Genomic DNA, 131,931 nt, shown 5'->3' with positions numbered 1-131,931 from the left:
GTGTTCTCAGGCAACAGGAAGCACCCCTCCCACTGACCCCCACCAAGCCCTGTGGCCACACCTCCGGAGGTGCCAAACAACCACTCACACGGGATACACACGTGCCTGCCACCCTGACCTGTGCAGGCTGCACTGTGGCGACATTCAAAGGCGCTGCCACGCTGAGAGCTCCACACCCCACCCTCGCCCACCTCTGAGGCTGGTGGAAGCCCCTGCCCGGTGTGTGCCTGAGGCCCAAGCTGAGGTCTGCACCTGGGAGGGGGTGCCTTGTCCTGGTGGGCACTGAGAGGCTGTTTGGGGTAGCAGTACCCCCAGCCCCCTGGTCCAGGGAGCAGCCAGCTGTGACAGACTTCCTGGCCTCACCTGAGCCCAGAGGGCAAGGAATGCCTCAGCCATCAGAATCCCCTGGCAGCCTCCCGAGGCCTGAGCCTCAGCCTCCATCCCTCTCAGTGCGGGGCCAGCTGGGCAGGACCAGGAAGCCATGCGCCCCCACCGGCCCCTGGTGTCCACCCTCAGGTTTCCCGAGAGCCTTTAGGAAATCGTTCCCTTTCTGAGGTGCTGGTGGATGGGCTGTCCTGGTGCTCCAGGGTCCCCCTTCCCCTCCCCCAGTTGGCCCCTCTGGTGCTCCAAGGGGAAGGACCCCAACCCCCCCATGCCTAGACCACTGATCCTGGATGCTTGAGCCCAGCCTGGGCTCCTGCTGGCACGCTGTCTGCTGCCATGGTGACCGGCACGTGCTCCAGGCTGGATGCCCTGCAACACTGATGCTGGTGGTGTGAGCTGGCACAGGCCTGCGTGTGTGCAGCTGGGGTAGAGGTGGCTCCTCGCCCTGCTGGACTGGAGCCCTGAAAACTGGGAAATGGAGCCCTGGGGCCACCCCGCGGCTGAGGACCACGCCTTTCACAGGCCAGCAGCGCCTGCAGCCCTCCCTGCAGGCATCGGAGGAGCCCCCACCTCAGTGCCAGGCCCTGACCGCTGCCACTCCTGTTGGCATCCCTGTCTCCAGTGATTCCCAGGTACTCCACCCTCCCCCTTGTCCCCGTGCCAAGCCCCTGCCCAGGCTCTGTTGTCCCCTTGGCCCTGCAGCCAGGTGAGGGCCACCCTGCTGGGCATACCGGGCCTTGATGTCCTCACTCCTGGCCCAGCACCTACTCCCAGGGGCCCAGCCCCGGGTGTTATTCCTGAGCACAGACCTGCAGCCTGGCGACCTCATGATTTTTTCATGGCTGAGCTATCGGCTCCGCTGCAGTTCCACTTACACGGGCGAGGGGGCCGCACTTCTCTTTCTCTGGCCTGGGTTGGTTTACTGAGGCCAGGTTTAGGGTGACAGGCTCCATCGGCAAGGCAGGGGGCAGGGCAGGGTTGGAATGAAGAGCTTGGGGAGGGGCTCTCCAGCGTGGCTGCCTGCCTGCTCCGAGAATCCCCCTCCCCTCCCTGCCCCTCCCCGAAAGCAGCTTCCCGAACTGCAGTTGGGGTTCACGGCTGGCTGCTCTGGAGCCTCGCCTTGGAACTCTCAGGGCAGACAGCCCACACAGTCTGCTGGCTTTTGTCTTCTGTGAAATCATAAGGTGCTCGTGGGGGGCTGTGCCTGGAAGGGGAGGGGAGGAAGAGCACCTGGCAGAGGGCTCTAGGCCTTGCCAGAAAAGTCTGGACTCCAGCAAGGACAAAAGTCCCCAAAGGGACCCCGAGGGCAGAAGCGAAGGTGTCTGGACAAGCCCAGATGCCTCACAACCACTGGGGCGATGGAGCCTCCAACCCCTGAGCCCCAGGACCTTTGCACATGCAGGGGACAGGAGGAGAGTGTTCATGAAAATCCCATGAGCCCCTGGCTGCTTGGGGCTTAGAGTGACGAACAGATCAACTTTCAGAGAAGAGATGGCTGTCTACAGCCCAGCTGGACTTACACACAGGTGCACACCACAGACATGGACACCTGGCGTGAACGAGCCCACAGCTCTGCAGGTGGCGGCCTCTGCCCAGCCCCTGTGCACCTGCATCTACACACACACACAGGTGTACATATGTAATGCCACGTCCACCCGCAAGTTCAGTCACGTAAGAACCAACCATCACAGGCACTTAGGGAGTGCCAGGTGTGCCAGGAACCGTGCTGGGGAAAGGAAAGGAATTAACTCTACCTCTGACTTCTGGGACAAAACAGAAACGGACCATTTATCACTCTACAGTGAGAAGGGCTCTGCACATGGTCACCATCGTGGTGTCACCCAGCTCCCTTGGGGACAACGCCACGCCACTCAGCTCCATGCATTCAAGTTGGTCTGCTTTCTAAAAAAGTCTCATTGCCTATAGTTAATGAAATGGTGCAGAGAACAAGAGAGGCCTTGGGAATTAAAAGTATGATAGTTTGGCCGGGCTGTAATTCAAGCACTTTTGGAGGCCGAGGCAGGCGGATCACGAGGTCAGGAGTTCGAGACCAGCCTGACCAACATGGTGAAACCCCATTTCTACTAAAAATACAACAAATAGCTGGGTGTGGTGGTCCACGCCTGTAATCCCAGCTACTCAGGAGACTGAGGCAGGAGAATTGCTTGAACCCAGGAGACGGAGGTTGCAGTGAGCCGAGATCGTGCCACTCTACTCCAGCCTGCGCAACAGAGTGCAGAGTGAGACTCTGTTTCAAAAAAAAAGTTTACGACAACAAAATGTTATAACGTGATTTTGGATTAGATGAGGAAAACACACTACGGAGGACATTTCTGGGACAAGTGTCATTACCGAAGTTGTATGATCCAAGCCATCATTGCCTGTCAATTGGATAAACAGTGATACTGATGTTGCCTGATTTTGATCACTGTTCTGTGGTTATAGAAGAAAACATCCTTGTTCTTAGGAAACACACCCTAAAATAGTAAGGGCATCGTGCCTGAAACCTGCTTCCAAAGGGCTCAGAAATAGAAGGAGAATGATAAGCAAATGTGTCAAGATGTTTAAAACTAGGTAAGTTTGAAATTTCAAAACAAAGGCTGGGTGTGGTGGCTCACACTTGTAATCCCAGCATTTTGGGAGGCCAAGTCCGGTGGACTGCTGGAGCCCAGGAGTTCGAGACCAGCTTGGGTAACATGGCAAAACCCTATTTCTACTACAAATACAAACATTAGCCAGGCATGGTGGCATACACCTGTAGTCCTGGCTGCTGGGGGATGGAGAGGGCTGAGGTGGGAAGTTTGCTTGAGCCTGGGAGGTTGAGGTTAACAGTGAACTGAGATGGCACCAATGCACTCTAACCTGGATGACAGAATAAGACCTTGTCTCAAAAATAAATAAATAAATAAATAAAGCTGGGCTTGACTTATGCCTGTAATCCCAGGACTCTGGGAGGCCAAGGTGGGTGGATCACCTGAGGTCAGGAGTTTGAGACCAGCCTGACCAACATGGAGAAACCCCGTCTCTACTAAAGATACAAAAATTAGCCAGGCGTGGTGGCACATGCCTGTAATCCCAGCTACTAGGGAGGCTGAGGCAGGAGAATCGCTTGAACCTGGGAGGCAGAGGTTGCGGTGGGCCAAGATCGCACCATTGCACTCCAGCCTGGGCAACAAGAGTGAAACTCTGTCTCAAAAAAAAGAAAAAAAAATTTCAAAACCAAAAGGTTAAAAACTATAATAAATAAAATGAAAAACTCCGCTGAAGGGTTAGAAGTCAAGGAAATATCCCAGAAGGTTTAAAAAAGTAGACAGAAGAAAAAAACTGGAATATTAGAGAATAAATCCAGAAGGTATAATGCCCAATTAACAGGAATCCCAAAACAGAAGAACAGAAAACAAAAGAAAGAAATTGTAAAAGAAATAATACAAGCAAATTAGCAAGAACAGGGCCTAGGAAGTAGTCAAGATAATGAATGCAAAAGCATCACCAGGGACATGAAGCAGTTTTAGATCAGCAAGGAAAAGCCTGAAGGCTCTTAGAGAAACACAACACCTGGACTCTGGATCAGGAATCCAGTGACGTTCATTTCTCATCAGCAGCAGTGCCAGCAAGACACAGGGACTAAGCGTTCAAAATCCCAGGCCAGTTCTCAACTTGAAATTCCATCTCTCACCAAACTGCCAGTTCCAGGGGTGTGAGCTCAAGGCACTTGCCGATACGCAAACTCAACACTGACTCGGGGACTCACCTTCCCAGCTTGGCGACGCCCCCAAAGGATGCCTTGTCCTAAGGACTGGAGGAAATGGGGCTTGTCAAGGTGCTGGGCACAGTTAACCTTCAAGAGAGCCCAAGGTGTGTGTGGGTGGGGGCCAGGCATAGGGGGCTCCCCAGGGTGATTCCCTCCCACAGACCAAGTGGACACATGGGTTGGGCCAACCACGGTCCTTCCCTGGGCATGGTGTGACCCCAGCTCGGGCCTCTCCACCTTCAGGGTCACCTCCTGAGTCTGTTCTCCCCCCACCCCTCCCCTAGGCCTTCCTGTGTCCCCACGGCCCCAGGAGGAAGTGTCACTGCCCTGGTGTGGCACTGGACATCCCCTGTCCGGCAGTGCCCCCTCTGACTTTCCCGGAGCCAGCCCAGCAGCAAACAACCTGGCCCCTTGGGACACAGGTCTGGGGCGGCCCCTGCCACGGCCTGGCCCAGCCCTGGGAAAGCCGGAGAAGCCTCTGTCCCCAGCAGGTGTATGTAGTGAGAGCTCTGAGTCCCACCCCTCCAGCCCTGGAGCCACCTTTTCCTGCTGTGTTGCCTCCATCCAGCCTCTCAGCCCCTTCCTTTCTTCTGGGAACTGGTGCTTAGCAGGGGCCATCTGCTAGGGGAGCAGAGTGCGGGAAAAACGCCCCGCACTCAGGGCCAGGGTCCTCGTGTTGGGGTCCTCTGTGGGTGCCTCCTGTCCTCGGTCGCAGGAGAGACCCCGGACATCTAGCGTGGGCAGTGAGTGGAGGCCCGGGCCACCCCCTCATCCACTGCCATGGGTGACCCCATCCCACTTTTCCGCGTCAGCCCTGGCTGAGGTCACCGGCCCCTCCCCAGGCAGCCCTGCCTCTGTCACCGTCCGGTGTGCGGCCGTGACTCAGCGACCGGCCCCGCCCAGTGGCGGAGGGAGGAGCGGGGGTCCCTCCTGGCGCTCCTGGGCAGGCGCGGGCTCCGGCAGCGCGACAGGTGCGGCCTCGCGGCGATAGCGGCACCCACCTGGCGGCCCAGGTGGGAACGACAGCGGCCCGCCATTCCCGGCCTTCTCGCGGGACCCACTCCACGGGCGCCATCTCCCGGCCCCAGGCCTCCGAGCTCGTGGTCCTGGGGGTGCGTCCCCGCTGCCAGACAGTGCTCGGCGGGGGAAGTGCGTGCTGAGTGCGGGTCCTGGGCCCACCCGAAGCCCCGGTGCCGCGTCCCCGGGGGAGTGCGCGGAGCTGAGGCCCAGGCCCGCGCCCTGCGTGCACCTGGGGGTCAGGAGAGGCCGACTGCGTGGGGCGGGGGCGCAGGAGCGCGGGGTGGCCGGCTGGGAGCTGCAAGGAGCGCGCGACGACGTGCAGCCGGGCTGGACCGCCGCGACCCCGCACCAAGTTAGGGCGTGCAGCCCTGGGCCCTGCCTGAGAGACATCCCGGGGCTCACCTTGCCCGAATGCAGACCAGCTCAAGTCCCAGCTTCCCGGCCTGGGACGGGCGGGGCGGCGAGGCACAGCCGGTCTCCCAGCCACGCCCGCCCTGCTGTGCCCGCCCCCGCGGCGCGCTGGGGAAGGATGGCGTGGCTAAGACTCGGGTACCCAGACGGAGTCCGGGCTTGACCCCCAGCACCCTCCATTCTCCGCAGACAAGAGGCAGCCCTTAGGACACAGCGCCCAGAGCAGTAACCTCTTGCCCTTGTCCCGCCCTGACCCGCTTCCCCTTTTCCGCGTGGCGCCAGCCGTCCCTCGAGTGGAGACACCTGGAGAGGCCCTGACCTAGTCGCTCTGCAGAGCTGCTTGGGCGAGCTGCAGGCCAGAGCAGGAGGGGCTGGACGGGTTAAACAGGCTTTCCCTACCTCGGTGCCCCGCGCACACTGGACAAGACATCCGCTCCCTGGCCTGCTGCCGCGGGGAGAGCTGGAGGAGCTGACCAGCTAGCGGGCAGGAGAGGGTCCGTGCGGAGAGTCAGCAAAAACGACTCCCCTCCCTCCCAGCCCTAGAGTTATAGCCCCTTCCACGTTTTTGAGATAGGAGGCAGCTGCGAGCCTTCCTCTCCGCTCCCTCCTCCAGGGCTGGGAACTCCTCCCTCTCTATTCCACCCCTACTTGGGCTTCCTGCACGAGCAGCTGCTGGGCAGGTGCTATGCCAGGTACAGGGGCTATGCCAGGTACAGGGGCACCAGCTTCACTGTGGAGGACAAGGATGCTGTGCCCCAAGAACCAATGCTCTAGGGCAGAGAGTGGGTGAAAAAGCTAATAATCAATAGGAGTTGATGGGAGGTCGTGGGTGGCATGGGGGCGTGCCAGGAGGAGGCAGCCAGTGGGAGAGCTTTGGGGGCAAAGGAACAGCCAGGCGGTGGTCAGGGCGCTGAAGGAGTGGAGGGACAGGCAGCGCCCACCCTGTGGGCCTCCAGCACCAGGGGAAGGAGCTTAGATTCTACCCCAAGGCAGCAGGCAGCCTTGGGAGCAGCGGGGATTTGAAACATGGGGATTCATTGCAGAAGCCGAGGCCCTGGGGTGGGAAGGGTTGCAGGACGCGCACTGCCAGGGAGCAGGCATGGCCACATGAGGCAGGCTGTGGCCTGGGACGGTGGTTTCTGGCTTTAGCCCTGTGAAGAGGGTGGGGGCTCCTCGGTTTCATCTCCGTTTCTGGCTCCTCCCCTGCAATCTGTGACCGCAGCTAAGAACCACCCTGAGGGGAAACACAAACTTCAGGCCTCGCGGCCTCTGGGGAGGAAGGAGTGGGACTGGGTGGGGGGGGGGGGGCGGCAGGAGCTCCTGGGGTGGGGCCCACAATGGCCAGGTGGAGAGCAGACCCTCCCCACTCCGTGCGGCTCTGGGAGGCCACAGGGGAATGAGGCCTGGGGAAAGGAGCCTTCTTCTCGGGCCCAGTGGAGGGTCACAGACGGGCCTGGGGCTATGCCCTTGGGAACAGAGGGAGGAGCAGGCACCCTGGTCTCAGGTCTCACACACGACACACAGAGGCACTGAGCACGTCTTACTCATCACCGAAAACTGAACCCCTGGGTGTCAGGCAAGACGCCTGGGGGGTTTGCTGGGCCACCTGACGGCCTCCTGTCCCCAGACTTCCTGTCCACACAGGAGGGCAAGCAGCCTCAGAGCCCCTGATGGGCCACACATCTCACATCGCAGACCCCTCTCCTCTTTTTTGATAGGAAATGGGGTACAGAGAGGTCACGTGGCAGGCACAGGGCTGAGCCGGGCCCAGAACCCAGGTGTCCGACTCCCAACTCAGGGCTCTTCCAGGGGCCTCCTTGGTTCCTGCTCACAGTGGGGATGGGGAGCCTCAGGTAAACTGCAACAGGGATCCTGTCTCCAGAAGGCCTGGAGCAGCGGGGGTGGGGCGGGGCAGGGGAGTGGGGTTGAGGGACTCTCGACCTGAGTGTCTGTGTGCATTCAAGCCCCTAACCCTCGTGTGGAGTGCCCACACCGCCCTCCAGAACCTTCTGACCTCCCAGAATGTGACCTTGTTTCTGGCTAATTACCCTGACCCAGGAGACTGCCTCAGTTTCCCTCCCTGTGAAACTGCACGGTCTGGGACTCTCCTCCAGTGGTGAGAATTGGACAAAACATGCAGAGACCTGGTCTGGGGACCAGGTGAGAATTGGACAACACATGCAGAGACCTGGTCCTGGGACCAAACAAGCAGCACCTGGCCACTCATAGCCAGCTGCCCAGTGACTCCGCAGGGGTGGGGTGGGGGGCAGCCAGCTGAGCCTTCTGAGCTTCAGTCTGCGCAGTGGGGCAGGAGAACCAAGCCCCAAGCTGGGCACCAGCCAGGAGACAGAAGTGTGGGACCCTGGCCTTGTCCCTTGAGCCAAAACTCAGAGGCAGCCAGGCCGAGTTGCAGGAAACCAGCCTTGCCCACCGGGACCAGCCTTGGGACCACTGTTCCTGAAGAGGCAGAGCCCACTCCAGACCTGCCCAAGGGAGCCAGCCAGGCCCTGGAAAGAGCTTCAGGAAACAGGGCCATCACCTTGCATTTCATCTGTCCAAAAGGGTGTGGGAGAAGAGGGAGGTGGGCTGAGAGTAGGGAAGCTTTGCTTGCCTTGGATTCAAGTTAGCTTTTTATTATGGGAGAACTTTAAACTTACAGAAAAGTTGCAAAGACAGTGGGAAGGTTTCCCAATGCTCTATTCCCAGTGTCCCCTAACCTGGCATCTTACACGGTCATGGGACAACTGCCATAACTGAGAGATTAACCTTGATACGACCAAACTCAAGGCTGCAGGCTTTGCTAGTTCTTCCACCACTGTTCCTTTTTCTGTTCAGGGTCCATCGTTTCATTTAGTGGTGGAAGATGAGACACTCCAGGCTGGGTGCGGTGGCTCACGCCTGTAATCCCAGCACTTTGGAAGGCCTAGGCGAGTGGATCACTTAAGGTCAGGAGTTCAGGCCAGCCTGGCCAACATGGTGAAACCCTGTCTCCACCAAAAATGCAAAAATTAGCCAGGCATGGTGGTGCATGCCTGTAGTCTCAGCTACTCGGGAGGCTAAGGCCCGAGAATCGCTTGAACCCCAGAGACAGAGGTTGCAGCGAGCCAAGATCGCGCCACTGCGCTCCAGCCTGGGCGACAGTGAGACTGTCTCAAAAATACAATAAAATAAAATATAAAGAAAAAGTAGACATTCCAGGCAGGTAGACTGACAGAGGCAAAGGCTAGGGGTGGGGACCCATGCCCAAGCTCCCATGTCTGTCTGACAAGTAGCCGGCCAGGTGGTTGGCGGTGGGGACTGGGGGGCCCTGTCAACAGGTGTGGAGGTGACCCAGAGTCCGGGGGCTGATCCGGTGCAGAGGGAGGAACAGGGCAAGGAGCTGGAGGTGGGGCAGTGCAGGCCGTGGAGGGCGCAGGCCGTGGAGGGCGCAGGCCCTGGGTTAAGTCTCAGCTCTGCCATACTTCCCTGGGCCACTGTTGTCGTATCCACTAAATGGGCCGAAACTAAAATAAGACATAACAAGGTCATAATAAAAAGCCATCAAAGCCATCAAAGCCAGCACTGAAGTAGAAAAGAAAAATCACATCGCTTCTCTATGCCCCAAGTCTCCCTTCCTGAAATGTGAAGGACACACCCACCTCTGGCGGAAGTGCAGCTGCCGACTCTCCCGGCTCCGGAGGCCGCCCAGCTACCCCCAGCTCCATCCATGCGGTCCCCTCCCCAGGCCCAGCTGCCCGGCCCTCTCCGGCACTGGTTCCAGAAGGGTGGCGGCTGTCCTGCGCCACTGGCTTCCCGGAGCATATCCAGGACAGGCCCCGCGCGACCTTGGGCGAGGCCCCGCTGCAAAACAGAAAAATCACAGCGCGCGGTCCAGCCCCCCTGCGCCCCGCGGGCTCCAGGCCTCGCCCTGCCCGCCCGCCCGCATCCCAGGGACAGGCAGACCCGCATCCCCGCCGCCGTCGGTCCCGGGACTCCCCAGGCTCCGAGGCCCCCCACGCCCGGCTCCCGCCCCGACCCCTCGGAGGCGCCGGGCCACTCCTACGCCCCGAGGCTGCCCGGCCGCCGCCCCTTTGTCCCGCGCGCCAATCGGCGGCCTCCTTGACTAAATAAGGCCAGGAGCGCCGGGCGGGCGCCCCCCGTCCGTTACTTCCGCCCCCCGCCCGCCGTGACTCAGGCCCGGCGGCGGGCGGGGATGGCGCTGCCCCGGGCCGGGCTTCCCGGCGGAGGCGGGCAGGGCTCCGGCGGCGCCGAAATCGCCAAATATGGCCGCGCCACCGCCCCCCGCCGCGTACTGGGCCGCACCTTGACCCCTGCCGCGTGACGCGGCCGCGGAGGAGGAAGTCGCTCTCCACCCCCGGCCCGCGGCGGCGTCCCCTCCCCGCCCCTCCCCGCGGCTCAGGCCCTGCGGGTGGCGGGGAACCCGGGGGTCTCGAGGCGCCAGCCTCGCCCCCGCCCCCACGACCCTGGCGACCTCGGGTCCGCAACGTGGGGAAGAAAGGTGGGGGACGGGGACGCGCGCCCGGGGCCGGCACCTCCCCGCACTTCCCAGACAAAGAAGCTTCGGAGGAGACCAGAGACCCGGAGGGGCAGGGTCCCCAGCCGGCCCGGAGCAGAACGTAGTGTGGGGTGGACGCAGGATGGAGGGGCTTGTGGCTATTGTCCACCCGCCTCGTGTCCCTCGGTGTGTGACGTCGCATCTTGGGACCCCCCAAGTGGAAGTCCTCACCCGGGGGTCGAGCAGGCTGTGTGGTTCTGCCCAGGGACGCGAGTCCGGGTGGGTCTGTTGGAGGCCCAGCCCCGGCTTCGCCACGGGAGGGAACACACCTGACAGCCTTGCCCGGGCCCCCGGAGATTCTGGGCCTGGGGGGGCTCAGCACCCCTGGGAGGCCTGGGGCACGGGGGCCTTAGGCACGGGTCTCGGCGTCCGGGCTGACTGCAGCCCGCAGGTGAGCTGGGCCGGCCGCCTTGCCCTGACTCGCTGTTCTCACTCCCAAACACGGGGTCGCGAGCTAACGTTGCAGGGCTCCGGACTCCGCGTGGGGACCCCGGCCCCGCCCCCCAGCCTGTCGAGTCAATCTGAACGCCCTGCGACCTCGGGCGAGTCCGTCCCCTCACTGCGCGGCCTCACTGCCACCCCTCCGAGGCCGGCGCTCCAACCCTGAAAATTCCAGCAGCGCACAAGGAAACCGTAGTGCCGGGCGCCTCTCGGGGTGTAACCAAAGCACCGGCGCCGCTCCTGGCGAGGAGTGAGCGCCCTGGACAAGCCTGTGGCTAAACCCACGCCAGCCCTGATCGCTGCTCTTAACTAGTATCGTAAATAGAAGAGGGTATCCCCCCGAGCGCCCGAGGCTGGGGAGCCGACCTTCAAAAAAGTCAGGGTTCCCGTTGTCTACCTCAGTTTCCCTATAATGTCTCCAGGTGACCAGAATGAAACAAAGGCCTCACTCCACACCACCTTCTCAGCACATAAGGGGGCGGGGTAGCCCCAACCCGGAGCGCGCGCCTGGGGACAATCATGCCTGTGATTTGAGGGGCAGGGATGTGTCGGGTCGGGTAGAAAGGGGCCTCGGTCTTCAAACGAACGGAGATCCGGGGCAGGGCGCCCCGTGGAGGGACCTGCATGGTGGTGGCTGCGCTTGGGGACGGGCGGGCTGTTTCCTATAGTCACCGGGGCGAGGTGAGGGCTCCTGAGAGCTCCCCCGCGCCCAGGGACGCAGAGCGTCGCGGACCCCCGCCGCGCCCCTTCCTCAGCCCGGCACTGGCGCCCGGGATCCCCGTGGAGCCCGAGGGGAAAGACTGCAAGGGACGTCCCAGGGAGCAAAGCCCCGCAGCGTGGCCGGGGACTCGGGGACCCACCCCAGCTCCGGCGCGGCCCCGCCCCGGGTCAGGCAGTTTCGGGGCGCAGCAGGGCCCTCCCCACGGCGCGGCAGTCCCGGGAAGGGGCCAGGCCCGTCAGCCCTTCGGCCCTCCCGGCGACCCTCGGAGGGCGCCCCAACCCAGACCCGCCCGCCGGCCCGCGCAGGGTCGCGAGCGCGCGGGGGTGGCGCGAGCGGGGCCTGTGGGAGGCGGTGCGGGCTGGGGGCGGGGCGGGCCGGGGCCCCACGTGTCCCTGCCGGGCGGGCCAATGGGTGCCCGGCTTTCGGAAAGATCGCCATATATGGACATGTTCTGGGGCCGCGCGCGCCGCCGGGCCGCGCGGGCGCGCCGCTTCCGCTTAAATAACGGCGGGGGAGGCCGCGGTCGGTCTCAGTCGCCGCTGCCAGCTCTCACGCTTTGTTCTCCCGCCGCTCCGCTGTCGCATTTCTCTGCCGGTAAGCGCCCCGCCCCGGGGCCTGAGCTGGACGTCTCAGGCCTGCGCCCCCCGACCCCGGCTGGCCCCGCTTCCAGCTGCCGCGGCCTCGTCGCGCCTTACCCGGGAACAAAAGGCGGGGTGGGCCGGGTCAGACGGACGGGGCTGGGGGGGCGCCGGGGGTCCAGGGCGGGGCCCGGCCGAAGTGCAGAGTTCTGAGCCGTGGACGTTACGTAAAAGGCCCGGCCTTCGGTTCTAGGCGGTTGCGATCTTGGAGGCCACGGCCGCTGGGGTTGGGGCAGGGCTGATGCGACCCCGCGGGAGGGCATTAGTTGGCTGTGGGGAGGGGACTGTGTTACAGACGCGCCCGCCTGAGTCTATCCTTTTCTGAGCAGGTCGCAATGGAAGAAGAGATCGCCGCGCTGGTCATTGACAATGGCTCCGGCATGTGCAAAGCTGGTTTTGCTGGGGACGACGCTCCCCGAGCCGTGTTTCCTTCCATCGTCGGGCGCCCCAGACACCAGGTGAGTGGATGGCGCCGCGGGGCTCCTGGGTTCTGCGTTGCGGGGTGGGTTCGGTGTCGCCGGCGAGGCTGACGGGTCGTCCCCTGCAGGGCGTGATGGTGGGCATGGGCCAGAAGGACTCCTACGTGGGCGACGAGGCCCAGAGCAAGCGTGGCATCCTGACCCTGAAGTACCCCATTGAGCATGGCATCGTCACCAACTGGGACGACATGGAGAAGATCTGGCACCACACCTTCTACAACGAGCTGCGCGTGGCCCCGGAGGAGCACCCAGTGCTGCTGACCGAGGCCCCCCTGAACCCCAAGGCCAACAGAGAGAAGATGACTCAGGTGAGGCTCGGCCGACGCCCGTGCTCCTCCCGTCCTTTCCCCAGTCATTTTCTGCCCGGCTTGATTTCTGACATTTAAGTGTTTCTTTCGCTGTTCCAGGCTCTGTTCCTCTCCCGGCATTTCCTCCCTGAAGCCTCCAGGTTTCTCATTTGGTTTCTGCCTGCGTTCTTTTCTTTTCTCCACACATCACACTGGCATGCGGCATGTTGTGGCGTGTGAGCATGGGGTGGCCGTGGGTCTCTGTCCCTGACTAAGCCGCCCCTTGTCCCTTCTCAGATTATGTTTGAGACCTTCAACACCCCGGCCATGTACGTGGCCATCCAGGCCGTGCTGTCCCTCTACGCCTCTGGGCGCACCACTGGCATTGTCATGGACTCTGGAGACGGGGTCACCCACACGGTGCCCATCTACGAGGGCTACGCCCTCCCCCACGCCATCCTGCGTCTGGACCTGGCTGGCCGGGACCTGACCGACTACCTCATGAAGATCCTCACCGAGCGAGGCTACAGCTTCACCACCACGGCCGAGCGGGAAATCGTGCGCGACATCAAGGAGAAGCTGTGCTACGTCGCCCTGGACTTCGAGCAGGAGATGGCCACCGCCGCATCTTCCTCTTCTCTGGAGAAGAGCTACGAGCTGCCTGATGGCCAGGTCATCACCATCGGCAATGAGCGGTTCCGGTGTCCGGAGGCGCTGTTCCAGCCTTCCTTCCTGGGTAGGTGCTGTGAGCTAAAGGTTTCTGCTCTTTCATCCTGGGCGACACGGCATCACTAAGGGAGGGCTCTGTCCCCTAGGCATGGAATCTTGCGGCATCCACGAGACCACCTTCAACTCCATCATGAAGTGTGACGTGGACATCCGCAAAGACCTGTATGCCAACACGGTGCTGTCGGGCGGCACCACCATGTACCCAGGCATCGCCGACAGGATGCAGAAGGAGATCACCGCCCTGGCGCCCAGCACCATGAAGATCAAGGTGAGTCGAGGGGTTGGTGGCCCTGTGCCTGGCTCGGGAGAGCTGACTGGGGGGCGCTCTGCGAGCTGAAGCCATGCCTGGCTGTCTTTGCAGATCATCGCACCCCCAGAGCGCAAGTACTCGGTGTGGATCGGCGGCTCCATCCTGGCCTCGCTGTCCACCTTCCAGCAGATGTGGATTAGCAAGCAGGAGTACGACGAGTCGGGCCCCTCCATCGTCCACCGCAAATGCTTCTAAACGGACTCAGCAGATGCGTAGCATTTGCTGCATGGGTTAATTGAAAATAGAAATTTGCCCCTGGCAAATGCACACACCTCATGCTAGCCTCACGAAACTGGAATAAGCCTTCGAAAAGAAATTGTCCTTGAAGCTCGTATCTGATATCAGCACTGGATTGTAGAACTTGTTGCTGATTTTGACCTTGTATTCAAGTTAACTGTTCCCCTTGGTATTTGTTTAATACCCTGTACATATCTTTGAGTTCAACCTTTAGTACGTGTGGCTTGGTCACTTCGTGGCTGAGGTAAGAACGTGCTTGTGGAAGACAAGTCTGTGGCTTGGTGAGTCTGTGTGGCCAGCAGCCTCTGATCTGTGCAGGGTATTAACGTGTCAGGGCTGAGTGTTCTGGGATTTCTCTAGAGGCTGGCAAGAACCAGTTGTTCGTCTTGTGGGTCTGTCAGGGTTGGAAAGTCCAAGCCGTAGGACCCAGTTTCCTTTCTTAGCTGGTCTTTGGCCAGAACACCGTGGGCTGTTACTTGCCTTGAGTTGGAAGCGGTTTGCATTTACACCTGTAAATGTATTCGTTCTTAATTTATGTAAGGTTTTTTTTGTACGCAATTCTCGATTCTTTAAAGAGATGACAACAAATTTTGGTTTTCTACTGTTATGTGAGAACATTAGGCCCCAGCAACACGTCATTGTGTAAGGAAAAATAAAAGTGCTGCCGTAACCGATGAATGGCTCCTGTTTGGGGAAGTAGCAAGTGGGCTGGGAAAAACAGACCAACCTGGAAGTATTGGGTAGTCTTGGGGGTGGGGGTGGTGGGTGCTGCTCAGCTTGGCTTCGTGGGCTGGTGAGAAAACGGCTTAACAATAAACTGAGCAGTTTGATTTCTTCCAAACCGAAAGTGCAAGAATAAGGCAGCCTAGTGGGTTTGGGTGTTGGAAATAACTGAAGCAACATCATAAGCAGGCTGGGAGGGAAGTCCTGAGACGGCTTTTTCCGTTATTTAGGAAAAACTAGATGTCTTGACATCTTGGGTAAATATTTGGCATAAAATAACCACCTGAATCAGCAGGGGCCTGCCTTAGTCTCCCCCCAGCCCTCAGGTGGACATGGGATATGAGATAGTTTTACTTTGTGTAAAGAGCGCAGCAGTCATGGAGTTGGCTAGTTACTGAATCCTGGAACTCAGTATCTACCAATAACGAGGGCCTCACCTGGTGTAAGAGGCTCAGCCAGTGCCCTTTGTACTTCAGCTTTTCTCCCCGCAGGTGCCAGGGGAGATCCTCTGTAGATGGGATTGGGAGTCCAATGCATAGCTCCTATGAACTGCTTACAGCTGCAGAAGTCATTTGGAGGTTGGGACAGGGAAGGAAGATCTCTTACCAGTTGAAAAGAGATTTGGAAGAACTATTTCATGTTAAGTCGGGTCAAGGGATCGTTCTGCTGTTGGAAGAGATTTTACTCAAGCAGAAGTGGTGGTGCTTCCTAGCTCCCCCTCCCATATGGGGATGGGGGAGAGGAGGCTCAAGCTTGGTGGGGGTCGGGGTGGAGGCAGACATGATAAATTGCAGAGAGCTTACTGAGCTCCAGGCTCCCACCCTACCTTGTTCTGTGACCTCACATCACAGCATGACTCTTCTCAGCGACTCTGATACCTGCAAAAGATAGAAATTCTCTTTGTCCTGTGAAGCATTGCACTTACAGGACAAACTGTGAGATGCTCATGGACACTGGGCATCAGCAAATGCACATTAAAACAAATTAGATGCCAGTTTGTGTCTATCAGATGAGCAGAAATCAGGAGATGGGTAGTTCTGAGCACTGGCCAGGGCATGGGGACCAGGGACAGTCACGCACTCTCCAAGCGTTGAAAGCTGCAGCTCTTCTGGAACTGCCCAGTGCAGGTTCCCTGGGCAACTTGGCAAGACCTTGTCTCTACAAATTTTTTTGTTTTTTTGAAACGGAGTTTCCCTCTGTTGCCCAAGCTCGAGTCCAATGGCGTGATCTTGGCTCACACCACAACCTCCGCCTCCTGGGTTCAAGTGATTCTCTTGCCTCAGCCTCCCGAGTAGCTGGGATTACAGGCATGCGCCACCACACCCAGCTAATTTTGTATTTTTAGTAGAGGCGGGGTTTCTCCATGTTGCTCAGGCTGATCTTGAACTCCCAACCTCAGGTGATTTGCCTGCCTTGGCCTCCCAAAGTGCTGGGATTACAGACGTGAGCCACCGCACCCAGCCAATTTTTTTTTTGTTTTTTTTGAGATGGGGTCTTGCTCTGTCACCTAGGCTGGAGTGCAGTGGTGTGATCTCGGCTCACTGCAAGCTCCACCTCCCGGGTTCATGCCATTCTCCTGCCTCAGCCTCCCCAGCAGCTGGGACTACAAGTGCCCGCCACCACACCTAGCTAATCTTTTTGTATTTTTTAGTAGAAACGGGGTTTCACCGTGATAGCCAGGATGGTCTCGATTTCCTGACCTCGTGATCTGCCCGCCTCAGCCTCTCAAGGTGCTGGGATTACATGTGTGAGCCACCATGCCTGGCCCCAATTTTTTTTTTATTAGCTGAGCATGGTGGTGCCTGTCTGTGGTCCCAGCTACTCAGGAGGCTGAGGAGAAAGGATCTCTTGATATAGGAGTTTGAGGTTTGAGACTGCAGTGAGCTGTGATTGAGCCACTGCACTCTAGTCTGGGTGACACAGTGAGACCCTATCTCAAAAACAAAAAACCCCAAACCCCCACAAAATTATGTTTGATAAGGATCTAGCATCCACAATATGTAAAGAATGCCTACAAATCAACAACAAAAAAGAACCCAATTTAAAAATGAGCAAAGGACTTTAAGTTATTTTCTCCCAAGCAGATATACACATGGCCAACCGGGAGATGAAAAAGATACTCAACATCAGGGGATCATTAGGGAAGTGCAAATCAAAATAACAGTGAGATATCACTTCACATCCAGTAGGATGGCCACAAAAAATAAAAAAAAAAGGAAAATAGTGACAGTGAGGGCATGATGGCTCACACCTGTAATCCCAACACTTTGGGAGGCTTAGGCAGGCAGATCGCTTGAGCCCAGGAGTCCAAGACCAGCCTGGACAACATGGCAAAATCCCACTACAAAAGATACAAAAAATTAGCCTGTCTTGGTGGCACACGCTTGTAGTAACCCAGCTACTCAGAAGGGTGAGGTGGGAGGATCACTTGAACCTGGGGAGATTGAGGTTGCAGTCAGCTGTGATTGAGCCACTGCACTCCAGCCTGGATGACAGAGCAAGACCCTGTCTCAAAAAAAAAAAAAAAAAAAAAAAAAAAATGCTGGGAGCAGTGGCTCACACCTGTAAATCCCAGCACTTTGGGAGGCTGAGGCTGGCAGATCACGAGGTCAGGAGAACGAGACCATCCTGGCTCTGTCATCCAGGCTGGAGTGCAGTGGTGCAATCTCAGCTCACTGCAGCTTCTGCCTCCTGGGTTCAAGCGATTCTCCTGCCTCAGCTTCTCAAGTAGCTGGGATTAGAGGTGTGTGCCACCACACCCAGCTGATTTTTGTATTTTTAATACAAACAGAATTTCGATACGTTGGCCAGGCTGTTCTTGAACTCCTGACCTCAGGTGATCCACCCTCCTTGGCCTCCTAAAGTGCTGGGATTACAGGCGTGAGCCACCGCACCCAGCCAATTGTACACTTTTTTTTGAGACAGAGTCTTGCTCTGTTGCCAGGCTGGAGTGCAGTGGTGTGATCTCGGCTCACTGCAACCTCTGGCCCCTGGGTTCAAGCGATTCTCCTGCCTCAGCCTCCCGAGTAGCTGGGACTACAGGCGTGTGCCTGTGTACCTGGTTAATTTTTGTATTTTTAGTAGAGACGGGGTTTCACCATGTTGGCCGGAATGGTCTTGATCTCCTGACCTCAGGTGATCTGCCTGCCTCGGCCTCCCAAAGTGCTGGGATCACAGGTGTGAGCCACTGCGCCTGGCCTGTACACTTTTAAATGATTAAAATGGTAACTTTTATGTTCCATATTTTCTTTTTCTTTTTTTTTTCTTTTTTGAGATGGAGTGTCGCTCTTGTTGCCCAATTGGAGTGCAATGGCGCAATCTCGGCTCACCACAACCTCCACCTCCTGGGTTCAAGCGATTCTCCTGCCTCAGCCTCCCGAGTAACTGGGATTACAGGCATGCACCACCACACCTGGCTAATTTTGTATTTTTAGTAGAGACGGGGTTTCTCCATGTTGGTCAGACTGGTCTCGAACTCCCGACCTCAGGTGATCTGCCCGCCTTGGCCTCTCAAAGTGCTGGGATTACAGGCGTGAGCCACCGTACCCAGCCTACATATTTCCTTTTATCACAATAAATATTTTAGGTTATATGCATGTCTGAGGACATGTAGCAAGCACACGATTTGTGTCTACGGGGAGAGAATAGGATGGGAGGGAGAATGAAGTGTGTGTTGGGGAGAAATAAAATGAGAAAACCAAGGAGGATTGTGCAGAAGCAGCTGGTGGGTGAGCTGTGAGCTTCAGCACACAACTTTCCAAGCCGACATCTAACAGCAAAGCCAATCAGATCAAATTGGTTCCAGGCTTGGAGTGCTCCCCAGCCTTGGCGGGGTCCCCTGCCCACTCCACCGCAGCCAGCCCTGTTGCAGGCTTTTGATTGGTGAGGACCAGGTCATGCCTTCAGCTCCAGACCAGACAAGGCTCCATGCCAGCCCTCAGGGGAGCTCTGTGGAGTGCAGCAGCCACTGGAGCACGGGCGCAACCCCCAGCCCAGCACATACCTGGCGCAAAGTCAGCCCCGTGTGTGTTTCCAGATCACAAGACATGCTAATGGGAAGGCTTTCATTCAGTTTTGTTTAGCAAGAGCCATATATATATATATATTTTTTTTTTGAGACGGAGTTTCGCTCTTGTTGCCCAGGCTGGAGTGCAATGATGCGATCTCAGCTCAGTGCAACCTCTGCCACGTGGGTTTAAGCAATTCTCCTGCCTCAGCCTCCCAAAGTGCTGGGATTACAGGCATGAGCCACCGCGCCCGGCTGCAACAGCAATATATTGACTCAGAGGAGGACAGGTGCTGCTGAAAGGGGCTGAGAGAATCTGATCCTGGCTCAGCACAGCTGGGGATTGGCCTCCTCCATGGCCTTTTGTTTGTTTGCTTTTGTGTTTTTTTTGGAGACAGCATCTCACTATGTTGCCCAGGCTGAACTCCTGGACTCAATGGTCCTCCTGCTTAGGCCTCCCAAAGTGCTGGGATTACAGGCATGAGCCACTGCACCCAGCCTAGGACTCTTTCTGAAAAAACAACCACAAGCTGGGCGCGGTGGCTCATTCCTGTAATCCCACCACTTTGGGAAGCCAAGACGGGCGGATCACGAGGTCAGGAGTTCAAGACCAGCCTGGCCAACATGGTGAAACCCATCTCTACTAAAAATACAAAAATTAGCCAGGCATGGTGGCGTGCGCCTGTAATCCCAGCTACTCCAGAGGCTGAGGCAGGAGAATTGCTTGAACCCACATGGCAGAGGTTGCAGTGAGCCGAGATTGAGCCACTGCACTCCAGCCTGGGTGACAGAGCAAGACTCTATCTCAAAAAAAAAAAAAAAATCACAGTATCATGCCCCCACCCACCAATTATTGATCGATACTTAGTATCATCTAATGTCCAAATTTCCTTGGTTGTCTTAAATTTTTTGTTGTTGTTTTGTTTGTCTGTTTTTTTGGGGGGACAGGGTCTTGCTGTGTTGCCCAGGCTAGAGTGCAGTGGCACAATCACAGCTCACTGCAGCCTCGACTTCCTAGGCTCAAGCAATCCTCCCACCTCAGCCGCTTGAGTAGCTGGGACTACAGGCGTGCACCACCATGCCCAGATAATTTTTAAACTTTCTGTAGAGATGGGGTCTCCCTATGTTGCTTAGGCTGGTCTCAAGCTCCTGGTCTCAAGAGATCCTCCCACCTCAGCCTCCTAAAATGTGGCGATTACAGGTGTGAGCCACCATGCCCAGCCTTAAATTTCTTTCTTTCTTTTTTTTTTTTTTTTTTTGAGACGGAGTCTCACTCTGTCACCCAGGCTGGAGTGCAGTGGTGTGATCTCGGCTCGCTGCAAGCTCCGCCTCCTGGGTTCATGCCATTCTCCTGCCTCAGCCTCCCGAGTAGCTGGGACTACAGGCACCCACCACCACGCCCGGCTAATTTTTTTTTGTATTTTTAGTAGAGACGGGGTTTCACCGTGTTGGCCAGGATGGTCTCGATCTCCTGACCTTGTGATCCACCCGCCTCGGCCCCCCAAAGTGCTGGGATTACAGGCGTGAGCCACCGCGACCGGCCTAAATTTCTTTTAATGGTTGGTTTGTTTCCAATCATTGCACTTGGCCACTATGTCTCTTAAATCTCTTTTAACCGCGGGATTTACCCTCTTTCATTTTTCTCCTTTCAGGTTATTTGTGGAAGAAGGCAGGTCTTTTGTTCCAAAGGGTTCCACCTGTCTGGATCTTGCTGATTTCATCCTTGTGGTTGATGTGGCACGTTCCTCAACCCTTATATTTCCTATAGTCAGTTAGCTCTAGGTGTAAATGTCCAAACTGGTCTGTTTAATCTCATTCAGGTTGATTTTTTTAGCAAGAAGATGACCACAGGGTGGGTGCAACTTCATGGAGAGGGAAAGAGTCCCACAGAGCCTGATGTTGTGATATTAGCAGCCATTGGAAATCCCTGCCAGGACCTGCTATTTCATTAGTGGTTACAAATGATTCTCCCCCTCCACTCCCCTCCCCTCCCTCTTTTCTCCTCTCCTCCTCTCCCTCCCTCCCTCCTTCTCTCCTTCCCTCCTTCCCTCCCTCCCTTTCTTTTTCGATGGAGTCTCACTCTCTCACCGCTGGAGTGCGGCCTCCGCCTCCAGTTTCCAGCAATTCTCCTGCCTCAGCCTCCTGAGTAGCTGGGACTACAGGCGCCCACCACCACGCCTGGCTAATTTTTTTTTTTGTATTTTTAGTAGAGATGGGATTTCACCGTGTTAGCCAGGATGGTCTTGATCTCCCGACCTCGTGATCTGCCTGTCTCGGCCTCCCAGAGTGCTGGGATTACAGGCGTGAGCCACTGCGCCTGGCCTATTTCTTTCTTTTTTTTTAATGGAGTTTTGCTCTTGTTGCCCAGACTGGAGTCCAGTGGTGTGATCTCGGCTCACTGTAACCTCCACCTTCTGGGTTCAAGTGATTCTCCTGCCTCAGCTTCCCAAGTAGCTGGGATTATAGGTGCCCGCCACCATGCCCCGCTAATTTTTGTATTTTCTGTAGAGCCAGGGTTTCACCATGTTGGTTGGCCAGGCTGGTCTTGAACTTCTGACCTCAGGTGATCTGCCCACCTTGGCCTTCCAAAGTGCTGGGATTACGGGCATGAGGCGCCGCACCTGGCCTTTTCTTTTCTTTTTTTCTTTTCTTTCCCTTTCTCCCTCCCTTTCTTCTCCCTCCCTTCCTTCCTTCCTTCCTTCCTTCCTTCCTTCCTTCCCTTCTTTCTTTCCCTCCCTCCCTCCTTTCTTTTTCTTTTTTCTTTCTTTCCTTTTTTCTCTCTTTCTTTCTTTTCTTTCTCCTCTTTCTTTCTTGCTTGCTTTCTTGCTTGCTTGCTTTCCTTCTTTCTTTCCTCTTTCCTTTCTTTCTTTCTTTTCTTCTTTCCAGGGTCTTGCTCTGTCACCCTGGCTGGAGTGCAGTGGCAATAGGGGCTCACTGTAGCCTTGACCTCAGGGGCTCAAGCAATCCTCCCACCTCAGTCTCCCTAGTAGCTAGGACCAGCACGCCTGGTTAATGGTTTTCTAATTCTATCCTTCCTTTTTTTTCTTTTTGAGATGGAGTCTCGCTCTGTTGCCCAGGCTGGGGTGCAGGGGCGCGATCTCGGCTCACTGCAAGTTCCGCCTCCTGGGTTCACACCATTCTCTGCCTCAGCCTCCCGAGTAGCTGGGACCACAGGCGCCCGCCACCACGCCTGGCTAATTTTTTGTATTTTTACTAGAGATGGGGTTTCACAGTGTTAGCCAGGATGGTCTCGATCTCCTGACCTCGTGATCTGCCTGTCTCGGCCTCCCAGAGTGCTGGGATTACAGATGTGAGCCACCGCGCCCAGCCTGTTTTCAATATCTTAAATGCCATTCAGCTTAGTTAACAGAAACTTCTGGAAGGGATGCCTGCTCTGAGAAGTGTCACACATGCTGGGGGACTTCAGGGCACTCCTGAAAGGGGTCCCCTTCCCCAGGATCCCTGGGTCCTGATGGTAGGCAGAGGTGGAGGATGTTCTCCAAGCCGAGCCTTCCTGCAGCTTTCAGAGCCTGTCCACACCACCGGCATCCCTCTACCCAGACCAATTTTCCCCGGCAGGAGATGGACATTGTGTTTATTGGATGCAATTTCAAACCCCTTTCATGTTTTCATAGAGGATGGAGACCAAGGGGGAAGTTCAATGGTTTATGTGGGCAAATCCTGGCTCCGATGACTGAGAGATTTTCTGACTTGCAGGACCCTTGCTTGGTTGGAGGTGGGTCCTAAACATCAGAGCCAGAGACAGCTGTGGGCAGGTGTTTTCCTCTGTGCAGCACGTGGGCTGCCAAGTGCTGGGGCTGCCTGCTGTACACAGAGCACCTCGTGGCCTCCCATGACTCCCTTCAGCTATGCTTGGCCTGCCCGCCTGCTGGTGGTCGTTTGGAATCCTTTCCTGCTGGAAAGGATGTGTCCCCGTGCTGTCCAGCTCCCTGCTGGCGGCCCTTCTCAGGGTGCCCTCCAGAGAGGACTGCCGTGGTGCATACTTCCCACATGATGCAGCATCATGGTCTATGTGAATGGCATCCCCTGCAGTTGTGCAGTGCACCACCTGTGCAGCCGTCCACACCATCCCCACACAGCCCAGTCCTCTCCCGGGAAGCACGCCTTCCTCCACTTCCACCCTCTGTTACTCGTCCATCTCTCTCCCCGATATGCAAGATTAAAAAAAAAATTCTTTCTTTCTTTTTTTTTTTTTTGAGACAGAGTTTTTGCTCTGTTGCCCAGGCTGGAATGCAATAGTGCAGTCTCAGCTCACTGCAACCTCTGCCTCCTGGGTTCAAGCGATTCTCCTGCCTCAGCCTCCCAAGTGGCTGGGATTACAGGCATCCACCACCACACCCAGCTAATTTTTATATTTTAGTAGAGATGGGGTTTCACCATGTTGGCCAGGCTGGTCTTGAACTCGTGACCTCAGCTGATCCACCCTCCTTGGCCTCCCAAAGTGCTAGGATTACAGGTGTGAGCCACCACGCCCAGGCCCCCAAAAAATTTGTTTTAGATTATGGTAAAACATGCATAACACAAAATTTATCATTTTAATGGTGTTGAAGTGTACAGTCATTACATCACAAAGGTGTGCCTTTATTACCACATCTTCAGAATTGTTTCATCTTCCCAAACTGAAACTCTACATCTATTTTCTTTTATTTTTTTGAGACGGAGTCTTGCTCTGTCACTAGGCTGCAGTGCAGTGGCACGATCTCGGCTCACTGCAACCTCCGCCTCCCGGGTTCAAGGGATTCTCCTGCCTCAGCCTCCCAAGTAGCTGGGACTACAGGCATGCACCAACACATCTGGCTACTTTTTGTATTTTTAGTAGAGACAGGGTTTCACCATGTTGGCCAGGCTGGTCTCAAACTCCTGACCTCAGGCAATCCTCCCACCTCGGCCTCCCAAAGTACTGGAATTACAGGCATGAGCCACCATGCCGGCTGAAACTCTATATCTATTAAACAACAATTTTCTTCCTTTTTTTTTTTTTCTTTTTTTGGACAGGGTCTTGCAGTGTAACATAAGCCATAGTGAACTGGCATAATCACAGCTGACCACAGCCTCAACCTCCCTGACTCCAGCAATCTGCCCATCTCAGCCTCTGGAGTAGCTGGGACCACAGGCGTGTGCCACCACGCCTGGCTAATTTAATTTTATTTATTTACTTTTATTTATTTATTTTTTAGAGACAGGGTCTCACTTTGTTGCCCATGCTGAAGTGCAGTGGTGCAATCTCAGTCACTGGCTGGGCTCAGGTGATCTTCCCACCTTGGCCTCCTGAGTAGCTGGGAATACAGGTGCATGCCACCAAGCCCGGCTAATTTTTTGGTATTTTTAGGAAAGACGAGGTTTCACCGTATCACTCAGGCTGGTCTCTAGCTCCTGAACTCAAGCAATCTGCCTGCCTGGGACTCCCAAAGTGCTGAGACTACAGGCATGAGCCACTGCGCCCGGCCAATTTTATTTATTTATTTATTTTATAGAGATGGGGTCTTCCCATGTTGCCCAGGCTGGTCTCCAACTCTTGGGCTCAACCAGTCCTTCTGCCTCTGCCTTCCAAAGTGTTGGTGTTGGGATTACAGAGGTGAGCCACCACACCTTCCTTCCTTTTTTTTTTTTTTTTTTTTGAGACAGATTCTCCATCATCCAGGCTGGAGTGCAGTGGCGTGATCTCAGGCTCACTGCAACCTCTGTCTCTCATGTTTTTTTTTTTTTTTTTTTTTTTGAGATGGAGTGTCACTCTGTTGCCAAGGCTGGAGTGCAGTGGCACGATCTCGGCTCACTGCAACCTCCGCCTCCTGGATTCAAGTGATTCTCCTGCCTCAGCCTCCTGAGTAGCGGGGACTACAGGTGCCCACCACCACATCTGGATAATTTTTGTATTTTTAGAAGAGCCGGGGTTTCACCATGTTGGCCAGGCTGGTCTCCAACTCCTGACCTCAAGTGATCCACCTGCCTCAGCCTCTGGGTTGGCATTACAGGCGTGAGCCACCGTGCCTGGCCCTTCCTTTTTAAAGCTGAGAAATACTGCAGTATATGTCTATACTACATTCTGCTTGTGAAGTATGTGTTCCAGGGCCTGCCTGCAGTTCTCTGGGGTCTGTGGCTGGCGTGGGCTGCTGGTCATAGGGTCATTCTGTGCACCTTTCTGAGGAACCAACAGTTCTCCACAGCAGCTGCCTCATCTTGCATTCCCATCGGCAGTGGACAAGAGTTCCAGTTGCTTCACATCCTCAGTGGCACTTGTTTTCTATATTTTGGATAATTGCCACCCTGGCGGGTGTGCTGCAAGCCCCTGAGGACAGGGCTGACCTGCTCACTGGGCCACCCACCCCTCATCCGGGACCTGCCAGGCTCAGATGGAGCCTCCCAGGAAATAGCTGAGATTCCTCTGAACGAACAAACAGACTCCGTCCAGCCTTTCAGGCTCTTAAGACCCAGCTGCCCAGGGACACACTTAGCTTGGAGTTTAGGGAGGGAGCAGAACGGAAACAGGAAGGGACAGGAGGCCTGTCTGCCCCCTGGCAGGACGGGTGGTCCAGAGGAGCCCGGGACCTTCAGGCATGGAGGCCTACCTAGGATAAACGGATACCTGGGCTCAACCCACTTGGAGAACTTCAGCCTAGAGGGTCCCCGGCTCCAGAACCTGCAGCCAGGGTGGCAGGGCTGTTGGCAGCCTGGCTTCCCTACCAGTGCCCGAGGGGCTCTGCTCCTCCCACGGCGGTTCCCCAGACAGATGCTCAGAGGAAAGCCAATGCATGCCCCAGCTGTGGCTCAGCAGTGGGGTCTCCACCTCCGAGGCCCAACAGAGGCCCTCCCTGTCCTCTCGCCACGGCCCCCTGCTGCTCCTCACTGCCTAGGGTGGCCTGGACCTGGTCGCCCAGGCAAGCGTCCAGCTTCTCTCCTGCGGCGGAGGGTCGGGGGACTGAGGAGTGATGTCTGTCCGAGCTGGGCTCCCACACTGGGGCTCATCCCGTGGGACCCCCACTTTGCATGGCCGAGGGCTGGACGGGCTACGAGGCCCGCGGGATCAGAGTCGGCCTGGGTCCCAGCCAAGGCCCATTTCCCGACTCTCCTGGCCGGGGTCGGCACCCGGATTTGTGGCGTCCCCTCCTCTCGTGGCTGCAGGACCGCAGGGCTGCCTGGGGAGGCCTGGCCAGGCCCTGCCCTCTCTGGGCTGTTCCCTCCCCAGATCCTGGACACGTCCAGCTCAGCTCCGTGGCGCTAATAAGCCCCTAGCCGGGGTGCGGCAGGCGGGGGTCACAGAGAAGCTGCGGGGCTGGGCGTGGGCAGAGCGCGGCGCGGGCGCGAAGCAAGAGGAGCCGCAGATGGCCGGGGCGCGGGGCCGTAGAGCGGGGAGCAGGGCCGGGGCGCTCTCCCGGGCGAGGCGGGGCCGGCAGCGAGGACGTTGGCGCCACGCCCGCGCGTGCCCGTGCCTTGGTTTCCCCAGAGCGAGGACGACGTCAGGCTGCGAGCTGGTCGCAGGGGAAAGCCCCGATCTCAACCCCCTCTGTCGCTGCGGCACCGCCTGGTCCATCGGCTGACCGCCTCCGCCCTGGAATGCGCACGGGCTCTGACCCCCGAGGGCTCCAGCCCCCTGCCCTGGGCTCCCATCCGTGGCCCGTGAGGCCCACGCCTCCCGTGCCCAGAGGTGGGCCCTGACCCCGCCACCCCGGCAGGATGCGTGAGGCTGGTGAGGAAGCTCCAGGGACGCCTCAGCGGTGCCAGGGGCCTCAGAACTGCGGGCCACTGGCTGTGACTGTGGCACCTGGGCCGGCCCTGGTCAGAGGCTCATCCTCCGGGAGGCTGGAGCAGGCCGAGCCGCGAGGAAGATTCTGCTTGTATGCAACAGGCATAGCTTCCTTTCCTTCTTTGAAATTGTTTCAAATTTTGAGACAGGATCTTGCTCTGTCGCCCAGCCTGGAGTGCAGTGGCAAGATCACAGCTCACTGCAGCCTCAACCTCCCAAGCTCAAGTGATCCTCCCACCTCAGCCTCCTGAATAGCTGGAACTACAGGCACATGCCACCATACCCGGTTCTTTTTTTTTTTTTTTTTTTGACAGAATCTCGCTCTGTCGCCCAGGCTGGGGTGCAGTGGCATGATCTCGGCTAACCGCAACCTCCACCTCTCAGGTTCAAGCGATTCTCCTGCCTCAGCCTCCCAAGTAGCTGGGATTACAGGCACACACCACCACGCCCGGCTAATTTTGTACTTTTAGTAGAGACAGTGTTTCACCATGTTGGCCAGGCTGGTCTCGAACTCCTGACCTCAGGTGATCTGCCCACTTCCGCCTCCCAAAGTGCTGGGACTGCAGGAGTGAGCCCCCGCTCCCAGCCATCCACTTTTGAGCATACAGTTGGGCACTGAGCATCGGCACTGTTGTTCAGCCAAAATCTCTGGAACTTTCATCTTGCAAAACCGAAAAGCTGTACCCATCAAACAACTCCTTCTCCTCCACCCAGCCCCCGGCAGCCACCATTTCACTTTCTGTCTGTATGAATTTAGCTGCTCTAGGTCCCTCCTACATGTGGAACTGTACAGGATTTGTCTTTTGTGACTGGCCTATTTCACTTAACGCACAGTCCTCAAGGCGGACCTGTGGTGCAGAGTGTGTTGGAATTTGAATTTCCGTGCTCTTTTTTTTTTTTTTGAGATGGAGTTTCACTTGTCAGCCAGGCTGGAGTGCAGTGGCATGATCTCGGCTCACTGCAACCTCCGCCTCCTGGGTTCAAGCAATTCTCCTGCCTCAACCTCCCAAGTAGCTGGGACTACAGGTGTGCACCATCACGCCCGGCTACTTTTTGTGTTTTTTAAAATTAGAGATGGGGTTTCACCATATTGGCCAGGCTGGTCTCAAACTCTTGACCTCAAGCGATCCACCCGCCTCGGCCTCCCAAAGTGCTGGGAATATAGATGTGAGCCACTGTGCCCAGCCCAAGTTTTAAATTTTAATAATATCAATTCAGTTTTTTCTTTAATAGATAATGATTTTGGTGCTGTATGTAAAAACTCACGACCTGGTCAGGTGCAGTGGCTCATGCCTGTAATCCCAGCACTTTGGGAGGCCGAGATGGGTAGATCACTTGAGGTCAGGAGTTCAAGACAAGCCTGGCCAACACGGTGAAACCCCGTCTCCACTAAAAATACAAAAATTAGCCGAGTATGGTGATGAGCGCCTGTGATACTAGCTACTTGGGAGGCTGAGGCAGGAGAATTGCTTGAACCCAGGAGGCGGTGGTTTCAGTGAGCTGAGATCATGCCATTGCACTCCAGCCTGGGACACAGATTGAGACTCCATCTCAAAAACAAAAACAAAAACAAAAAACAAACAAAAAAACTCATGACCTAATTTAAGGTCATGTAGATTTTCTCCTATGTTTTGTTCTAGAACTTTTATAATTTTGCATTTTACATTTATGTCCATGGTTCATTTTTTTTTCTTTTCTTTTTTTTGAGATGGAGTCTCACTCTGTTGCCCAGGCTGGAGTGCAGTGTCACGATCTTGGCTCACTGACATAGCTGCCTCCCAGCTTCAAGCGATTCTCCTGCCTCAGCCTCCTGAGTATCTGGGATTACAGGCATGTAGCACCACAACTGGCTAATTTTTATTGTATTTTTAGCAGAAATGGGGCTTCACCATTTTGGCCAGGCTGGTCTCCAACTCTTGATCTCAAGTGATTCGCCCACCTTGGCCTTCCAAAGTGCTGGGATTACAGGCATGAGCCACTATGCCCGGCCTCCATTTTTTTTTTTTCTTTTTGATATAGGGTCTCACTCTGTCACCCAGTCTGTAGTGCAGTGGCATGATCATAGCTTACTGCAGCCTTGACCTCCTGGGCTCAAGCCTCCCCATGTAGCTGGGGCTAAAGGTGTGAGCCACCATGCTCGGTGAATTTTTAATTTTTTTGTAGAGATGGGGTCTCACCATATTGCCCAGGCTGGCCTCGAACTCTTGGTCTCAAGCAGTCCTCCCACATCAGTCTTCCAAAGTGCTGGGATTACAGGCATAAACCATTGAGCCGGGCTGCAAGCATTCTTATTTATGGCATCATTATGAACTTGTCTGGGAATGTCCACATTTTCAAACCTCTCAGCCAACCATCTTTAGGTTTCTCCCAGGTATTTTCATTTTAAGGCTTTTCCTAATTTTCAAGGGGAAGTTTTTTTAAATATGAGGAATTTTCCAAACATTCCTGCCAAGTAATTTCAAATCAGGCAGGTTTGCACAACTGGCTTGTTGCTTTCAATAAATAATACCTTGTAAGACTTTGCCAAGACAACTACAGGTATATCCTAATCTTTCCATTTGCCATTAGAACTGAAGCTTTTTTCCCCGGGTTATTAAATATTCATTGTAGGATGGCTGGGCTGAGATTCACTTACTCTCCTCATTGGACAAGTCAGTTGCTGCCACATGATTGGGTTATAATCAACTCTGTCATGATGACATGAGTGTTAAAGGGTTCCCACCACTCCAGCCACTACCTTTTTTTTTTTTTTTTTAAGAGATGGGGGTCTCAGTGTGTTGCCCAGGCTGGAGTGCAGTGGTGCAATCATAGCTCACTGCAGCTTTGACCTCCAGGGTTGAAGCCACCCTCCCACCTCAGCCTCCCAAGTAGCTGGGACTGCAGGCATGATCCACACTGCCTGGCTAATTTTTAAACTTTTTGTAGAAACAGGGTTTCACCCTGTTTCCCAGGCTGGTCTTGAACACCTGGGTTCAAGTGATCCACTGGCCTCGGCCTCCCAAAATGCTGGGATTACAGGCGTCCACCACGCCTAGCCCCTACCACCATCTTTTTTTTTTTTTTTTTTTTTTTTGAGATGGAGTTTCGCTCTTTTTCCCCAGGCTGGAGTGCAATGGTGCCATCTCGGCTTACTGCAACCTCCGCCTCCCAGGTTCAAGCGATTCTCCTGCCTCAGTCTCCCGAGTAGCTGGGATTACCGGCATGTGCCACCATGCCTGGCTAATTTTGTATTTTTTAGTAGAGACAGGGTTTCTCCATGGTGGCCAGGCTGGTCTCGAACTCCCAACCTCAGGTGATCGGCCTGCCTCAGGCTCCCAATGTGCTGGGATTACAGGAGTGAACCACCTTGCCCGGCAGCCCCTACTACGATTTTAAGAGATTATCTAAAATGAAATTACTGGGTGACAGGCTATAGCCTTTTTTAGGCTGCTCATATGTATTGCCACATTACTTTCCAAAAAGTTGTGCCAGCTTATGCTCCCTGCATGTGTAAAGAATCTCCTTCTCACCTAAAGTTAATCTCCAGTTTGCAAAGCAGGACTCATCTTTCTGTATAAATTGAAAAACGGTAGATACTAACTTTCCCAGCATCCCTTGCTGTCAGGACTCAGTCACATGGCCCAGGCTCCACCAGTCAGGTGCATCCACCTCCAACCTTCAGTTGGAAGCCTGTGGTGTCTTCACACCATAAGCAGGAGCAGCATAGAACTGGTTCTGGCAGTGAGGCCAGTGGACATCTGGTGGCTAGCATCTGTGACATCCATGCTGTTGCTGAGGGGGCTGGAGCAGCAGCAGCAGCAGGGCTCTTCCCTCATCCAGCTGTGCAGCAGGATCTCAGGTTTTGTACCCGGCCAGGCAGCCCTTCATCTGATCCCCACTCCCCTGGGTAATCTGTGAACCTCCCCATGTCTTGTCTTCCCACCTGTGGCAGGCAGACCTGCCGCCCACCAAAATCTGTTCCCCTTCTTTCCTGCCTATGGAACTTTGCTTTTTGGAGGGCTACCAAGACCCTGGCAATGAAGCATGCTTGGCCATTGCTGTCATGACAACCTGGCTCTCTGCCGTCTCCGAATCCCTCATAGCATGCCCGATCATGGGTGGCCGTTGAGGCCTGGGGGGAATCCACTGCAGGGGCTTCTAGGGCAGGTTTGTCTTTCCCTATAAAAGGGCACAGATGTGACTGGCCCTGTCTCTTCATCCTTTCTTTGTGCCTTGACTGTAGAGGTGTGTGTGGTATATGGAGTTCCAGCAGCTGCCCTACAAACAACATACAAAAGCCCACCTGCCAAGGATGTTGGAGCAGAAAGACTGAAAGAGTCTGGGTCGCGATGGGGATAACTCCCACCTCCAGATTTCTAGTTACATGAAAAAGAAGAAAAGCCTCCACACATTGAACCGCCTGTCAGTTGGGTATTCTGCTGCTTGCATCTGAATTTTTTCCTCACTAGCACCACGTTCTTACCTATACCCCGTGGGCCTGCCTCTGCAGATCAATGCATGTATTTGCACGAAGCTCTATGGCAAACAGAGGTTCTCACTTCTCCTTTATTTTTTTTTTTGAGACGGAGTCTCGCTCTGTCACCCAGGCTGGAGTGCAGTGGCACGATCTCGGCTCACTGCAACCTCTGCCTCCCGGGTTCAGGTGATTCTCCTGCCTCAGCCTCCCAAGTAGCTGGGATTACAGGCATACGCCACCACGCCCGGCTAAGTTTTGTATTTTTAGTAGAGACGAGGTTTCACCATATTGACCAGGCTGGTCTCGAACTCCTGACCTCGTGATCCGCCCGCCTAGGCCTCCCAAAGCATTGGGATTACAGGCGTGAGCCACCTACTGTAATCCCAGCTACTTGGGAGGCTGAAGCAGGATAACCATTTGAACCCGGGACGCAGAGATTGCAGTGAGCTGAGATTGCCCCACTGCACTCCAGCCTAGGCAACAGTGAGTGAGACATCTCCAGGCCACCATGCTGGGAAAGTGCAGAAGTCAGGCACTCCAGGGGAGCTGGACCAGAGCTTTGTTCTGATTGGCTGAGGCCTGGATTGCCTGAACCAATCATGATGGAGGGGAGGCCGCACTGACCTGGTTGGCTGGCGGGCGTGGGGCAGCTCCAGGCCCACCATGCACATGGCTGATGTCCTGGTCCAGGCGCTGATGGAGGGAGGCACCCGACAAGCAGGTGGTTTTGTTCCAGGAAAACAGCAAGTGCAGTGGTTGAGTGTAGATGCAGAGCCAGCCTACCTGGATTGTGTCCTGGCTCTGCCACTTAATAGTTGTGCAATCTGAGTCGAGTTATACAACCTCCTTGTGCCTCAGTTTCTTAATCAGTGTGGTGGAAGTTTCCTACCTCATTGGCAGGTTGTTAACCTGTGTAAATAAGTCCTGTTATCACCATACCCCCCACTTTCTGGTTCATAACAGAGACCAGAGAGTTGGCCTGCATGCCCTGAGTCAGCAAACATTTACTAAGTGCCGTGGTATATGCCAGGCGTGTGCGTGGGTCTGCAGACAGCCCCTCTGGTGAAGGGCAGCTCCCTGAAGGCTGGAGTACTGCCTGCTGCAGGGGATGGCCCTCCTTCCATGTTGGAGGAAATGCTTGTGTGGGCAGAAGTGCCCTGGAAGGTGAGCATGTGGCTTCTGATACATGGGAGGACCAACAATTTTCTGGGCAGAAGGAACACCAGGTGCAATGGATGAAGGGAGGACCAGACAGCTCGGGCCTGCAGCCCCCAGGGAATGGAGACATGCAGAGGAGGGTGTTTGGGCTCCATCCATCCCAGGGCTCTGGCCACAAATGCGGGGCTTCCCCTGCTGTCCTGGGTCAGAAAAGGAAAGCCACGCAACTCTGAGGTCTCCTCTCTCCCTCCTCTTCCCTGTGTTTTACTTTTTTTTTTTTTTTGAGACAGTCTCTCTCTGTCCCCAGGCTGGAGTGCAGTGGGGCAATCTCAGCTTACTGCAACCTCCGCCTCCCGACTTCAAGTGATTCTCTTCAAGCCTGGCTAATTTTTTGTATTTTTAGTAGAGGGGGTTTCACCATGTTGACCAGGATGGTCTCAATCTCTTGACCTCGTGATTCGCCCCCCTAGGCCTCCCAAAGTGTTGGGATTACAGGTGTGAACCACCGCGCCTGGCCCCTCCCCACTTTTGTTTTCTTTTTTCTTTTTTTTTGAGACAGGGTCTTTCTCTATTGCCCAGGCTGGAGTGCAGTGGTGTGATCATAGCTCACTGCAGCCTGGAACTCCACCGTCCAAGTGATCCTCCTGCATCAAGCCTCTGGAATAGCGGAGACTACAGGCGCGCACCACCCTCAGTAAGCAGATGCTCAACCCTTGGTAACGAAGTGAAAAAAGGCGGTCTCGGGGATGAGCTCAGGTCCCACTGAAGCCACAGGTCGACAGAAGCCTTCTCAGAAGGCGAGAAGGAACCCAGGGAACCGTCGCCCGCGCTCAGAGTGGCTCAGTGGGGGAGGGGGAGCAGCCCAGCGCGAGGACCTCAGCTCTCAGTGCAGCTGCTGTTGATCCTGAGTCTCTGATGTCTTCTCTGTCCCTGCCTGGAGATTCAAAGTCCTTACGGAAGCATCGGATCCATGCCTGGCTAATCTTTTATTTTTTTAATTTTCTGTAGAGAAGGGGTTTCACTATGTTGTCCAGGCCGGCTCCATCCTTGGCCCCAAAGCGCTGGGATTACAGGCTGAGCCACCCCCTGGCGTTTATAAGCAGCTCCTCTTAGGTGCCTGGCTACACCTGCTCCTGCTGCTGCTTTAGCAGTGCGTTGGCCCTCTACAGCTGTGTAACAAATTACTCCAAAACACAGGGGCTTACAGCAAGCATCTATCATCTCTCACAGCAGCTGAGGCACAGGAAGCAACTCACCTGGTGGTCTTCCAGGAGGCTGCGTGCTGGGCTGGAAAATCCACTTCCAAGCTTGTTCCCCTGGCTGTTGGCAGGGAGTGAGTTCCTCCCCATGTAGAGGAAGGGAAACGAGAGAGGGAGGGAGAGAGGGAAGAGGGAAGGGGGGAGGGGGGAGACAGACAGAGAGAGAGGAGGAGGGGATGAGAGAGGGAGGGGGAGGGAGGAAGAGGGAGTGAGAGGGAGAGGGGAACAGAAAGAGAGGGAGAGAGGGAGAGAGTGGAGGTGGAGAGAGGGAGGGGGGAAAGAGGGAGAGAGGGAGGGAGAGAGGCAGGGAAGGAGAGAGGGAGAGAGAGGGAGAGAGAGGGAAGGGGGAGAAGGGGGGAGGGAGAGAGGGAGGGGGAGAGGGAGAGAGAGAGGGAGGGGGAGAGAGGGAGGGGGAGAGGGAGGGAGGGAGAGAGGCACGGAGAGAGGGAGAGAGGCAGGGAGAGAGGGAGAGAGGCAGAGGGAGAGAGGCAGAGAGAGAGAGAGAAAGAGGGAGAGAGACACAGAGAGACAGAGAACCAGGATGGAAGCTGCTGTGTGCTGTCTCTCTAAACTGGCCTGCTGCCGCCTCTGCCCTGCTCTACTGATTACACAGACCCTCCCTTGGTGGGGCGTGGCCGACAGGAGGGCAGGGGTGCGGGCCTGTGGGGCCATCTGGGAGGCTGCCCACCCTGGATGGCTGCTGCCCTGCTGTGTGTTCGGGGTGCACACGTGCTCCTGTCTGTGTTTGTTTTAGTACCTAGTCAGTGTTGTTATTGGGATGTCTCAAGTCCACTTGGAGCAGACTGAGGGTCACACCTAGAAAGTGGAATGTGGCTCCTCTGAATCCCTTCTTGGGCGGTCCCGAGCTCAGGTGGCCTCTGCCTGTCCAGAGTAGACAGAATTCTCGTGGAAACTGACTTCAGATTTCTTTTTGAACACACTCATATTTGCTGCGAATAACTCCCTTTTTTGTGATGCTCCCAGATCCTGCCTGTCCTGGCGATGTAGACAAACGAATGAGCAGCATCCAAACTGTCCCCATGAGCCGAGGTCACAGCCTCGTCAGGCCCCAGGAAGGGCCAGTGCCCCCACCCCCACCTGGCCCCCAGCCCCCTCTAAGGCATGGAAGAGAGACCCAGGGGGCAAGGTCATGCGGTCCTGAAACAGGTCCCAGACAGATGGGCATCCCGGGCTTCAGGCAAATGGGTCACCTGTCAAGGACAGCACTAGTGACATCCCAGTACCAGGGAGTGGCCCCAAGCCAAACCGAGGAGTGTCTGGGAGCCGGGGACACACGGGCTTTCAGTGTGGGGGACTCATTACATCAGCTACTCGAGGGTCAAGAAATAATTTGTCACTCTCTGCCCCACATGGCCTCTGTGGAAATCAAACAAGCAGTGTTGCCCATTTTTAAAGATAAATTAATGCATCAATATAAAAAACGTCAGGCGGCGATGTGGAGGGGGTAGGCAGAGGGGGCTTGTGATTTATTGGCTCTTCAAGGAGTGTTTCTGGGGCCACTCTGGCTTCCTCCTGCCACCAGCAGGGTGCCCAGGGGCCCCTCCACCGAGGTCATGAGCCAAGCCACCCACCCCAACTGGGGGGCCCCTGACCAGGCTGAAGGGCCACACTCCCTCCAGCTGGTGACTCAGAAACATCCAGTATTAACTGCACTGGGACAGAGAGACAGGGAAGGAGCTAGGGGCAGGAAGGAACAGTCCTGGCCCTGGAACAGGTTGTGGGTCTGCCTGGGGCTGAGTGCTCCTGTGTCCTCACACTGAGGGGCTTCTCCGGGCCTGGCCACAGCGAGGCTAATGGGGTCCCCAGGGGGCCGTGGCTCCTGATTCCTTAGCATGAACAGGTGCCCCACAAGCTCAGATGGCCCCCCAGGGCTGTGCCCTCCCTCCCTGAGAGCACCTTGCCAGCATCCCCACCAACACCCAGGACCACCTTGGTCCACGTTTGCCAGTTCGGAAGGTGAGAAATGACACTTCCTGGCTGTGTGAATTTGCATTTCTTTGGTTTTTGGAGGGCGTGAGCTTCTTTCCATTTGTTTGGGGCCATTGTGAATGTCTGTTCAGTCTTTGCCTGTTTTCTATGGAAGGGTCCCCATTTTCCTTGCCGACGGATGCGGCACTCTGGCAGCTGGGAGTGGTGGCGTTCAGCGGTGCCCTTGTGTGCTTTAGCTGTGGTGCGTGCGGGAGAGGAGGGCTGATGCTAGCCTGGAATCTTACCAGGGATCTGCAGCCCCGGCTTTGTTGTCAGAAAATGCTGAGAGAGGCCTCCTGGGAGCCAGGCAGGATGCAGCAGGAAACAGAGGGGCAGAAAGAGCTCAGGTCCGCAGCAGGAGGGAAGGGGGCACCAGCTACCAGAACCCAAGCAAGAATTGGGCTTGAGGGGGCCGAGGAGCGGGGGAGGGGGACTGAACATTTAGACAGGGGTGTGGGGGCTGTCTGAGAAGACACGTGAGCAAAGATTTGTGGGAGGAGATGGAGGCGCCTAGAGCAAGAAGAAGAGCAGTCCTCAGAGGGATGGGCACGCAGAGGCCCCGGGGCCAGCACAGCCTGGGTGCATTCCGGGAGCTGCAGGGAGGCCAGGCCAGGGCCGTGGGGGGCTGGGGCAGGGGGTCAGGCTAGCTGGGGGCCTGTGGGTTCCAGGAATGCTTTAGCTTCTGCTGCCAGTGCTGGGCGGGTACGCTGTCAGTTCTCCAGGTGCAGGGCAGACAGGTGGTATGAGGCCCAGTTTGCAGAGAGCATGGAGCGCCAAGCCTTGTGAACCACAGAGGTTTACATGCCGGTGAGAGCCCTGGGTCCGCAGGCCAGAGTTTGCTCCTCTGCAGAGCTCCTGGTCGGCCGGCCTCCGCCCTTCTCTCCAGGACTTGGGGGTTCTGCTCTACAGCCAGGCGGCCCTTGGGGAGCAAAGTTCCGGGCCAGTGAGAATCCAACATATCCCCAAGCCCCACAGCAACAAGGGTTGAGGGAGCAAAGGATGGTCGGGATGGTGGGAGGTGGCGGTGGCCTTGGTGGGTGGGTGGGGGTGCTGCTGACTTCAGTGCGCTCCGGTTACTCCGTTACCGCACAGGGGTGAAGTGCTGCCAGCCCCCATCCGTGTCCCTCTGCAAAGTGCTCCTGGCATCGAGCTGGGCTCTCCGGAGGCTCAGCCTCCATTTTCTCCTCTGGGCAAGGGGAGTCCTGGGCCAGCGCCCGCTGTCCAGCCTCGCTGCGCCCCGCAGCCCATTTCCTTTCCTGGAGGCTCTGACAGGCCTGGAGGGCCCGGGCGTCAGGGTCGGGTCAGTAGGCTGCCCGGGTCGGGTCAGTAGGCTGCCCGGGTCAGCTGAGGCCCGCTCAGTGCGAGGGGCTTTCTCGGAACCGAGGCCGCGGCTACCTGAGGCCTTTGTGCAGAGCCCCGCTCTGGCCACCCGGGGGGGCCGAGGCCAGGAGATCCGGGGGGCCCCCTAGGAGCGCCCTCCGCCCCCTTAGCGACCCCTCCCAGACCAAGGCAGGGCCAGAGGGGACGGTGCCTGAGGGCAGCGGCGCCTGAAACGGCAACAAGCACAACTCGGCCCCGGAGGCCCCGGGGCCTTTAGAGCCCGCGAGGGGCTGTCTCCTCGGGCGCGGCGGGGCCTGGGCTCTCTCAGCCTCGCCGCCGACCTCGGGAAAAGCCCCCCAGCCTCTCCACCCGGCAGCTGGAGGAGGCTGGTCCGGGGCTGGGGACAGCGGGATCTACCCGCCTGGGGCTAGGCCGACGGCTGGGGATCGCGGACCGCGGGGGGCGCAAGTGCGAGACCCTTTTCCCGGCCCGCAGGGAGGCAGGACGGAGCCCCAACTTCAGATGCCGACGCCGCGTCCCGCCCGGAGGCCGCCGGGGAGGGCCGAGTGCGCACGCGCCTGACTCTGTCCCCACGGCGCGCCCGGGGGCGCCGGGGCCGCCCTGTGATTGGCCGGGGCGACCGCGCTCTCGGCCAATGGATGCGCGGCTCCTGGCTCGGCGCGGGCCTCCGCGGCCAGGCATGGGGAGGGTGCGTCTCCCGCCGGGTCTCGGGGCCTGGGGAGGGATGCGCCGGCCCACGGGGTCGCTCCTTCAAGCTGCCCGCCTCCGCTCCGGAGACGAGGCCAGCGAGTCCGTGATTCCGGCCGCCCCCAGTAGTGAGCCCGTGCGCAGAAGCGCCGGCTGAGACGCGGAGCCGCGCCCCGCCTGGCCGGGGCCTGCCCTTCGCAGGGCCTCCCCGTGGACCCCCGGCCAGCCACGCTCTCCCTGCTCCCATCCTGCGGGTCAGAAAAACAATGCTTGGCTGGAGGGGGCCCGCGCCTGTGGTCCCAGCCACTTGGGAGGCCGAGGCGGGAGGATCGCTTGAGCTTGGGAGGTGGAGGCTACAGTGAGCCGTGATTGCACCGCTGCGCTCCAGCCTGGGCCACAGAGCGAAGACCCTGTCTCTAAACAAAACAACAGTGCTTAGAAAGCAGACAAGCCTGTTGCCAAATACCATCAATAAAAATGAGCAGTGGTCATCTCTAGGTGGTGGGGTTGGAGGTAAATAAAAAATATTTTGACTGGGCACAGTGGCTCACGGCTGTAATCCCAGCACCCCAGGCAGGAGTTCGAGACCAGCCTGGCCAACACGGTGAAACCTCGTCTCTACTGAAATTACAAAAAAAAAAGAAAAAAAAAATTAGCCGGGCGGGCGTGCTGGTGCACGCCTGTAATCTCAGCTACTCGGGAGGCTGAAGCAGGAGAATCACTTGAGCCTGGGCAAGACAGAGGTTTCAGTGAGCCGAGGTGGTGCCACTGCACTCCAGCCTGGGCGACAGAGTGAGACCCTGTCTCAAAAAAAGAAAAAAAAAATTTTTTTTAATCTCTGTAATTTGTTAATTATTTCAGTTAGCGTTAGTATATTGTTTGTACGAAAATACTGCTTTTGGGCCGGGGGCTGTGGCTCACGCCTGTAATCCCAGCACTTTAGGAGTCTGAAGTGAGCGGATCACGAGGTCAGGGGATTGAGACCATGCTGGCTAACACGGTGAAACCCCACCTCTACTAAAAATACAAAAAATTAGCCAGGCGTGGTTGCGGGTGCCTGTGATCCCAGTTACTTGGGAGGCTGAGGCAGGAGAATCGCTTTCACCTGGGAGGCGGAGATTGCAGTGAGCCGAGATCGTGCCACTGCACTCCAGCCTGGGTGACAGTGTGAGACTCCGTCTCAAAAGAAAAATTGCTTTTTATAAAAATGAAAGCTGTATAACAAGAACAATAATAAAAACAGTAAGTGTTGGTGAGGATGTGGAGAAATTGGAGCTCTCATACAATGCATGCGCCGTGAAAAACACATTAGCGGTTCTCAAAGAGCGAAGGGTAGAATTACCCAGCAGTTCCGCGCAGCCACACACCCAGAGAACTAGGGGCAGGAACACGAACAGTGTGCTCAACACGAGTTATTCCAAATGTTGACCACAACCGATACTCACCACAGAGAAAAGGTGGAAACAACCCACGTGTCCATCCATAAATGAATAGAGAAACAAATGTGGTCCCTCCATACAATGGACTATGATTTAACGTTAAAAAGGAAGGAAATTCTGACGCACACCACGCACAGATGGCCTGAAAACATTATGCTAAGTGACATGAGCCAGTCACAAAGGACAACGTCTGTCTGATTCCACTTATAAAACATCTAGAATAGGCAAGTACAGAAACAGAAAGTAGGTAAGAGGTTGCCAGGGGTTCGGGGGAGAGGGCAAGGCCAGGGGCTGGGGAGAGAGGGAAAAGGAAGTTGGTGCTTAATGGATAGTCTCTGGAATGACAAAAAAGTTCTGCAAACGGATAGTGTTGAGAGTCTCACAACATGGTAAATGTACTCAATGCCTTTGAAGTGTACACTTAAAAATGGTTAAAATGGCAAAAGGTATCACAGTTTAAAAAATTATGGGCCAGGCATGGTGGCTCATGCCCCTAATCCCAGCACTTTGGGAGGCCGAGGTGGGCCGATCACTTGAGGTCAGGAGTTCGAGACCAGCCTGGCCAACATGGTGAAACCCTGTCTCTACTAAAAATATAAGAAAATTAGCCAGGTGTGATAGTGGGTGCCTGTAATCCCAGCTACTTGGGAGGCTGAGGCAGGAGAATCCTTTGAACTCGAGAGGTGGAGGTTGCAGTGAGCCAAGATCACACCACTGCACTCTAGCCTGGGCAACAGAGCAAGACTCAGTCTCAAAAAAGAAAAAAAAAAAAAATGTAACTTACCCAAACTAGGCCGGGCGTGGTGGCTCACGCCTGTAATCCCAGCACTTTGGGAGGCCGAGGCGGGTGGATCATGAGGTCAGGAGATCGAGACCATCCTGGCCAACACGGTGAAACCCCATCTCTACTAAAAATACGAAAATTAGCTGGGCGTGGTGGCGGGCACCTGTAGTCCAATCTATTCGGGAGGCTGAGACAGGAGCATGGCGTGAACCTGGGAGGCGGAGCTTGCAGTGAGCAGAGTTTGCGCCACTGCACTCCAGCCTGGGTGACAGAGTGAGACTCTGTCTCAAAAAAAAAAAAAAAAAAAAAAAAAAAAAAAAAAAAATTAGCCAGGTGTGGTGGCATGTGTCTGTAGTCCCAGCCACTTGGGAGGCTGAGGTGGGAGCGTGGCTTGAGCCAGGGAGGTTGAGTCTGCCATGAGCCATGGTGGTGCCACTGCACTCCAGCCTGGGCCACAGAGCAAGACCCTGCCTTGAAAAAAAATTTTTTTTAAAATTTATAGCTGTAATTTCGGAAGCAGTGTGTGCACTGATGCCTGCTCCAAGCATGCTCTTCGTCTGGATGCGGCAGGATTTCAGTTCCAGGAAGCAGCTATTCTCTGAGCTAGAAGGCCGCTTCTCTCCAACAGAAAGGGCAGCAATGCTTCACCGGGTGTATGCCTAACAGTTCTTAATCCCACTGGGAGAGCTGCGAGGGAAGTATGGCTCATTCGGAATGGACACACACAGGCGGCTCCAGTACAGAGAGGGGCTCTAGGCCCTGAAATGCTGTGCTCCTCGCAGGACACACAACTCCACGTGACGGGGATAACACGCGACACAGCTCCTGCCTCGATGCTCCCCAGTTCCTGCCTGGCTGCTCCCCCAGCTCCTGCCTAGGTTCTCCCCTATCTCCTGGCCTTATGCTCCCCAGTTCCTGCCTTTGTGCTCCCCCAGCACCCCCAACCCAGAGTGCTCCTTCCCTCTGGCCAGGCCCCCTTCCCAGCCCCGCCCCTTCGGGGCTCAGGCGGGAACCGAGCTGGCTTTTTCCTCCCAACCAGAGCAGCTCCCTCTGGTTCCCAGGTTGCCTGCCCTTCCAGCTGGGAACACCGGCCTTGCAGGGAGGGGCGGGGGTGCTCACCACGAGGCGGCCACACAGGGCGCGAAGGGGTCCCAAGGCCCACCCAGGAGGAGCGCCTGTCTTTCCGCTGCGGGCTGCGCGCGCTGCCCACGCGGCCACGCTTGGAGCCTGGCAGGAGGCCGCCATCCCGGCCACGGCCGCTGGAGGGCGCCCCCGCACCGCTCCTGCCTGCCGGTTCCCGCGGGAGGGCGCCTGTGGCGGGCGCCGGAGGTTGATCTGCTGGTTCACGCCAGGATTGCGAACCGGCGGCCGGAGCGGGAGGCCGCAGAGCCGAGTTCAGGTCGCAGTCCTGACCCACCTGGCGGCGACTTCCTGTCCCGCGGCTGTGCTGCAGCTCTCCAGGTTGGGGTGAAAATGCAGAAACGGTCCCGTGGACTAAGTCACGGACGTTCGTTTCTCACAGCGCCGCGTGCCTGCCTGCAGGCAACCGAGCCACGCACGCCGAGGCCGCCCCACCGCCCGGGGCCTGAACGCGCCGGCCCAGACCGGCAGCCCCCTCGGATCCTAAGACCTCTGCACCGCAGCGCAGGTGTGGGGGTCCTCAGCCGGCGCCATCCAAGCAAGAGCCGAGAGCGCGAGCGCCACGCCTTCCCCCACGCTCTGCCCTGCGCCCCTGGCTGGCGGTCCCTCCTGCAGCAGCTGGCCTGGAATTCGGGCAGCGGAAGGGGCTGCACCCACGCGGGGCTCACGCCATGGATGTGGGCGCTGGGAGGGTCTCCGGCTGTTTCCTGGTGCTGCCCAAGAAGCAGGTCCCTCGGCCAAACCAGCCCCTGTTCTGGTGCCGGCCGGTGCCCTCAGCCTGCGGGCCTAGAGGCCAGAGTGCTGGCGGATGGGCAGGCCCTGACCACGCCGTCCTCCCTGGGAGCTTACTGGTGAGACGCTCGTCTGCCTCAGGGGGCCCAATAATGGTCACTTGACATGAAGGGACAGAGATGGTCTGTCCAGGGTGACGGTGACCACTGTCCTGGCATGTGACGGAGCCCAGGCCCTGGGCAAGCGCCATGCTGAGAGGGGCTGGCCGCCCGCTGCCGGTGGCCTGACTCAGGAAACCTCGCTCCCCTGAGCGGCAGCTGGAGGAGAGGCGGCGGCAGTGGACCTCCGGGGACGGATTGGAGGGGTGGCCCTGCGGCCCTTGCTTGGGCAGGAGGGACGCTGCAGCAGCTGCTGGAGTTCCCAGGCAGGGGCTGTCCCTCGGTCAGCTGGGTCACAGAGCAGCCGGCGCCTGCGTCATTCTCAGCCTGCCCGAGGGGGAGGCTTCCGCTCCAGGTGGGTGACCCGGGGCCCTTGCTATTACCCCCACAATGTTTCCTCTTTCCTCTCTGCCTCCTCCAGCCTCCCTAGGCAGCCTCCTCTCTTTCTCTGCTGGAGCCTCCCAGCTTCCGGAGGCCTCCTTGTGAGAGCAATAAAATGCCTTTGAAAGGAGGCTGGGATGTCCAAAGGGTCATCACAGGGCTGGGGGCTGAGAAGCCCAGAGGTGGCTGGGTAGGAGACACAGGCCTTGGCGTGCTTTCAGGGGACACATAACAGGGACAGTCCCCACTGACTTTCCTCCCACTCCACCTCCACTAACTCACCTCCCTCTTGTCAACATGGGGGGTCTCCTGCCCTGGAACATTCAGGGAAAGAGGTGCGTCTGAACCCCGCCTGGGGAGACAGACGCCCTCAGGCTGTCCTCTTGGCTCCGCTCCCCTCTTTCCTCCTGTTCACCGCTCCCAGCCACCCCGATGGGGCCTGTTTAATTGATTCAATTTGTTCAACAGTAAAAACACTCCACAGATGTCAGCCTCCCAGCACCCCACCCCTTGGGAGCCGCAGACACCTGCCAAGCCTCTGGGGCTGGGAGTCCTTCCATGGGCCACTAACACCAGGATCTGGGGGAGGCCTCTGGGCCTGGGAGCTCGCGCGGGTGCCCCCGCTCACCAGACCAGAGCAGCCACTTCAGCCCAGGGACTGCTCCGTCAATGGCACCAGTGGCGTTCTGAACAGTGATCTGATGCAAATGTGTCCTTCTGAAGGATTTAATGTTTTTAGACTCCCAGGTCTGGGAGGATGACCTTGGAGATGAGGTCAAGCTACCATCCCAGGCCCAGGCCACTCACTGTCAGGGCCCCACCTTCTTCATCAACCTGGGCTTCGGGGGTTTTCCAGGTAATCAGTGCTGGGAGGGGGACTGAGGGCTCCCAGGGTCCTGATCCTGTCCCCTGCAGGGAAGAGGCCCCTCGCCTACAGATTGGGAGCCCTGCGTCCACAGCTTCAGCGCGGTGGCCCGTCCTACTCCCAGGGATGTGTGTGGCCACAGCCACGCTGGGAGATGCGCTCAGGTGTTGTCTAAGGGAAGACGTGGGCCTGGAGGTCAGGAGACCCAGGCTGAACCCCTGACGCCCCTGCGCGGACCACAGCCCTCTCTCCCTGTGAAGGTCCCTGGTCCCTGGGGCCACCACTTTCCACCCCAGAGGGAGGCCCCTGCGATTGATTGATTGGTTGGTTGAGTGACTGAAGCGGGGGACGGTTTAGGGGAGCATTTGCACAGCTGGCCAGGCTGTGACTGTGGGGGCCTCTGCCCACCCCCATCCAGCCCCACCTTGGACGAAGACGCCCCAGCCGTGATTAGGAGAAGGCTCACCCTGAAAACGGTCTCAGGTTAGAGTTACCAGGACACCTGCCTCTCCAGCTTGGGGGTCTCTCACGTGCCCCTCTCAGGCAAGATCGGGCCTATCATTGGCTTAGGTTTTAGGAAGGTCCCAAGCTCATTTGCCAAGGGCTGAGCTTCTCCATAACTCCCAGGACACGGAGAAGACAAGGGGAGGGAAACTGAGGGACGGAGATAAAAGCGCTCGTCCCAGCGAAGGACCCGCGCTTCAGGCGCTGGGCCCGGGCGCCAGTGAACAAGCTGGGGGTGGGGCGTCGGGCCGTGCCCCCGCCCTCCGGACCCCCAGCGCGGACCCCTGCTCCGGGGCGGGGGCGCTCACAGTCGCGCGAACCCGGAGGTGCGGAGAGAACAAAAGGGGTCCCGCCCCCTCCCCCGGGCCGGCCCGCCACAGCCAATCGGCGCGGCCGCTATCGCCTCCGCTCTCTGATTGGCTGTGCGGCGGCCAATCGGGTGAGGGGGCCGCCAGCCCGTGCGGCCCCACGTGGGGCGGCGCGAGCTGCTGTTAGAGGACCGCAGCGGGCGGGGCGCGCGGTTCGATCGCGCGCTGCGCGCCGCGGGGACGCGGTCCGCGCCACCCCCAGCCGTCCCTGCCGTCCCGAGGCCCCCAGCGAGCGGCGCCGTGGCTTCGGGCGCGCGGGGCTCGGGGCCATCGCCGGGTGCTGTGCGGTTCCCGGCTCGGAGGCGCTGGGCCGGCGTCGCGGCTGCCCCCTGCCCACGCGGGAGGGAAGCGAGCGGCGCTCAGGGACCAGGAGCGAAGGCCTTGCCACCTGGCGAGGCGGGGAGGCCAAGGTGGGCTGTGGAAGGAAGAGGCGGGCCTGCCGCTGGTGGTGGTGGGATCAATTCATTCATTCATTGAGTCCGTCATTGACACCTCCTACTCCAGGGCCCTCGGGACACAGACAGCGGTGGCCTCAGCGGAGGCTTGGGGGCTAGCCTCCCCCTAGTTTCCATTAGTCTCCCCTCCAAACTACTTCAAGTGGAACGTACAAGCATGTTTTTTGATATGGGCAATTGACACAGTCTTACATTTTTATGGCACCCTCAGACAGGGTATTTGAGGAGAGTTGAATAAATGGAAAATACGTGAATTAAAGGAGAGCTGTGCAGTACCCAGGGCCAGCAACAAAGGGGAGCTGTTACCCCCTGAGACCTGGAGGGCAGCTGGAGCCACAGGAGAGGCCGTCTCCAGGAGCCCTGACCTTGGAGAGGGACACAGCGACCCGGCAGGGAGGAGCTGCTGCTGTACACTGACCTCACCCCTCCTGACTGCTTGGCTTGTCTACTGGCTACGCATTGGCTGAACTAGGTGGAGGCCAGGGAGCAAGGAGGCCCCATGGATCCTGTACCTACGGTCAGCTTCCCGGGGCACAGAGCAGGGGCTGGCATGGGGCAATGGGAAGATGTCCAGCACCTGTTTTGAAGTGTGAATAAAAGCATCGTAGAAAACGTTGCTGTTTTGCTTTGTTTTGTGGATGTGTAGCCCACGCAGAGGCAGCCTAAGATGGGGCACGACCAGGCTGGGCCCCGCCTCTTGCAGATCCACTAGGAGCCACCCCAGAGCCAAGGGGACCTTCCTTGGAGGGTTTCCCATCCTGAAAGTGATGAGTCACAAAACGAGGCAGGACTGAGGACGAGGAATGCCCCGTGTCAGCGCACGTGCACGGTGTTGTTCAGGCCCTCTTCCTAGGGGTCCTCCTGGATGCTCCAATGCTTGCCCATCTTGGCAGCTGTCACAAGCCACTGCTGGGACTGTAATTCCCCGGGGCAGGGACTGATCCTGTTTGCTGTTGCCCCTTCATGGGGCCTGTATCTGGAAGGAGGATGAATCTGCCTGTGTGAGGCCTGAGATGGGGGCTTCCCTCTGAGGCAGGGGACATGTATTCACTCATCAAACCTTCTCAGGGGAGCCTTTGTCTGCCAGGTTGGGCTTAGCCCCAGGAGCCCAAGGAAGAAAGGATATAGTTCAGACTTGGAGACATGTGTGACCCAACAGTGCAGCCATGCACAAGTTCCTGATAAGGTGGCTTGGGCCCAGGTCCCCTGAGAGGCTCAGGAGGGGGAGGACTCTTGGATAATGAGGAGAGAGGGGGTGGCACTTGAGGTGGCTTTGAAGGGCAAGGAGGAGTAGGAGTGGTGGAGAAGCTGAAGAAAAGCAGGGGGCAAGGAGGTGCCACCATGGGGATCAGGGACGTGGCGTCCGGGAGAGTGTGGCTGTGCACAGCTGGGCCTCTGCCGCAGGCATCAGGAGGCTGGGGCGAGGCACCCCTGTCCCTGGCTTCTCCGCCTGTGGTATGGCGATGATGATAGGGTTGTTGGGCAGGGTGAGGGGATGTAGGTGACGTGCAGCACAGTGTCTTGGTAATTACAGGCTCGATAAATATACATGAGCTGTCATTATAAGCATTTGTTGCAGTTGAGGAGGTGGTGGTGGGCTTGGCTGGAGTGAGCTGCCTGTGGGGGGCTGTGAGGTTAGTGCGAGGATGGCCGTCTTTCAGGGACATGGAGGCTGCCTCTCCTTCCTGCAGCGCATGTGGCAGACATCACTAATCCATCAGCCACTCTCTCCCACGGAGCCCAGCGGTGGCCTCGGGCCCTCAGCTCATTCTCCAGGCAGCCCCTGCTAATCAATCACAGCTGGCACACAGATGGCCCTGCCTGCCATCTCCAATTCCACCGACATCAAAAACTGGGATCCGGGCTGGGGGTGGTGGATCATGCCTGTAATCCCAACACTTTGGGAGGCCAAGGTGGGCGGACTGCTTGAGCCCAAGGAGGAAGAAGCTGCAGTAAGCCATGACTGCGCCACTGCATTCCACCCTGGGGAATAGAGGGAGTCCGTCTCAAAAAATAAAATAAAAGGCCGGGCGCGGTGGCTCACGCCTGTAATCCCAGCACTTTGGGAGGCTGAGGCAGGTGGATCACGAGGTCAGGAGATCGAGACCATCCTGTCTAACACGGTGAAACCCTGTCTCTATTAAAAATATAAAAGATTAGCTGGGCGTGGTGGCGGGTGCCTGTAGTCCCTGCTACTTGGGAGGCTGTGGTGGGAGAATGGCGTGAACCCAGGAGGTGGAGCTTGCAGTGAGCTGAGATCGCGCCACTGCAGAACGGCCTGGGCGAAAGAGCCAGACTCCGTCTCGAGAAAAAATAAATAAATAAATAAATAAATAAATAACATAAAATGAAAAAGTTGGGAATTAATGGCTGGGAACCAGAACTGCCCCCCAACCCTGGGCCTGTTTCCCATGTGGAAGGGCGTCCTGGGCTGGTGGATGGGATTTTATTATTTTTTTGAGACAGGGTCTTACTCTGTTAGGCTGGAGTGCAGTGGCGTGATCTTGGCTTACCGCAACCTCCGCCGCCCAGGCTCAAGTGATCCTCCCACCTTAGCCTACCGAGTAGCTGGGACTACAGACGCGCCACCATGCCCGGCTAATTTCTGTATTCTATTTTATTTTGGAGACAGAGTCTTGCTCTGTCGCCCAGGATGGAGTCCAATGGCACGATCTCGGATCACTGCAACCTCTGCATCCCAGGTTCAAGCGATTCTTCTGTCTCAGCCTCCCAAGTAGCTGGGACTACAGGTGCTGCCACCACACCTGGCTAATTTTTGTAGTTTTAGTAGAGACAGGGTCTCATCATGTTGGCCAGGCTGGTCGAGAACTCCCGACCTCAGGTAATCCGCCCTCCTCGGCCTCCCAAAGTGCTGGGATTACAAGCGTGAGCCACCGCGCCCAGCCTAATTTCTGTATTTTTTGTAGAGGTGGGGTTTTGCTCTGTTACCCAGGCTAGTCTCAAACTCCTGAGTTCCAGCAATCTGCCTGCCTCGGCCTCCAAATGTGCTGGGATTACAGGTGCAAGCCACCACGCCCAGCCTGGGATCTTGTTTAGGAGCAGAGAGCCTGGAGGGTTCAGAAGCCTGTCTCTAGAAGAGTGTCTGGCTTGAGTTTCAGGATGTGCAGGTGCCATTGGTGCTGTCGGAACAGCCCAGACCCAAAGCCAGGGAGGGAAACAGGATGGCACCTGTCAGGGTCACGAGAGAATGGACCAGAAGGAGGTGCTGGAGTACAGGAGCACTGGGCTGGGCCTGGGGACAGTGCAGAGCCCTGAGCCTCAGGGAGGGAAGCCCAGGCTGCCCTGAACAGGGGACAGAGGAGGAGGAACAAGGGCTGCATTGTTGGGCAGGTGACAGTCGGGGGTTACAGGGATGACAGCGTCCTGCAGTCACACTCTGCAGTCTCACACCATGCCTCCTCCATCTTTATATTCTTATTAAAAATGTGGGGCAGGCGCGGTGGCTCATGCCTGTAATCCCAGCATTTTGGGGGGCCGAGGCAGGCAGATCACTGGAGGCCAGGAGTTCGAGACCAGCTTGGCCAACATGGCGAAACCCCGTCTCTACTAAAAATACAAAAAATTAGCCAGGCGTGGTGGTGGGTGCCTGTAGTTCCAGCTACTCGGGAGGCTGAGGCAGGAGAATGGCGTGAACCCAGAAGGCAGAGCTTGCAGTGAGCCAAGATCGTGCCACTGCACTCCAGCCTGGGCAACAGAGTGAGACTCTGTTGCCAAAAAAATAAAAAAATAAAAAAAAAGTGAAGTACGTGCACCAATCTTTTTTTTTTTTTGAGACAGAGTTTTGCTCTGTCGCCCAGGCTAGAGTGCAGTGGCACGATCTCGGCTCACTGCAAGCTCTGCCTCCCGGGTTCACCCTATTCTCCCGCCTCAGCCTCCCGAGTAGCTGGGACCACAGGCACCCGCCACCGCGCCCAGCTAATCTTTTGTTGTATTTTTAGTAGAGACGGGGTTTCACCGTGTTAGCCAGGATGGTCTCGATCTCCTGACCTTGTGATCTGCCTGCCTCGGCCTCCCAAAGTGCTGGGATTACAGGCGTGAGCCACCGCGCCTGGCCAGGTGCACCAATCTTAAGCTGCAGATCACTGGACTTTCACATTCGTGCACATCCGTGCAACCGCCAGCCTGGTCCAGAGAACTCCCAGCCCTCAGAGGCTCCCTCGTGCCCCCTCCCATGCAAGCCCAGGAGCGCTCTGCCACCCATCCCGGAGACTGCTCTGCCTGATCCTTAGTCCGCGCCAGCAGAGCTGTACAGCCGTCCTCTCCGAGGCTGGCGCCTTCACGCCACACAATGCTGCCCCGTGCTCACTGCATTGCTGCGTCCTGCGTGTGTCTGTGGTTGTTCTCTTGCGTTGCTGTGTCGTAGTCCATTGTATGGATGTAACACTTTATCTACCAAGTCTCTTATTGACAGACATTTAGGTTATCTCCAAAGTCTGTGAATAGTGTTGCTACAAACATTCTAGTGTGTGTCTCCTTGTGCCCGACAGTGGGGGTTTCTGGTGGATGTTAGCAGACACTGCCAGCTCTGCAAGCCACTGTCCTGACTGCTGCTCCCACCCGCAGTGTGGGTGGGTTCTGACTGCCCCACATGGTGCCAGCACTGGGGACTGTCTGTCCTTTCCTATAGGCCAATCGGGGGGTGGGGGAGACACTCCACCTCTCCATCCTTCTGATGCCCCTGTGGATGGGAGACTTACTGGGGGGCCTGTGCCCCCACACAGCCACCAGCAAGTGCTGGGGCCGCTCCTGGAACGCCAGCCTCAGTTCCTTCCTCATGTTTGAAACCCGAGTTCAGAAAATGAAACGTGGCTGGGTGTGGGTCACTGGAAGGCCCCGAAGCCTGCAGCCTCAACGCAAGGTCAGGAAGGGGGCAGAGAAGACAATGGGGTGGAAGAAAAGGGCTGGGAGGGGGACTCTGGGCATTGGGGGAGGGTAGAGAGAGGGACAGGAGTGGCTGGGGCCGGGGTAGCCGAGGAAGGGGTGGGGAGGGCGGTGGGTTACGGAGTCAGCACTCACCAGGACGAGGTTCACCTGCCCAGGGTTCACTGGGTACCTGCTTGAGCCCAGACCCCCAGCCGGGAGCTGAGGATATAATGTGAATACCAGGCAGGGGCCCTGCCCTCACATTAGTGACAGTCCCGGGGAGGCAGCAATCAAATAAACCCACAATAAATACATAATTACAGGCTGTGCCGAGAGCTCTGTGCTGTGAGAGGGGCTGGCTTGGCAGCAACATCAAGCTGAGAGTGGACCTCAACCTCAGAGACCACAGGGCCCTGGGAGTCTCAAAGGGGGGTCCCAGCAGAACGGAGGTGGGGAGAAGAAGTGGAGAGTGGGACCCTCCAAGGGGGGGTCCCAGCAGAACGAGAGCAGGGAGAAGTGGAGAGTGGATGTTGGGTGTGGGCCAGCAGGGCTGGTCACAGAGAAGAGCCAAAGAGACTGAGGGTAGACTGATGGGTAACCAACATAGACATCAGGATTAGATTCAGGCTCCACAGAAACAGCACAGAAGTCGTACTGACTTAAGGAAGGGGGATGTTTCTTATTCTTTTACTTAAGGCCTCCAGGGCCACTCTGACGCCTCTGGGATCATCAGGAACCCTGGCTCCTCTAGCTTGTTGCTCTGCCATCCTTCACTGTGGCTTCTTTCTCATGACCCAAAATAGCTGCTTAGGATCCAGCCATCACACCTACATTCCAACTAGCAGGAAGGAAGAGCACAGCCTTATGTTTAAGGATACTTTCTGCTGCACGTGACATTGCTGTTCACCCTCGTTGCCCAGAACTCAGACACATGGCTGCATCTAGTTGCAAGGCACGCTGGGAAATGTAATTTTCACTCTTAATGGCCAGGTGCCCAGTTACGAGTTGGGGCTCTGTTACTGAGGAAAAAGTGGGGACAGGTACTGGGCAATATAGCTCCCCCCCACCCCCAGTAACTGGAAAGGAAGAGCTGATGCTGGAGAAGAGGCGCCAGCAGGCCCAGTGCTCAGCCACGTATCCCATGAGCCATCCTGCTGCTGTCACCTTCCATGTCATTTTCATGGACAAGGAAATCAGGTCTCAGGAAGGCCAGTGGCCTGCCTGAGGGCCCACAGCAAGAGGCAGGCCAAGAGAAGCAGAACCGGCTAGGAACATTCCAGAACTTCCATCTATCTGGTGGGGAGAGGGCTCCAGACCATGAGGCCCCCACTGCTCTCTTCCCCGAGACACTCCTTCTTTCCGGGTCCCTGGATGAAAAAGGCTGTGACGTCACCACCTTAAGCAGCACACAGGTGTGGCCACAGACCCCTTCCCATCTTCCTGGAGCATAGCAGGCACAGCAGGGACCCACCACAGGGTGGCCACGCTCTGGATGGCCAGGTGTGCCCTCAACACTGGCAGCCCCCTGCCTCACACAGAAGCCCAGGCCGAGGAGAGAAGAGGCTGGACCTGCCACTGCCCTCTATCCTGGCCTCAGCCCCATTTGGGCCCAAGGATAGCGTCCTCCCCAGCACCAGAGTTGGGTGTGATCCTCCCACCTTGGCCTCCCAAAGTGTTGGGATTATGGGTATGAACGACTGCACCCGACCCAGAGCGTTTTCTATGCACGCACAAGGGCTGCATTCACTCACACACATATGGAACAGGACGGAATGTGGGTTTTGTGCTGCTATTGGCCTGCTCACCTCCCTGGCTGAGTGGCTGGGCCGTCATTCATACTGGATCAGTGAGGTAGACCCTGCTGATGGAGGAGTGTCCAGTCCAGTCTTTTGAGGAGGTCTTTGTGTTGGGTACTTGTGGGTACTCAGGAGGGAGGGCTCCCGTCCCCCTTCGTCAGGCCTCAGTCGTTCCCACCTGCCACCACAGTGTTTGTGGGGCCCCGGGAACCCGGAGACACTCAGAGCACACACTGTCACCAGGGGCAGTGGATCCATCGCTACTCTGTGCAGGGCAGGGGCGGAGAGCACCAAGACCCTTAGGATTCTAACTGAAGGAATCAGCTCAAACGCCGTCAGCACAAAAGGAAGCTATGGCCGGAAAGGCCTGGGCGGCGTGGGCCTCTGGGCCTCTGGGCCTCTGAGCCTCCCAGGACCCAGCTGTCGTCAGGGTTCTGTCTGTCTTTCCACTTGTCTCTGTGTTTCTGTCCCTTGCTCTTTCTCTCTGTGTGTGTTGGCCTCTGCTTCTCCACTGCAAACACGTGTTTCCCTATTCTTCAAGGGGAATAGGGGAGGAGAATGGGGGCATGACTCAGACAGGGCCAGGCCGGCTCGCTTCCAGTGTGGCTACCGAGTAGGAGTGCAGGGTCCTTCCTCATTCCAGGAAAGGGCTTGCTCCCCTGGGCCAGGGGACACGGCCGTGTGATCGTCCAGGCCCGGGGGTCGGGTAACAACTCTACTAGAACCACGTGGGTCAGGTGAGGGCAGTTCCAGCACGAAACAGGGGCATCTGTTACCAGGAGAAGGTGGCAGGAAGGCCTTGGGGCAGACACGGCAGCGGGGGCCACACTCGGCCCCCGTGGGAGCCACACATTTCCCCCGACCCACTCCCACGACTCCAGGGCACCGTGCAGCCATCTGATGATCAATAAAAACACTCCCTTTCCCCCCAGGAGATGAGCCGGGCGGCTCAGCTGTGCCTGCTGTCTGGGATGTCCACCTCCCTGAGTTCGGGTGAGGGTCTGCCGGGCGTCTGCAGCTGTGGAGTGGACGCTGGAACTACCCACTGCCAACCTACCTGACACCCAACAGCAGGGGAAGAAGAGGAAAGAAAATAAAATAGAAAGCACATAGCCCCAGGCAAGAAAGTCGAGGAGCCCTCCTTTTCCTCTGGGGGCCCCAAGCTGCCACTGGTATCGGCAGTGCCTTCACTCCTGACCTTACCACCGCTGCCCTCGTCTCCAGCCGGAGCCTCGCACAGGTGGCTTCTTTCCCTGGTGGGATGACCGAACTTTAAAAAAAAATTTTTTTTTTAGATGGAGTCTCGCTCTGTCGCCCAGGCTGGAGTGCAGTGGCATGATCTCGGCTCATTGCAAGCTCCGTCTCCCGGGTTCACGCCATTCTCCTGCCTCAGCCTCCCGAGTAGCTGGCACTACAGGCGCCAGCCACCAGGCCCGGCTAATTTTTTTCTATTTTTTAGTAGAGATGGGGTTTCACCATGTCAGCCAGGATGGTCTCAATCTCCTGACCTCGTGATCCGCCCACCTTGGCCTCCCAAAGTGCTGGGATTACAGGCGGGAGCCACTGTGCCTGGTCCCAGTTTTATTCCTGGGGTGTCTGAGCCCCTGTGGCTCTTGCCCTCTTGGGGTTGCAGAGGTCTCCCGCCAGTGCATCAGCATGTCGTAGGTGTACGTTCTGAGGTCCCCAGCTCCACTCGTCTCCTTGCCCAACTGCAGGCCGGAATGGCAACCACACACCCTCTTTCTCCTACTCACCTTGTGGCCCATGGAACATGAAATGGCTCCAGATCCCTGGGCTGTAACGATGTCTTCCCGTGGGTGCTGCACGGCAGACCAGTGCAGCTCTGAGTCGGGACGGGAGGCAGAGCTTAAGGGCACTAGTGTGACAGTGAGAGGCTGAAACTCCTCCTCCAACTCCTGCCTCCTGAAGCCAGGACTGGAGCTTTTCCTGGCTTGTGGAGCGCCCTGCCTCAGACCAACCAGGTTGCATGGCTCCTGGGCTGCAGATGCCAGGGACAGAGGGTGAGATGGGGAATGGCTGTGACTTAGCTCCTGGCTGTGCTTGTGCCTGGAAATGAGTTCCTTGGTTGCAGGGGCAGGGTGGGGTTCCCTGAGCAGGTCTAGAGGTTCTCTAGGCCCATGGCACGACCTCATCCAGAGCAGAGCTTATTCCTGATGAGGACAAGTTGCTGCCCATGCCATAACGGAAGGGACCAAAGTCATCAATGTGCCCCACAGCACTGCCAGGTGCCCGTGAAGCATGGCACCCTGCTGGGATTTCAGGTCCGTTGTGGCTTCTACAATTGAGCCTTCCTCAGTGGGAATCCAGACCAGCCACAGCGAGGGCCGTTTCAAGAGGGAGTGCCTGTGCTTGACCTTCCTCTCTGCACACTGCGAGCCCGTGGGGTGAGCTGCAGATTGGCTGGGGGGAGGGAGGTGATGGGCACCCCCGGGTGGGTCATGTGCCCACCTGACTCTGAAAAACTCTTCTGCAGTGGGGCTTCTGGTGGGCTCACACGGGCCTGCACATGCTCAGCCTCCAGCCACAGCCCAAATGCCTGCTGACCCTCCTCTTCCTCGAACTCCTCCAACTCCTGTCCCCGACTGATTTGCCCTGTGTTTTTTCCAAGTCCCTCACGTTTGGCCAGATGCCCAGGACTCTGTAGGCCTCGGCCTTGAACATGGAGACGTCCACTCAATGTGCTGCACTCTGGGAGGGTTGTCCTGCAAGGTGGGGCTGTGAGGGTGCAGCCATCCACTCGGGGCTGGGGCTGGCTCTGTAAAGGAGGCTGCTGCCTCCTTGGTCAACAGGTGATGAGGCTTCACAGAGGCCATGGGTTTGAGGTGAGGGAGGGTCAGTGTAGCAGGAGTGGCCTCCAGCAGCTTCCTGAGCCTTAAGGGCCTGCATGGGCTCTTTCTGCCCCGTGATGGATGACTGGGTGCAGCTGTGTGCAGCCAGGTGGGCTGGGGAGACCCACTTTATGTTGGACAGCTGGCTTTCAAGGTCAACCGCCGTTGTGAAGGCGGGCTGCCAGACTTAATGAATAAAATACAAAGCTGGGTGCGGGGCTCATGCCTGTAATACCAGCACTCTGGGAGGCTGAATCCAGGGTTCGAGGCTAGCCTGGGCAAAATAGCGAGACCCTCCCCCGCCAAACTCTACAAAAAAATAAAAAATTAGCTGGGCTTGGCACGTGCCTGTAATCCCAGCGACTTGGGAGGCTGAGGTGGGAGGATGGCTTGAGCCCAGGAGGTGGAGGCTGCAGTGAGCCAAGATCCCACCACTGCACCCCATCCTGGGCGACAGAGTGAAACCCTCTCTGTCTCTAAACAAATAAAACAGGACGTCAGGTTAATTTAAATTTCAGATAAAGAATGAATAATTTTTAGTATAAGCATACCCCTGATATTGCATGGAACATGCTTTTGTTACAAATTACTTGTTCTTCACCAGCAATGTGAATGACACCTCAGGCTCTACAACCCCATCCTGGACTCCGAAGTTCTGCCGCGGTGAGAGCCCAGCGCTGGGAGAAGAGAACGTGGCGGGTTAGCTGCAGGAGGCCGCAGGAAAAGCTGTGCGCTCATTGGGTCCCAGTGGTGAACTCTGATTGGCTCAGCTTAGGTCACATGCCTGGCCCAAAGCCAGTCACGGTGGCAGAGGAAGCAGAGGTGTTGTGATTGGCCTGGCGTGGGTCATGTGACTGGAGAGTGGCATGGCTGTCCTCGGATCCACGTGCGTGCATGGCGTGTCTCTGCCCCAGAGGAGGCTCTTCCTGCAGCTTCCGGGGCCCTGGGACAGTGGCCTCGGACACCCTCTGAGGGCTTTGGCTTTTTGGAGCCCTGCATGTCTGGGGGCAGCACTGTTTGCCTGCTGATCCTTCAGAATCCCCGGCTGCTCCACAGTGCCCACAGCCCAGAGCAGAGGCTGCCTGGGCTCTGGTTGCGCAGCAGTGGGCGCTCGTCCCCTTCCTGTCCGGGCCCCCCGACATCACCTCTGGCCTTCTGCACCCTCGCTGTAGATTGGCTTTCCAACTCCACCCCCCAAAAAGACGGGCCGTAGTGGGGGCTTCCAGGAGCACCAGGCCAGGGGTGCTTTGCCCAGGACCAGAGTGGGGACTAACCGGGCCAGTGGTGAAAAATATAATTAGCCTGTCAGTGTGGAGTCTTCCCTCACTGCTCTGCTCACCGCCGGCCCCTGAGCCAGCCTGTTTCTTGTAAGTGAAAACAGATTTCCTGACAAGGGGCAAGATCATAAACTTGTTCAAAGGCTCCCAAATAAAAAGGGTGGTTTTAACTTTTCCCTCTCAGCAAACCAAATTGTGAGTAGGCTTCTAGACCATTCCGTCACCGCAGGAAGGGTTTGAGAGCCTGAGGCTCCTGACTGCTGGGAACCTTAGGGGAGAGGGGCTCTGGGAGGCGTCTGGTTTAGCCCACCCCACTGCCATCTGGAACACTTTTTCTCAGTGAAGTCCCGGCCCCTAGCCCCAGCCTCAGTGAGACCAGAGTTCCCACTGGCCTGCTAGCCAGTCTGCCCTGGGGCTGAGGGCCCAGGCCTAGAGGCTGTTCTCTGAGTCACTGTTTTCTGAGGTGACACCAGTGGAAGACGAGTCCTACCTAGCAAGCCCCTCGTCCTTCCTTTCTCTGCAAGCTGCCTTAGCTCAACTTTTGTCTTCGGATTAAACTAGTTAAAAGTAAGCAACTGTGGATGCCCCCCAGAAGTGCATTCTACTAGGGGCTGAGCTTCCTGGAAGGGCAGCAGGACTGCTCCTCTCCCTGGGGGCCTGGAGCCAGCTTCTTTGGCTTGCAGCTGCTCTGTACTGAGGAAGGGCCCTGTCCTGTACCCTTCGTGTGGCTTCTCGGAGTTCCTGGTGTGCTGGATGCCAGGGCTTCTGTGTGCTGGCCTTCTTCCCTACTGGGCTCTGAGTTTCTTGGGGGTGTGGGCTTTGTGTAATCTTCTCAACACTGCATCCTGGTGCCTGGCACACAGTAGGTCTTGAGTTTGTATTAATACTTGTTGAAATGACGGACAGATGGATGGGCAGATGGACACAGGAATGGTTGTCTGAGAAGGAAACAAGATGTGGCCTTGCCAAGAACAGATCACGTCATCAGGGGTTGAGAACCAGCATGCACCGTCCCCTGCTTTGATGGGACAGGGACATCACAGGCCTATTCTGGCAGGATGACAGATTCTAGGATATCTGGGATAGGCTGGAGGTGTTGAGTTTCCCCACCAGCCCCTGGTATCGTGAGGGACCCTGCTGTCCTCTCTGTCCAGGGAGACAGGACTGGAGATTTTCCCTGAACAGTAGGTGTTGGCCCAGGAAGCCTAGGGTGCTGTGTCAATCCCCTGCCTTTCCTTTCTGTAAATGGGTGCAGTCAGTCTCAGGAACCTCCAAAAAACAGACAGGAAACGCCCATCAGAGTGGGCCCCGCTGACTCTAAAGCACAGGATAGAGCCTGCCTGAGAACTCAGTCTCAGCAAAGGAAAGGAGCAAAAGACACCAGAGGGATGTGGAATGTAAGAAAACAGATGCTTTTCCCAGTTCCGCAGCGACATCAGGCCCGAGACCATGTGGCATACTCATGGCAAACCCTGCTCTGGGCTCCGAGTGGCGGCTGTCCATGTCTGGTCTTTTTTTTTTTTTTTTTTCTGAGACAGAGTTTCACTCTTACTGCCCAGGCTGGAGTGCAATGGCGAGATCTCAGCTCACTGCAAACTCTGCCTCCCGGGTTCAGGCGATTCTCCTGCCTCAGCCTCCCAAGTAGCTGGGATTACAGGCATGCACCACCACGCCTGGCTAATTTTGTATTTTAAGTAGAGACGGGGTTTCACCATGTTAGCCAGGATGGTCTCGATCTGACCTTGTGATCCACCCGCCTCGGCCTCCCATGCTGGGATAACAGGCGTGAGCCACCGTGCCCAGCCTTAGTGTCTGCTCTTGGTCTGCTGCTTCTTCCTGCTTTGGGAGGCCTTTGCTCAGGCCCTCAGGAGTCCAGGGGGCTGAATGGAAGCGGAAGTGTGTCTGGCCTTCGGAAGTGATGTAAGTGGCCCAAAAGCGTTGACTGCGGACCTGATCTCTGTGACGAGGCACTGACAGAGCGGAGGCTTGGAGGCCAGCCCTGCTCCTCTTTCTGCCTGACCTGGGCCTCTCAAGCCTCCCTTGGGTGTGGGTGGGGACACAAGTCCTGGGGCTTGAGGTTGTAGGCCAAGGGAAAGGGGCTGAGACCCCCATGCTGACTGGGCTCTGCCTGTGCATCCATCCAGAAATCCCTTGGGCCACCTGTGAGCCTCATCCTGGTCTTATGGGTGGGGAAAGAGACTCAAGGTCTGTATTTCACAGACACGGACACTGAGGTCCGAGCCACTGCAAAGTCAGGCTGCACCTGCAGGCCTGGCCCTGGGGCCGCACCTCTACCCCACTGACCCGTTGCCCGGCCCAGCTCCCCACCCGAGACAGGGGCAGGCCTGGTCCCCCTGGCAGCTGTGCTGTGGTCCCAGGTGGGCACTGAGTGGTGGTTGGGCCTTGAACAACCCATCCGCCCGTCCCTGGGAAGCTCACTCCCCTAGACGCGTCCTCGTCACCATTATGGCTCCAGGTAGCCTAAGGCGGGTTACAGAGGCTGCACCGATAGGGAGGGCACGGGAAGCTCAAGGCTGGGTCCTCTGGCTCTTAAAGGAGGGAGGTGCTGGCTTCTCACTGGGACTTCTGGGGAGCGGGAAAGGGTGGCTGTTGGGGCAAGAGTGAAGGCCGAGGGGCCCAGGTTCCTGGTAGGGGCTTGGCGAGAGATGGGGCCGTTCAAAGTTATTCCCCTGGGGTGCTGCCTCTGCTTGTTTTCTTAGCCCACACCCAGGGGCCAGAGGCGGTTCCCTCCTCACCCTGCCTGGTACAGACTCAGGAGACCATCGAGGGGCCCACCCAGGATGGGCGTCCGGCCAGCTCCAGTGCCCGGTGACCCCGCGACGGCTGAGCGGTGCGGCTGCCTCTCCCCCACTCCCCGCCAACCCCCAGCAACCTCGCCAGGCCGGGGACGAACAATTAAAGCCCCCTGGTCCCCAATTGGTTTGTGGTATTAAAAACGAATTGCGATCAGCCAGGTTGTCATTTCTACCTGATAAAACATCACTTTTATTGATCTCACTCACCCAGCGCCAGCATTCATCTTGCTCCAGCATTTCACATAATGGCCCGTTTGTCTTGATCAAAGTGTAGTCTTGCATGTTTAACCCTTGGGGCTCCGCAGCTGTGCATGCCCAGCCCCACTGACTGTCCTTCCCACAACGCCCTGCCCTTTGCCCAGGGCCTGTTCTGGGGGCATGCAGTTCTGGAAGGCAAGGATGGCCCTGTCTGAGATAAGGTGGGAGGACGAGGGGCAGAGAGGTGATGGAGGGGGAGAGTAGGACGGCGGTGTTGCGGGGCCAGAGCCAGGCGTGAGTCCTGCCCTTAGATTCAGCAGTGTGCCCTGCAGGGCTCCTGGGGAGGTCAGACCCTCGAGGTCGGGGGCCCACCTAAGCCTGCCGTCAACCCCACTCGCTGAGCCCGGGTCACCTGCCTCCTGGGCTCACCCAGACCATTCCTGGGCCCACTGGTGGCACCCCCTTCAGCCAGGCCCCCTCCCCTCTGGCCGTTTCCGGCCCTCAGCCCCACCTGGACCCCTAGTCTGGCCCTGTGCCACCCTTAAAGCCTTTCTCTTGGTGCCAGCCCCTCCCCCCAGGTACCTGTGCCGGCCTGGGCCCTCAGGTGTCTAGTTGACCTGGCCCCTCTAACCCTGACCCCCTCTAACCCTGACCCCCAGGTGCCTGGCTGGCCTGGCCCCTCTAACCCTGACCCCCAGGTGCCTGGCTGGCCTGGGACCTTCAACCCTGACTCCCAGGCTGCAGAACCAGCGCCTCAATTTGACTGCAGACTCTGCTTCGAGCCCTTGGGGCACCCATTGTCAGAGAGAGAGAAGACAGGCTCCACGCTGCTCTCAGGGGCTTGAGATTTGGCCTCTGCCACCCTCTAGCTCTAACATCAGTCCCCTACCTCCCCCCGCCCCCATTAACCACCTGCTGGCCACCCCAGCTGTTCCTTGACTACCCTCTGTCTGCCCTGCCCTGCCCTGGGCTCTTCCAAGACAGCCCAGGTGTTACTTCTTCCAGGGAGCCCACCTGGACCACCCCAGGGACAGTCAGTTCTTTGTCTGCTTTGCCAGGTGCGGAAGTCCCCGCTGATCCTGCTGCCACATGCAGTGGGGGGCGGGGAGCCGCAGTGCTGCCCCACCAGGCCTGGCTCAGCCCCGATACCACACTCTTGGCTGAGATGGGGGTGGCCGACCTTGGGGTTCCATGGGTGAGGTTATCTCAGCTGCGTGGCCCCGGGTGCAGCTGCTGGGCCCCACTGTTCTCGTCTCTCCCATCTGCCTGTCATGAAGGTGGGGCCATGGGCCGCTCACTTCCACTGTGGCTCACTGCTTGGTACACTGCTGGCACCAGGCAGTGCTGGGTGAATGGAGGATTTGAACCTGAGACCTGCTGGCAGAGGTTTCCTGTGGGCTTCCCAGGCAGGTGTCACCTCTCCGGCCTGGGCCTCATCCGGCTCTCTTGCCCCAGAGTCCCTGTCGGCTGCCTGCGGCCTCTCCGTGCGACCTGCTCCATCAGGCAAGCTCCTGGAGTGGGCAGGAGGCGGCAGCAAGTCCTGGCTCAGGGCTCCAGGAACCGGGGCAACAGCCGGAGGCCTTCCTCCCTGTTCCGGGCTGGATTCTGCCCGAAAAAAGTCACTGAGATCACTGAAGTCAGGGTCTCCTGAGCCCACAGGGAGTGTCTGGCCTCACCCGTCTTTCCTTTCTTGCCACAGAGGACCCCTGACCCAGAAACCTGGTCCAGCAGCCCCCCCTTACTCAGCACTCGGTCCAGCAGCCCCCCTTACTCAGCACTCGGTCCGGCAGCGCCCCCTTACTCAGCGCTCGGCCCGGCAGCCCCCCTTACTCAGCACTCGGTCCAGCAGCCCCCCTTACTCAGCACTCGGTCCGGCAGCGCCCCCTTACTCAGCGCTCGGCCCGGCCAGGGCCTCATCTGCTCCCTGCCCTCGCAGCAGCCCGAGGCACGGCTGGTCCCTGAGCACCTCTCTCCGCACTCACCGGCCCAGGAAGGCACTGCTGACTCAGGGACTCCGTCCTCCAAGGACCATGTTTCCTGGCCTTGGACGCAGCTGTGACCAGGCACTCAGGGCCCACTGGGACAGATGTGCACCAACTTCATGCAGCTTCCCAAGATCCCGGCGGCAGAGGGGGAACAAGGAGGGTCCCCTACCCCCTGCAAGCATCCGGCTTCCTCTGGGTCTGCAGCCTCATGAACAGGGCTCTCTCCAGCTGGGGGTGCACTCATCTGTGTTCCCACACCCGGGCCGTGGGCCGCCCCTCCCAGGATGGTCATTCACGTCGGAGACCCTGCCCAGCGTGGCGGCTCGGAGACTGCTCTTGCCCTTCGTCCTCTCCAGTGGAACCTACTCTGGCCCTGGACTGGTTCAGGCTGGACAGGGACTGTGAGAGCAACCAGGAAAGGGACCCTCCTCCTGGAGGGACCCCACCCCTAAGACCACTCTGAACCCATTCCGGTCACATGACCCTTTCCTGGCCTGAGGGGCTTCACTTGGGCCAACACAGGGGGCGGTGGGGAGGCCTGGTCCAGAAGCCCCAGCTCTGGGAACGAGAGGCTTCTGCTGAGCCCCCGGAGCCCTGGGGGCCCCCCAGGAGTACCGTGGGACACAGGACCCTGGACCACCGAAAACCTGTACAATAGTCCATATATTTATTCTTAAGCAAGTTATCAATAAAAAATTTGATACTAAAATGCCTTTACATAGAGTCTGCTGTTCATAAAACCTTTGTGTGTTTTTTTGTCCATTTTGTTTTTAGTGTTTACATTGAAAAAAAAATCCAACCATCCCCTTAGTTTACACATTTACAGGAATCGTGCCTTCGTCACGTTAACCACGGTGAGAGGGGAGGGGCCACACCATTCACAGGCACACAGAAAGAAAAAAAAGGAAAAAACCAGGGACAAAGCGGAACCCAGCAGAAGCGGGACGAGGACGAGGCGGCGGAGCAGAGGATCCAGCCTCCGTGGCTGCACCCTCCTCGGCCCTCTCTGGAACTCCAGTGGCTCAGCATGCCCCCGTGCATTATTCTTCACTTGACATCGTTCTGATCCCCGAGCCTCAAGCAGGACCTCGGCCAACCACCTCCCCAGACAACCACCGGGAATGAAATATTGCACTCATGCGAGACAAAGGGTAGGCTCGGGGGTGGGAGCGGGGGGCTGGAGGCGGGGACCCCTGACCACAACATAAGCCCCCAGCCTTGAGCCTCCTGGGGAGCCTCTGGGAACGGCCCTTCAGGGGGTCCAGCCAGCAGGTGAGAAACAGGCCCCAATGGGCCCGAGAAAAATAGGGGGCCAAGGGGACCTGGGATTGGGGTACAGGGCACCCGCCAGCACCCTGCTTCGAGGCCTGTGGTGTGGGGGACACAGAGCTCGTCCTAGAGCAGTGGCTAACTTGGGGGGCTTTCCTGAAGCTCCCGTGGGGCCAGAGGAACCTTAGTGTGGGAGGACATAAGGAGTGTGTGGCCCCCCATGCGTTTCTGAGGCTGAAGGCTGTTGGGCTCAGGTCCAGGCAGCCTGTCTGTCCTTGGCTGTGGGAGAAGGGGAGGGGTGTGAATTCTCTGGGGATACTGGGGCAGAGCCCTCGAGGGGTGCTGCTTGCACCTGGGGCCAGGATTTGGGCTCAGGTGGTCAGGGGGACCCTCATTCTATGCCCCAAGCACTAGCCCATCAGGCCATCTGCCCCACCAAGTGGCACAGAAAAGGCCGAGAAACCTTCAAAGGGGTTGGGGCAGGCAGAGGGGTCCGAGGGCCAGGCAGATTTGGCTGGTGGAAAAGGGGGCCCAGGAAGGGGCCTTCCCCTGCTTGGGGTGGGCCGTGGGGCAGGGCCTGCGTTTTATTTTCTTCTCCCCTGGCCACAGCACTGCTGGCCTGGCCTCACCACCATCTACCCAGCAGGCCAGGGGTTTGGGGGCACCAATAAGGTGGGTGGGAAAAGGGGTGTCTTTTGCATGCACTCTGCTTGGGGGTGAGGAGAGAATCTGGTGGGACTGTGAACCTGCCCTCATAGGCCCCGAGCCCTGCCCAGTTCAGGAACCTGGCCAAACTGCCCCTTCTCACGGCACCTACTACTTTCAGGAAAGTTAGGACCCCAGGGGTGAGGAGGGGCTCAGAGCTGGGCCCTGCTTCCCGAGTGTGCCAGGGCGGCGAGGGTGAGGGGGGCGAGGGGCCAGCCCCTCCCTGCTCTGGGTGGAGGCCAGACTCCTTGGCCTCAGACCAACTGGCCCCGGAAACAGAAATCAGATATAAGTTGGAATATGATTCAGGAGATACAATCCAAACATTGCTTTTTCTTATCAAACTTTAAAATATTTGTTCGTCTTTGTCTTGTTTTGAACACAGGTGAGATGCTCACGGCTGTTGTCACACTCCCTGGTCTGGGCTTTGCCTCTTGAATCCTTTCCCCACGGGCCCCTCACCACCACCCCCTGCGCCAACACTTCTTTTCTAGGAGATGCACTGAAAGCAAATAAACTTGACCGACTTTCATCTTACACGGTCGTCCCCCCAAGAGATCAGAGGGTGCCGCCAAGGGTCCCACCTGACCCTCCCGTGGCCTCTGCCCCCTGCCCCGAGCTGCCTCTGTCGTCCCAGGTCCCCCCGTTGGAACCCAGCTGGGCTGAGAACAGTGCATTTCCAAAGGAAACCCCAGGACAAAAATCGCCACACACGCGCGCACACATACACGCTCACACACACCTTGTCACGCGGATGGGGAAAAACCCTTTTCCACTTTTTTCCATAAAACTTCCCCGCAGAAATACAATATTTACATAGAGAAATAAATAGACAACACACCTGATTTCTGCTTTCCCTGGTGGGAGACAGTCGGAGGTACTAGGGAATATGGCTTGGATTCAAATCTCCCGTGAACTGCCGGTGCGGGAAACGGAGGGCGCTGTGGGTGGGGCGGGCCGGGGACCCATGAGGGCCACAGCCCGACCCTCCGCAGAGGATGGGACGGGACTGGATTCCGACACCTGGAGCGCTCTTTCCAGGGAAAACCGTAAGAAAGCCTGGGTCTTGCCCTGTGGGCTTTTGCATATTTGCTCAGACGCGCCCTTGGGAGGCCGGGGCCGCCTCCCGCCCGGTGGCTTGGCCGACGCCAGGCTCCGCACACAGGGTCCCTGGCGCAGGTGGGAGGCATCTGCGGTGGGCGGCTCAGCATAGGATGGGCACGCCGTCGGCCGTCACCAGGCGCCCGGTGGTGGGGTCGTAGGTGCCCGCCAGGTAGTAGAGGTCCTGCCGGTCCTGGCACTTGCGGCTGCGGGCCATCTGCTCGTACTGCTCGCGCGCCACGACCTGGCACTTGTGGGAGATGGTCTGCACGTCGTTCTCATCCTCGTGGCAGGACTGGTACAGCGCATTCTGGGGGCGAGGCGCGTGGGGCATCAGTGGCCGGCCTTGGCCGGTGCGCCCCTGCCCAGCCAGGAAAGACCACCCGCCCACCCATGCTCTGTAAGGGTCACCGGATGGACTTCTGTGTGGCCGGAAGACGGGGCCGAGGAACCTGCCAGGGACCAGGTCCAGGCAGCCCTGTCTGTCCAGAGGCCGAGGAACCTGCCGGGGACCCTCTGGGGGCTGTCGGAGTCAGAGAAATACTAATTTCCCTGAAAGATGGACGTGTCATATGGTCTGGAAAATGGCTTCTTCTCAGAGAGGAGCAGAGGGTGTGCTGAGTGCAATTTCTGTCTCAGGCTGGCACTGGAGGCAGGGAGGGCCCACGGGGTGGGGGCCGCCACACATCCCAGGAGTGAACTAGACCTGCTGGATGCTGAGCACTGCTGTGGGCCACAGCCCCCCACTGTGGGGAGGGACCTGGGAGCCCTGCTCTAGGGCATGCCCATGGGCTGTGCGGCTCCCTGCAGGGCCGTGGTACCTGCTGAGCGGGGGCTGTGTGGTGGGGCCAGGTGCTCCGTGTTGGGGCACAGTGCTGGCTGCTGTCGTGTCCCCTCCCTGGGGCCCCGAGGGGGGGCTGGGCCCCGCACCTGCCCGGGCCTCACCTTGCCGTCACACTGCCTCTTGCCCAGCTTGGTCTCCTCGGGGTGGTAGAACCACTTGACCTTGACCACCATGTTGCTGCCCCACGACTCCCACATGCTCTCGATGCGGCCGATGTAGGGGAGGTTGGGCCGCCCAGCTGACAGGAAGACGGCACAGTCCCCGACACGCAGGGTCTCCTCGCCCCGCACGATGGCCTTGTAGAACAGCTTCCGGGCCTTCCCCTTCATGCCACGCCGCTGTGGGGGACATGGGCAGGGTGGCTCTGAGAGGCCGGGGGGCTGTGGGGACAGGTGGCGGCCAGGAGGCATGGAGGGTGTGGCGTGGGTGTGAGTGTGAGTCTGAGTGTGAGTGTGCAGGGCGCCCACAAGGGCAGGAAGCCGCAGCACCGCAGCTTAAGGCCATGGCAGCCATGGATCTGGAGCAGGGGCCGCGCCTCCACAGAGCCTGCACATGGAATCATGACGTCTGGACACTGGATCTGGGACAGGGACATGTGGACAAGACGTTCACCACAGTGTTATTTATGAAGGCAAAAGACCCACGAGTGGCCCCACATGCGCCCCCGAGCAGTGCCCTGGTGAGGACAGACGCAGGCATCTGAGTGCGGGGATACACAGCTCTCCAGCTGGCCACGCCACTTATCGACGTGGAAAAGTGAGGCCACACCATGTGGAGTGCAGCTCGGGCCCGGCCCGACATGAAGCCATTTCTACTGTCACACAGGCCACGGGCTCCAGCGAGGGGCCAGCGGAAGCGGCTGCCTCACTGGGTCATGGATGGGTCTTTGTTCTTCCCTTAAGTTTTCCACATTTTTTAACTTGAAATCAAGTAGGAAGATGAAAAAGGAGAGGGAAGGGCAGCAGGGGCGCATGAGCCCGCCTGGTTTCCTTGGGAACCAGGAGCTCCTCCCGCCTCCCGCTGGACCTACCTGTGTGGGATTCCCCGACCACTTCCAGAGCTGCCGGGCGGGCAGGAAGGCTGAGATCTTTGGCCGGTTTTCCACGGAGGGCGGCCGCTGCCTCCGGGAGAGCTCTTTGGCTTTGGAGAAGCTCAGGGCCTCTTTGCGCTTGAGCTTGGATTTGCTGCTGCTGCTGGGGCCTGAGCCCGCACCGGTGCCAGCCACCGTGGCCCTGGACAGGAAGCAGCGCTGGGCATGCGCGTGAGGGCCGCTGCCCTTGGAGCGCAGGGCCTCGGGCTGGGCCAGGAGGGTGGGCACGGGGTGGGTGAGGCAGGTCTGCAGCAGCAGAGCCGGGTCCTCGTCGTCTGAGCTGTAGGACGAGTCCTCGTTGTCGGAGGAGCAGAGGCTGGAGGTGGACACGGAGCCTGAGGAGGAGGAGGTGGACGAGCCGGAGGAGGAGGAGGACACGGACAGGCGGGCGAGGAAGCGGGAGGGCACGCCGGCCGCCAGCCCCGGCCCGTCCTCGTCCTCGTCCGAGAAGGAGCTGTGGCAGTCGCTGTCGTAGGGCAGTGGGAACTCTGCCTGGCCCGCGTACTTGCGCAGCGCCAGCCCCATGGGCAGCGGGGGGATGGGTGCCCGCCCCTTCTTGTCCTTGCCCACAAGGGCCGGGTGCACATAGCTGGGGCTGGGCAGGGGCCGCCCGAGCTTGGGGCTGAAGTCCTTGTCCCCCATGAGCAACGCCTTGCAGGTCTTGTTCTTGGGGGAGGTCACACCCTCGTGGTCCAGCTTGACCAGGAACTCACCGCCCGCCCGCCGCCGCCCACCCTTCTCGGCCTCCACCCTCTCGGCCTTCTTAGCCCGCAGCAGCTTGTGGGCTCCCCCGGGGAGGCCCGGCCCGGTCCCCCCGACGAAGGGCGCGTAGGAGCTGGCCAGGCTGCTGAAGGAGTCGGCGCGGAAGCCGTTGCCAAATATGGGTGTGGCCACGCTGTGCACGGGGAACAGGGCCTCGCGGGCCCGCAGCTTCTTGCTGCTGCCGTTGAGCTGGAAGAGGTTCTGCAGCACCCCCGGCCCCTTGCTGGCCGCTGCCACCGCCTTCCGCTTGGTCTGCGCCACCGCGGACCAGCTCAGCAAGGGGCTGCCACGGCGGCCCAGGAAGTGGTCGGAGGCCCCCGTGGGGGATTTGGCACCTGAGGTTAGGAGTTCGGCTTTACCTGAGGGCAAAAGCCCAGCAGAGTCAGCCCCAGCTGGGCCCACAAAGCTGCCTCCACCTGCCCCTCCCTGGACCCTGCCTACCCCACGGGCCTCCTGGCTCCCCCAGCCCTCCTGGCTCCCCCAGCCCCCAGAGGGTGCCTTCCCCGATCCGGATTCTCGGAAGTCCAGTAAAATACCAGCTTTGTCTTTGCTAATGGATTTTTTCCCAGGTGTCTTCAAAGCTTCGGGGCCGTCCTGTGCTTTGGGGGACAGGCTGGGGGTGGTGGCTTCACTAGGCGGGGGTGCCTCACTGGATGCCTTCTTGGTCCTCCGGCAGCTGCTAGACACTAGCAGGGCTGGAGAGGGCTCTGTGCCTGTGGATAGCATGGGCCAAGGGCTTCAGTGCCATGGCTGTGGGGTGACTGCCACCCCAACCCTTCCTTGGGAGCCCGTCTGGACACAGTGGAGCCCAGGCAGGGCCCTGCCCCGTGCAGCTCCCAGGCTCACACTGGATCTTGAAATCAGGGGGCAGCAGCCTGACGTTGGAGACGGCGATGTGGCCGGTATCACCATCGTCAAATTCCACCACTACTGAGTCCAGGTCCTCATCTTCGTCACCGGAGGCCCCTGTGGACGGCACACCTGAGCTTGCAGCTGGAACCCCCAGTAGGCGCCCGAAACAGGGAGGCGGGGCTGCCAAAGCCGGTGGGGAGGGTGAGGGGAGGGCTCTGGGGTTCTGCTCCCTGACCACACAGACAGTGGAGCCGCCCTGCAGCCCAGGAGCAGGGGCCTCCTCTCCACCTCCTGCAGTGCCTCCCATGTGATGCCACCGTCACCCCACCCAGCCCAGAACCAGACCTCCCCACACGTGCTGACGCCCACGTGCCCACGTGTCCACCTCCCAGCCGAGTCCCGCCTGGAGGCGCCTCCCGCCCACCTGGCCACTTGCCTGTGGGACCCTTGAGCCTTTCGCCCTAGGGACCTACATGCCCCTGCCTGTAGTCAGGAGGTTTTGCCCAGGGGAGCTGGTGCCCCCTGACGTACTCTGTGACCCCCAGCAGCAGTGCTCAGGGTCCCTTCCTGCTGGGCCCTCTCTGCTTGGCTGGAGGCCGGAGCCCCCACCCTCCCTCCCCACACACCCTGTGCTTTTTCATGACGCCTGGGGAGCTCATTTTATTGTCTGTCTAAGCGGAGAGCTGGTTCTGCCCTCGCCAGCCTCGGAAGCCAGGCTGTTGGGGGCAGATATGATTCCTGTGGGTCTCAGAGGGGCCTGCCCCAGCCCCTGCTTTGGGTGCAACTTACCCCGGACCACGTTGCCCGGGTACAGACATCGAGACTTCTGACTCCAGTAGGCGCAGACCCGCGTGCCGGGCGGGAGGTACCGGCTGGACTGTGGCCGCACATCGAGAACCTGCAGGAACGCGGGCGACGACCCATGAGCAGGTGGGGCCCGGCCCAGGGCTGCCTGAGAGTCTGGTCCCTGGGCCTGGGAGTGGCTGCGGCCCAGGCCAAGGCCTTCCTTTGTCCTGGGACAAGCCAGCCAGGCCCCTCCCCGGGGCGGGCCGGCCCTGTCCTCACCGCTTCCTGCAGCAGCTGCTCCAGTGAGTAGATCCTCTGCCGGTTGCCCCTCTCGCCCTCGATGACGATGCTATAGCTGGGGGCATTGGGGAATGTGAGGTGCCACAGGTCTCGGTTGCCCTCCAGGCCCCTGCCCTGCCCCACCATGCCCAGGCCTCACATGTCGGGTGGCTGCAGGGTCCTGACGCTGCCCGCGTACAGCAGGCTATCCTCCTTGGAGATGAGCACGGGCAGCCCGTCCCGCAGGTCCTCCTTGTGGATGGCACACGAGCGCGCTGTGGGCACAAGGTGTCAGCGGCCGGCACGGCCTACCCACCGCCCCTCCCCAGGCGGCTGGCACCCTTCCTGGCCCTGCTCACCCAGGGCGGCGCTCTGCTCTGCGCTCAGGGGGCCGCTGTCCTCCTCCTCTTCCTCCTCGTCCTCCTCCTCTTCCGAGAAGCTGCTGTTGTCGTCGAACTCAAAGTCTTCCTCCACGGCGAAGCTTTCCAGCAGGCGGCTCACGGCCCGGCCCTTGCCCTGGGGGCCAGAGGAGTCAGGCTTGGGTGGGGTGCAGGCGGGGTGCAGGTGGGTGCACAGTGGGCTCCCAGAGTGGGGGGCTGCTACCTGCTTGCCGGCCTTGTGCTTCACCTTGCTCAGCTTCCGGCCCTTCCCCAGGATGGCCTTGGCGTTGCGTGTGGCCAGTGTGATGGACAGGGCCCCGTTCTTCCGCTGTGCGTGGGTGGGCAGAGAAGGGGCTGAGTCAAGGGTGGGACAGCCTCAGGCTGACCCAGAGCTCAGGGGCCGGCGTGCGGGGGAGGGCGGGGAAGGCCTTTCCTCACAGGCACCCACCCTCTCCGCCCAGCACCCCAGAGCCCAGCCTCACCCGCAGCACTGGCTGCAGCACCGTGCCCTTGCGCGTGGCCCTCTTGAGGCGCTCACTGGCCAGCCGGCTGCCCTCCTCACGGCAGGCGAAGGCCCGAGAGGGGCTGAAGAGGGCGTCCCTGCTGGGGGCGGCCCCCGGCGCTGCCCGCAGGCTGCCTTTGGCCTTGCCCTTGGCTTTCTTCTTGCCCGGCGCACCTGGGGGCCTCTGCCCTGGGGCCCGCTCCAGCGTGGTGCCGACCTTGGCCTTCACCGACCGCCTCTTGATCTTGACCTCACTCTCAGGGCTGGACAGGCGGCAGGCCCCTGCGGGAAGGAGGGGAGGCTGTCACAGGGGTCCCCATCCTGGAGACCCGGCTGGTTGGGCTGACTGTGCCGGTCCTCCCTCCTGGTTACCTAGCAACCCCTGCCCGCCCCCGGGTTACCCAGCAACCCCTGCCCTCCCTCCTGGTTACCCAGCAACCCCTGCCCTCCCTCCTGGTTACCCAGCAACCCCTGCCCTCCCCCCGGTTACCCAGCAACCTCTGCCCTCCCCCTCCTGGTTACCCAGCAACCCCTGCCCTCCCTCCTGGTTACCCAGCAACCCCTGCCCTCCCTCCTGGTTACCCAGCAACCCCTACCCTCCCTCCTGGTTACCTAGCAACCCCTGCCCTCCCCCCGGTTACCCAGCAACCCCTGCCCTCCCCCTCCTGGTTACCCAGCAACCCCTGCCCTCCCTCCTGGTTACCCAGCAACCCCTGCCCTCCCTCCTGGTTACCCAGCAACCCCTGCCCTCCCTCCTGGTTACCCAGCAACCCCTGCCCTCCCTCCTGGTTACCCAGCAACCCCTGCCCTCCTTCCTGGTTATCTAGCAATCCCTGCCCTCCCTCCTGGTTACCTAGCAACCCGTCCTCCCTCCTGGTTACCTAGCAACCCCTGCCTCTCCTTCTTCTTCTTGGCCTTCTGGTTGGCCTCCATCTTGACCACAGAGGAGGGTGAGGGCCCCAGCATGGCCACACTGGCCCCGGCGTGCAGCAGCAGCCCTGCTTCCCTGGGTGGTGCCTCTGTCCCCAGGAGACCCTCGCAGTCCTCACTGTCATAGCCACTGCCTGGGAGAGAAGCAGAGGGGTCCTGATGACTTGATGGTAAGCTGTGCCATTGAGAGGTGGGGGAGGTGACCCTCTGGGCATGCGGTTATGGCGGGGCTGTGAGTGGAGCTGGTCACCGTCACCCTCTGGGCCGCTCTGTGGGGCTGCTTTGGGGGCAGGCACCTGAGGTCCTGGCCTCCAGCCTGAAGGGATTTGTATGGGTGTGGGGAGGGGTGTTTTTTTCTTATACCCTGGGCAATAGGGCACCCACCTGGCAGGGCTAGGGCCCCCTCCCCAGAAAGTCCCTTCCCCTTTTTCTGCTGTCCTCCGCCCAGATGGCCCTCTGCCCCTCCCCCAGCCCCAAGCGGCCCTCCCTTTGTTCTTTCTCAGGCATCTGAGACCTTGGGGGAAGGGGCTGGCAGGAGAAAGGAAACTTCTATTTTTCTAGGCTCCTGTTTCTGGACACACATGTTTGCTGGGGGGGTGGTCAGATAACGCCTCGGGGTCAGCTCAGCCGGATGCTACAGTCACAGGGGCTGGGGCCGTTGAGAGGGCTATTTTTAACCTGGATGCTTCCAGGGGGGGTCCTTCCTTCCCCTTCGGCCCTGACATGGGGGTGAGGCATGCTGAGAGCCACTGAGCTCTGCCTGGGGATGGGGGTCTCCTTCCGTGAGACCTTCATCTCCTTCCCCAGCCTGTTCAGTGAAAACGACTCCTTGGACCTGTCACACCCCACAAGCCATGACCCAGCCCTGGTGGCGGCCATGAACCTGCCGCCCCCTCCTCCAGCCCCCGAGTGACCATGACCGGGGCTCCTGGCAGTGGCCACTCACGCCAGCAACTTGCCTGCCTCCTGGGACGCAGCCACGGAGGGCTGGGCTGGGCACCTGGGTGTCTCCCGGCTGCCGTGGCCCTTGGGCTGTGGGTGCCGTGTGGCCCCAGACACCTTGGTACTCTTGGCTCGGGACAGCTTCTCCCGGATGCGCCCCCCAGGGGTAGCCTCCTTCTGCTGGAAAGAGCTGAGGCCTGTGGGCAGCCCTTTGCTCTTGACCTTGGGTTTCAGCTGGGCCACCCTGTGGGCCACGGAGGGCGCCAGCCCGCCCTGACAGCTGCTCTTCTTACACTGCGCCTTCTCCTGTGAACAGGGAGGGGCAGCTGCACTCTCAGGGCGCCCTCTGCAAACCACAGCCCCTGGGCGGTTAGGTGCCTCTCTGTTGATGCCCGGCTCAGAACTGGTACCTCCAGGCCCCTGCCCTCGATCCACAGGGGCTGAAGGGATGTCTGGCCCAGAGACACAGGGCCTGCCCCTGGAGCCTACGCTGCGGCCTTTCCCACACACCCCACTGCCCACCAACTGCCCACCCCACGTAGGGGACATGGAGGAGGCTGAGGGCCCAGTGGCTGTGGGTTGTGGGGCCAGGCTGTTAGCTTTTCTAAAGGGAGGGATAAAACAGCATCTGGGCAGAAGGATCAGCCCCCTGGGCAGACAGGTGAAGTATGCTGGGGCCCACGTCTCACCAGCCCCGCCGAGGCCACGGAGAGAGGAGGGGCAGGAGGCACCTGTTGTGCCAAGAAAGAAGGGGTGTCGGCAGCCGAGAGAGCCCCCACCACGCCAAGAAGAAACAGGGTGCCAGCAGCGTGGGGAGCTCCCCCACACCAAGAAGAAAGGGGGTGCCGGCAGCCGGAGGAGCCCCTGCCACACCAAGTGTGCCCTGGGCCACCTGAAGAAAGGCAGGGCCTCGCTCCAGGGAGTCTCTGTGAGCAGAGTGTAGCCTGGGCATTTGCTTTCCTGCTGGAGTGAGACGAGGAGGGTGGAGTGACGTGGGCAAGTGGCGGCAGGGCCACCCGGTCAGACCTTCCTGCGTTACACTGCAGGGTCACGCTCCTCCTCCTGCTGTCGGCACTCGGAGCTCCCCAGCCTTGGTTCGCTCATCTGAGCAATGGGTTTTGGCACAGGGCTGGGGAGAGTCTGCTACCTGCCAGGAAGGGACCCGAAGGGCCCTGGGGCAAGGCGGGCGCCTCGGCACTCACCACGGAGGCGGTCTGCAGGCCCGCGTAGACGCTCCTCTCCAGCTTGCTTCGCTTCTTCGCAGGCTCGCCCCCACCGCCTCCTCGCAGCTCCGCGCACAGCAGACCCAGGCTTGTCCGCACCGCCCTGGGGGCATGGGGTGGTGGGTGCAGGGCAGATGCAGGCCCGGCCGCCCCAGCCTTGTCCCCCTACTGTCTCTGTAGTGGGTCACACTCCTCCAAGGGCCCCACGTCTCGGGCAGACAGAGCGGGGGGTGAGGGGCCCCGGGGGCCGAGCCAGCTCTGACCTCCCCTGAGCACCTGCCTGCAGCCAGCCCCTCTGCCTGCCAACCACTGGCCCTCAGCAGCCCCTATATCCTCAAATCCGCCCCATCCCCCACTTGGCTATACTGGAAGTGGGCACGCTTCTGTTACCCAAATCCCATCCTTCCAGCCTGATAGGAAGGAACGCCCTGGCAGTGCTGTCTGGTCCTAGCCACAGTGACCCAGAGGCCAGGTGTCGGGGGCTGGGGCCGGTGAGGGCTCTGAGGGACCGCCCAGTGCTCAGGAGCCAGGGCTCTGCTGCTACTGGGGCCTGAGTGGGGCTGCAGCCCCAGCCTTGGCACCTGGAACAAGGGACAGCCACACATGTGCCTGTCTGAGTCTGGGGCAGGGCTTATGCAGGCCGGGCCCGGCCCTTGGCGGGTGTTCAGGGCGTGATGCTACCACCCTTAGGAGTGGGGCAGGCACCAGGCAGGTTTGTGAGAACTGCATCCACATTTCTGCCACAGCTGGAAGAGGACGCGCCAACCGGAGTCCCACCAGGGGCGGGGGTAGGGGCAGGCGGGTGGGGTGGGGTGGGGTGGGGGCGGTGTCCAGAGAAGCCTGGGCTTTCCCCTGAGTCCCCAGGGACCCCGTTGCCGGGCTCAGGCCCTCTCAGGAGCCCATTCTGTCCTCCACGCAGGTCTTAAGGATGGAATTCTGCATCCCTGGCCCCTCCCAGATGGAGCCCTGGACACTGCGGAGGCTGAGCCTCAGCATTCCCCATGCCCCAGAGCTGTGCTGTCCCCTAGGCTGGGAGCTGGGGCAGAAGTCAACTCCAGCCTACATGGGCCCAGCAGCTACCTCCAGATGCCCCAAAACAGGTCCCACCTGATCCCCCCACATCCCGGGCTCCCCATCTTGTGTGGGTGACCCACCCTCCCCAGAACCTCTCACTGCCCCATTTCACATGGAGAAGCCAAGGCTTGGGAAGTCTCTCTGCCTGTTCTTGGCTAGACAGGGGCTGGGGGCTTGGCCTCTCACCTTTCAACTCCCCCTGCCCACAGGTGCAAAGGGATACCCAGCTGCTCATGAAAATGAATCCCAGATGGAGACAAAGAGCCCTGCCTGGCCCTGGCGTGGCCGGATGTCCCTTTCCACCTTCCTGCTCACAGAGGAGGCTGGGCTTCTGAGGCCTGAGGGGCCAGGCAGGAAGCCATGGGCCACAAGGCACCCCTGGGCCCCCGCTCCCCGACTTCCTGCATGGTAGAAGGCCCGTCCCGGGGCCAACTGCCTCTGCCACCACTGCCTGGATGAGTGAGGGCAGGAGGTGGAAGGGTGAGGTGGGGCCCTGACCCTCGGGAAGAGGGGTCCTGGACTCAGTTTCCCTCCCTGTCCTGAGGCTGCTGCCTTCTAGCCAGATCCTGGCTTCCAGGGGCCCTGTCCTGCCCAGCAGTTCCCACAGTGCTGGCTGGTTCTCAAAGGGAGACCCAGGAGACCTCCCCAGGAGACACCTGGGCAGGGCAGGGGCAGCTCTGGGGGGGGCAGCCATATGGTGACCCCTCCACTGCCCACAGCCACACAGGCCCTCCCCGTAACCTTCTCTGCATTTGCTAATGTTTTGTGACATAAAGCCCTGAGATTAATTTTTTGCCTGTCTTAATTGAAGGAACCATTTAGTGCCGATTTAACTATTATTACCAAATCATCAGGATTGATGCAGTGCGCACACGCACGCGCCAATCGTGTTTGGAGGAGCTCGGAGGATTTATGCAAATGGGCCTGCCGGGAGAGGCAATTTGTAGCCGAGAAGGACAATTATACCAGGCCCGGGAGTGCGCCAACGACTGCGCCGGGCGGGTAATGGATAATAACATCGCGCCGGCAGCCGTGAGCAGCTCCACAGCGTGACCAACGACTTTATACAGTGCAGATAAAGAGGCCTGCACGCAACACCGCCTCACACTCCAGGGGGGCCGGGCGGGGACGATGCCACAGCCAGGTGTGCAGAACTGGCGTGGCTGGGCCTGGGGGCCGTGACTTCCAGAGGGGGACCCGGGCCAGGGTGGTGCTGGGAGCTGCCAGAAGGGCAAAGCCTGTCTGGAGCAGGGCTCTGTCTGCTGGTCACTCTCGATGGTCTAGGAAGGGCAGGGCCAGGCCTTCAGAGTAGGTGTGAAGGGGCACCAGCAGCCTGGAAGCCTCAGGGGAGCCTGGACCCTGCTCCCCAGCCTCGAGGGCCCAGGGCCGGCCACACGCGCCCTGCCATGCCAGTGCCCAGGACTCACTTGACTTTCTTGCCATCGCTCCTGGGGAGCGGCCCCGTGGGACGTGGGGCAGGCAGCGAGCTTGAGTGTTTGCGCTTCCTCGGCCGGCCAGGCCCCCGCCGTGCAGGGCTCCGTGAGCTCTCGTCTCTCCTGGGGGCCGCAGGGGGGATGGTCAGAGGCTCATGCACAACCCAGCTCCCCAACAAGGTTCCAGCCGAGGGCATTGGCCTTCGAGGGGCTACTGGGTGTGGGGAAAGATGCGGCCCAGACTCGGCCTGGGGAGCCTGACCCCTCACGCAGAGGGCAAGGCCAGCCAGCCAGGGGCCCCCGCCGCCCCCACCTCCTACCATCCACACACACTGGTCAGGTGGTGCCCCTGCCCTTGTTGCAACTGCGGGGTGTCCCCTCCCCCAGAGAATCCCCCAACTTCTGCCCTGGCCCCACAGCACCCCCAGTCCTCCCTACTCCCCCTTCTGCCACTGTCCCCTCACCCGCCACCCTGCGGCCAGCCTCCTGCCACACCAGGCTCTGACAAGCGGCTCTTCCACAGACCCCTGGCCCTGCCGCTTGGTCTCGCTGCTGGCCGAATGCCTCCCTCCTTGGGCCCCACTGCCTCTGGGGGGCCTCCCTGATGGACCCCGGTGTCTGCCCACAGGCAGGGGGCAGAGCCCAATCCTGGCCTGTTCCCACATCGGCCCCAGCACCGTGGGCGCCTCCCGGGGGTGGGGGTGCTGCGACCCTCCCAGGCCCCCCCGCCACGCCGGGCGTACTCATGGTCATGCCTGCGCTGCAGGCGGGCCAGCTCCCGCTGCTTCTCCTTGTAGCGCCGCTGCAGCTCCGCCAGCCGCACGCGCATCCCCACCTCCTGCGTGTCCAGCCGGTCGATGGCGGCCTTCAGGGGGCACACCTGGTGGGCGGGGCACAGGGGCCTGTGAGCCGGGCCAGGGCCCAGGCTGGGGCTCTGTGGCAACGCACTGGGCGACGTGGGCACTGGGACCTCCACTCACAGGCTTGGTCTTGGGGGTCCAGGTGTCCTTGCGCTGCAGGATCTGCATGCGGGGGGTGAGCCTGGGGCCGCTGCAGGGGTTGGCCGTGGGCGGCTGCGCTGGGGCAGTGGAGCTGTCCAGGCCAGCGGCCTCCACCAGGGACCAGGCTGTGGCCAGCGTGGCCAGGTGCTGCAGGTTGAAGGCTAGCACGTCCTCTTCCTCCTCTGTGCGGCATGGGAAGGTCAGCATGGGCATAACTGGGCACACACTGCCCCTCACAGGCTCTTGATGTCAGCCCTGGCCCCCTGAAGCCACCCAGCCTTGAAGACCGGGATGAGGGTCAGGAGACCGGGAAGAGTGAGGTGGGCGCCAGGGCTGACACCCAGCACCCCTGTTTTGCTGCATGCTGGGGAGACACTCCCTTGGTGGTAAGGCAGGGCCAGCTGGGAGGACCCACGGGGCAGGGTCCTCTGCGTCACAGAGCAAGACAGGCCCCAAACCATCGAAGTAAAAGCAAGCTGCTCGTTACAGCTTCTAACAGAAACGCCTGTGTGTCCCCCCACCGGGGGGGCCCTGCTTCGAATGGCAGCCCTGGGAAGGGATACTCTGGGGCCCTCAGAGACACAGGCAGTGCTACGAGAGCCCACTGAGGCCTCGCGCACGGAAGCTGCCGAAGTTCAACCGAGTTGAATGCTGTGGCTCAAGCCTGCGGTTCCAACAGGCGTCTGTCTACGTGGCTTCGACCAAGTTCAAAGTCACGCGGAGAGATGGCTTTGGAACCAGGGGCTTCAGCACCTGGGCATCACTCCACCCAGGTGGTGGAGGCTGGCATCCCCCAGCAGCTAAGACCTGCCATTGCCTGTCCACCTGCCCATCAGTCCTTCCGTCCACTCGCCTGTGTGGACACCTAAAGAGCAATGGCTGCAGGGAGGCCAGTGGTCAGTGCAGAGGGAGGGGACAAGTCCCCTCGATACCTTTAAATTTGAGACAGGGTCTCGCTTTATTGCCTGGGCTGGAGTGTGGTGGCTCCATCATGGCTCACTGCAACCTCGAACTCCTGGGCTCCAGTACCCTCCCACCTCAGCCTCCTGGGTAGCTGGGACCCCAGGCCCTCGATTCCCTGTGAGGCGGGCAGCGGGCAGGGGTTTCTGGATGCAGTCTCATCTGCTGTGACCCTTCTCAGAGGAGCAGCCACCATTCCTCCATCCTCCCTCAGAGCACCAAATCCCTGCCCCTGCCCGGTCTCTGAACACAGTGCTGGGCTCTGCCAAGCCCTTTCCAGCACGCTGCAGCCCTGGGGCAGGCAGGAGGGCCATGGGCTGAACACAGGTCAGGAGGAAGGGGCTGCCAGGGCCGCATCCTCTGGGACCTCAACCTGGGGGCAGGGACGGGGGAGCTACCCTCACAGTGACCGCAGGAACAGCGGCAGCCCAACAGCCCAGGCAGTGGCCTGGGGAAGGGACGGCCCATCTTGGGGTCAGAGCATGGGCCAGCAGAGGCTGGCGTCCATGCAGGGTCGGGCCCAGGTTGGGGACTCAGGGCCTGAGTAGGGGAAGCCAGCCCTGGGGGCTGACCACAGAGACCAGGAACGGGGTCCCCATGGGCTGATCCCACAAGGACATCCAGCAGGAGACAGGGGCCAGACACTTTGCGGTGGGGGTGGGTGGTGATGGCCAGGAAGGCAGGAGAACTGCGGAACCCCTGTGGGGTGAGTAGAGGTGCTGGTATCCCCTGGGAAAGCCCAGGAGCAACGATAACCTCACAGCAACGAGCACCCCAAACCTAGTCTCTGCCTCAGAACCCCACGCTCCACTTAACGGATCGGGGCTCCCCAGAGACATGGCTCATCTCAGCCAGAGGCAGAAGTGCGGGAGAACCCCATCCACGATGGGACAAATCAGCGCCTGACAGCTGGGGCACGCACCTGAGATTCCACCAAAGGCACTGACCTGAGCGCCCAGGCTGGGGCACTCCATGGTGCGTGGCCGCTTCCCTCCTCAAGTATGGGGAGGGCCAGGGGGCCACAAGCCCAGACTAAGGGTTGATCCATCCCCAGAAGTCATTACTAAGAAGCCAGGAGGTGCTCGGAGGGGCAGATGCTGGGGTGCAAAGCTCTGGACCGAGACCACAGATCTGGTGGGGACCATGGGAACACTCAGGCTGCTGGGTCCAGGATCCGCAGGGAATGGGAGGGGGAGAGAGGGCCGAGGGGGGGTGGGCTGAGCAGCTGCTGCCATCAGCAGCCGGGGAGGCACATCTGCAGGCCCCTTCCACTGAAGGCCCCAGGTCTCCTGGGGTCACTGCAGTTGGCCAGAAGCCCCTCTGTGCCTCCCCTGCCCTTGCAGGCTACAGGCGTGTGGCTCCCACGTGGCCTCACCCAGATGGTTCTGCCAGTCCTGGGGGCTCTATGCTTGCCCGGCCCCGATGGTGGGGGCTTTTTCCCCACTTTCCCCTCTGCAAATCCTGCTGTCTGGCACAGGACAAAACCAACCTCCTAATTAATTTCAATCGAAGTGATCGCTACACTTGTAGGGATCAGCTCTGAGCCCAGCAGCTGCACAGACCTGCCCATTAACGGGGACAAGGGGAGGGCAGGGGTGGGGGCCCAGGGGGGGACCATGAGGTGGAGACCCGGAGGGCAGAGCTGGCCCTGACTCCACTTCTGCACACCCTGGGGATTGGGACACCTGGCCTGGCCGGAGTGTGACGACATCCATGCTGGGTTAAGCCACATGGCCCGCCGCCCGGGACACGTGGTCTACACATGAGTATTCATGCAGTGAACGGGCTCCTGTCCTGCAGGCATTCACACAGGCAGACCGGCCACTCTGGCCATACACACGGGACCTGCTATCTACTGACGCCTCCTCATGCTGCCAGGTGAGGGTCCCTGAGACCCTCCCACGGCGGGTCCCTGGCAGCTCAGGCCCTGCCCCAAGGTGCCTCCACCTCGCCCTATCTGCCTTCTCATACACTGCCAGCTGGAGGCCCAAGGGAGGGCCTCTGGGGGGTCCAGCTGGAGGCCCAAGGGAGGGCCTCTGGGGGGTCCAGGTGGAGCCCACCCTGATAGGACTCCAAGCTTCCTCAAACCCTCTGCACAGCCCCACCCAGAAGCAGGGACTCTGGGCCAGATACCCCCGAGGGCAGGCAGCTCCCAGCACTGCGGAACCACCCCTGCCGCGTGCGGGCCAGCAGCCTCATCCAGCACAGGGTGACCACGGGCCCTTGGGGAAATGCACTGTTCAAGAACATTCTCTTCATCGCGGTGGTGAGCTTTATGCATCCAGAAAGCAGTGGCCGAGCCCTGAAGACTGTCAGCTTCGTGCTATCAACAACCACGGCACCGTGCCCGGCTGGGGGACACCCTCCACCCCGGGGCTTTCTCTGGGGTCCACAGGGAAGACGGCAGGAAGCGGGCGCTTTCCCGGGAGCACTGGACCGCAGGGAGTGCCCAGACCAAGGCCCAGGGTGGACTAAGCAGACACCTGGCCCTCGGGTGTCCCAGGTGCTCTGGACCCGCCCACTGTTGTCCGGCTGTCCTTGGGGCCCCTGGGTGGGCGGAAGAGCCCAGGAGCTCCCAGTCCCATAGGCCTCCCTGCAGCAGGAGCCCCAGCCTCCTGCCCCCTCCCCTGGGCCTGAAGCGGGGAGACGATGGTTCCTGAACTGGACCCCCCAGGCCAGGGTAGCAGCCGTGGAGGCTGAGGAGGTGGAGGCCTGGCAGAGCAGGAGGCAGGCGGCAGGCTCTCCTCTCCGCTTGCCAGGACGCGGGCCCCTGTTCAGCCACTTCCAACAGGAGGTGCCACCCGAGAGGCCCTTCCTCTGAAACCACCATGGAGGTTAGTCCTGCTCCCAGGGCCCCACCTGGGACGGAGGGATTCGGAGATGGCACACCTGCCTCGGACTTCCATGGACGAGGGACGGCAAGGGGAGGCGGACACTCTCCAGGGGACCCACCACACTTTGGGGACAACTGAGCGGGGCCCAAGGCTGCCGTCTGGCCAGGTGACCCTGAGGCAGGCGTGTGGGTCCCACCGCTGGGACTCTGGGGGGTGGCGGCAACCACCGGGCTTACCTGGCACAGTCCTCTCACTCCTCTGCCGCTGGATTGCCAGGTCAGCCAGCTCGCTGAGCAGAGCGATCCCATGAATCCCTGAGCTATGGGGCAGGGGGACTGTGCTGGGGGGCCCAGAGGCTGCTGGGGGCTGAGGGTCCGGTGGGCTGTCGCTGGGCAGGTCCCCCAGGTTGATGGTGGCGGCCACCAAGGCATCCAGGCCTGGTAGCGCCCTGGGTGGGTGGCTGTTGTCGGGAGCTCCGCCACAGTCCTCCTCTGAGTCCTCCATGCTCTGCTGCCCCAGCTCGTCTTCCTCCAGCTCGTCCTCCTCAGGGGCCGGCTGCTCCCCCTCGTCCTCAAGGGCACCCGGACTCCCTGCTCGCTGCTCGAGGACTTGGGAGGAGGCCCCTGACGAGGGCCCCTGCTCCCCCTCCTCCCTGCTCCTCTCTTCTCGTGCCCCTCCCTGAGTAGAATGAGCCTGGCCGGTGGCCTCGGGGCCCCCTGCCTCGAGGAGGGCCCCACATTGCAGTTCTTGTAGCCCCTCTAGTGGGCTGGGGTCCGCTGCCTTCCCCTGGGGTCCCCGCTCGGCAGGGTAGGGGGTGGCGGCAAGGTCCTGGGTGGCCTCCCTGGCCCCTGAGAGCAGCCCGGGCTCCTCCAGGCTCCTGGGGCTGCAGGGAGGCGGCTCCCCAGGCAGGAATGTCCTTGTGGGCTCAGGCTGGGCCCCCGGGGCGGCGGTTTGCATAGTTTCAGGGTCCTCGAGGTTAGAAGAGTGCACGTCTGAGGGTAGGGAGAAGCCCAGGCCAGCCATGGGGCGCAGGTATCCGGGAGGCAGGTCTGCAAAGGAGGGGACAGGTCAGCAGGGAGCTGGGAGTGGTGGTGAGGGGGTGTCCTGCCTTAGGACGGAGGACAGTGGCCTCGAACCCTCAGACCCAAGCCCGTGCGGAAGGGTCCTGGGCTAGCTGCAGGTCTGCAAGATTGGTGGCGGGGAAAGTGTTACGTTCATTAAGGGGGCAACCTGGCTGGGTGCAGTAGCTCACACCTGTAATCCCAAAACTTTGGGAGGCTGAGGTGGGTGGATCATTTGAGGCCAGGAATTCGAGACCAGCATGGGCAACAGAGTGAGCACGTGCCACTACAAAAAAATTAAAGAACAATGAGCTGGGCGTGGTGGTGCATGCCTGTGGTCCAAGCTGCACAGGAGGCTGAGGTGGGAGGATGGCTTGAGACCAGGAGGCCGAGGCTGCAGTGAACCATGTTCGTGTCACTGCACTCCAGACTGGGCGACAGAGGGAGATACCCTGTCTCAAAAAAAAAAAAAAAAAAAAAAAAAAGGTATGAGCAGCCTGAGGCCAGGCCCTCATTCCCCCAAAGAGTGGCCTTGAAGCTCCCCCCAACAACCCTGGCTGCCTGGGCTGGGGGTGGCCGCAGGAGCCATCTCTGGCATGGTGTGCTGTGGGTAACCAGAAAAGGGGGAATTTGTAAAACATGATGCTTTAATCAGGGTTTTCCCTGAACCAGAACAAGCCGGCAGCATGTCAGAGGCATCATGTCCCATTAACTGCAAAAAAAAGAAAAAAAAAACGAAGGGAAAAAAACTGGAAAACCCTCTGCTAGCTCCATCTCCTGACTGTGAAACTAGGGCGGGTTTTATGTTCGCCACACGGTTTCCAGTGTGACCTCTCAGTCCCACTCAGAGAGAATCAAATAGGCTGGTGGGGAGTGGAAGGGCGGGTGGCAGGGGCCGAGGCCAGGCCCGAGACCCCCCACCCAGGCACCCCGCCTCGCTGCCTCTCCCTCTCCCAGCTTTGCTGAGACCCTGAATGGCAGCCTGGTCAAGTCCCATGCCCAGTGTCCCCAGGGTGCCAGTACCACCACCAGCAGGCCCCGCCTTCATTGCTGGAGGGCCCCTACGACAGCCAGCGGGACCCCGTCTTCCTCCTGCCTTCGTCAGCCCACGGCCAGGAAGGGGGCGGCTGGGGCACTGTGTGCTTCTCCCATGGTCATTGGGAGGACTGGGAAGAGGGAAGAGAGAGGAAGGGAACAGCCATGCTGCCCTGGGTCTGGGCAGGTGTGGCACCTCCCTGCAGGCAGCCCGGATTCAGCGCAGCCCTGCCGGGCAGGGGTGGGAGGGCTTGGAACAGAGCACAGTGGGCCGGGCCAGGCGGCTACTCTCACCTGGTTCGGATGTGATGATGTCAGCCGTGGACTGCTGACCCTCCCCATTCTTTTCCTCGGCGCTGCGCACCCGGGAGCCAGGCCCGGGGCTGCTGGCAGGGCAGACATTTAAAGTGCACGGGGCGCTGGGCCGAGGTGGTGGGGTGGGGCAGCTGGCGGGGGGCTTTGGGTCGGGCGGATGGCAGCAAGGTGGCAGCTTGGTGGGGCCTGCAGCGGGTGAGGGGGCGCCCGGGGCCGTGGGGGTTAAGGCAACTGGCTTGTGGGTGGACTTTGGGGCCTTCTCCTGGGCAGGCTCCTCCAGATCCAGGTGCTGGTCTTCGGGCTTCCGCTGTCAGGGATGGGGGCAAGCTCGGTCAGGCTCAGGATCCCCTGACCCCAGTGGGCCCCCTGCTTGGGTTCATCCTGCCAGAGGCCAGGCATGCAGGGGTCTCCTGGAGCCAGGTCCGGCCAGGCAGGGTGGGGGAGAAGTGCCCGGCCCAGGTGAGCGTGGCTAGGGGCGGTACCTGGAACTGGGCGGCCCTCTGCTGCTGCAAAGCATAGAGCTCCTGCTGCCGGAGGAGCTGCGGCCTCGAGTACACAGGGAGCTGGCCTGGGTGCTGCATGTGAGAGGCGGGGCCCCGGCCCCCGTACATGGGGGGCCACAGTGAGGCCTGGTCCATGACATCCGCTGTGGGCAGGGCCCAGGAGGGGTCAGCCCGGCTGGGGAGGGGACAGCTCCGGGGCTGCTTCCCCGCCACCCTTTCCTCAGCCCACCAAGCCCACCGCTCCCTCCTGAGCCCTGGCCAGCACACCCCCGGCTGCCCCTCCTTCCAACAGCACCCCCCAAGTACAGCAGCCTGGACCAGGGGCCCTTACCAAGTGCGTGGGGGGCGCTGTGGGGTGTGGGCTCTGAGGGCAGGATGACCAGCTGCGTGGGGGCATCCTGTGGGAGGGGGAAGACAGAGGGCACGGGGCCAGCCACGGAGGCAGGGAAGCCGGGGGGCAGGTTCTGGTGCAGGGCAGGGTGCCCCAGGCCTGGGAGGCAGAGAGCACAGTGGTCAGGCCTCCCACTCTCGGGGACCAGGAGGGAACCCTCATCAGCCCCAGGCCAGCCCCTGCCCTTGGATCACTGACCGTAGGAGTGCCCCCCCATCCACAAGGAGGGGCTGCGGGTGCGGGGCAGCCAGGGGGGATGGGGGTGGGTGTGGGGGGCTGGGTCCCCGCCCAGCTGGCCGCTCTGCATCATGAGGTGGGGGGCCAGGTCCCCAGGGCAGCTGCTCGGTGGGTGGATCCGGGCGAACTCTACGCGGTCTTTGCTGTCCCTGTAAGACCTGGGGCTCAGCCCTGCCGCCGGCGCCAATGCCCAGCTCCCTATCCCACCCCCGGCCCTTTGTTGTCTCTGTAAGACCTGGGGCTCAGCCCCACCAACGGTGCCAATGCCTGACTCCCTGTCCCATCCCCTGCCATCAACCTGGGAGGGAGAACGGGACCTGGAGGCTCAGGGAAAACCCCAGGCTCCAGCCTCAGTGCTCTGCAGGGCTGACTGGGGGCCATCTCCTGGCCCCTGAAAGTGGGTAACCTGACCGCTGCAAGGGGTTAGCTGAGACCCCCAACCCCGGGTGAGACCCCAGAAAGGCTCTAGGGGTGGGGAGAACCCCACCCACGGCCGGCCATAGAATCTGCTGCCCCAGCCATGACCACCCCTCTTTCTCCACGTGGCTCTGAGTGGGGAGCCCCAAGCCCAGGCCTAGCCCCACTCTCCAGGGCCACAGGCCCAGCTCTCACTGCAGCAGCAGCTCGCGGCTGGCAAGCCCCAGGCGGTCATCACATAGCCGCGTCCTCTCCTCCTCAGCCTCCAGGTCCAGCGCGTGTGTGGAACGGGGCCCACCGCCACCTGCACAGGGTCGAGACAGCAGACGGGAGAGGGTTGGGGCGGCCAGGGAGCCACCGGCTAAGGCAAGCAGTGACCCCGCTTCGAGCTGGGGGGCCTGATGCACTGAGGAGGATCCCCTGGTCCTGGGGCCTCGGAGGGTCTGCCAAGGGCAGGTGTGGGAGCTGGGGAGCCGGGGCGCAGGGCAGGGCCAGCTGGGCCCCCTAGACTATCCCGGCCTGCCTCCCTCTCTGTGCAGGGCCTGTACCTTTGAAGGCGGGGGCGGCCCGGCCCTGCCGCGCAGTGTTGGTGCCGTAGGCTGCCTCAGACCGGCTCGCTGTGTCCTTCTGCCGGGCCAAGGCCACTGCAATGCCCACAGGGGGCTGCCGCACCTCCCCGTCGCCATGCGTGGTGTCGTGCTCCCTGCTGCGGGCACAGTCCGGCCTCTCCGACTGGCCTGGGCCCTTAGAGGACAGGAACTTTGCTTCCTGCTGGATGCAGCTGGCCTTGAGGCCACCCAGGCCCACCAAGGGTGCTTTCTGGCCCACCACCAGGGCCTGGCTGCTGTATTTGAGCAGGTTCTTCATGGCTGAGACCTCGTCCGGCGGCGCAGGCAGTTCCTGGGGCAGAAGAGCCGCCTGCTGCAGGCCGCTGCCAAAGGGGTCCAGGTAGGCGCCAGCCTTGCGCTCCTCGCTGATGGCCATGGCGGTGCCCTGGCCTGCCTGGACACCCCATGGGGGCAGGTGGGGCCCACTGTAGCCCAGGGATGCCAGCTCCAGGGACTTGCGCTTGGCCTCAGCCCCAATGCCCCCCTGCTCCACCTCGGCGGCCATCAAGTGCTGCTGGTGCCTGATGCGGGCCACCTTCTGTGCCCCTGGGGGGCCGGCCGGGGCTTCCTTGCCAACAGTCTTATCTAAAGTGCAGCAGGCCTGGGGGGCCTTCCCGCCCAGCGGGTCCTGGTGACCAGGCCGGGCACAGTCCTGTGAAGAGGTGGGCAACTCGAAGTAGCCGCTTTTGTCCAGACCGCTTTTAGGGAGTCCGGGGAAGGAGGCCTCGGGGCCTGCGCTGCTGAGATAGTCGAGGCCCTTTAGCCGGGGGTTGAGGGCCGCCTCAAAGCCCCCAGGCCGCCGCTCGCCCTTGCCCTCGGCCTTCAGGTGGGCATAGGAGACTCCATAGGGTGCAGCGTGGTCGGGGGCCATGGTTCCCTCCAGGTGCCGGTCCTTGCCCTCCCCTGCCACGGCACAGGCCTCGGCGGCCTGGAAGGGGCGGCCCTTGTCGGCCAGGTGTCCCACAGAAGGCACGAAGGTGGGCCCGCTGGCCTTTAGGTCCCGGGGGGCTTTGTCCTGCAGCGGGCAGAGCCCGTCAGGGCCCCCGTGCAGCTGCAGGCAGGGGAAGGAGCCAGCGGCTGTGCTGAGGGGCGGGGGCGGCCCGGCGTAGGATGCGGTGTGGTGTAGCATCTGCCGCCGCTCCAAGCACTCGCTGAAGGCCGGCCCGGGCTCCGGGGGGCCTGCTGCCTCCTTTGCACAGCGCCCGGAGGTCACCACCCCCGCGCCAGGCCGCCCCAGCATGCCCCCTGCACAGCTGGCTAGCGCAGCCCTGCCCATCTCGCCGTTGAGCACCTTGGTGTTGAGGAGGCAGGAGGTGAGGTGCTTGGGGCGGCCCTCGCAGGCCCCTCGGGGTGCGGGGCCGCCCTCCCTGCAGTGCCCGTCGGCTGGCACGGGCAGCACCAGCTTGTGCCGCTCCTTGCCACCGTCCTCCTCTGCCGCTGGCCGCTCCTTGCCCTCAGCGGCCTTGCCCGCCTTCTCTCTGCCCAGCTCTTTGCCCATGAGGAAGCGGTCGAAGTCCTTGGGGCCCTTCTGCAGCGAGCCTGCCTCACCCCGGTCTCGATCCCGGCTGCAGGAGCCCATGGGGTGGGCAGGGGCGGCCCGGGCCACGCTGGGGAAGTTGTGGTTGGCCGGCAGCAGCGTGGGCTGGGGTGGCAGGTTGCGCAGGTAGAAGTTATCTGTGTGGGAAAGAGCCAAGGTCGATGGGAGGCCTTAGGGGCGAGGCTGGAGGAAGACTCCCTGAGACAGGTGCTCCAGGTGCCTCCCGGACACCAGCTGGCAGTGACTCCAGGTTACAGCCTAGGGAAGGTTTTTGCTCTTTTTTTTTTTTTTTTTGAGACGGAGTCTCGCTGTGCCCTCTGTTGCCCAGGCTGGAGTGCGGTGGCGTGATCTTGGCTCACTGCAAGCTCCACCTCCCGGGTTCATGCCATTCTCCTGTCTCAGCCTCCCGAGTAGCTGGGACTACAGGAGCCGGCCACCAGGCCCAGCTAACTTTTTGTATTTTTAGTAGAGACGGGGTTTCACCATGTTAGCCAGGATGGTCTCGATCTCCTGACCTCGTGATCCACCTGCCTTGGCCTCCCAAAGTACTGGGATTACAGGCATGAGCCACAGCGCCGGGCTGGTTTTTGCTTTTGTTTTTATAAAATTGTAGTGAAATATGGGTAACATAAAATTTCCCATTTTTGGTGCACAGTTCAGGGGCACTGGGCACACTCCCCCTGCCGTGCAGCCGTCACGAGCATCCATGGCCAGAACCTCTCACCTCCCCGAACCGAAGTTCTGTCCCCGTGAAACACTCACCCTCTGCCCCCATGTTCAGCTCCCCACACCTCAGAGATGGGAGATGCAAACCCGAGGCCAGTCTCTCCCCTGCCTGGCCCAGTGCCAGTGGGGATTTTTGGGGGACGCGGGGCAGGCAGTGGATTTTCGGGGGATGCGGGGCAGGCAGTGAGTGTTACAGAGCATCTCTGCTGGGTCTTTACAAACAGGCACCAAGACCTTGGAAACCAGGGACAGGTGGCAGGCGCAGCTCCTGGCGCCCCCAGAGGAGAGGCAAGGAAGGACGGGCGGGTCGTGGAGGAGGGGCTCACCCACCTGCTGGACACCCTGGGAGCTCCCAGCCCCTCGGCCTCTCATCTGGGTGTCTCAGGCTGCTGGGGCTAGGGTAATGTGTTGAAATGCAGAAAGGCCAGTGGCTCCAGGGGCAGAGAGCAGCAGCTGTGCTCACCCTGCCTGGTGGGGGGTGAGTGTCTGGGGTCCCTGAAACGGTTGCCCAGCCTGGGCCCTCGGTCTGGGCCCTCCCTTCCCGGCTAGGGTCTGCCCCAAGCTCTCCACACTCCCGGCTGCCCTGGGGTTACCCATCGCCCCACAGAGGGGGCCAGGCCACCGCCTCTGGGGACCCTGGGGGTGCTGTCCCTCTCCACACCCAGCTGGGTGGGTGGGCAGCAGGGTGGTGCCAAGAGCAGAGGGAGCTGACAAGGGGAGAAACAAAAGAAACATTTGGAACTTGTAAAATTGTCCTCAGGCATGTAAATTCCTTGTCAATTTCCTGCTAATTAGAAACAAGGGGGAAGGGGAGCGGGAAGGGGCTAGCCCCAGCGAAACCTAATTAGCTCCATTTCCAAAACCAAATACTGTTCTTGGACACAGCTCCACCAAAATATTGTGAAAGCTGAGAGGCCTGGCCGGCCCACTGCCCAGAGGGAGTCCCCCGTGCTGGTGGAGGGGTTGGGTTTCTGGGGTTGGGACCCGCCACCTGCCCGCCCCTGACAAACACTGTCAAAATAACTGCACGCGCTGGGGCTGACGTGGGTCTAGGGGAACGGGGCCTGCGGGGCTGTCCTCTGGGCAGCAGAGCCCGTCCGCAGGAGCTGGGGTGTGGGGTGAGGAGACCGGTTTGGGTGCCTGTCCTGGGTGAGAGCTGAATCCCCTGGGTGGGGCTGGAGGTGAGTTCCTGGCCCCCATGCCTGCTCCCCTGCAGCTGGCTGGCATGGGCAAGGCCAAGGCCCTCCTGAGCCTTAGCAAATCTCGGGCTCCTGCAGGTGCGGAAGTGCAGGCCACACAGAGGTCCTGGAGTGAGTATGAGGTGGGGAGAAGGGGCTGAGGGGCAGCCAAGAGAGGGTGGGCAGACTGGCCTCGGGTCCCTACCCCACAGCTCACACTCAGAGTTGGGGTCATCATGGCCACTCATGAGCACAGGCTCACTGGGGTCCCCTCCCTCTGTTCCCCCTTCAGGGTGTCTAGTCCGCCTCCCAGGCCCTGTGGGGGCCTTTCTGGGCCTCTCCTCTGCCGCCACCCTGAGCTCCAGCCCTAAACGCCAGGGCTCCTGGGCTCCCGGGCTCCCAGGAGCTGTGCGGAAACCATCTGTCCCCACCTCCCTTCTCATCCCCCGCAGCCTGGGCGTCCCTCTCCACAGTCGGGACAACCTCCCAGTCCACCCCTCCCCACTGACCCCACCCCGTGTGTCCAGACACCTCTCGGATCCCCTTGGGGAGACGCCCCAGCCCCTCTGCACTGAAGCAGAACTCATCCCACCGTCCAACTGCTGCTCCCCAGGTGCACCCTCCCATAGCCCAGGCCAGAAACCGGGGGTCACCTAGACCCCTCTATCCCTCCCTGCCCCCAATCTCCCTCCTAGATATCACCGATGCCGGCCTCTGAGGGGCCCCACACCTGTATCGCTTCTCATTGGAACCCGGTAACTAACCGATGGCTTCCTGCTCCAGCCTCCTGGTGTCACCCCAAGGAGAACTTTTTAAAATGCAAATGAGATGTCACCCTACCAGAGGAAACCCAACTTGGAGATAAGGACCCACACCCATCCCACCTCCAGCCAGGCCCTCTCGGGTACCCTGAGGGGACTCGCTGGCACCAGGACTCGGCTCTGCTGGGCCTGAGCTTCCTCTTCCCCAAGGCCCCACCGGCTCTGACTTCTCAGCAAAGACAAACTCTGCATCCCTTCTTCAGGGATGCCTGCTGCCAATGGGGTGAGCAGCCCCTCTGTCCACCAGGACACAGGGCTGGGGGGCTGGGGGCTGGGCCTCGTGCAGCCCAGGTCTAGCCCAGGCCACCGAGTGTGTAAGCCAGGAAGTGCGGGCTTCTGTGGGCTTCCTCCAGCCCCCACAGGATGCATCCTCCTCCTGAGCCACCCCCCCATCCCCGGGCTGCTGGGGGCTGCAGGGCAAGGCCAGGTCCTGAGGAAGCCGGTGGGGCTAGGGTCATGAGGAAGGTGGGCACCAGCTCAGCTGCTCCCACCTGAGCAGTGAGAGGTCTTGAGACAGCGTGACCTGGGAACTGAACCTGCGCCTGGGGGTGGTCCTGGGCCCCTGGGTTTCAATCCTGAGGGGCAGGCCCACCCTCTCCTCAAGCCCCCACCCTGGCCTCCATGATACCTGGTGGGAGGGCTCACCTAGGCTGGCCTTTCCCTTGTGCCCCAGAAGCTCCTGCGCCCCCTCCCCACCTCCAGCATGCCTGCTCCCCACGCCGGCCCCATGCTGCACTTGCCTTTTTGGGTTCCATAGAAACGGTGCTGCCCATAGAGAACGTTGCTGTTTCCATGGTGATCCAAGTGGCTCACGGGTAGGAAGGTGGATGCCAGACTCCCCGAAAATCTGGGGTACCCCGGAGCTACAGAAGCAAGAGACCCAGTTGCAGAGGCAACTCCCAGCCCCCTGGCCCGCACTCGCCCTGACCCCAGGGAGGCAAGAAGCCGGCAGGCAGCCCAGGAGCGATGTCCCGCAGAGCCCAGCACGCAGCCGCCGGGGGGAAATCAACCCATCAATACATCATATTAACTCTGACTCGACTAATGCCATCCCTCCGGTGCGGCACAAATTGAATTGCTGATGGGCTGGGGAGAGGGGAGGACGGACGAGGGGGCCTCTGTTCCCTCCCAGCAGCACTCAGGATCGCGGAAGCTCCCAGGCTGGGCAACAAAAGGGACTCTGGGGAGGTTTTGTGGGAGGAGGGGGCACGGTGGACAGACTCTGCACCAAGGCCCTGGCCAAAGGAGAACCAGGCCCGGACTTGGCCTCCCCAAGGCAGGCCCCAGGGCCCAGTGGACAGCCCAGGCCAGGGGCCAGTGCTGCTGGGGTGTGGCCAGCCTCCCCCGACCCTGGCTGGAGGTCACAGGTGTGTCCATCCGACGCCGAGTTCCCACCATGGCCAGGCCTCTTCCGGCTCTGAGATCTGCACAGGGTGGGGAAGGGACGGGGGCAAAGAGTTCCTTGCACAGGCCCCAGCCCCAAAACCCCAGGCGGTGACTCCGAGTCATGCCAGACAGGCCCCTCTCTCGGCTAAGGGGTCTGTCTCTCCCTCAAGGCAGCCACATTTCTGAGCGGCCTGCCCCTGCCCAGCACAGGAAAGCCAGCCACACCCAGCCACCCACGCGGCTGGCCCTGGGCCTTGGGACAGCTCTGGCTGTGTGGGGCACACTTGCCCCCACCCAAGGGATGAAGCACAGCTGGCAGGTCAGGACAGGGCTGAGCATGGCCTGGGAGGCCTGCAGGCACCAGAACGCAGCCCAGGGGCTGCAGAGAGCATGTCTGCTGGACACCAGGGACACCAGCCACAAGGAGTGTGGCTTCTGGTTCCCCAGCAAGACCCCAGGCCACGGGCAGAGCTCTGAGACTCAGACCTGCCCAGCCCCAGCCCCAGCCCTCCGTGCAGTGCAGGTGGTGCCAGTGCCGGCCGGCCTGCCATAGCAGCTGCTTGAACGTGAGGGCCGAGCGGCTGGCTGTGGTTGGGGGTCTGGCAGCCTTCTGTAGGCCTGAGGAGAAGACGTTTGAGGCAGCAACCCACAGCTTCAACCTGCCGGAATGAACGCAGCTGGGCGGGGCAGGACGGGGGGCCCTCACCCTCTAAAACTCCTGCTCTGAATCTTCCCTGGAAAACAGGCCCCCTAGTCCAACTGGGGCACCCCACACCGCAATCCCAGTGGGTGCCCCAGCAGTGGCAGGCACTGTTCGATCCTCTCTGGCTCAGTGGATCCCAGGGAAATCTGTGGAGCTTGAGCCCCAGGAGATGCTCCAGGAAACCCAAGCTCTGGGTCACCAGCTCCAAGAATGCACCCCACACACGTCCCATTTGGTGTCGTGTAAGGCGTGAGCACAGGGAAGGCCCTGGGAAGTCCTGCGACAAGGAGGCCTGCTTGACAGGGTGAAGCCCCATCTCCCTGTGAGGCCGCACATCCCAGGCCAAGTCTGGGAACCTGGGGAGGGCGCCCTGGCCCTGGTGCAGCCCTGCAGCTGCCCTCCAGCTGAGGACACGGGGCTGAGGCTCGAGCCTGGCCGACTGGCCTGGTCTGTGTGGGAGCTGCATCTGGAGCAGCTGTTTACCAGATTAAACTCCAATCCTGGAAGATTCGACCAAAGCTGAGAGGGACGGGGTGGGAGCGACCTGGGGCGGGGGTAGGGGAGTGGCAGGGCAAGGGGCAGGGCCTTGGGGGGCACTGGTTAAACCTCCACAGCTGTCCCCCTTTAATTGGCTGCTGTTAAATGTTTTACGAGGCCTCATTTTGGTAAACAGAAGTCTGTAAATTCCTCCTTCCCAGACACCGTTTCCCAGGCACGGAGCCCCTGTCCCCCCTCCGGAGGTCCAGGCCTCCAGCCCATCCGCTCTCTGGGGGGAGCAGGCAGTCAGCTGGCAGAGGAGTGGGCTCCTTCCCGCCGGTCCCCTCTGGGGGCAGCTGAGGGTGGGCAGCTATGCGTGTCCCTCAGCTGCTGGGCCTTGGCTGGTGGCCCCTGGGCTGGGGAGCAGGGCAGCGCTGGCCAGGGCCCGAAGACCAAAGGCCTGGCTGGTGCCCCCATCCTTGCCTGCTTGGGTCCCCACCTCTGAGGACCCAGAGGGGAAGTTAGGGAGCCAGGGGAGGAGGAGGGAGTGGGGAGATGGGATGGAGGGGCGGGGAGCAGAGAGGGAGGGGCTGGGTACCGGAGAGGCCCAGTCGGCAGGGTGGGGTCATCTTTGGGCAGGGGGCAGAGAGAGGAAGGGAAAAGGTCCTCCCAGCCCAGCGACAGAAAGCCCCTTTCTTTTTCCCAATAAGACCATACTCTCAAAACTGAGAAAGAAAATTTAAAAATGATTTTTATGAATCAGAGCAGCTGTTCTGAGGCCAGAAGCCAGAAGGCAGGGCTGCCACTGAGGAGTGGGGGAAGGCAGGGCTGCTGCGGCCGGGCCGGGGACACACAGGCATCCTGGAAGGGGCTGCCACTGAGGAGTGGGGGTGGTGGTCCTGGGGAGGGCTCCAGGGGGACAGTAGAGGCCCCAGATGGCAGGGAGGGGACATTCCGGGACCAGAGACCAAGAGGGCTCAGCCAGCAGGGCCTGGGTCCATATGAACCCGGAGCCAGAGGTCCTCAACTGCAAGCTCCTGCTAGAATGTCGGGGCCCCAGAACCTCCCCTTCCCAGACCCCTTTGAGACGGGAGCTTTTATGATCACCCCAACAGACAAGGGCAAGCCCTGGGCTAAGCGAACCGCCAGAGAGGTGGGCAGGACACAGGCTGCTGGTGCCCTCGGAGCCTGGCGGAGCGTGGGGAAGAGCCCTGGGGGCAGTGGGGTCGCACCGAGGTCCCCACATCCTGCCCCTGCTACTGCGGTGGGCAGGAGACTCCAAACTCAGTCCCGTGATGGGACGGACTGCAGGAGACAGAGGCTCAAAGCCACAGGCACCTGATGGGTTAGTAAAGCCAGGGGGCCACGCGTGGGCTGGGCGGGGGACACAATGGCCACACCCCTAGACCCCTCCCAACCTCCCCCAGGCCTGAGCTCACCACGTCTGGGGAGGTCAAGGGTTGCAGGCAGGAGGCCTGTGGTGTGGGCAGGAGGAGAGAGAGTGGGCAGTCAGTGGGGGTCGGGGGTGCCCCTGGGGCAGGGCTGAAGGACAGAGGAGTGGGAGGGCACAGTGCAGAGAAATGGGGGCTGGGGACAGCCAGGGGTGAGGGGACCCTTCCTTTCCTCCTGCCCACCTGGAGAAGGGAGGCCTGGTGGCTTCTCACCCCTGGGGAGGGAGGAGCAGCCCCCACCCAGGGTGCACCAGCCCTGGCTGCCTGCCGGGCACCCCCACTCCAGGTACCTCATCCCCCTCATCCCTCCTGTGTTCTGACACAGCACATTTTCCCAACAGCCCCGCGCGTCGAGGCCCTGTCCTCTCCAGGCCAGCCCTGCGCCTTCCTCCTCTTGCCAGATCTGGGGAGGTGGCCACAACCCATCCCCCAGGCTGCCCTTCCAGGGAGCATCCCTGCCGTGGAAAACCAGGGGCTGCTCCTGGGTCTCTCAGGATGCTGGACTTGGGGTATCTTCACGGCCAGGTCTAGGAGGGAGGGACGCCAGCCAGCAGAAGGACCAAGATCACCTGGGGGGTCAGGGGACTTCCCACTGCAGGGTCACCCAGGAAGCCCCACTTGGGGCCACAGAGCTCAGGGCCCGGATGCTGCAGGCTCAGCAAACTTCTGGGGGTGCTGAAGCACACCTCGAGCGCCCTGCCCCAGCCTGCACGCCTTTGAGGGCAAAACCTTCTGCAGCGGACACCCCACCATCCTGACAAACGGCAGTGCCTCCTCCCTGGGGGAAGGACTGGGCACCTGTGTCTGCCACGCTGGCCTCCCACGGCTGAGCCTCGGCCTGTCTCACACTGCAGTACCACCTCGGCTCCCACATGCGCCTGGCTGGGCGGGCAGTGGGTCATGCAGTCAGCTGGGCGTGGCCCCGGGCCTGGAATGTGCACGTGGGCAGCCAGCCTGGGAGGCCCTGGGGAACGTGGGAGGCTGTGGGCACTGTCTCAAATACCCACTGTCCAGCGAGGGCCCATCCTCCTGGCTCAGAAGCAGACACCCCTCCCCCACCTCCTGCCAACTCTGCCAGATCCCCTGTTACTCCCCCCACAGTGACCCCAGGGGAGTCCCGGGAGACCCCTGGCCTGGCAAGTGGTCCCTGCTCCTCTTGTGGTTCTGCACATCGTCCCTGTCATGCAGGACGTCCCTGCCGTGCAGCCACACGCACGAGGCTCAGCCTGGCCTCCACCCGCCCGCGACTCAGCACTGGCTCTTCATGGGACACCCCCGTCACTCAGGGTGTCAGTGGGTTTCAGGTGCAGTGCACGGGTCTACCCGATGACCGCCAGGCCCCGAGTGCTGGGCTGACACAGATTCTGAAACCCTGTCCGCATGGGGCACACAAAGTGCTGTAGTTGACGGATGATGGCTGCCCTGAGCACACGGGGACCTCGGTGGACTGACGACACCTGCCCTGGGCACAGGAGGGACCTCGGTGGACTGACGACACCTGCCCGGGGCACACAGGGGCCTCGGTGGACTGATGACTCCTGCCCTGGGCACAGGAGGGGCCTCGGTGGACTGATGACACCTGCCCTGAGCACACGGGGACCTCGGTGGACTGATGACACCTGCCCTAAGCACAGGAGGGGCCTCGGTGGACTGATGACACCTGCCCTGGGCACACAGGGACCTCGGTGGACTGAAGACTCCTGCCCTGGGCACAGGAGGGGCCTCGGTGGACTGATGACTCCTGCCCTGGGCACAGGAGGGGCCTCAGCAGTGACTGCAGCTGTGGGCAGTTCCCACTCCCACTCTAGGGCCGGAAGGGCCTACAGCCTTGCAGCAGCCCCTTCCCTAGTCCTGTCTGCTCTCTGCCATACACCCCTGCTCCCACACACAGGCCCCTCACCCCAGGTGGGCAGGCCCCCGGGTGTCCAGGCTGTGTTTCAAAGTGCAGCTCCCGGGACATGAGTGGTTGCCGGGGGGCACAGCAGGAGATTCGTTCTTGGAGCTGGAGTGCCCAATCCTTGGGGCCCCCTGAGGCTTCGGAAGCTCAGCCTCTTCCCCATCCACAGGCCTGCAGGGAACTGGCCCAAGTGGTGACCCACAGCTGCCTCAGGGGCGGGCCGGGCCAGCTCCATCTGTTCCCAGGCTGAGCAAGGTAGCTAAGAGCGGGAGCAGGTGCCAGGTTCCCATGGGAGCCTCCAGAATGAACGCAGCGGGCAGCCTGCCCAGGATCCAGGCACCAACCCCACAGGGAGGAGCACAGCCTTCCTGGGGATGGGGGGGAGGGTGGGCCTGGGGATGGGGGGGGAGGGTGGGCCTGGGGATGTGGGGAGAGGGTGGGCCTGGGGATGGGAGGGAGGGTGGGTCTGGGGCTCGGGGGAATGGGTGGGTCTGGGGATGGGGGGGAGGGTGGGCCTGGGGATGGGGGGGAGGGTGGGCCTGGGGATGGGGGGGAGGGTGGGCCTGGGGATGCGGGGGAGGGTGGGCCCGGGGATGGGAGGGATGGTGGTCTGGGGCTCAGGGGAACGGGTGGGCCCGGGAGGGTGGGTCCAGGGCTGGGGACGGAAGTTGGGTCCAGGGCTGGAGGGGAGGGTGGGCCCGGCGATGGGAGGGAGGGTGGGCCCGGCGATGGGAGGGAGGGTAGGACTGGGGCTCGGGGGGAGGGTGGGCCTGGGGATGCGGGGGAGGGTGGGCCCGGGGATGGGAGGGAGGGTGGTCTGGGGCTCAGGGGAATGGGTGGGCCCGGGAGGGTGGGTCCAGGGCTGGGGATGGAGGTTGGGTCCAGGGCTGGAGGGGAGGGTGGGCCCGGCGATGGGAGGGTGGGCCTGGTGATGGGAGGGTGGGAGGGTGGGTCCGAGGCTGGGGCCGCCCTCAAGCCACAGGGGGCAATGGACAGTTCTCGGACCGTGGAGCTAGAAGCAACCACACGACCCCCAAAACCTTCGCCGGCACCCTGGACATCAGCTCTGGCTACCAGGGAACTCCCTTCCGCCTGTCCACCAGGACCTTCCTCACGTTCCCCAGGCAGCGTCCTTGACACATAGGTCATTGTACTGGGGCCACAGGCACGACACCAGCCAGCCCACACACAGGCACACAGGAGACGGTGCACCTGCCGGGGCGGCTGCACCATCGGTTAGATCCAGGGATGTCAGCCTAGGAAGGCCGCACCCCATCCCCAGTGACCAAGGCCACTGGCCCCAGCAGTGGACAGCAGCTGCAGGACACGGGAGGGAAGTTGCTCTTTGTGCCTGTATCACATGGGGTCTGGACAGCTGTTCTCGTGGGTGTGGCACATAGAGAAACTGAGGCTGGGCATATGAACTTGAAGCTAAGGCAGCTCTGGGTCTGTAAAGACCCCTGCCCTGCCCACCTGCCCTGCACATAGCAGGGGCCCGTGCCGCATCTGCCACAGTCCTGCCCTGTCCTGCGGTGCCTGGGTGTACGCAGGGGCTCGGGTGCAGCCTCCTGGGTCCCAGAGCAGCCTCTAGCCCAAGTCCCTGGCTAAGTCCCTGGCTCCTGGAGAGCAGGAGCTTGCCGGGCAGAGGGGACACCCACTCCAAAGCACGGCAGGTCAGAGGGCAGGGAGGGGATGAGGGGACAGGCTCTCAGTCACACACAATCCTCAGCCTGTTTCCTCAGCTGTAAAATGGGCGCAAGCACCACTGTGCTGTGCAGCATTGCCAGGGGGAGGCAGGTGCCATCCCAGGGCCAGGCTCACAACAGAAGTGCAGTCATCCTGCTCAACCTCAAGCCAGGGCTGGTCCTGGGAACCCTGAAGCTGCAGGGACCAGGCCCTTTATCCAAACCAGGGGTGGCCCTCTCCCCAACCTCCCTGGGGCTCAGGTTCTGCCACCTGGGATGTCCCTATCCTGGCTTCCCCAAGTCTGTGTCTCCCCTAGCCACCTCCATACAGCCCTCTGCCAGGCGTGGACCTGGGTGCTGGTCACCATGGCCATGGGATGAAACCCCTGCACTCAACAGTGACTGGCAGCACTCAGCCAGGCCGTGAACATGAGGCTCATAAAGTCTCAGTGGGCTGGGGGTCGGGAACTGCCAGGGCCTGAGGGCAGACTCCAGTGGGGACAGGAGGCTGGGACCCTGGCAGGGTGGCCGGCCAGGGCAGGCCACGGTGAGGGGCCGAGGGTATGGGAGGGCTGGCTCCCGAAAGCCACAGGACACCTCCGGAGGGGGGATCATAGGCCTGGATGGGGCAGCTGCCCTCTGGCTGAGAGAAGCTGGCAGGAGGTAGCCGGCCCAGCAGAGCCCCTCCACCCCCACGCCGGGACCCCCACGCTGTCCCCTCCACCCCCACGCCGGGACCCCCACGCTGTCCCCTCCACCCCCACGCCGGGACCCCCACGCTGACCCCTCCACCCCCACGCCGGGACCCCCACGCTGTCCCCTCCACCCCCACGCCGGGACCCCCACGCTGTCCCCTCCACCCCCACGCCGGGACCCCCACGCTGTCCCCTCCACCCCCACGCCGGGACCCCCACGCTGTCCCCTCCACCCCCACGCCGGGACCCCCACGCTGTCCCCTCCACCCCCACGCCGGGACCCCCACACTGTCCCTCACATCCCAGCAGAGCCAGCTTGTCCCCACTGGCCCAACTCTCCCTCACACATGGGCAGGGACAGCAGATCTAGGCAGGGCAAGGGCCACACCCCCCACATAGATGTGGGGGTCCTGGAGTGAGCCCAGGTAGAAACGTCAGTGCTGGGGTGGTCAGCGGGCCTGTGGGAGACAGACCAAGAGGCTGTTTTAGCCACCGAGGAAACTGAGGCCGGGAGAGGAAGGAGGAGCTGAAGGGGTCTGGGAGGAAACAGCAGGTCCCTGGCAGGCATCACAGGAAGGATGGAGCTGGGGCCCCAGTACCTCTGAGGACACTCGGGGTGGGTGGGTGCTGGTGGGACCTCTGTCCCTCAAACAGATGTGGTCGCAGCTCCTGCTCACTCCCAGCAGCACCAGCGAGTCCTGAGACCTCAGAGGGGACGAAGGGGACAGAGGAGCAGCTGGCAGGATGCAGGAAGCTGCGGGGCTCCGTTGGCAGGGAGTGCTCGGCATGCGTAGCCCCGGACCCCCGGGAGCTGGCCAGGCCCAGTGAGAAGTGGCCGCTGGTGGGGCGTGGTTCTGACCAAGAGGCCGGCCAGGCGGAGAGCCAGCGCGTGTGTGTGTGCCTGCCGCCCCCATGGCTCCCCCCAGGTGGCACAAGAGACCACGAGTGGCCTCAGTGGGGAGCTCAGCAGCCCCTGCCCCCACCCCTTCCCAGCTGAGCCCCCCAGGAACAGAATCCTCTTTCATTGGCCCTGTGGGTGGTCCCGGCCAGGCAGCTGGGGGGTGCGGTGGGGAGGGAGGGGACCAGGCCTGCTGACAATAGGGCCAGCTGTGCGTGCCCCCACCCCTGCTCTCATCCTCATCCACCCAGGACAGGCTGCCCAGCAGGAGCTCACCTCTGCCCCTGGCCAGTTCTGCCTCCCACCCCCACCCCAAGCCCCAGAGAGGCCCACCGCTGGTGGGAGTGCAAGCCTCGGGTGAGCTGCGGGCCGGGAGGAGCTGAACAGACAGGCTCTGCCCAAGCCAGATGTTCCGGGCAGCTCCTCCAGCTCCAGGCTGCCTCTGCTGCACCCCCAGCTGCTCCCCCGGGGAAGCAGGGAGCCCTGGCCCGCTCGAGGGGCTGCCCTGCAGATGGGGAGACAGGAGGCCCCGCTTGGCATGGGGGGTTCCTGGGGCTACCCCAACCTGGGTTCCTGCTGGCCTGCCCCACCCTGGCCTACCTACCCTCAACGAAAGCCCTGGGCTGGGGAGGGGGTGGCAAGCTGGCTTGGCCGGGCACCTGTCTCCTGCCCATCCTGGGCCACTAGAAGGAAACGTGGGCAAGGCCGACCGCCCAGGCAGCCCGCTGTGCCTGCTGGCCCCCACTCTCCGGCCGAGTCGCGTGCCCCCCACCCACCTCGCTCCCCTTCCCCCATGAACACACACGGCAGAGAAACAGGCCCGGCGCACGGGGAGCCAGCTGGCACCCTGTCAAACTAGCAGCCAGGCATGTTGCCCGGGCAGCCAGCCAGCCTCTCACCCTGGCCCGCCCGCCCTGGCCTCTGCCGCTCAGCTCACGGCGCGGCAGCTCCATGTGGTCTGTCGGGGAGCACGGCTGCGTGGCAGGGAACCCCCGCAGGGAGGGGAGGGGATCCCAGGGGGTGGGACAACTGAACTGAAGGCAGAGCAGGGGACAGCAAGCTGGAGCACGGGCCTCGCAGGTGTGTGGCCTTGGAGGCTCTGCCACCCTCGGGGGGCACCCACACCCATCCTCAGCCCCGGGTGGGCCTTGCATTCTGGGGCCCAGACAGGCGGCTCAGAGGCCACGCCCTGCGCCCCCTTGTCCCGCCTCCACCCGTGCTGGTCCACCCAGCCCACTGTCCCGCACACGTGCCCACCCCCACCTGACACGGACAGCGGGAGATGCATCTCGCCCAGCCAGGGTGCCAGGTGCCCAGCAGGGTGGACAGGTGAACCTCCTCGGTGTGACACAGCCAGGGCCACTGTGGGCACTGTCCTCTCCTCCGGCTCAGGCCACCCCCGCCTGGAGGAGCTACTTCCCTGGGCAGACAGAAGGGGCACAGAGGCCCAGACGCCAGGGGCTCACGTCGACACTTGTGGCAGGACATTGGCTTCCCACCCAGCCAGGGGGACTCCCAAGGGCTCGGGAGCAGATGGAACCCACCGATGCCGGGCCCCATGTGAGGGGCTGAGAAGTGGTGGGGGTCCCCGGGGTGGGATGTGGGCAGCTCCGCCCAGGCAGCCGTTGGCACAAGGGGAAGTGAGTGTCTAGAGGCCGTTGTGGGTGCTGTCTGCCTGTGGGCCACCACACACCCACCCTCTGAGCAGCCCCCAGAGGGGCGGGACGGGGGCTCCAAGGCAGGTGGTGCTACCCACAAACGGCCCTCCTTGCTGCTGGGGTCCCCCAGGGTGGGTGGAGGGAGTGGGGTAGGAGCTCTCTCCTGGTGCAGAGAGCATTGGGGATGGGCTGGTGCCACTTCTGGGCCCTGACTAGGGACCACCACTGCCAGGAGGGGAAACCAAGTCAGTGGTCTTAGGTGGATCTGTGCACCTGTGGCTGGGCCAGGACCAGGCAGTGGCCGTTGTGTCTGTTGTGGGGGGTTCACCACGGCTGCCGCAGGCCTCCCCTTCCTGCTCCCCCCGTGCCAGGCCACCCTCCTCCCTCCCACAGACATCCTGGGAGCCAGATGCTGTGGCTGGCCGAGGCGTTTGCCCACAGACACAAAAGGCTGAGGCGGGGTGGGGCGTATAAGCCAGGAAGGCGGGGCCCCCACAGCCAGTCCAGGAGCCATAGCCAGCCTGGTCTCCCCTCCAGGAGGCCGCTAGTAGTGCAGGGGTGGGAGGAAGGGGCAGGGGAGTCTGGGCAGGGTAGTCTGGACCGAGGACCCCATGCTGCCCACTGCGTCCCAAGGTAGCGGCCTCCCCTGCACCCAGGAAGAGGCCACTCCTTATCGCCTGCCCAACATGTGCGCCCTGAGCCGAAAGCCCAGATTATTTCAGCAACTGTCCCTCACTCGTCACCTGTTCTGTTTGGAAAACAGCCCCTTTCTTGTTGCACAAAGAGAGGTTTCTCTGCTTCCAGCAGTGCCGGGTGCTAATCTCCCTGCCTGGAACGGGGCGGTGGCGTGGTGTGTGGGTCCACGGCGCTCTGTAAACACGACGCCCGCCGCTCAGCAGTCATTGAGTTACGGCAGTGCTGGGTGCCAGGAGCGGAGAGCCCTGTGTGCCCGCTGCCAACTGCAATTACCTCTCTGCGTGCCAGCCGCGGGGGGCGGGGGGAGCTTAACCCTTCCCACGCTGTAGGGTTGGGGTGGCCGAGGGAATACCAGCAACTGTGGGCCCAAGGACATGGGGGCCCAGGGCCGCCTCCTAGGCTGCAGGGCAAGGGGTCTGAGCAAGCACAGGGATCCGGGCAGGGGTGCCCTGCCAGGGAAACGCCAGGGGGGCCTCCAGGAGTCTCCTGCTGGCCAGGCAGCCTGAGAGTAGCCAGTATTCATGAGGCACCTACTGTGTGCCCAGGGCTGTGTCCCACAGGGAGGCAGGTGGCCTGGGAGGAACTCTTTGTCCTGGGACAGGCCCCTGGGTGGCAGCCTGTGTGCGCTGACAGCTCTCCCCGCCCCGGCCCCCTCCTCCAGCTGGCACATTTGGAGCCCGCCTCCTAGCGTCTGGGGAGGTGGGGCACGGCCACTGTGAGGGTGAGCCCAGCCCGGCCAGCCCAGCTGTGCTCCACATTTTCTCAGCTCCCCAGAGCCCCTCCTGGCCCCCGTTTCCCCTTACTGCCCATCTGGAGCACACATCTGGCCAGGACCACTGCCGAACAGGCCGCCCTTGTTTCCAACCAATCACCACTTCCCCCAGGGCTTCCTCGGCAGGGAGGCAGCCTCACCCGAGCCTGCTTGTCACCGTCCACCAGCCAGGTTCCCACGGCCACGATGGGAGCCCCTCACCTGCCCCTGGCCCGGGCACCAGGGTCAGTCTCTTGGCCACCAGGGCGTCGCTGGGAGCCCAGTCCGCCAACTTACCTTCGTGGGAGTGGGAGAACCAGATCTGGGAGGTGGTGGGGTGGGAGCCACGGTAGGCCTGCTCAGGGGGGGAGGAGCTGGGGCCGCTGGGGTGCGTGGAGGCTGCCGAGCCCAGGCTGCTGGTGAGGAAACTGCCCATGAACGAGGAGGCCGGAGAACTTCCCATCAGGCGGCTGCTGGCTGTGGACACAGGGCAAGAGTGAGTCTGGGGGCAGCTCCCAGGGTGTGGCCTGAGGCAGGGCAGGGGCAACACCACAGCCCTTCTCCACAGGGGACTCTCAGGCCCCAATCTCCCCCGGAGCCTTTGACTTTCAATATCCAAGAAACCGATGATGGGAAAGGCTACCCCCATATGCCTTTCACTGCCACACTCAGAGTCCTGAGTCTTTTGGTGCCCCAGGTGTCCTGGTACTGACACTCTCCTGCTGTTGCAAACCCAAGAACGACATCTTTGTCACAACCACATCACCACCACCACGAGCCACATCACCCACCACTATCACCCCCAACCACATCACCCACCATCACCCCCAACCACATCACCCACCACTATCACCCCCAACCACATCACCACCACCACCACCACGAGCCACATCACCCACCACTATCACCCCCAACCACATCACCCACGACTATCACCCCCAACCACATCACCCACCACTATCACCACCAACCACATCATCACCAACCACATCGCCACCAACCACATCACCCACCACTATCACCCCCAACCACATCACCCACCACTATCACCACCAACCACATCACCCACCATCACCCCCAACCACATCACCCACCACTATCACCCCCAACCACATCACCCACGACTATCACCAACCACATCACCCACGACTATCACCACCAACCACATCACCACCAACCACATAACACCAACCACATCACCACCAACCACATCACCCACCACTATCACCACCAACTACATCACCACCAACCACATCACCCACCACTATCACCCCCAACCACATCACCCACCACTATCACCACCAACCACATCACCACCAACCACATCACCCACCAACCACATCACACCAACCACATCACCCACCACTATCACCCCCAACCACATCACCCACCAACCACATCACACCAACCACATCACCCACCACTATCACCCCCAACCACATCACCACCAACCACATCACCCACCAACCACATTACACCAACCACATCACCCACCACTATCACCACCAACCACATCACCACCAACCACATCACCACCAACCACATCATCCACCACTATCACCACCACCCACATCACCCACCACTATCACCCCCAACCACATCACCCACCACTATCACCCCCAACCACATCATCACCACTATCACCCCCAACCACATCATCACCACTATCACCCCCAACCACATCACCACCAACCACATCACCCACCATCATCACCAACCACATCACCCACCACTATCACCACCAACCACATCACCCACCACTATCACCACCAACCACATCACCCACCACTATCACCACCAACCACAACACCCACCACTATCACCCCCAACCACATCACCCACCACTATCACCCCCAACCACATCACCCACCACTATCACCACTAACCACATCACCCACCAACCACATCACCACCAACCACATCACCCACCACTATCACCCCCAACCACATCATCACCAACCACATCACCCATCACTATCACCACCAACCACATCACACCAACCACATCACGCCAACCACATCACCCACCACTATCACCACCAACCACATCACACCAACCACATCACCACCAACCACATCACCTGTCACCAACCACATCATCATCACCAACCACATCACCCAGCACTATCACCACAAACCACATCACCCACCACCACCAACCACATCAACACCACCCCAACTACATCACCATCACCACCACCACACAACACCAACCACATTATCATCACCAACCACATCACCCACCACCACCAACCACATCAACACCACCCCAACTACATCACCATCACCACCACCACACAACACCAACCACATTATCATCACCAACCACATCACCTCCACCACCATGCCCCCAACCACATCACCACTACCATTACCACCAACCACATCATCCACCACCATTACCAACCACATTCAACAACAACCACACCACCACCACCATCACCAACCACAACAACCATATCACCATCAATCACCAATCACCATCAATAACCACATCACTCGCCGCCACCACCATCACTGTCACCACCACTACCACCCAGGTGGGTGCTGGGCACTGTGCCCAATCAACTTTCAGGGTCTGTGGATGGGCCTCCTCTTCACAGGGAGAGCACCCTGACTCTCCCAGCCCACAGCTGTGGGCAGCTCCAAGGCCTCTCACACACTGGCGAACTTGCCAAAAAGGTCAAGGTGATACATGAGGCACCAGGGTCAGCGGGGCCCCAGCCATAGGCCCTGTGTCAGCTCCACGGGCCCCACAGTCTCGGCCCCTCCAGGCAGCACTGGGAGGAGCTGTTCTCTCTCCTGAGTGGGGTCTTCATCCCTCTACCCAGGCCCAGTAAACTGACTTGTCAGACAGGAATGCCCCAGTCTCAGGCAAGCAGAGGGAGAAACTGAGCCAGGGGGAAGACCGAGGGCGGGGGACAGAGGAAGGAAGGGTGGCGCTGAGGACGGATCTGCTTCTAAAATCCCTTCAGGATTCCTGGGGCTGGGCCCCGACCGGGCTGGCACAGAGCTGCGGACGGCGCTCACCTCTGGGTCAGGTGGAGGCCGCGAGAGGCTCCTTCCTGGGCACCGCCAGGATACCCCGCACTTCTCCTGGCAGCCTGAGTGTGGGAAATGGTGAGCCCCCAGGGCCCCAGGCCCCGCCCAGCCCAGCTCTCCCGGACCATCGGCCCGCCTGCATGCTTGCCTGTGGCCCCTCAGCTGTGCCCCCCTCTGCCCAAGTCCAGTGGCCAAGGCCAGCCCGAGGGAGCCTCCCAGAGTTGCCATGACTATCGGCTCCTGCACACGGAGGACACAGCACACACAGATTTCTGCACACGGTGGCCCTGCTGCTCCATGGGTGGTCTGAGGCTGTCACTGAGTGGCCCCCACTCCAGCCAGGCACCCTGGCACCTTGTCGTCTCCATCCCACGGGCAGCAAGCCTGGCCTGGGACCATTCCAGGAACCCGGGGCGGGGGGCCTGCCCCCTCGGGAAAGAGGGGAATGAGGCTGAGCGTGGGGATAGTGGGGTCTGCGGGGGCCCAGCCCGAGGTGAGTCAGGACAGCCATTCCCCTGCCCGGGAGGCAGGGGGAATTTGTGAATTTCTGATGCCTCATCCAGCCTGGCTTGGCTCTGGGAACTTCCCAGACATGAGGTGACTCAGCAGAGGCGGCGGGGCAAGGGGGGCGGCGGGGGCTGCCCTGCAGGGCCCTGGCAGGCTCCTGCTGTGCTGAGCCAGTTCCCAGCCCAGGGCCCCCAAGGCCCCTTCCCCTCTCGTGTGCGAACGCAGCCACGTGGACTCAAGGGGCCTCTCCCGGTCATGGCAGCAGAGGAGGGGTCTGTGAGTGCTGGTGGGGGACATGGGCTGTGAGCTGGCCTCTGCGGCGGGTGGGCGGGTGGAGAGGAAGAGCCGGCCCAAGGGACTGTGGAGCAGGGCCAGGCCCAGGCCCAGGGCAGGGGGCGAAGGTGCCCGCGAGCCAGGGGCTTCCCGGACCACAAGGCTGGGACTGCCATGGGCTGGGGCCAGACCACAGGCCCGGCGGCCAGGGAGGGGACTCTGGGTTGGGAAGGGAAGTGCTGGCTTCCCCTGCTTGGGGACACTGGGGCATGCCTGTGGGGTGAGTGTGGGCTCCCCTCGGAGTTGGAAGCTTGCCGCTGCCTCGCCCAGGCCCGCCTCGAGTCCCCCAGGCCTTCCCACCCCCACACCCCCTCCTGGGGAAGTCCCTCCCGCCTTTTCCTCCTTGGGATGGTGGGAAGCAACTAAGTCCAAAAGTTGGGTCTGGAGAAGGGATTTCTCCAGGATCCTGGCCTGAGAACCCTGTACCTTGAGCTCTCCCACACCACATCAGGCGGGGGCAGGACACACCCCGGTGTCCCACGGGGCCCTCAGTGGGCAATCAGCCTGTCTCCGGACTTGGGGGACCCTGCTGTGCTGCCTTATCTGAGCCCACTGAGGAAGGGTCCCCGGCCCCACAGTCTGGGGAATGAGAGGGAAGGGGATGGGGGCTCTAGCCTAGCCCCTCCCTGCACCTGACCAGCCTCACTAAGCTGGGGGTCCCAAAGTGCTGTCTGTGCCCAGAGTCAGGCAGGGCTGCTGATCTGGGGATCTCTTTCACTTCTTTTTCCCTTTCATTCTGGAAACGGGCCACCTGGATTGCTGTCTCCTTGTCATACAAACATCACGTCTTTGTATTTTCACCATAATAAGCTCAGGTAATAAAGCACAAGAGAGACCAGACACGGTGGCTCACGCCTGTAATCCCAGCACTTTGGGAGGCCAAGGTGGTGGATCACTTGAGGTGAGGAGTTCAAGACCACCCTGGCCAACAAGGTGAAACCCTGTCTCTACTAAAAATACAGAAATTATCCGGGCATGGTGGTGCGCGCCTGTAATCCCAGCTATTTGGGAGGCTGAGGCGGGAGAATTGCTTGAAACTGGGAGGCAGGGGTTGCAGTGAGCAGAGATTGTTCCACTGCCCTCCCGCCTGGATGACAAAGTGTGACACCGCCTCCAAGAAAAAAAAAAATCACGAGAGGAAGCGGAGTCACCCGAGACCCCGGCCCTGAGGCCCTCGCATGAGCGTTCTGGGACCACTTCTGGGCACAGCTGCAAATACCCTTCTCCAGTATCACACGGGGTCGCATGCTGCACCCCAATTCCATGCCCAGGCATCCTGCATACTGAGCCTACCATGAGAGACCCTACCATCCCCCCCAAGGGACTGGGGTGGCCTCTTGCTTCTGGAAATCCTGGCTCTGGCGGCAGCTGCTGCCAGGGCGTCTCAATGGCTGCTCAGCAGGCCAGCACCTCGGAGACGGGACCAGGCAGGGGAAGAGCCTCTGCCCGGCATCCCCCTTGCCCCGTGAGCACGGGCCCTGCACATGGCTGGGGGCTCTCAGATGCTTACTCTAAAGGCGTGGATTTCTCCCCCACTGTCCTGGCCTTGGCTTGAAACTTGGAAGCAGATTCTGCAGGCCCTGCCAGGTGGTCACTACTGTGGTGACCCCTGCGAGTGTGGGGGATGGGACTGCCGGCCACCTGAGGCCCTCCCTATCCCACTCAGCTCCCGAGGAGCCCGGGAAACCCCAGGACAGAGCATCACGCCTCTACTGTCACCCCTGCCTCCCGGTGTTTGGGGATGGCACCGTGACTGGCCAGCAGAGCCATGGGCAGACCAGGCTGCCACCTCCCCAGCACCCCCCGCCGACCAGTGGCCAACCCCAGACAGAGCCTGTGCCTCAGCTGCCTGGGAGCCGAATGTAGCCTGGGCTCCAGCCAGGGCCAGACCGCGTGGGCCAAGGCCAGCCGGGAACCGGGCTGAAGGCTCTTTCCTCTTGGCAAAGTCCCTGTCTACCAAGTGCTGTGGTTACCAGCCCAGGCGGAGGCAGCTGGGGGCCAGGGAGGGGGTCTTGACCTAGACCTCCTCAGACCAAGTGCCCCATCCTGGCACTGCCTGCAGTGGCACCTCCCCTACCTGGGGCTTCAGACTCATGTGACGTAGTGCCATCATGCTCCCAAGGTCGGTCGTGGGCCCGCCATGGGGCTGGTAAGAGATGGAGCATGACCAAGTCTAAGTTGCTGGTCCAGGCCCATAGCCCCAAGTGCTCCGCTGGGGGCCGAACACGGCCTATCCCCACCCGCGTGCATGGTCAGGGCACCCTGGCCCCACACAGAGCCTGCCTGGGGCCGCTCTGCCAGGCTTCCCATCAGCTGTCATCACAGGAGGCAGCATGAGTTTAGGATGTTCCTGGGGAAGGGACAGTAAGCGGGACGCGGTGTCAGCGGGGCCACCGAGGACTGCACACTGGCCTCCAGTCCGCTGCCCCCCCTGCCCAGCCGGCCCAGGCCGGGTTTGCAGTTCTAGATCCAGACCGGGCTCTGGCCCCAGCTCCAGGGCCACCTCAGCTCTGCCCAAGATGCTGTAGAGGCCTGGCTTGGGCGCCCGGCTAGCTGAGGAAATGGTTTCGGGAGACAGCAACACCAGGAGGGCTGTGGCCACCCCCAGGTGGCTCAGGTCCTCGGGCACAGCCCCATCCCTGGGAGGCCAGTCTGACCCGGAGCCCAAGGTCCAGCCAACTAGACCAGGAGGCAGGCTGTGCCTGGACCTGCTGTCTCAGGGTGGCCCAGCAGCGGGAGGACTGGGGAACAGCTGCACAACAGCTGGGCTGGAGTCTCGGTGCCCAATGAGCCTGGCCCCGGCCCAGGGGTGCTGTGTGGGGAGGCCGGCACACAGTAGGTGAGACCTGGCCACATGGGCTTACAGCAGAGGTGGCCCTAAGTGGCCAGGACAGCCGATGGGAACTAGCCTGCCTCCTGCCAACCTGTCTGCCAGGCTCCTTGCTATGGATGGCTAAGAAGGGCAACACATGCTGGGCAGCCTGAGGGGTACAGAGCATGCTGGGGCCCTGGAGCCCAGGACTCCCCGGAGAGCCACTCCCTCTGTAAGGGTCGGTCCAGCAGCCGTGCCAGCAGCCCCCATCCAGGGTCCCGAGGACCCACACAGCAGAGGCTGGGCCTGGGCAATCGGATGGCCAGGTGCCCACTGTGCCCCACCCCACTCTCCTGCCAGGCTGACCCTGCTCCGCCCTGTGGCACCAGACTGAAGGCAGACGGAACAAGAGGACGGCAGGGCCCGGGAGCCGGGAGAGGCGGGCGCGGAGCCGGGAGAGGCGGGCGCGGAGCCGGCAGAGCGAGCATTTGTTTTGAGTTAAGTGAGCCGCCGAGACAGCATCCTCCTTTTCTGGAAACTGTGAAATGGGTTGTAAAAAAAAAAAAAAAAAAAAAGCCTCGCTGAGATGGCGGCAGCTCCAGAGAAGCAGCGAGGCCCTTCCCAGGCTCCCAGCTCCCGCTGCTTCCGGAAGCCCAGCTGCCGGGCTGCTGGCATGGGCCTCCCCAGCTCCGAGTCTGGCGGCTGCACCCGCCGCCTGCGTCAGCTCCCACCCCCGACCCACACCCACTCAGGCTCCCCTCTTCCCTCGGCACTGGCTTCCGCTCCACACCTTCCCCGCCCCCCACAGGGCCCGCCCAGGCGGGGGACACCAGGAGTGGCTGGGAACGGAGTGATGGGCGGTCCCAAGCACCCTTCCCACGAGCCAGGCTCCCAAGGGAGCTGTGCAGGACGGGAGGGGAGGCAGGAAGGAGGAGCAGCCCCCCTGCTGGCCCTGCCCCACATTCCTCATTCCGGGAAAGCGGGGGGAGGAAGCCGCCCTGCACAGGTTCCTGCGTGGATGCAGAGGGGAGGTGCAGCCTGCTTGGAGGCAGGGGTGTAGCATCTGACCATTTGGCTGCCCAGAAAGAGGAATGAGGGACGGGGTGGGGAGACCAGGCCCTGCCTGGGGTGAGAGGCCACTCTGGGACCGCCGCCCGCACCAGGAGACCAGAAGCTGCTGTGGCAGGGGCTAGAGGCCCAGCCACATGCCACCCCAGTGTGCAGATGTGGCTGGGAGACAGGCAGGTGCATGCTGGGTGTGCAGGTGTTTGCAGGCTCAACCCCCAGATACAACCCAGTGATGCTTCCCCCACCCTGGCTGCAATCACTAGTGGTCCAGACTCGAGATGTGGGGTGCACCTCACACTTGCACACACTCACACTTGCACAGAGGCAGGGGAGGGACTGTGTGTGAGACTCACGGGGTGTGTCTGTGCAAACCTGTCTCTGGGCGTATGCACGTGACTATGGGTGTGCACACAAGGTCTGACTGTGCTCACATGTCTGGGATGAGTGGCTATACACACACACACACGTCTGTGGGTGTGCGCACCTTGGCAGACTCTGTTCTCGGGCATGGGAGCCACACAGCTGGGCAAGTCCTCAAAGATGCTGCTTCCCAGGGCTCAGGCCTCCACCAGACTTATCCACTTACTGACCTGAACCTTGGCAAGGGCTCTTGGCCTCCGCTGTGCAAAAGGTGGCATTGAAGGGGCACCGGGATGAACAGCTGCCCTGGGTCGGGGCATGTCCCGGCCCACTGGTGGTAGAGGGGGGCCTCAGATCTCCATCAAGTTGCAGCTCCAGCCCCCCAGCCCACTGCTGCATGGGAACCAACCCCTGACCCGGCACAGCTGCTCAGTTCTGAGCTGCGTCTCCTGGGGCAGTGAGACCCCAGACCCTAAAGTGGCCCTTGGGAGTCTTGTAGATTCTGGCGGGCAGCCAACAGGTCACGTGGCCAGGCCCAGCTCCCCTCTGTGGTGGAGAAGCAGGACCCAATGTTTCTCGGGCTGTCCTGGAACCCTCTCCAATCTGAAGCCCTCTCCAGGGCCCGCAAACTGTCCAGATTCGGGGCGGCGCTCTGTCCCGACTGCACACCTGCTGCCACCAGATGTCCGTCTGTCCAGCACTGCTCCCTCCACACCTGGTGGACACGGGGCCCGCCCTGCTTACTGTTGCCTCTTCTGCCCCCACAGCCTGGAAGTGTCTGAGGGTGCCTTGGCCCCCTGGGGCCACCAAACCTCCCCACCACCCGTGGCTCCACGAAGGCAGCTGGACAAGTGGAGACTGAGGCGGGCACAGGGAGAAAGGAGTAACAGAGAAAAACGAGGTGCGAAAGGATGGGAAGCAGTGTGGGGGCAGCGAGGGAGGGGCTGCAGGGAAGGCCAAGAGCATGCAGCCATGGGCTCAGCCCAGGACCTGCAGCAGCCTGTGGGAGGGGCGCCTGCCCAGGAACAGGAGCACGTCACCCGGGAAGCCCCTTGGCTGGCTCAGGAGAACCTTCCAGAAGCCTGCGCTGGCCCAGAGGCAGCGTCTCTCAGGCCTTAATAGGAAAACTCTGTGGTTGCTGTGTACCCAACCCAATCAGTGTGGAAACGGCCGGGAGGTGATGATGACAGGATGGGCTCAGCCACCGACAGCCCAGAACTAATAAAAGAAAAGGAAAATCGGATATAAGTCTGGTTCTTATTAAAAGGGTAAATTTAGCCCTTTGGCTAGGGTGGGGGGGGGGGTGGCCGACGCTCCCCATGGGGTCCCTCCTCGGTCTCCCTCCCCTGAGAGCTCTGTGCCAAGTGACTCAGAGCAGCCATGGTGGGGGCTGAGGGCGGGGCACAGGCAGGCTCCCTCTCTGCTTCTCCAATTCTTCACACCTTCTCCCATGTCTCTCACCCGCTCTCCTGGGCAGGCGGGTGGCCAGGACCTCCCCTTGCCCCTAAGACACTCTGGAGGGCTGTGGGGCGGCCGGCCAGGGGCGTGGGAATGCAACCAGGGTGGTCAGCGCCACTCCCTCGGCGCCGCCCCCCGCAGCTGGATGAGTCTCCTCGCCCCAAACTGAACGCTTCCCATCCCACCATCTTGAGACAGCCAGCTGCGGGGAGACGGACACCCCGGTGAAGATGTCAGGGGCACACGCACGCACACCCCAGCCCAGGAATCCACCCTGGCCCTCGGGTCCCTGCAGAGCAAGGGAGGCCACGTGGACACCCACCTGCCCTCCTACACTCCGGCCTCTCAATCGGGGCCCCCACCCCCTGCCCTGACCCTGGACATGTCCAGTCTAGCTGTAGACATGCAGGGGACAACACGGCAACGGATGGGGGTGCAAGGCCTCCCTGGGCACAGCAGCCACAGGATGAGCCCCGACAGAGCCGGGCTGTAGGGAGACTCTAGTGCTCTTGGCTCTGTGTCCACATAGCCATGTGGCCCTGCTGGCCAGCCTCTCCCATCCTCCAAGTGGACCAGCCACAGGCTGCTAGCGTGCTCCTAACTCCTGCCACCTGGCCCAAACAGGCGACGTCAATGACACAGGCTCCATGCCAGAGCAGCTGAAGAAAGGTGGGCGGAGGCAGGTGTAGGCTCGGGATGGCCAGGGGGGCAGGCTCTCACCCTCCTGTGTGCTCACCCATCCTTGTGGACATGTACATGTGCATACACCCATCCTCATGGACACACACACGTACATACGCGCATACACCATCCTCACGGACACACATACACGCACATACGCCCATCCTCATGGACACACAAACACGCACACACCCATCCTCATGGACACACACGCACACATGCACACCCACCCATCCTCATGGACACACACACACACACACCAATGGACACACACACACGCACACACGCACATACACCCACCCTCATGGACACACACATGCGTGCATACACCCACCCTCATGGACACACACACGCATACACACACGCATACACCCACCCTCATGGACACGCGCACACACGCACATACACCCACCCTCATGGACACACGCATAGACCCACCCTCATGGACACACACACACCCATCCTCACGGACACACGCGCATACACCCACCCTCATGGACACACACACGTACATACGCGCATACACCATCCTCACGGACACACACGCACACACGCGCATACACCCACCCTCATGGACACACACACGCACACACGCGCATACACCCATCCTCATGGACACACGCATAGACCCACCCTCATGGACACACACACACCCACCCTCATGGACACACACATGCACACACGCGCATACACCCATCCTCACAGACACACGCACACGCACACGCACACATTGTTTCCCAGCCTGGCCTGCCTGGAGGTGTGAGGCCCATGGTCTCCCTGGCAGTGTGGGGCGCTCTGCCCACAGCCATCCTGGGCCGTCCTCGATGGTTCTGTGGGTAGTTGCAGCCCCCAGAGCTGGGGTCCCTGCACCCAGGCGAGAGAAACTATGGTCTGTGTCAGTCAGCTTAAGCGGGGCTGGGGGGTAGGTCAGGGAGCAGGGACAGCTTCGCACGCTGTGATCACCACATCCAGCATGGAGGTGGCTATGTTGGCCGGGAGAGCTCCACCTGCCACCGAGGGGACTCAGGTCACTCCTGCCCCTGGTGCTGAGAAGGACCAGGTGCCAAGAGCCCGACTTCCAAAATGAGGTTGGCTCAGGCTGTAGTATCCCAGGAAGGGGCTGGGGCCAGCACAGGTCACTGCAGGCTGAAAGGGCAGGGACCGGCCCCCACTAAAGTGCCATTGTCTGTTATTTCCCAGCCAACTGCTTTTGGTACAGCTGGCTCCAACCACATGGGGCCTCGCACTCGCGTTACCCTTGCAGGGGGACGTATGCCCCCTGCCAAACTCTGTTTCTCAAGGCTTGGTTCACACCCAGCCACCTTCAAAAAGCCCAGCCTGCCCTCCTTCACAATGAAGGTCCCCCTTGGAACTCCCCTCCAGGCAGCACCCTGCTGCGACCCCAAGGGGCTGAGCACACCTGTCCCCTGCTGTGTGGCACCGAGCCAGGCATGGGCAAACCCAGGGTCCAAGAAGATGGGTGGAGGAGAGGAAGGAACCAGGAAGCTGCCAGCGGACGGGTCTCAGAGGGTGGGGGTCACACGGCCAGGTGCCCTCCTCCAGCTCCCTCGCCCGGGCCCGTCCCCAGCCCCCTGCGCAGCATCTGGTGGCCCTGGAAGAAGGGCCGGGGCGGGAAGGGCAGAGCTCCAATGGGAACCAGGGGGCAAACGTGCAGAGTGCACGGCTGCTGGCGAGGACAGTACGCCGGGGCGGGTAACAGCTGCTGGCGAGGACAGTACGCCGGGGCAGGTAATGGCCAGTCGGGTGGGGATGCGACAGGCCGGGGTGGGAGACGGAGACCACACCGGGATCCAGGGAACACACGGGACTTCTCAGCGCAGTGTGGCAGCGATCAGGGGAGTGGGCACGGCTGGGCCCAGGGGGTGCCTGCCGCCTCCGCCCCCAGCCTCACCCCGTCCCGGGGCCTTGGGGTTGGGGACACGTGGTGAGGCTGTGACGAGCCCCGGGGAACCTCGGTCCCTCCTGCCCCCAACGGCCACACCAGGCCCTCCCGATGGCCAGTGCTCCTGCCACATGGACCCACGCCCTCACGACACACACGTTCATCTTATTCATCTTCGTTTTCACCTCAGCCTCTGAGGTAAAAACTCGGCGTTCCTAGGAACTCTGCAGGGGAGCGGGCGAGGTGGGTGGCTCAGGCAGGGACCTCTGGGATGGGGTAGATGGGGCTGGCCGAGGGGGTTTGGGGCCCGGACGGGAGGTCCGAGGGAGAAAAGGCCCTGGTGAGGTCCGGCAGCTCCTGGTGCCCTCAGCACCCAACCCCACAGCCCGAGCTCCGCCTCTGTGGGGTCCGGGCCGTGATGCTGGCCGCCTGCATGCCCTGCCGGCCTCACGGACCACTGGGAGAACCAGCGCCCTCCTGAGCCTCTGCTGCCCAGACAAGACCTGCCCCAGAGGCCAGGGCGCCAGGCATTGGCCCTCGCTGAAGGAGGTGCCCCCACACCGTTGCCCCTGCCCCAGGACAGGTCCTGCCTTGGGAGGAGCCGCTCTGCTGCCAAGGGGGACATCGAGGCGGCCACGGCTGGTCCTGGGCAGGTGGCTTGGGCTGCTGTGCGGGGGCTCCTTGGCACGGGTCAGGGCCCGGAAGGCACCCCCACAGCTTCAGAGGAGAGTCTAGAGACACGCTCAGACCACATGGATCCAGCAGGCCAGGTCCAGGGCCAGCTCCCCATCCCAAGGGCACCCAGGTGGGCTGCCAGCGTCAGCTCAAGGTGGGCTGGGGGAGCCCCCGGGGTGGCTGACACACCTGCGGACCCCACCCAGGCAGGCAGCTGATGCAGAAACGGAAGGAGAAAGCGCTGCCCAGACCAGAGGACACAGCCGCCCCAGCACCCCATAGCGAGCCCTGCGCCCCATCCAGAGAAGGACACCCTAACCCGGCTGGTACACGAACAGTTGCTGAGTGCCCATGACAGGCCAGGGTCACGCACCCGTGCCCTGAGCCCAGCCTGGAGTCCAGGGAAGCCACAGGTGGTCCGAGCGGCCTGCCTCCCGCATGGGCCCTGGGACCTTGCTGCAGCCCCCCGCGGCCTTGTGGCTGTTTCGGGGTCTGCTCACTCCACCAAGGCAGGACGTCTGGGAACGGACCTCCCACACGTGCTGAGACGATACTGCACCTGCGTGGACAGCACTGCCCTGGCTGGGGTGGGGACGGTCCACGGGTATCCAGGGGCCCGCTGCTGCGGAGGGGACAGCCCAGAGTGGAGGCGGTGGTGTGGTGTGGGGGGAAGACAGAAGGGGGGAGGAAGAGTGGTGAGGGACGAACAGGGCCAGCCTCGCCTCAGATGTCCAGGACCAGGCTGGCACGGGGGTACAGAGGCTGAGAAGGAGCGAGGCTTCCAGTGAGCCCGGGGCTTACACTTGGCCAAGTCACATGGAAGGACGCCGAGGGCATGGGGCAGAGGAAAGGCACAAACCCCCGAGGGCAGGTCTCCCCCAGCCAGCAGCGAGAGCCCGGGGAGGGCACGGTCAGCACAGGGGAGGCAGCCACAGCCACGGGTGGGGTCCCGACGGCCCACTCTGGGGTTGGGGAGGGTATGGCTGCTGTGGGGGGCCTCAGAGAAGGCCCTGATAACCCTGGACCCTGGTGTTCACCTTTATGTAATCGGCGCTTGGTGTGGGCGGGACCTGGACTCGTTTCTAGAAAGAGGATGTGGAGGAAGTGACACCCACCCACTGCCCCCGAAAGGTGAGGCCGCACCCGCACCGAGCTTCCGTCCTGCGCTCTCTCACTCTCTCCTTCCAGCCAGCAGCCGGCAACACTCCCACACCCACGACAGCCGGAGGGTGGCCTCTGGAGGGGACTCCCCACAGCTGGGTCTGGATACGTCCGAGGCCCCAGCCAACACCTGGCCCTGAGTCAGATTCCCGACTCACAGAAGCTGTGAAATAATCAATGTTCACTGTTTTAAGCTACCCAGTTGTGAGATCATGTGGGAGAGAGCCCCAGCTACTCATGCAGGGAAGAGACAGAGCCACAGGGTGGGGCGGGGGGCGCGGACGGGGAAAGAGCCCCCGGGAAGGTGGGAAGGTACGGGAAGGGCCAGGAGGGAGAGTCGGTGACTCCAGACAGACCTGCCTCGTGCACGAGTCAGCAACGCAGGCTGAAGCGTGGTGGCTGCTCCCTGCCCTGGCCGACGGGCCCCAAGGGGTCTCTGACCCCCAGCCGCCTCCCACCTGAGGCCCTCCAGACTTAGGCACTTTGGATTTCTGCTAAGTATTTACCATCAAACTCTCAACTTGTTAGAAGGATGGCATGGCCTCACATACACTTTTTGAATTTTCTTTGATTTTATCTGTATTTACACACACTAAGGGCTTTTTAAGAGTTAGCCCAAAAATGCATTACAATTTAATTTAATTTTGGTATTCAATTAAAATAAATTAAAAGTTTATTTTTGGGATACCCAAAGGGATATGAAAACTCTCAGAGAGGGGACTGGCTTCCAGGAAAACTGCCCACAAGGCGACCTGCTGGCCTGGAGTGACCAGGGCCCACGGCAGGGCTGGCCGGATGGGGTAGCTGTCCCACTACGGAGATCCGGAGGATCCTGGGGGACCACAGAGCTGGGCTCTTTCCTGCCACTCCACAGCCAGCTCACCGGCCAGGGACGGGGGACCTGCCATCAGGCCTCCTGGGGGTCACCAGCTGAAGCCAGAAACCAGGAGGCCACGGGGCCCTGGTCCTGCCCTAATCGTGGCCACACTTGAGTCCCTGTGCGCCTGTGTGTCTCGCTGAATGCAAATGCTTCCTGTGGCAAAGCTACCCTCGGATGCAGGGATACGATGGTGAGCGCTGAGCTGGAGGGAAGAGTGACCAGGGTGTGGAGGGGCGGGGGCCGGGGCGGTGAGGGGCTTGTCGGGAACGGCCTTGCTGAGGCCTGCAGGTGTGGGTAGAGGCAAAGGCCCAGAGACCCAGGGAGGCTGGGTTGGGGCCCCCAGAGCTCAAGGACTATGCTGAGGCCTCCCTGGCAGGGTGGGCTGGGCAGAGTGGAAGGGGAGCTGCCTGGAGGGCCTCAGGTCTGGAATGCCCCAAACCTACACCCTGGACCACCCCACACCCTCTTCGGGTGGCCAGCAGCTCACCCGTCTTCGTGGGTGCTGGGTAGAGAGGCCTCTCAAGGAAGGAAGGAAGGAAGGAAGGAAGGAAGGAAGGAAGGAAGGAAGGCAGGCAGGCAGGCAGGCAGGCAGGCAGGCAGGCAGGCAGGGGTGGGGCTGGCTGACGACCTCAAGGACCCTGTTCCCCCTCAACCCCACCCTCCCTGATCAATTTGAATGCAGTGGAGGATGGAGCCAGCAGTGCTCCCACCCACAGGGCACCGGTGCCTCCCGTCTCCCCAGCCTCACTCTCAGGGGCCTGGGCTGACTGCAGGTCCAGCTCCTGCTGCCTGTCTGGGGTCAGGGTTTGGGAGCTGCCGAGAAGGGGAGCTGCTCAACTGGGGGTGGCGAGTCCTCCTGGGGCCCCACTGGGCATGCCCAGGTGGTGCAGACCCTCGGCCTCAGCCTGGGGCAGAGACAGGACACAGGCACCTGCAGGCACGTGATGAATGGGCTCACGCAGAGGACGGCTGCGGGACTGAGAACAAGGGAGCGTGACCCCAGAGAGAGGGACCCCTCAGGCCCGAGGGGAGGCGCACGGGGCCCCAGGCCTTCACACAGACATATGGAGAACAAAGACCCAGGTGCGGCTCCGAAGCCCTCCTTCCATGGGAGGGACCTAGAGAGGTCTGAGACCCACCCCGGGAGAGCAGAGTGTTTGATGAGCGGCCATCCCCACCCCTGGACTCCGGGGAAGCATAGCCTGCTTCATTGTCCCCCAACCACAGGCAGAGAGCCCCCACCCCCGCCCCGAGACTGGGGGGATACGGGGACATCTTTGCTCTTCCAGCTCTGTGGTCCCATCCCACATGATCTGCTGGTGTCTCCCCTGGGCCAGTTCCCCTCTGCCACTGGGAAGCTCTCTGAAGTCCCAGAGCCCAGTAGACCCGGAAGGCCACGAAGGCCCCCCAGCACCCGGGCCCCACCTGGGGATCCAGAGCGTCTGCACTGCCCGTGGTGCCAGGACCCGTGGTGCCTCGACCCGTGGTGCCTCAGAGCAGGTCCACATCTGCCCATCCCAGTCACATCCAATGCCCCAGGACATGCTGGAGGGTGGGCGTCCACCTTCACACCAAGCCCATGCAAGCCCCTGCACAGGTAGGGGTAAGTGGGGCAGCTGGACCCCTGTGCCAGGGCACAGGAGCCAAGGGCCCAGGTTTCCTAGTTCTACGGCCAGACTAAGGCCTCAAGGCCACAGAATCCCTCGACGGACACAGAGGAGAGGGCCTGGGCCTGAGGCATGAGGTGGGCCCTCAGGAGTCTCGCTGCCTGCTGCCCAGGGGGGAGGCCCCACCAAGGGTCCCAGGCACAGCCGCCTCCTCCCCAGGCCTCTGAGTCTCCGCCAGGGAAGGGGCGTGCACAGGCCATGTGCCTCCGGCAGCTCGTGCAGGCTCCTAGGACCCCCACAGGTGACACGGACGGCCACAGTGCTCCTGGGAGGGCACCAGGGCCACAACTGCATCCCCCAGTCCCACTCAACCCTCCAGCAGGGCAGGGCAACTGCCCATTTTAGAGGTGGGAGGCCTAGACTCAGGGAGGGAAGAGCAGGGGCCACCGATCCCCACCTTAGGCCGGGGCAGCTGCAGCCAAGGTGGCTTGGCAGGGCCCCATCACGCATGCTCCCCTCAGCTCGGGCAGGCGCTGAGGCCAGGTGCTCTCCCGGGCCTGAAGACTGGAAGGCAAAACCCACAATGTGAAGGGCCTGAGGCAGCGCTGTTGCCTGGTGACATGAGTCCCAGGGCCATGGTCTCCCCCTTGCTGGCACAGCCCAGCCTGCTGGGGAGGTGCTTGCAGGGCCGGCCTGTGGATGGAGACGTCGCAGAGGGTGAGGCAGCTGATTCGCACCCGGCCTTCTCCCTGGGCCTGATTTCCCTCTGGTCAGTGGGAAGGGGAGCAGGCCCTTGGGTGGGGAGAGGCAGCCCTCCCCAGGTGTCCCTCCTCACCCACTAGTGCTCTATGACCCAGATGAAGCCACTGGCTCTTGCTCCCAATCCTAGCTGCACCCCCACAACCCCGCGTGGACAATCAGGGAGTCGCCTCACAGCCCCAGCCAGGGCCACGAGATGAAAAGGAACTGGCCCCCACCCTGAGCCCACTCCTGGCCCTCCAGAACCCTCCTCCACAGCTGTGGGCTGCCTCCCTCCATTCACACGCACTTCCCCCCTTCCCCAGGCCACTCAGCCGGCGCAGCTCCAGCCTTCGGGGGACAGGAGCCCCACCCCCACTTCTGTCTCCCACCACCTCGTGTGGCGCTAATCAGGAGAGGACAGCGCCATCTGCCAATCCCCTGGGCTCTGACACCCTTTGAGGTGTAGCGCACACAGCCTCAGGGGCCGCCATGACAACTGAAGATGCTACACGAAGGCCAGGGCCAGGGGATGCTGCCATGTCCCCCAGGCAGGTGCCCACGCAGCCTGTGGCCCCACGCCATGGTCCAGTGTGGGGGGAACACCTTGATTTTTAATAAAGAGACCAGAGACCCTGGCTGGGCCTCTCACCACTGCCACCTCCTAACTTAGTTTTCCCAGAGTTAATCGTTCATCTTTTCCAGTGTGGGGGTGAAATCCTAGGGGAAAAGCAGAGCTCTTCACACCCACACACGCGTGCCTGTGCGCGTCACCTGAGCGTGGATGGGCACTTATGCACTGGGGCAGGAGACGGAGGCCAGTGTGGCTCAGCCCAGCTCTGGGGATAGGAAGGGACAGAAGGACATTTCCACCCCCAGACTCAGGAGCCTGCAGTCTCCCAGGAAAGGTGGCTGATGTCAGGGGAAAGGCACTGGCCCCAAACAAGCCAGCCAGGGGGGCTGGGCACGGGCTGCTGCCAGGCTCTGTGGGACAGACCCAGGTGGGTGGTCAGGGCTGGGAGGTCATAGAAGGGGACAAGAAGGGCTGCAGGCCAAGAACAGCTCAGCTGGTGTGGGGCATGGAGGAAAGGAGAGGTGGGCATGGAGCAGTCGGGGACCCCTCTCCACTTAGGCAGAGTCACACGGGGGCTCTGAGAGGATGTGACGCCGGGATCAGAACTCCAGGGTGGCAGGGGCAGGCACTGGGGATTGTAGAAGCTGCCCAAGTAAAGGGCCAGGCAGGGGTAGGCCCCAGGAGGGGCAGGGCACGGTGGGCAGAGATGGTACTGAGGGCAGCTGAGAGGTGGGGGTGCAGGGTGGGAGCCTGGGGGGTGGGAGGCAGGTGGGGCCTGGGGTAGCCGAGCATCTAGGAACCTCTAGGACCCCAGGCGCAGAGGCCTGGGGTGGAGGCGGCCACACAGGACAGGAAGCAGTGCCCCATGCAGGCAGCGGCTTCCAGGACAACCAGACAGCCTCAGGGCAGGCCCGGGACCAGACCTGGCCCCGAGGCATTCGCCATGCACTGGAATTGATCTTGACGGGAATGTCCTCCTGCCGAGCAAGAGCTCAGGAAAGGGCAAGGCCAAGTTCAGCTGGAGCCCGAGGACAGGGTCCACAGCCACACAGGGGCAGCAGGAGGAAGGGGGCCGGGGAAGGCGCTGAAGGGAGGCTGAGCCACAGAGGGTCATGTGGATCTGGGGCTCTGCTCCCTCCTGCAGGTGGCCAGGAACCAGGAGCCAGGAGACGGAGGATGGAGCAGGTGGGGAGGACGTAGGGGGCAGACAGGTGCCTGTGCCAGTCACTAAGCAGCCTGGCTTTCCCAGGGGCCACTGGAGTGGGACTCCTTGTGGGCCAGTTGTGAACAGTGTGAGTGTGTGAGTGTGCAGGTGAACACCTGCCTCATGGTGTGAGCACACAGGAGCAGGTGTATGTTGCCACATCTGTGAGTGTGAGCAGCTGTGAGCTTGGTCAGTGAACCTGTGGCTAGACCCCGCTGGGATATCCTTACTGGGGTCTGCAGAGTGGGCCTCACCCAAGAGGGGGCCACAACTCTACGTCCACAGAGCCAGGAAACCCCTGCCAGGCGGCAATGTCTGTTCATGCCTGAGAGGGGACCTGCCCCACAGCGCAGCCCCTTCTCCCACCCACCATGGCACCCCCTCCTGGGCTCAGGTCTCTTGGGTCTCCGGTCTGGGCATCCCCCATCTCTTCTTCCCTGGATCTGCTCACTCTCACCCATGCCATGTGTAAGAACAGGAGGCGCCCCTGGTTGCAGAAGTCTCAGGGGAAGAAAGCAAAGCTTCAACTGTGCTCCAAGGACCGGAGGGAGAGGGAGTCGCACTGAGACCTGACTTCCCTTGAAGACGCCAGCAGGCTGGTTTCTTTCTTACTTAATATGGCTAAGGCTTCTCTTTTTTGGTGGGGTACCCCAAGAAGGCACTGCCCCCCAATGTCACCCTCCGCTTCAGGGAGCCCAGCCTGCTGCTCAGAGGACCCTATTGGAAGCACACTCATCCCCCATTTCTGGAAATTTCCACTGGAAAACCATGTCCCTGCACTGAGCTGGCGCAAGGGGCTGCTCTGCCGTTCCTCACAGTTGCAAGTGACAGTGGGTCTCCCACAGACCCCGGAGAGGGGCAGCACTTCCGGCCAGCCTCAGAGTCCCCGCATCTCAAGACACTGGACTTTTTCTTGGGGGATCCTAGGGGAGAGAAGGGAAGGCAGGAACCCAGCCCACCTGTTTGTCCCTCCCTTCCTCGCCACAGCAGGTCAGAATGAAAAAAACCCACTTCCTGGCTGATCCGATCGGGAACCTAATCGTGTGGACAGCTGCAGCATGCCAGCCCGGCTGGCTCCCAGCTTGGGCGCTGGACGCCTCCCCACCAGACCCGAGGCTCGCTGCAAACCCCGCGCCGACCTCATAACCAGGACCTGGGCGCCACCTGCCCCCAGCGCCTGCCACCACATCCCCTCAGTGCACACCTAGCACCCACCATCCCTGGATTCTACGGCGGCAGCTGCTCTGGGGCCACGGGAGGCAGTAATATTATAGATTACAACAAACAGGGGCAGCCCACTGACAAATAGGCCTGCGTGAGCGAAACGGTATATTATCCCATAAAAACGTCAGCGGGCGGAGCGGCGGAGCCCGAGCGGAGTGCGGTCCCACGCCCGAGGCCCTTCCAGGCCCCATCCTTTGCAGAAGGGCCTGGGCTGCGGGTGATTTTCCAGACACTGCACGCTGGCTCTGATGTTGTTTTTTTTGCTTGTTACACTGTGTCTTCGGTGAGGGGAAATGAGGTCCCAGAGGTTAATGGGGACCGGGGAACCCCAGGGAAGCCATTCCGAGGTGGGCGGGGAGCGGGGGCTGGGAGGGGGAATGCAGAGCAAGTAACCCACCTACCCAACAGACAGGGGCGTGCTCCGAGTCCAAGCCCATTCACAGCACGTCTGCGAGGTGGGGGACACAAGGGGAGGCCATCTCCCCTCAAGGAGGCTGTCCAGGAGCCAAGGGTTTCGGACCGTTCCCTGGACAGGCCAGGACGAGCCTGCCTCCCTCCTCAGGGGAACAAGGCAGTGCCTGTCTTGAGGAAGGGCTTCTTTTTGGAAACCTCTCATTCAGGATGAACCCATTAAGAAGGCAGGCAGCTTCTGTTGTTTGAGGGTGTCAGGAGGGCAAGGGGGCACCCCAAAGGCTGGGCGGTATTTTCTCGAGCGACTCCCTAGGCAGAGGCTGGCCCCGCTGCTACCCAGGAGGAGTCCCTGTATCGCTTCCACAGCAGCTGATGGGCAACCCGGCCCCTCTGAGAAGGCCACTCCAAAAGAGGGCATATGCCATGTACTGAGCTCAGGGGGTTGGGGGAGACCCTCCGGTGGGGCGTTGGCCAGGACAATCACAGTAGCTGCCTCACAGGATCCAGAGGGCAGAGGACAGAGGACAGGTCCCATTTGTTATGGGCCTATATTCAGGTATTTTTGGTAGGGAGGAAGCCAGACCGGGGAGCCCAGAAGCCTCTTCCAGAAGGAAGGGCAGGGGGACACGATGGAGCAAGGCTTTCTTCCACCAGGAAAGTATTTATTCCCAGCGGCCCTGGCTGAACTCTATCTGTGCTTGGGAATTCCCAGCCCAGGGACATGGACAGTCTCGGGCTCAGACCCTGGAGCTAGATCAGGGTATTCTGGGAAATGTAGTCCTTTGGGAGTTAGAAGGCCCTGCCAGGATTGGGGGCGGGGGAGGCAGATTGAGTTAAGAAACAGCCAAGGAAGAGGAGGGAGTAAAGGGAGTTACCCTTACTCCAACCCCAGGGTGGATGTTTAAAACTCCTGGGAAGTGGCTATATATAAACATCTGCTGCCTCAAAAAACACCAGAGGCCGGGCACGGTGGCTCACACCTGTAATCCTAGCACTTTGGGAGGCCAAGGTGGGCAGATTGCTTGAGGTCAGGAGTTCAAGACCAGCATGGGAAACATGGTGAAACCCCGTCTCTACTAAAAATACAAAAAATTAGGGCGTGGTGGTACATGCCTGTAATTCCAGCTACTTGGGAGACTGAGGCACGAGAATGGCTTGAACCAGGGAGGCAGAGGTTGCAGTGAGGCAGTGAGCCGAGATTGTGCCACTGCACTCCAGCCTGGCAGACAGAGCCAGACTGTCTCAAAAAACAAAAACAAAACAAAAACAAAAACAAAACACACCAGACGATGCTACTATTCTAGCTTCAGATCATATCCACAGTGGCTTTTCTGGTCAAGTAGTTCTGGGGACTCTTATTTTCGTGGGGAGACCTAAAAAGTCCGCAGAGAGGAGGCACGCCAGCCAAACCACCCAGGATGAAAGCAGCATTCAGTGATTCCCCACGACTGTTCTCCTCCGGCCCCTGCCTCCAGACACACAGAGAGAAGGAGAACAAAGGTGCCCGCCAGGGGACAGAGGTGCTACCTGCCACGCCTCAGCCTCCAGGAGAGACTGCAGCTGTCCCAAGCGCTCGCACATTATTTATGCTCACAGCCAGCTCTGATGACATATGTAAGTTGACAGCGAACATCCTATCAACTTGCTGGAGTGTATCCTGATTGTTAAAACACTCTTAAAGGTGTACAATCATTTATCAAATTAAAATAGCCGTGCCTTGCCAGTTCTTTTTCTGCCTTCCTGGATGGAACCCTCAATAGTCTCCATCCTCCTCCAGCCTCCTGGGTAATCTGCCCTTGCACCCAGGCCCTGCTCCTCAGGGGACAATGACCCTGCTGCCAGGAGCCCCAGCCTCGGCATCCCCTCCCCACTCTGGCCCAGGCCAGGGCAAGACCACTAATCACCAAGAAGTGACAAACGCCAGAAGCCCCACCAATTAAATTTAAACTCATGCAAAGCTCAGTGGCTAGTAAATTATTATTTTTATTAGCTTGAACCAAGTTCCCGTAAGAGAGAAAGTCAACTTGCTCCCATGAATGGCTCTTGTATAATTTATTTAACTCTGTGCTCTTTGCCAAAGCCTGGAATATTTTTAGCTCGTTCTGTTGTTGGATTTGGCTTTTTTATGTGTGTTTCTGAGGGGTATTTTTAGCCTCATCCATGTTATTCTAACAGCCTCCTATGCATTTTGTCCTGTCTGTGGGGGCTGTTGAACCCTGTCTCACAGGGAGATGAGGGAAGATTTCTAAGAATAACCGGGGAACGTTTGGGGGGACGCGCGTTTTCCAGGGGAGATGTGCTATTTGCACAACGCCGTTCTCTGCCTGGCTCACTAATTTGCCTTATTACTCACGTGACCTGGTTATTCCTACAGAAAGCACGGCGGCTCCGTACCGGGATAATCAGACGTGGTGGCAGCACGAGCCCCACTGGGGGAAACCCACATTCCAAACAGGGCTTCGGCGGGGCGGGTGTGGCGGGCCACCGCCGCCGGTCCACGCGGCCCCACATTCCCGGATTCCCGTAGCTCCTTTGGGCTCGCGGCAACTTTGATGTCTAGCTCTGTCACTTATGGAGCAGGACGGGTGATGTCTTCGGAAAGTAACTCTTTTCACACCTACTTAATGTTGGTAACTGTTGCAGAAACACTCCATCGTGTCATGGAGTTAATGAGGTATTTAAGAAAATGTATTTTTTTCTTTACAAAAAAATTTCACATGATGAGGGAGAGGAGCCTGTGATGGGGTCTTTTCACACTAGGAAATTATCTTTTTTTTCCCTCTGCCAAGTTGGGGGTATTTTTTGGTTGTGTTTTTTGGTGTTTTCTTTTTCTTTTTTTTTTTTGAGATTGGCGGTAGGAAGCACTTTTTCAGCAGGAAAGAAGTAGTTTGCAGTTCTCCCACCAGAAGGAGCCTTCGCCTTTCTCCCACAACAACCCCAGGCTCAGAGCACCTGGTTTCCCAGGCTCCAGCAATTTACACCCCAAAGAAGACAAGAGAAGGGGCGGGAGGGGAATCTGAGCAGATTATTGAAACCAAGATGAGAAATAGTGCCTTGGTGGAGCCCTGGCCCCTGGAGAGGGGAGGCGTACAGACCAGGACAGGAGCGGGCCCAGCCAGAAGCCAGGACGGGGGGCTGTCTATGTGGGCCTCTCCCCAGGCCGGGGCTGCCTCGGATCACACACACACTCCCAGCAGAGGCGCCAGCCCCAGTGGCTCCAGGCAGTAGCACTGATGAAAAATCTTGGGTTGGTTCTTGTTGATTTCTCTTTTTTCCCCCCTAGATTTCACAGCTTTGCCTCCGGACCATCTGTATTAGAGACAAAATCTAACACTGAACTAAAAATAATGATTCCAAACATTTTAATTGCACCTTTTGGTGACAAGGTTACTGGAACAGCACTTTACCATAAAACCTACGGCCGAGTCTAAAGCTCCCAGCACTTTCATTTTTAGAAAAACAATGGAAGAAGCCTGGGAGCCCCATGTCCCCACCCATAAGGGCCCCTCAAGACTGACATTCTGAAAGTGTTGGGTGGGGTTGGGGAAAGGCAGCCCAGGCAGCCAGCAGGAACAGCCTCAGTCCAGCCGGGGTGGCAGTGCCAGGCTAGACAGGCACAGGAAGAGCAGCCCAGCAAAAAGAGGCAGCCTCATGGAGGCCAGGGCCTCTATCCCCGATGGTTGGATTCTACTCCCAGACAGGCGGGAAGAATCCGGGTCAATTTTCCTTTCCAAGGGGCAGTCAGCAGAGGGAGGGGCGGGCTGGCTGCAGCTGTGGCCTGCGGACTGAGGCCATCCAGGAAAATGGGAAGCAAGGCAGCCAAACCGGCCATTTGGAAGTCCGCACACAAGACGCAAAAAAATTGTTTAACGTAATTATGCTTTTTTCTCTCTAAACTAGATCATATATAGACACAGACCAAAGCAAAGTGATCTGGGGTATAATTCTTTTTTTAAAAAAATACATGCAGCTAAATTTTAAAAACCAATACAATATTCTGGCTCTTAATTTCAAAAGGCTTCTTTTCAGCTACAGATGCTTCTAGCTGGATGTCTGCATGACCAAGTTGCCCATCACAAATGGGTTGAACATCTCCGAGCACAAGCGGTCTCTTCGGTCCGCAGGGGGGAGGAAATGGGGCCTCCAGGGACAGGGGACACATGACCCTTCAGACCCTGAAAGAGGCAGCCCCGAGGGGCCTCCAGCGCCCTCTAGAGCACCCTGCGCTTGGGGAGGCTGGGAGGACCTGGGATCAAGAAGCAGCAGGGAGGACACAGGCCAGGCCAGAGCCCAGAGCCGTTCCTCACAGCCCTCCGGGGCCTACACGCCAAGAACCACGTGGCCAAACTTAGAATGAGCAAGACAAAGGGCTAGGCCACCCGACCAGGCGCCCACCTACCCGGGTGCTGCCTAGACCTGGAAGTAAGGGCAGAAGCAGGAGAATGCAGCTGGCCTGGACCTGGCCAGGATGTGAGCTGGGGCATGGGGTCAGGGAGAGAGTGCTGACCTGACCTGATGGGGAATTTGGCCTGGCCTCCCGGAGGGGACAGCCCCAGCCTGCCTGTGCACCAACATGCAAGCCTCAGTGTCAGGGGCCCCTGTCTCTGTCGTGCTGTTACTTGCCAGGCTGGAGGGCACGGTACAGTGGAGGTGGGGTGCACACAATCCCCCTACCCCCAGTGGGGGCCACCAGCCTTCAGCCAGAAGAGGGGCTGGTGGGGAGGCTGGCGAGCTGTCCCTTCTGCCAGGGCGGCCCCAGCCTCAGCGCCCCGTGCACCTGAGCCGGGTGGGCAGCAGCTCCCATGCAGGGGCAGGAAGACAAGCTTGATAACCACAGGGACAGCAGAAGAGATATTTTTAAATCACCCATCGCTCAGGCAAGTGCTTTTTCTCCTTCTCTTTCCAGTTACAAATCTAGAGGAGAAAAAAGAAAGGGAGAAAAAGAAGGAAGGGCAACAGAGAGAAAAGGGCAGCCTCGCCAAAGGCCCAGGCAGGGAGGGAAGCGGGTGTGGGCCAACCCGGGAAGTGCTGGGGAGACCCCTCCACTGGGCGGCTCCCCCATTCCAATCTCCTGGCGCTGCAAATGCTGGAAGCCCGTTAGCAATTAAGCAATTTCGAGTTTGTTTTTTTCTAGGAAATGTACGTTTTTCTTTGAGTGCCCTCCCTTCTTCCGACGTTTTCCTTTCTAGCCCCGTCTCTGCCATCCGTTTTAATCCATACACTAATTGTAATCCCATTAAAGCAGATATAATTTTATTAGTATTCACAGTTCATCAAGCTACCAATAATAACTGTTACTGCCAATTTTTTTTTTTAAAGCGACAAACATTTCTGATGTTTAGAACAAACTGTAAACAAAAGCCACCCATGTACCAGGGTGACCCGGCGGGTCCCTAGCGCAGCCCTGCGCGCTTCCCCCGAATCTACCCGCGCCGCCTGGTGACCTCCAGGGCTTCAGGCGTGGTAGCTGCCCCTTCCCTGACCTCCCTCGACACTCATATCAAAGCCACCGGGAAGAGGGCTGCCCTGGAGGCCTGGGCCCGCTCTGCCAAGGACTGATCCTCTCGGGCAGGGAGTCCGAGGGGACCGCCCGAGAGGATCCGTCCCTGCGAGGCCCAGCACGGGCGCCCCACGCTCTCCTCTTGGAGCAAATCCACCTCGCTCTCCTCTTGGAGCAAATCCGCCGCACTCTCGCCTGCACCGAAATCCTGAGCGCCGCCCCGCGCCACCCCCAGCCCGCGCCCGCGCTGCCCTCCTCCCCGGGCCGCAGGCTGAGAGGCTGGGCCGCACTCTGGCCACGCTTTGTCCGGCTTTAGCGGGATACCAGAGGCACTCGTTAAGGCAAATGCATCCCTGCAAACCCATTCTCGCCCTGACACTTCAAGGCTTTATATAGAAACAGGATTTGCTCGTCTTACACCAGCAGTCCCTATTAACGCTCGCCCGGCGCACACACCACTCTAATCCGCGAGGCCGCGGCGTACCCTGGTCCCCTCCCCCCGCCACAACAGCCGTTTTGTTTCCGCAGAAAGCGCCTCGTTGTCCCAGCCCCGGAACGTCTTAGGGAGGTGAATGCAGAATGCAGAAAAGAGGTTTCCGTGGAATTTAGATCTGCAGGAGGGGGCGGGGGAGGGTGGCGAGGCGCGGAAAGGCTTTAATTTCAGCCGGCTCCGGGGCTGCCCCTCCGAGACCCCCGGGGGAGGGTGGCCAGGGAAGGGCCTCTCTAAGCCGCGGCGACGCAGTTTGGGGGGCTGGCGGGACGCGCGGCCCCGCTCAGCGCCCAGGCAGCCAACGCGGCCGGGGCCGGGAAATGAAACCAAAGCTTCTCTGCTCCCGGGAGCGGAGGGGTGGGCGCCCTGTTCCGCTCTCGAACGCTCCCGTTCCGCGCCCGCCCCGGCCGAGCACTGACCTGTGTGCGAAGCCATGGGCAACGGCGACGGGAAGTACTTTCCCGGCTGGAAGTGTGCGGGGGGCTGCGCGGCGGGCCCAGCCGGGGCGAGACGCGCGGCGGCAGCGGCGCTGCGGTGGCCCAGGCTCCCGCGCTCCGACAGCAGATGCGGCGGCGGCGCAAAGTCGCGGCCATCCATGCCGGGCCCCGGCCCCGGTCCGCCGCCGCTTCCTCGGAGCAGCGCGGCCGGGGCCCGGGGGCGGCTCGGCGCGCGGGCGGCGCAGAGGCGGCGGCGTCCGGGGTCACAGGCGGTGGTGGCGGCGGGGCCGGTCAGCACGCGGGAGGACTGGGCTTCTCGGCGGGCGGCCGCGCACCGAGCCAGCGGCCGCTGTGCGGGTCCATGGTCTGTGGAGGCAAAAGCAGAGGAGACACGGGTGACTGGGGGGCTCGGCTCGCCCGGGGGTCCCCGCCCCGCCCGCTCACCCACTCCCCCCACCCCCCACCCCCGCCGGCCCGAGCGAGCGGCGGCCAGGCCGGGTGGCGGGGCCGGGGCGCTCGGTGTCTCCCCGCCGCACGCGCGCGCAGCCCAGCACCCGGGGCCCCGCGCGCGCACGCACCGTCCCGGCCACGCTTGGCCCGGGGCAGCCGGGGGAACCCAGCCGCACTGCTCGCCGCCTCCCGTTCTCGTCCCCGCGGGTCCCTGCAGCTAGGGCGCCGCGGCGAAGAGGCTGCTGGCTCTGCTGGGTGATAAAAACCCAAATCTGCGAAGCCATCACGCACACTCGCACATACACACACACACACACTCACACGCACACCCTCTCCCCTCCCCCGCTGCCCAAAGGTGTCTCGGAGGAAAAGGCCTGGGGTCCACACTAGCTCTCCCCCTCTCCCCACCTCATGCCGAGGTCCAGCTTTTACTGCATTCCGCTTAACCGAATAACCATGCTAATTAAGCGAGTAATTTTATTGATTGTAACTCAAGAGTTTTTTTTTTTTTTAATAACCTTCCTTTTCTCCCCACTCCCATCCCCCTCATGCATCTTTCGGCCCATTCTTCTGAATCCACCGTGGTCCCCGCTCCCCAGCCCCAGCGGGACCAGCTCCTGTCCCTAGCATCGCGCTAGGACCCCAGGCCGGCTCCTCAGAGCCCCGGGGGCCCGCAACCGCCACCGGCATCACCTGGGCCGCCACGCCGCAGTGCCCGGCCTGCTGTCCCGGAGCCGGGAGCTTCCTGTTGAGGCTGTAACAATCACCCCGCCCCCCAATCAAATTCGCCCAGGATCTTCCTCTGCGGATTGGGGGCTTGGGGGTGTGTTGGGGGGGGATGCTTTCAGAGTCAGAATGCTCTCTCTCAACGGCCCAAATCGGCCCTGGGATTTCTTCCTTCAGCGCCTGCCGGGGACCGCGAGCAGAGGCCGGTCTCTGCATGGCCGGGCGGCCTGGGTACGCGGGGTCTGCGGCGCCCAGCTCGGCCCTCTAGCCGGGGAAGGTGGGCCCGGCCCAGCACAACCTTCTGCCAGCAGACCCTGCCCGGACCTCCGGCCACCTAAAATAACCCTCACCTCCATTTTCTTCCACCCCCACCCAACGCGGAGCATCCACTCAGGCGAAATTGGGGACAATTTCAGACTCTGGGTGCGGAGGGTCGGAGCCAGTGATAGAAGCTGCGTGCACCACCGTGCTCCCAGGCGTCCCTCCGAAGGCGCTCCCTGGACGCACTTCACGTATTACTCCTCATCTTCTAAATACGTATTGTTTTAATGTTTATCACCTCCAACAAAAGGGAGATGGATAGGCTTGATATTCCTAATTAGGAACTTTGCGGAAAACCTTGTGTTTTTGTAGCCATTCCACCATGACAACAAAGCGATTAAGATGTTTTCCATCTACTGAATACCTTTTTAAATTGCGATATTTTATGGTCCGGGTTCTAAAACGTCTTATTTGCAGACTATTTTGTGTCTGATTTAATCTATAACCGAAAACATAATGTATTAAGTGAATACATATTTGCTCAACTGATAAGCTTTTTTAATATTTATTCGGAGAGCTTTTGCATTGTAAATAAATGGGTCTACACAAAGAGTTCTCTTTGTCTGGCAACTACATACAAGGCGTTTGGGGCTCCCTTCCCTCTGGGGATCGCCAGCTCTCTCCCCGGGTCTAACAAATAGTTCGGCTCCCAAGCCCCGATCCCGGCCTGCAAAGCGAGCGCCCGGCCGCCAGGGCCCGGAGAGTGCTCTGGCGAGGGGGCTGCGAGCGCCGGGGTCAGGGGAGGGGCTGCCCGGCCTGGACTAGGGACGTGGGGGCCCCCAGCCCCGGCCGGCGCCTCCCGAGCCCCGGAGGGCGCCGGGCGGGACAAAGGGAAAGAAGGAAAGGGAGGGAGGTCAGAAACCTGCAGCTTCAAAGGCGCCGAAGGCCGGAGAGGGGCCGGGGGCTGCGCACGCGGGGGTGCCAGGCTTCCTGGCGGCCTCCAGGGAGTCGTGTGTGCTGTGCTTTTGTTTTGTGGTTGTTTTTTTTTTTTTTTTTTCTTCTCTCCAATGAGAAATTTCAACGTTGAGAAAGCGCGAGCTGCCGGCGATTCTCGGGACGCGGGCTCGGCTACGAAGCAACAATTTTAATCTCCCACCCCCTGCGGGCGGATCGCAGGCCCGATTGTTCCTTTCTCACCAGCCTGCTCGACTTTTTAAGCAAACAGGAGGTGGATTACTGTCGCCTGCCTGCGCCGCCACGGCTCTGACCGGATTGGAGAGAGCTTTTCTTTGTGTTCTCTCCTCCCGGGGAGAGGCCGCGCCGCGCCTCCGGGTCTGCCCGCGCCGGGCTTCGGGGGCCTGGGGAGCCTGAGGCGGCCAGGAAGCGGGGCGAGGAAGGGCGGCCACACGGCCCGAGCTGGGAGCCCCACAGTCCCGCAGCGGCGACGCCGCCACCCGCCGAGTGCCGAGGCCCGGGGCCCACTCCCAGCCCAGCTCCAGGAGAGGCCGCGCCGGAGGACCGCGAGGACGGCGCCGCAGCGCCAGGTCGGGCTGAGCTAAGGGAGGAAATGGAGCGAAAAGTGGCGGCGGGCAGAAGGCCCCGGGCGGGCGGAGAATCGCTGACGAGGGCATTTCGGGAGGAACTGAACCTAGGAGCACAAGGCTCCCTCCCGGGAAGGCAGGGCGTGACCCCGGAGCCGCCGGTCCCTCTTGCCGCGGCCCCAGGCGTGGCTGGCGCGCTCCAGGATCTGGAGCTTCTACAAGTTTGCTTTGTTTCCTGCTTTTGCATCTAAAAACCCGCTCTCTCCTCGCCCGCCTGCCGGAGACCAGGACTCTGGCCCGTCTGCCTCCCTCCGGCGTGGTCTCCGGGAGCGCGGGCGCGGTGGGGCCTGCAGGCCGGGCTGGGACCAGGCGCGCCCTGGGGCGCGAGTGGCTCGGCCGTCGCCGCAGAACCCGCTCCCTGCGAAACAGCCGCACCCGCTCCCTGGGAGAGTCATGAGAACTGGGGTCGCGCCTGACCCCCGCGCCCGAAGAAAACCAGCCCGTGGACCCCGCCACACGGGCCGTGACCCGAGCCCCGCGCGCCGTCCCGAACGCGCGCGGTGAAAACGCCCCGCTGCGCCGGCCTTGCTCGGTCCCCCTCCTCCACCCCCACTTCTCCGGAAAAAAAAAAAATTCTGAATTGGGAACGAAGACCCGAAAAACTCGCCATGACCATTCCCCTCCCCGGCCCCTAGCTTCGGCCCGGAAGGCCCCTCAGGGCAGCGGCCGTGGGTACCACGACCCGGCCAGTTCCCCTCGCCGCGGACCGACCGGGCAGGGCCAACCCAGGACTGTTCCGGGGAGGGGAGCAGGGTAGGGGAGCGAATGTTGGGGTCCGTTCGTGGGTCACCCAGAACTGGGCGCACGCTGGCGGCGCCCGGACTTCGCCGACTGTCCGCCCGGTGCCACCCGCGCGGCTCGCGCCAGACGCAGCCTGGCGGTCCCTGTCCTGTCTCGACTATTTGTTTTTAATGCTGGGTGTCGATCGAGACAACAAGCGCTCAGAGCAAAGCAAGGATGCATTACGGGGGTAATTTTAAACCGATCGATAAGATTTTTCAGAGAAAAAAAATCGCTCATAGTCCATATTTTTTAAGAAAAAAAAAAGCCTCAACATTTTAACGGATTTTGTTAAAAGGGAAGATATATACTTCTTAACATCACAATCCTGAATTTCTTTTGCTAAAAAAATGTAAAACCCCAAAGCCAGAATAAAAAATAAAATAATAATAAAAATACAAAAACAAAAAAAAATGAAAGCAATTTCAGTTACTTACTGGAGGCTGTTTCCTGGATACAACTGAATGCAATACAATTAAATCAGTAAATGTGACTTTGTTTTGTATTCCTATTGGTATTTTCAATGTGCTGACTGTTGCACTGTAAATGCACCGCTTCCACAACAACGACTCTAGCGAGCCCATCCAGAGCGGCTCTCAAACCTGCAGCCTGGCGCGGCGAGCCACGGGCCCTGCATACTAATAAGCTCGTGCCACTCAGCCCGGAACAGCCAGCGCGCTGATTGGCCGCGCAGCCCTCCACGGCCGGGAGCTCGTGCCACTCATTCGGCGTAAACAGGCCTCCCAATAGGCTGGCGCCGGGCCAGGGAACTGCCAATCAGGAAGCAGCGGGGCTACTACCAAGCCCGATGGCGCCTAATTCAAGCCCGGCGACTGCGCAGCTCCTCTGCGCAGATCATTGCTGCTGAATGGGAATGTGGTGGCGCAGGGCGGGAGAGGGAGCTGGAGCGAGCGAGTGCGCGTGTCCCGGCGGAGGGGGAGGCGTAGACACAGACACAGACACACACACACATATATGTT

At 60.6% G+C, this 131,931-nt stretch overlaps 2 protein-coding genes, 1 long non-coding RNA gene and 2 pseudogenes across 9 annotated transcripts; 3 read left to right on the top strand and 2 right to left on the bottom strand.

Annotated features, from left to right (window-relative positions):
- The first annotated feature begins 11,669 nt into the window (after nt 1–11,669).
- On the top strand, nt 11,670–14,637 carry ACTG1 (actin gamma 1). 3 transcript variants are annotated; one of them, NM_001134769.1, is given in 10 exon segments: nt 11,812–11,877; nt 12,251–12,379; nt 12,469–12,739; nt 12,741–12,751; nt 12,754–12,779; nt 12,781–12,784; nt 12,786–12,792; nt 13,070–13,423; nt 13,503–13,684; nt 13,778–14,633. In NM_001134769.1, coding segments are annotated over 9 exon segments (1,122 nt in total). In that variant the 5' UTR covers nt 11,812–11,877; nt 12,251–12,256; the 3' UTR covers nt 13,922–14,633.
- Nucleotides 14,638–39,056: 24,419 nt separating this feature from the next.
- Nucleotides 39,057–45,059, top strand: LOC101058599 (uncharacterized; annotated as a pseudogene).
- Nucleotides 45,060–60,620: 15,561 nt separating this feature from the next.
- On the bottom strand, nt 60,621–62,918 carry LOC104003046 (uncharacterized; annotated as a pseudogene).
- On the bottom strand, nt 60,621–131,592 carry BAHCC1 (BAH domain and coiled-coil containing 1). 5 transcript variants are annotated; one of them, XM_054670761.1, is made up of 29 exons: nt 131,389–131,592; nt 127,116–127,499; nt 100,366–100,545; nt 88,512–88,634; nt 83,450–85,183; nt 83,097–83,205; nt 82,446–82,633; nt 82,188–82,346; nt 81,836–81,999; nt 81,333–81,660; nt 80,197–80,289; nt 79,179–79,991; nt 75,128–75,330; nt 74,891–75,027; nt 74,142–74,270; nt 71,620–71,743; nt 70,431–70,723; nt 69,427–69,605; nt 68,526–68,827; nt 68,267–68,371; nt 68,023–68,179; nt 67,824–67,938; nt 67,664–67,739; nt 67,388–67,496; nt 66,593–66,712; nt 66,283–66,459; nt 64,925–66,105; nt 63,996–64,232; nt 60,621–63,360 (listed from the first exon to the last, which is right to left on the bottom strand). In XM_054670761.1, exons 2-29 carry the CDS (start codon nt 127,291–127,293, stop codon nt 63,154–63,156), a joined length of 7,920 nt encoding a protein of 2,639 aa, XP_054526736.1. In that variant the 5' UTR covers nt 127,294–127,499; nt 131,389–131,592; the 3' UTR covers nt 60,621–63,153. The 5 variants fall into 5 exon arrangements, with proteins under 5 accessions (XP_054526736.1, XP_054526738.1, XP_054526739.1 ...); XM_054670763.1 differs by having other exon boundaries at nt 64,925–66,081; XM_054670764.1 differs by having other exon boundaries at nt 68,291–68,371.
- Nucleotides 69,559–73,502, top strand: LOC104003043 (uncharacterized). Its single transcript, XR_675549.4, has 4 exons — nt 69,559–69,645; nt 70,283–72,428; nt 72,560–72,740; nt 72,924–73,502. It is a non-coding gene; the product is annotated as an uncharacterized LOC104003043 (long non-coding RNA).
- Nucleotides 131,593–131,931: the final 339 nt, after the last annotated feature.

The sequence above is a fragment of the Pan troglodytes genome, chromosome 19 (genome assembly GCF_028858775.2).
Source record: "Pan troglodytes isolate AG18354 chromosome 19, NHGRI_mPanTro3-v2.0_pri, whole genome shotgun sequence".
NCBI classification, from domain to species: domain Eukaryota; kingdom Metazoa; phylum Chordata; class Mammalia; order Primates; family Hominidae; genus Pan; species Pan troglodytes.
The sequence above is the reverse complement of the archived record's forward strand: the minus strand, read 5'-3'. Positions and strand labels throughout refer to the sequence as shown.

What these genes read in the sequence shown, in the direction of transcription:
- BAHCC1 (XM_054670761.1), bottom strand. Translation starts at nt 127,293, where the DNA reads ATGGATGGCCGCGACTTTGCGCCGCCGCCGCATCTGCTGTCGGAGCGC. An exon ending in TTTCTATGGAACCCAAAAAG is followed by an intron (nt 85,184 to 88,511) that starts GCAAGTGCAGCA and finishes TTTCCCACACAG; the next exon opens with ATAACTTCTACCTGCGCAAC. An exon ending in CAGCGCCCCCCACGCACTTG is followed by an intron (nt 82,000 to 82,187) that starts GTAAGGGCCCCT and finishes CCCTGCCCACAG; the next exon opens with CGGATGTCATGGACCAGGCC.
- ACTG1 (XM_016930668.4), top strand. Translation starts at nt 12,257, where the DNA reads ATGGAAGAAGAGATCGCCGCGCTGGTCATTGACAATGGCTCCGGCATG. An exon ending in GTTCCAGCCTTCCTTCCTGG is followed by an intron (nt 13,424 to 13,502) that starts GTAGGTGCTGTG and finishes TCTGTCCCCTAG; the next exon opens with GCATGGAATCTTGCGGCATC. An exon ending in CCAGCACCATGAAGATCAAG is followed by an intron (nt 13,685 to 13,777) that starts GTGAGTCGAGGG and finishes CTGTCTTTGCAG; the next exon opens with ATCATCGCACCCCCAGAGCG.